The sequence below is a fragment of the Esox lucius genome, chromosome 1 (assembly GCF_011004845.1).
Source record: "Esox lucius isolate fEsoLuc1 chromosome 1, fEsoLuc1.pri, whole genome shotgun sequence".
In the NCBI taxonomy this organism is placed as follows: domain Eukaryota; kingdom Metazoa; phylum Chordata; class Actinopteri; order Esociformes; family Esocidae; genus Esox; species Esox lucius.
The window spans coordinates 35,751,295-35,863,577 of record NC_047569.1 but is presented as its reverse complement, the minus strand read 5'-3'; the positions used below and the strand labels follow the sequence as shown (position 1 = coordinate 35,863,577).

The 112,283-nt window shown below is 41.6% G+C and overlaps 4 protein-coding genes and 1 long non-coding RNA gene across 7 annotated transcripts in view; 1 reads left to right on the top strand and 4 right to left on the bottom strand.

The window, feature by feature from the left end:
• Positions 1–3,687: 3,687 nt before the first annotated feature.
• LOC117595450 lies at positions 3,688–4,057 on the top strand. The gene is made up of 2 exons (XR_004576738.1): positions 3,688–3,814; positions 3,941–4,057. It is a non-coding gene; the product is annotated as an uncharacterized LOC117595450 (long non-coding RNA).
• A 2,666-nt stretch (positions 4,058–6,723) lies between these two features.
• On the bottom strand, positions 6,724–110,196 carry LOC117594271 (alpha-2-macroglobulin-like). Of its 2 annotated transcripts, XM_034291567.1 has the most exons (37): positions 33,921–34,100; positions 29,388–29,568; positions 29,027–29,183; positions 28,782–28,834; positions 26,129–26,149; positions 25,797–25,962; positions 25,623–25,707; positions 25,355–25,481; positions 25,111–25,228; positions 23,036–23,145; positions 22,593–22,763; positions 21,470–21,703; positions 21,233–21,296; positions 21,004–21,149; positions 20,724–20,873; positions 20,349–20,498; positions 20,039–20,126; positions 18,299–18,455; positions 17,913–18,138; positions 17,023–17,149; positions 15,423–15,544; positions 15,241–15,292; positions 14,762–14,845; positions 14,464–14,640; positions 12,187–12,262; positions 11,812–11,968; positions 11,556–11,630; positions 10,991–11,153; positions 10,565–10,755; positions 10,078–10,293; positions 9,819–9,943; positions 9,503–9,593; positions 9,321–9,389; positions 8,907–9,012; positions 8,719–8,760; positions 6,967–7,086; positions 6,724–6,840 (listed from the first exon to the last, which is right to left on the bottom strand). In XM_034291567.1, the coding sequence occupies exons 1-36, from the start codon at positions 34,013–34,015 to the stop codon at positions 6,998–7,000; spliced, it is 4,461 nt and encodes a 1,486-aa protein (XP_034147458.1). In that variant the 5' UTR covers positions 34,016–34,100; the 3' UTR covers positions 6,724–6,840; positions 6,967–6,997. The 2 variants fall into 2 exon arrangements, with proteins under 2 accessions (XP_034147458.1, XP_034147459.1); XM_034291568.1 differs by lacking the exons at positions 25,111–25,228; positions 25,355–25,481; positions 25,623–25,707; ... (4 more) ...; positions 29,388–29,568; positions 33,921–34,100 and adding exons at positions 109,356–109,473; positions 109,601–109,721; positions 109,861–109,945; positions 110,035–110,196.
• On the bottom strand, positions 43,529–87,065 carry LOC117594275 (alpha-2-macroglobulin-like). Its single transcript, XM_034291569.1, has 36 exons — positions 86,936–87,065; positions 86,554–86,743; positions 84,971–85,130; positions 84,087–84,139; positions 81,966–81,983; positions 78,899–79,064; positions 78,707–78,791; positions 78,451–78,562; positions 78,241–78,358; positions 77,800–77,909; positions 75,835–75,996; positions 71,480–71,713; positions 71,146–71,209; positions 70,917–71,062; positions 66,309–66,431; positions 60,053–60,187; positions 59,810–59,891; positions 59,576–59,696; positions 59,192–59,417; positions 57,787–57,913; positions 57,502–57,623; positions 57,320–57,371; positions 56,840–56,923; positions 56,432–56,608; positions 52,432–52,507; positions 52,042–52,198; positions 51,829–51,903; positions 51,446–51,608; positions 51,013–51,203; positions 50,524–50,739; positions 50,268–50,389; positions 49,952–50,042; positions 49,494–49,562; positions 47,585–47,690; positions 47,354–47,395; positions 43,529–43,644 (listed from the first exon to the last, which is right to left on the bottom strand). Exons 1-36 carry the CDS (start codon positions 87,034–87,036, stop codon positions 43,628–43,630), a joined length of 4,293 nt encoding a protein of 1,430 aa, XP_034147460.1. The 5' UTR covers positions 87,037–87,065; the 3' UTR covers positions 43,529–43,627.
• On the bottom strand, positions 92,423–105,165 carry LOC117594278 (lysophospholipase D GDPD1-like). Its single transcript, XM_034291577.1, has 4 exons — positions 105,036–105,165; positions 95,031–95,093; positions 94,768–94,819; positions 92,423–94,687 (listed from the first exon to the last, which is right to left on the bottom strand). Exons 1-4 carry the CDS (start codon positions 105,140–105,142, stop codon positions 94,559–94,561), a joined length of 351 nt encoding a protein of 116 aa, XP_034147468.1. The 5' UTR covers positions 105,143–105,165; the 3' UTR covers positions 92,423–94,558.
• A 995-nt stretch (positions 110,197–111,191) lies between the features above and the next one.
• The window catches only part of LOC117594277 (alpha-2-macroglobulin), an 8,894-nt gene continuing 7,802 nt past the window's right edge, over positions 111,192–112,283 (bottom strand). For both annotated transcript variants that reach the window (XM_034291575.1, XM_034291573.1), the window contains 4 exons: positions 112,111–112,283; positions 111,750–111,906; positions 111,508–111,560; positions 111,192–111,212 (listed from right to left, as the gene is read on the bottom strand). The exon at positions 112,111–112,283 is cut by the window's right edge and continues 8 nt beyond it. In XM_034291575.1, coding sequence (XP_034147466.1) covers positions 111,207–111,212; positions 111,508–111,560; positions 111,750–111,906; positions 112,111–112,283 — 389 coding nt within the window. In that variant the 3' untranslated portion in view covers positions 111,192–111,206. The remainder of the gene's footprint in view (positions 111,213–111,507; positions 111,561–111,749; positions 111,907–112,110) is intronic.

The following is a 112,283-nucleotide window of genomic DNA, read 5'->3' as shown; positions in this document are numbered from 1 at the left end:
TCACAAACACACCAAGCATATCAGAAGAAAAGAGAAGTAAAGTGATGCCCGTCTGCAGCCTCTTGTGAAACATGGTGGCCAAAAACTATAGAATTATGAATGCTGAAAGAAAGAAACAGATTTGAATACATCATGTGATACTGTACCTTTGGGAAATCAACTGATTGGCAAAATGTTATCTTAACTCTTTGGGGGCATAATAATGACCCCAAACACGCAGCAAAAACAATTAAGACCTACTGGAGCAGAAATCTTCAGATGGATCACTCATGAGTCACCTAAAGCATCCAAAGTCAAAAGAAGAGATAATATGGCAAAAACGTGGAAGAATTTGCTTGACAATATTAAACTACAGTCTGATGAGGCAAATTGCTTCAGTCTTGCATTCAAAATGTGTTACTTTTTATTGTATTATTGTTTTCATTGTATAAATGTTTCTTTGTATATACTTCAAGATTGAATAGTGCTTTTTCAAATGAATTACAGAACAACAACTTAAATATTACATTTTCAGAGTGGCCAAGAAATGTACTGAACTGTAATAATAAAGACACATTTGGTCTTGATGAACAAAATAATATTGAAGATCAAAATCTTTACTGTACATTGTTTAATACATTGAGAACAAAATGGTCAATTGAAACCAAAATCACCAACCGACTGAGGGTTGAATTCAAACTCACACCAAAAATCTAATTGAACAATTGATATCACAGGCTGTTCCAACTTGCAGGTATTTCATCAAGGCAACTTATAATGTGACTCGGTAGTGTGTATGGCCCCCATGTGCCTGTATGCACTCCCGACAACGTCTGGGCATGCTCCTGATGAGACAGCGGATGGTGTCCTGGGGAATCCCCTCCCAGACCTGGAACAGGGCATCTGTGAGCTCCAACGCCACCAGTCTGGAGCACAACTTGGTGGTCTCAGATGCACGATACATAGAGTCCCAGGGGTTTTCAATTGGATTCAGGTCTGGGGAACGTGAGGGCTAGTCAATAGCATCAATGCCTTTGTCATCCAGGAACTGCCTACACACTCTGGCCACATGAGGCCGGGCATTGTCCTGCACCAGGGCCCACTGCACCAGCGTAAGGTCTGACAATGGGTCTGAGGATTTCATAGTGGTTAGCTAGGACGAGAAGATCTGTGTGACCCTCCAAGGATATGCCTCCCCAGACCATCACTGACCCACCACTAAACCGGTCATGCTGGAATGTTGTTGCAGGCAGCATAACGATCAACACAGTGTCTCCAGACTCTTTCAATGCTGTCACATGCTTAGCGTGAACCGACTCTCATCTGTGAAGAGAATGGGACACCAATGGCGGACCTGCCAATTCTGGTGTTCTCTGGCGAATGCCAATCGAGCTGCAAGGTGCTGGGCTGTGAACACAGGTCCCATGACAGGATGTCGGGCCCTCACGCCACCCTTATGGAGTCTGTTTCTGATAGTTTGGTCAGAAACATGCAAACCAGTAGCCTGCTGGAGATTTAATAGGGTTCTGTGCTCCTCCTGTTCCTCCTCTCACAAAGGAGCAGATACCAGTACAGCAAACCTTCTTGCGACGGCACTTATGGATGTGTCATCCGGAAAGAGCTGCACTACCTGTGCAACCTGAATTGGCTGCTGGTACCACCTCGTGCTACCAGTAGTGACAATGACACTAGCAAAAACGCAAAATTAGAAAAGTATCAGTCAGAAAAGATAAGGAGAGCGCAATTGTCTGTGGCCACCACCAGCAAAACCATTCCCTTTTTGGGAGTTGTCTTGTTGTTGCCACTCCAGTGCATCTGTTGTCACTTCCAGTTCTGTTTAATTTATTTGGTGTTACACTGTGATGATCCCCTCACTTTCTTTGAGCAGTGTATATGACATGATTGCCATCCATAATTGTATTGCTAATTTATTTCACATAGTAGTAACCATAAATGGTAACCATATAAGACGGTGTCTTTCAACAAGGAGCAGGATAGATAGCAAGGCAGAGGAAGAAATCAGAGAGCCCCTGGACAGGGTCAAAACTCCAAACTGAGCTTCTACAAACCATGACAAATACATTTTTGTTGATGAAGCTGGCTTCTACCCGGCCAAAACTTGGCGTTGTGGGCGCAATATTGTTGGTCAATGAGCAACTGTCCAAGTGCCTGGACAACGTGTGTGCAACCACATCCAAAATGTGGTGTTACGACATAAGCCTCTTCATGGGGCCTACAATGGTTGGGCTACACACCTCATGGAGTTCCTCAATGAAATTGTGTGGGATGACATTTTAGGTTCACCATTTATTGGTGGTTCAGGAATGGTCTCAGGTCAACCCCCTATTCCTGACCCTTTACCTGCCCTCATAAACTCCTTTCCTCAACCCTGCTTTGGAATCATCATGGAGGTGAGGTCATGATATCCCTGCTGTCCAATGTCTGGATTTGCCATACCAAAAGATCTTTCCAGCATTCATTGCCTAACACCAAAATCAGAACCGACACAAATTTGTGTTGTTTGTGCTAAACGTTTAAATCGTAAACAGAAATATTGGAAATTATTTCATTCAATTTTGATGGGCTGTGTTTAGTAAGTGTTTTGCCTAATTAATATGAAAATGGTGTAATATACTGTAACAGATTACCTTCAAAGAGTCATTTTTTTAAAAAGGGTCTTACGTTGTTTGTTCTAGGACTAACTTGTTGTTACAGTGAATTGTGCAATTTCATGTTTTCATTACTTAACTAATGTACTCATCATATTTCACAACACATCAGTTGAATCAAATATCTTCTAGTGAAAGATGTTTGCAAACCAAATGAAAGTATCGGTTGTTTGATCAGTTGTTTGAATGCTGTGTAGCTGTGCTACAAGGGTGATCAGTTTAGATATCTGCAGTTTTGAAAAATCACCACATAGTATTGATTTTGCTACCAAAACGAAGACATAAAAACTATAAAAGTAGTTGTAATGGGTAGGTTTGTCTCACCCTTTTCAAGTACATTAAAACATGGTCATCTTTTGTATTGACGCGTTCTACCAGAAGGGAATCCTTCACCTGTGAAGACAAGACATTCACAGATAATTCCTATTTTTAACACAGAAACTGAGCTCTGTATTTAATTTACATGTGAAATGCAAAGTTAGGGCATATTACAAAAACTGACCTCCTTCAAGGATTCTGGGACAGGGGAAAATCCAGACAACATTTTCACATCCACTATAATCATATTGGTGTTCTGTTCTTTTCTTCCATACCTGTTAGAGAAAAGATGGAGAAAACCGTGAACCTACAGAATATTGAGGTGTGATTTTGACAACAGCATATCAATAAAAGAACTGGAATAACAGGTGATTTTGAATTTAGAAATTATTTCCAGTCAGGCACATAGCATTTTGCCAGGGAACAATTAAATATAGGTCCATGTAAACGGATCTGGTCGATTAGAAAACTTTCTTCTCATTTCACTCAGAAAATTCTTACTGAAACTGAAGATTCAGCTTGACTTTTCTCTTAGTGTTCCTGTGGCACTCAACTTCTGGTCCAACCTGAATGCTGAGCGATGTGCCAACTGTGAGTAGGGATGTTGTAATGCAGTGACAGCTGTAGAGGAGGAGCTTAAAAAAGTAACAAATGCTCTTGTCGAGGAGTTTCTTTAAAAAAAAGAATTTATTTTTCCTTTATGAATGCATTGATGGCATTGTCTAAAGTCCAAACGATCTACGAAAATGGAAAGACGGAGGAAATTATACAGATTTACGAGATACCACGCGTACCACTGTTACCAGAGACTTTCTAGTCCACTGGTGCCGGTCAAGGATGCCCCCTAGGTAAACACCAGCCCCTCTCTAACACATTCCTTTTCTCATCCAAACATGATGTATTCCTTTAATCAGTAGGAATACATCAATTCAAGAAATTTCCCTGACAATGCTGACTAATCTTTGTGTCTGCAGATAAATGAAGAAATGCATTCCAGAGCATGGCCCACCTGTGTACACTGTTCTTATTGTACCATGGAACTGGCACTCAGTGGAACTGGTTATTCAATAAAGCCTTGCTTTGCACATCAATGTTGTGATTATTTATTAATTTATGGTTTATTCATTGGGTCACTGTTTGTGTCAAAGCATGCATGTATTTCAGGATTCTGCATTTTAAATCTACTTATAAACTTAACACAAATTGTAATATCTCTCACTAAAGCCTGTCATATGGAGATTCTAGTTTGCTTACACAAATTATTATCAATAACTATCAATCAGTCTAAAGGTACCATTCATCTGCACATACCGCTGGTTATGTTGTTCCTGATGGGTTTGTGTGCATCAACAGTACCTCTCACATGTTGCATGCTGCTTCAAATATGTACAGTTGCTAAACTGTACCCAAAGGCCAGGTATTGTAAGTTAAGACTTTGCACATGTATGTAACGCAGATGGCACTACTGCCTTCTGTCACGTCCTGGCTGTGCCCCTAGCCATCTCTGCGCTGGGCTCGGGGCATAGCCAGGACAGGACAGGAGGTGGCCTTTAGCCACCTCTACTCCTTTTTTTGGTTTCCCCAATTGGAGGCAGGTGTTAGTTATTGCCTCCAATTGGGGACCCTATTTAAGTTTAGTTTGTAGGCCCCAAGGCGTGGTTCATTTTGGTTTTGTTTGTCCTGTGTAAGGAATACCCACGTCACTGGTTGCTGCCGTTTTGTTTTGTTGGAGTCCTTCTTTCCTTTTTCATTAAAACATGGATTACCCTTGTGACCTTCAGTCTGCGCCTATGTCCTTTAACCACCACAGCCGTGACACCTTCCCATCTAAGGGTTACAGCTTCTTTCATTTCCTAGTCTTAACACTTATTGGTAAGCACTAATGACAATCCAGAAAGGAAGTATTGTCCAATACCCTCTCACTGTAATAACTAGGCCTGGTGTGAGACACTGTATTAACTAGGCCAAGTGTGACACAACAAATTGCAACCAATAAACAACAAGTGCCACTTTGTTGTTACTATTTAGACTTTTGTAATGGTGATTGGTGGGGGTAGGCTTGATTGATTGGGCCGTTATATTGGTTCTTCAAATTATTGGAGATAATAATTGCAAGATCCAAATAATTGACTAGTTTCCATTCATTCTAAATGTGTTCATCTGAATGTCAAAGTATGTTTTTGTGTGGCTAAATCCATTTGTAGCTTTCTTGCTAAATATGGCATTGGTTTACTTCATGTTCTCCAAACCAACCAGAACTAAAATTATGAAATTTGAGTACATTATATATTTAAATATTTGTGATTTTTTTTATGCATCAGATTTAGTTCATGCCTCAATTCAATACAACCTGGATGAAATAATATTGTACATATTAAAGATATCAGATGGCTCAGTCAAATAAATTATTCAAATGTCAGAATATGAATAAAGAACATATATTTTCATTTGTTTCTAGATGGACAACGTTTGCTTAGATTACATTTTGTTGGAGAAATGTATTACCTTTCCTTTCAATGTTTGTACTATATCTTTGTTTTTCAATCCAAATGTGAACACTCCCCTGCATTTTCTTGTTACATGCATACTTTTTGTTATTGCAACAATGAAAGCTGGTTTGTCTCAAAGTGGTTTATGATCCGTTTATATTGAAAACACCAAATAGCTGTCCTGCTACCCTGAAAAGCAGCACGATGATGAGCAAATCATTTCTCCATAATCTTTTTCACAAATCGTATTGACATTCAAAATCATGCATGGTTTTATAGCTGCTTATTTTTACAAAAGTAAAAACCTTATTCAGACTTATCAAAATGAAAACTGTAAGTGTGACTTGGTTCACTACATTTCTATCAAATTTTTCAAAACATTGAAAGTGCAGATATGAAATGAAAATATGAATGAAACATTTGTCGCTTTCTGTGTATCTGAACCTTGGAACGGAGTGATCATTATCAGGGAGAGCATGTTTTTGAAAAAATGTTATACAGTGCCTCTACATGGAATATTGCCTCAAACTGTATTATTGGCCGTTTCTTGCAGTCAGAAAACTGTCACAGGCTCAACATTTAAATACACTGGAAAACAACGGTAAGTTTTACTAATTCATGCACTCTGCTAGCCCACCACTGATTTTCATACAAATGTATGCAGATTCAACTTTCTTCGCGATTTTGGAAATTGTTGTAGACAATCGTCAAATTCGCCTTGCATGACAGAACAGGCAGGTGTGATTTGACCGCAAATAAACTTCAGGATAAAATGGACAGTATTTTTCCTCTGGGATTAGAACCAGCTACCTTTTTTCTTTCCCAAAACATTTGACAACTAGATCGCTCCAGCCTGATTCCAGCCTGCCACCACAAGTAAAAATGTACGTTCCCATTACTTAAAAATAGTTTTTGTATCTTATCATATAGAAGATACGCACTGCCAAACAAACAAAGAAATTTATAATTTGTTATCATGCACAATAGCAGTAATTTCACTGTCCTTAAAAATATGAGTAGGCCTATACTTGAAAAACTTAATATCAAATTGCTAAATGATGAATGGTACCTTTAGACTGATTGATAGTTATTGATAATAATTTGTGTAAGCAAACTAGAATCTCCATATGACAGGCTTTAGTGAGAGATATTACAATTTGTGTTAAGTTTATAAGTAGATTTAAAATGCAGAATCCTGAAATACATGCATGCTTTGACACAAACAGTGACCCAATGAATAAACCATAAATTAATAAATAATCACAACATTGATGTGCAAAGCAAGGCTTTATTGAATAACCAGTTCCACTGAGTGCCAGTTCCATGGTACAATAAGAACAGTGTACACAGGTGGGCCATGCTCTGGAATGCATTTCTTCATTTATCTGCAGACACAAAGATTAGTCAGCATTGTCAGGGAAATTTCTTGAATTGATGTATTCCTACTGATTAAAGGAATACATCATGTTTGGATGAGAAAAGGAATGTGTTAGAGAGGGGCTGGTGTTTACCTAGGGGGCATCCTTGACCGGCACCAGTGGACTAGAAAGTCTCTGGTAACAGTGGTACGCGTGGTATCTCGTAAATCTGTATAATTTCCTCCGTCTTTCCATTTTCGTAGATCGTTTGGACTTTAGACAATGCCATCAATGCATTCATAAAGGAAAAATAAAACGTTGTTTTCAGATGAGTACATGTTATACAGGTGCTGGTCATAAAATCTGAACATCAAAAAGTTGATTTATTTCAGTAATTCCATCCAAAAAGTGAGACTTGTATAATGTATACATTCATTCTACACAGACTGATATATTTCAAGTGTTTATTTCTTTTAATTTTGATGATTATAACTGACAACTAATGAAAACCCCAAATTCAGTATCTCAGAAAATTACAAAACTGTGAAAAGATTCAATACTGAAGACACCTGGTGCCACACACTAATCAGCTAATTAACCCAAATCACCTGCAAAGGCCTTTAAATGGTCTCTCAGTCTAGTTCTGTAGGCAACACAATCACGGGGAAGACTGCTGACTTGACAGCTGTCCAAAAGACAACCATTGACACCTTGCACAAGGAGGGCAAGACACAAAAGGTCATAGCTAAAGAGGCTGGCTGTTCACAGAGCTGTGTCCAAGCACATTAATAGAGAGGCGAAGGGAAGGAAAAGATGTGGGGGAGATTCAGAAAGAGTGGACTGCAGCTGGAGTCAGTGCTTCAAGAACCATCACGTACAGACGTATGCAAGACATGGGTTTCAGCTGTCGCATTCCTTGTGTCAAGCCACTCTTGAACAAGACACAGCGTCAGAAGCGTCTCGCCTGGGCTAAAGACGAAAAGGACTGAACTGCTGGGTTATGTTCTCTGATGAAAGTAAATTTAGCATTTCCTTTGGAAATCAAGGTCCCAGAGTCTGGAGAAAGAGAGGAGAGGCACAGAATCCACGCTGCTTGAAGTCCAGTGTAAAGTTTCCACAGTCAGTGATGGTTTGGGGTGCCATGTCATCTGCTGGTGTTGGTCCACTGTGTTTTCTGAGGTCCAAGGTCAACGCAGCTGCCTACTAGGAAGTTTTAGAGCATTTCATGCTTCCTGCTGCTGACCAACTTTATGGAGATGCAGATTTCATTTTCCAACAGAACTTGGCACGTGCACACAGTGCCAAAGCTACCAGTACCTGGTTTAAGGACCATGGTATCCCTGTTCTTAATTGGCCAGCAAACTCGCCTGACCTTAACCCTATAGAAAATCTATGGGGTATTGTGAAGAGGAAGATGCAATACGCCTGACCCAACAATACAGAAGAGCTGAAGGCCACTATCAGAGCAACCTGGGCTCTCATAACACCTGTGCAGTGCCACAGACTGATCGACTCCATGCCACGCCGCATTGCTGCAGTAATTCAGGCAAAAGGAGCCCCAACTAAGTATTGAGTGCTGTACATGCTCATACTTTTCATGTTTATACTTTTCAGTTGGCCAACATTTCTAAAAATCTTAAATAATATTCAAATTTTCTGAGATACTGAATTTGGGATTTTCATTAGTTGTCAGTTATAATCATCACAATTAAAAGAAATAAACATTTGAAATATTTCAGTCTGTGTGTAATGAATGAATATAATATAAAAAGTTTCACTGTTTGAATGGATATACTGAAATAAATTTTGATGATATTCAAATTTTATGACCGGCACCTGTATAATAACACATTTGTGCAAATTAATAAGAAAATGTTATTTCTCAGCATTTATAATGGAGCTCACCAATATCACATGGGAAGTCATATTCTGTCTCAGCCTGGTCACCTGGAGGAAACAAACCATGTTACTTCTCAGTACAAAGAGATTAAATCCTGATAACTCAAAGTTTTACTTCAACGTCCCATTGGCATAAATGTTGAATTTATTTGAGAATGAAAAAACATTTTGTAGAGGATTAGATATGAATTTACTTGGCTGGTAGTAGTCATAGATTTTGACCACAGCTGGTTTTAGATTCTTTACTGGGAGCTGCTGAACGATGTCTAGGCTGCAGTAATGGGGCACGGCTGATTGTAACTGTTGGGGAAAAAATCACAATTATGAAATGCACTAAAACAGAAATGTTCCACTAATATACCTCACTATATTTTCTGTCTAAACAATACACAAACCTGAGTAGCTAACATACACCATATACTGTATGATTACCTTTAAATATTATTTAGAGTACCATCACATATTGTTCAACATGTACATTGATATCATAGCAGTAGTTGTGATACTATAATAGTTACTGCAATGTACAAATTATGTTTGTTGGTTTCAATGTATATTCATTGTAAGTCTACATTTAAGAGTAGTTGAAATGGGTTGGTTTGTCTCACCCCTGTCAAGTACAGTAAAACATGGTCATCTTTGGTATCGACACGCTCCACAAGAAGGTAATTCTTCATCTGTAAAGACCAGCCATTCACAGATTATTCCTATTTTGACCACAGAAACTGAGCTCTGTTACATCCAAGTTTACATGTAAAATGTTAATTTAAGGCCTATTATAAAACCTCACCTCCAACAAGGATTCTGGGACAGGGGAAAAGCCAGACAACATTTTCATATCCACTATAATCATATTGGTGTTCTGTTCTTTTCCTTCATACCTGTTAGAGAAAAGATAGAGAAGACCATAAACCTACAGAATATTCAAGTGTAATTTTGACTAAAGCATAACAATGAAAGAACTGGAGTGATTGTTAATTTAGAAATTATTGGATTCTGTCCAGTCAGACACACTGCATTTAGCCAGGGAACAATTAAAAATACGTCCAGACAAAAGTTTGTTAGATTAATAGACTTTTTCATTTCACTCAGAAAATCATCCTTACTGGAATTGAATATTCAGCCTGACTATTTTTCTCTTAGTGTCGCTGTTACACTCAACTTCTGGTATGACCTGAATGCTGAGCGATGTGTCAACTGTAGGAGTAGGGATGTTGTAATGCTGTGACAGCTAGAAAACAACCAAATGAAATCAGTTAATCAGCCCTGGTCATATTCAACTACATATTTAACAGCATTTTAAAATATATCAAAAACTTAACATAAATGCCTGGGGTCTAGGAGTAAATGAAGGATTGGGCTGACCTGTACTGAGGCACAAGCACTGCCCTTCACCTCCACAGTGTACTTCCCAGCCACATCCTGCAGCTGGCGCTCCTGGTAGAGAAGCTTGTTGTTCTGGTTCACATCAAAGACATTCTGTCCCCCACTGGGAGATTTTACTGTCACTGTGCTGGAGCCCTCTTTACTGAACACCTTGGTGGAGTAGAGAGACAGGGCCTGGAGGGCCACCACTGTGTCCTACACACACACACAGACACACACAGACACACACACACACACACACACACACACACACACACACAGTGAACAAACAAAAGCAAACTCAGCCTGTTTTCTGTTATCCTACTATGTGTGATTTTTCTTTGTGCCTCTTCTCTGTTAAAAATCTCTAATCCATTAATTCTGATGATCTATTTTGGATGCAAGGTGTTTTGTAGATGTAGTCTGATTGTAGTCAATCTCAAACAGGCACATTGTCTCACTACCAGCACTGCTGTTTTGGACTCACCTGTGTGGAGGAGAAGCCACCATAGGAGTTCTGCTGCTTCACCAACCACCTGACTATGCGGGAGGAGTAGCCCAGATCAGCGGTAGACAGAGGGGAGGCACTGAGGGACGCCAGCAGAACATAGGAGCTGATCTCCACTGCCAGAGAGGCTGAGGTCTCTGAGGAGGTCTGGTTCCAGTGCAGGAGACCCCCTGAGGAGAACACACATGCATAGACACATCAACACTCATATACCAACACACACACTACATAAACCTAATCAGAGAACAAGGACTAATGATTCATCAGACACAAGACTAAAATGTGACTTTGGTGAAAAGCTGTGTAAGATGCATTTTATCAAGAGTATTTTTCTGTGATTCTGAGTAAAGAACAAACCAATGAGGTCTAGTATTCAGGTCTACAGTACAGAAGAGCATGTCTCACCCTCTTGTAAAGCAATCTTGTCCAGGTGCTGCAGAAGCAGCGTCCGCATCTCCATGTCTCCTGCCAGGGTAAAGGTGTAGGCTAGCAGAGCAGTAGTGTAGGTGTTGGACAAATCACTGGTGGAGTTCCTCAGACAAGACAAGCTGCTGTTCACAACAGGATCCTTATGCAACACAAAATGTATATTATTATTAGAGTCCAGAAAGTGACTGCATTTATCTTCTGTTGGGTGCCTAAAATGAACCAGATCATTCAGCAGTTCAGCAGCATTAAACGTTGCTCTGGATTAAATAAAATTACTAAAATGTAAATGCAAAATGTGGTTTGCTGTTATGAGAATAGGCAGGTGGAGAAAATACAGACTCTGTGCTACATCAGGGCTAGGGGGTGCTATAGCCAAATCACAAATCTGCGTAGCCCCAGTTAAGCCCCCTCAAGCATTTTTGTATTTATTTTATAAAACATTAAGTTAATAACCAGGTATTCTGTTAGTACCTCCTCGGTCAAACTCTCTCTTAGCACTGGGAGAGAAAAATCCCAGCGCCAAGCCTGAGAATATACTTACTGAAACTGACATGTTGCTCTCCAGCATTGAGGCAGTTATGTAGGCTGTAAGAGTTACTTCATCAGACACCCCACCCTAGAAAACATTATGCCAAAAACAAAACCTTGTGAACATCCTTTACATAGCATGGTTTGTTTAGTGGGTTATGGTTTGTATGGGTCAGTCTTTACATTAGCAATGTAAATAAACAGACAAGGGTTGACTGACCAAGGACCCAAAATATATATTTTTTCTCTCTTTTATTTAATATCTGTACCTTCATTCGGTTGTTAAAGAGTTCCCCAAGTCTTAGGAAACAGCCATTTTCTTTTTGTTTCTCTTCCAACCATGTCGTGGTTTCCTTAATTTTTAAAGGATCTATATAGATAAAAGACTGTGCCTTGCTAAAGGATCTCAAGACAAATGCAGTCAGCCTGTGAACAAAGAACATGTGTGAAAACTTGATTTGAATGTCTCACTATACATCCATAAGAAGCCATAAATACAATTTGAATTTGCATCATTCATATCTTATTTCAACTCCTGCCATAAAAAATTTGATCGAATTTGTTAATATTTGAAAGAAAAATGGCTTCCAAACAAATTCTTATATTGCTTAAGTCATTAGTCGAAATACAATCCCAGTTCTCACCAAGTGTTTCCAGATCCTTGGCCAAATGTGCTGTAGGCCCCATCTGAATGCTTGTAATTCAGCTGCCTTTGGTAACCTGAGTCATTGACAGTTAAAATGTATTTTTTTAAATGTTTATCTCCTTTCCTCATGGCCATTCTGTTTGGCTAGTCTTTTTCAAAGAGAGATTCTGCCTTCAGCACAAGCTGTTTTTAACATACTTATTGATGATTATGATTGTAACAGCTCTGGGATTATGGTTTATTGAAGCTGTGCATACCCTTCAAGATATGTTGAGTTGCGGGTGATGTCAATACATTTACATAAAAAGGAGTGGCTATGTATCAGAACAGTGATTCTAGAAAATCAGGAAATCCTTGTCTGGTGGGAAAATATTATTTTTTTATAGTTACAAATTAATAATGCTTTAGAAAAATGTATAAGGCAAAATAAATCTTTCTGGAAATGTATGAATCTTTTCAACATTATTCATGTCTGTGATACACCAATCAGCCATAACATTATGATCACCTGCCTAATATTGTGTTGGTCCCCCTTTCACCACCAACACAGCCCTGACCCATCGTAGAATGGACTCCACTAGACCTCTGAAGGTGTGCTGTGGTATCTGGCACCAAGATGTTAGCAGCAAGTCTTGTAAGTTGCAAGGTGGGGACTCCATAGATCAAATCTGTTTGTCCAGCACATCCCACAGATGTTTGATTGGATTGAGATCTAGGGAATTTGGAGGCCAAGTCCAAACTTTAAACTCGTTGTTGTGTTCCTCAAACCATTCCTGAACCATTTTTGCTTTGTGTCAGGGGGCATTATCCTGCTGGAAGAGGCCAATGCCATCAGGGAATACCATTGCCATGAAAGGGTGCACATGGTCTGCAACAATGCTCAGTTCTGTGGTACGTGTCAAAGTAACATCCACAAGGAATGCAGGACCCAGGGTTTCCCATAAGAACATTGCCCAAAGCATCACACTGCCTCTGCTGGCTTGCCTTCTTCCCATAGTCCATCCCAGGGCCATGTGTTCTCCAGGTAAGCGATGCACATACACCCAGCAATCCACGTGATGTAAAAGGAAACGTGATTCATCAGACCAGGCCACCTTCTTCCATTGCTCTGTGGTCTAGTTCTGATGCTCACATGCCCATTGAAGGTGCTTTCGGCAGTGGACAGGGGTCAGCATTGGCACCCTGACTGGTCACAATTTGGCCCCTGTCAAAGTTGCTCAGATCCTTACGCTTGCCCATTTTTTCTGCTTCTAACACATTACCTTTGGGGACAGAATGTTCACTTGCTGTTTAATATATCCCACCCAATGACAGGTGTCATGATAACGAGATTATCAGTGCTATTCACTTCACACAACAGTGGTCATAATGTTATGGCTGATCGGTGTATGCCTTACATTTCTAAAAATGTATAATAATTAAAATAGTAAAATATATGTAATGTAGTTTCTTGCAGAATACTTTGGCTACTTCTCTGAACATTCCTTTTTCTGAAAAACGTGTGCAGATAATTCTGTCTAATTTGTCTTAAATGAATGAGTAATCAGCAGTAAACAATATAGATTCCTTCTTCCTGTCCCCAATACATCTATTGTAGTCTGTTGAGTTGTTCATTTGATAGATTTAAACGAAAAGTATTGAAATTGTTGTCAACCATGTTATCTCTATTTAAATAAAAATGCAACATGTAAGGTGTTCGTCTCATGTGTCTGGAGGTGAATTAAAATATCCCACAAATCTACGTCATGGTGAGGAATAATAGTTTGCACATTTTCATACCTTATAGTTATTTTTCATTTGCCTACATAATCAATTGACATCACAGTTTTGCCATATTAAAAAGCTGATGAAACTGGATTTCAAGTCATGTGTAAATCCATAAATTATGTCCTATTTCATTAATTTCCACTGTCTGATTTTCATTTTATGAACTATAAATCAGTAAAATCTTTTAAATTAATGAATGTTGCATTAATATTTTAGCTCTGTAAATTTAAATTATATAATGTTAAAATGAAATAATTAAGGCCTTTGAACAGTTTTGGGGGGAAAAAGAGAGATGCCTTTGATGTTGGTTGATTTTTATCTTATTAAAAGCAATTATGTTGTTGTCTTTACAGGTACTGATACTTTGGTCTATCAAAATCTGGTCTATTTATAAAATATTTTCTTAACTGAGAAAGTTTTTTTAAATTGAGTTTTTTAAATTGAGATTCATCTAGTTTTCAAAATCACTGAAGATCATTTACTGATTGAAAGCAGTGTAGACTCTTACCACTAGTGAGAAACTTGGTGGCCTTGTCTCTGATGGCTGAGGTGAGCTGCTCTGTGTTCCTCAAGTACTCTAGGATGTAGATATTGGGGGCAAGAAGCGCCATGTTCTGCTCTCCGCACCCATATGGCATCTGCAACAGTCCATCCAGGTTCTTGAGGGCGCGGCCCAGAATGTCCCCTATAGAAAACATACAACATGCAAAACTCCCCTCTTTAGAAAACAGCATGGAGAGGGATTGCTTTTCACAAACTAAATCTTTCTAAAGCCACCACCCAACCAGAACAATAATATATTTTACCCAGGACTGAGACTGAAGCTCGAGCAGATCCTTCTACCACAATCATGGGCAGTTGCAGTTCCACCTCCTCTGTCAGAGCTTCTCCTGTGGACACATGACAACATGACCAAACAGAGCCAGAGCAAGGACAGATGCAGGGGCGAAAAGGGGAACTAATCATATAGGGGCCTAACGTGTAGAGGGGCCCTCGAAAATGTTTGAATCTTGAATAAAGTGGGGAGGGGCCCTCAGAGACTGCCTGTGTACAGGGCCCAGAATGTTGTGCTACACCCCTGGACAATTGTGTTTATATGACATAGAAACCAATTGGATATGTTTTACCATGGAGGAGATCAGGTCAATTCAATATGTAGTTTATTGAAATGAATGTAAATAATAACCTAAATAGAACAGTGTTGGTTTCTTGGACCCAGATCACGTTTGGTGCTGTATTTTAATTAAATTCTGATGGATTAGATGGTTGATACTGCAGTACTGACCAGATGGACACAGCAACCAGTTGTAGGTTTTAGTTTCTTCAGTTCCTTCAGCCTGACAGAGGGATTCATTTCCGTCAGAAGCAGTAACAGTACTGTAAAACTAGATGGTTTCTGTGTAATAGTTGGTAGATGTGACAGAATAGTCCCAAGACATTCAAATGTTTGACTAAAACAGTAAATACCTTCACTAGCAGGCTCCGTGTGACTATGTCAATGTGTCCTCTCTCTGGTACACTCACAATCTCATTGTCACAAGCAGCATGTGACTGGACAGCCTCTGCACTAATGGTCACATTCAAAACCCCTACAAAAACACATTGACAGAGACTGGAACATCAAAGGTCAGCACACAGTACACAGATAAAACCACACTACAATAAATAAACCAGAAGTTTTCGTTTGTTATTAAGGTACTTTACCTTTCAATGTACAACCCTGTTTCCAGAAAAGTTTGGACGTTGTGTAAAATGGTTATGAAAACATAAACCTAAGATGTGCAAATCATTGGAACCCTATATTCAATAGAAAACATATCAAATGATGAAACTGAAACATTTTATTGTTATTGTATACGCCAACAAAAGACTGGAAATGTTGTATAATCCTGGTGGAATATCACACAACTAAAAATGTTAATTGGCAACAGGTCGGTAACATGATTGTGTATAAAAAAGAGCATCCAGGAGAGGATGATTTTCTCAGAAATAAAGATGGGGAGGGGTTCACCACCCTGTGAAAGACTACATGGGCAAAAAGGGGAAACAATTTAAGATGAACGTTTCCCAACATACAATTGCGAAGAGTTTGGGGATCTCATGAGCTACTATACATAATATAATAAAAAAAATGTAAACAAGGGACAATGCCGAAAACTAATATTGGAATGGCAATGATCTTCAGCCGTCAAGTGAAACTGCATTAACAACAGTGGAAATCACTGCATGGGCTCAGGAACACTTCCGAAAGCCATTGTCTGTGAATGCAGTTTGTCACTGCATCCATAAAGGCGTGCCTGTAAATCTCTACCATGCAAAGAAGAAACCAGATATAAGCCAGATCCAGAAACGCTGTTGTGTTCTCTGGGACCGAGCTCATTTAACATGGACTGAGGCGAAATGGAAAACTCTCCTGTGGTCTGACAAATGAAAATTAGAAATAATTTTTGGGGATCATAGATGCTGTGTCCTTCAGTCTAAAGAGGAGAGGGACCATCCGGCTTGTTATCAGGGCACAGATCAAAAGCCAGCATCTGTGATGGTATGGGGGTGCATTAGTGCACATGGCCTGGGTGATTTGCACATCTGTGAAGGCACCATTAATGCTGAACACTATATACAGGTTTTGGAGCAACATATGCTGCCATCCAGACAACATCTTTTTCAGGGAAGGCCTTGCTTATTTCAGCAAGACAATGGCAAACCACATTCTGAATGTATTACAATAGCATGGCTCCGTAGTAAAAGAGTCCAGGTGCTAAACTGGCCTGCGTGCAGTCCAGAACAATCAACCATGTAAAACATTTTGCGCATTATGAAACGAAAAATATGACAAAACCTTTTTTGAAACATGTTGCTGGTATCAAATTCATATATATTTTTCCAAAAACAACAAAATTTTTCAGTTTCAACATCTGATATGTTGTCTTTGTACCAATAAAACATAGGGATTAAATGATATGCACATCAATGCATTATGTATTTATTTGCATTTTACGCAGTGTCTCAACTTTTGGGGAAATTGGATTGTACAGTAAGCATGGTTAAATGGTGACTTCCATCTTACCAAGGACAGAGGGTGACATTGTCCAGCTGAAGGTCTTTCGTTCATTGGCACACAAGCATGATGAGTACTGGACGTCATTCAAGGGTGTGAGAGTGTAGTCCAATGAGGGAGCTGGAGTCACTGCAACCTGTCAAATAGGAACACTGGGAAGATGACTTGGAAAACACAAGAATGACACCTAGCTAGAGTAGGGTGGCAAAACCTAGTCAATGCAGGATTTTTCTCCATGGACAAACAAACAGTAGCTTTGTATCTGGTTTTGGAGAGTAGCACTTAATAAAATATGACCAATGATTACTTATTACTGAAATTGCTTGACTCAATTGTATTGTTAAAAATAATCACTTATCAGTTTTAGGGGAGAATGGACTTATTAGTTAAAATCCAGGATGGGATGTGTAATAATTTCAATATGAGGAGAGGCCATCAATCTAATCCAAGTTCCAAGATCCTTGTGAACTTTTCCTGCTGCACAATCGAGAGCATTCTGACTAACTGCACCACAGTGTGGTTTGGCAGATGCACCCTAGCCGATTGGAAGGCCCTGCAACGAGTGGTACAAACTGCCCAGCACATCACTGGTGTCTAGCTTTTCTGCAATTCCGGCATTTCATTTAATACATACCGACTTGCACCTTAAACCTGTCTTCATTGCACATATAGAACTGCCACTGTCCACTGCTTTTACATGAAGACCTTCCTTCAGTCTGGCAAAAACACTTAAACCCTTTTTTTATTTTATTTTTTCACTTTTAGACTTTTACACTTTGGTCTTCCTGGAAACATTACAAAGGGTAAGATATACTGGTGTTAATTATTACACTAATTACTGAAGGTAAGTGACACAATAAACATCAGTCGGCTCAACAGTCATGAGGTGGGGTACATACCATGATGCACTTGGACAGGTAGTTGAAGACAGTGGCCTTCAGGTCAAAGTTCTCTCCCCGGATGATGGAGTAGGGCAGGGTGATCTCCAGGAAGAAGGGCTGGAAGACCGTGAGCTCCACTGGGGGAGCCAGACCAAACCCACCGGGGGCCAGGCAGAAGGCCTCTGTCTCCCAGGTGGTGATGGTGTCTGGGACTGTCAGGGACACGTCTGCTGATCCAGACTCCCTGTAGTACAGAGGTCAGATGTCACACATTTACTTACAAAGAACAATGGAGTGCAGGTAATGTTGGTTTTAAATGCTTTCTTATATCCTGAAATTAATAATTACATATCTACGTGTTTTGCTTTCAGTTGCAGCATGAGCCAACCTAGTCGTGTACTTACCCTACTTCCACAAGGTCCCATATCCACGTCTCAGGGAAGAAGGTACGCATCTGTACTATCTGTGCTGTCGGTATGAGTCTACTCCTATCCAAGATAAACCCATGAATCATGGAATACTCGGGATGGCTTTGGAGGTAATATGTTCTGTAGGTACCAACTGAAAATACAGGAAAACAAACAAGTGAACTACAGTAAGGTCCGGAAATATTTGGACATTGTGACAGTTTTTATATTTTTGTCTCTGTACGCCACCACAAAGGTTTTTGAAATGAAACAACCGAGATGCAATTTAAGCGCAGACTTTAAGTTTTTATTCAAAGTTTTTTTTTTTATGTTGCCTTACTTTAGGGGCTCAAATGTAATTGGACATATTAACACAATCATAAATGTTCATTAATTCTTTGAAGGCAAGAACTGCTTGAAATCTGGAACTCAGAGACATCACTAAACGCTGGGTTTCCTCCATTGTGATGCTTTAACAGGCCTTTACCGCAGATTCTTCAGCAAGTGAAATTCATGCTTGATCGGATAAAGATCAGGTGAATGACTCTGCCATTGCAGAAAATTCTACTTCTTTTCTGGGAAAAAACTCCTGGGTTGCATTCGCAGTATGTTTTGGATCATTGTCCATCTGTAAAGTGAAGCGCTGTCCAATCAACTTGAATTTGTCTGAATCTGAGAAGACAATATAATCCTATACACTTTAGAATTCATCCAGCTGTTTCTGTCTTCTGTCTCATCATCAATAAACACTAGTGACCCAGTGCCATTGGAAGCCAGGCATGGCCACGCCATCACACTGCATCCACCATGTTTTACAGATGATGTGGTATGCTTTGTATCATAAGCTGTTCCAAGCCTTCTCCATACCTTTTTCTTCCCATCATTCTGGTACAGGTTGATCTTAGTTTAATTTGACCAAAGAATGCTGTTCCAGAACTGGGCTGTCATTTTTAGATGTTTTTTGGCATCATTCTGGTACAGGTTGATCTTAGTTTCATCTATCCAAAAAATGCTGTTACAAATTTGTTTTTTGGCAAAGTCTAATGTGACCTTTCTATTCTTGAGGCTTGTTAATGGTTTACACCTTGTGCACCTTGTGGATCCACCACTGTTGTCTTCTGTGGACCTCCAGGCCTTTTTGTGTTGCAGAGCTCACCAGTACGTTCTTTTTTTCTCAGAATGTACCAAACTGTTGATTTGGCCACTCCTAATCTCTCTAATTGATTGATTGATTGATTTTTGCAGCTTACGGATGGTCTGTTTCACTCATATTGAGAGCTCTTTTAACGGCATGTTGTGGGTTCACGGCAACAGCTTCCAAATGCAAATGCCACCCCAGGAATCAACTCCAGCTGTTTTACTCGCTTAATTGATGAAGAAATAACAAAGGAATAGCCCACACCTGTCCATGAAACAGCTTTTGAGTTAATTGTCCAATTACATTTGGTCCCTTGAAATAGAGTGTGCTACATATTAAAGAGCTGTAGTTCCTAAACCCTTCTTCCAATTTGGTTGTGAATACCCTTAAAATAAAACTGAGAGACTGCATGTTAAGGCCATATTCATTATTTAACTGTTGCTTGAATATATTGGTAAACAGCCAAAATAAAAAAACCTGTGTCAGTGTCCAATTATTTCCAGACCTAACTGCATATTGTCAGAATAATAAAAACTATAGATGTCCTTTGGACGTTCAACACTTCTGGCAAAAATAATAACAAGCGAAGGGAGTCTTACCCGAGGAGTGATAATATTCTACTCCCTGGAACTTCAAGCATGCAGGTACTCTGTAAACAAGATTTGTTGCCAGCTTCAGTCCTAATTTCTAGAAATGACAAGAACAAATAGTAAGAGAGCAAGAATTATTGTGATTATACACTGCCATGGTAAGAACACTGCTTCATTCTGTTTGTGTAAGTCCACAAGATTGTACACAAGGTGAAAGCATGGAAAAAGTATTTTGGCCAATTGGTTAGTTTCTACAAGAGTTGAAAGAGTTGTTTCAAGACAAGCTGTTTTCATTCAGTCAAAACATGCCACAATTTACCTTAAACACTTCATAAGCAGAGTTTTTCTCCCTATTAGGTCTTGGATGGGGCAATATATATCTTCTCAGGCGTACTTGCAAACAATCAGAGGGATCTTCAAGATCATAATCAAAAGAATTTGCCTCTGTGACTGGTAGAATATTAAATATCTGTAATGGTTTAATAAGATAAAGGTATTGTGGGGAAAAAGAGAGAATTGATCAGTTGCAAACAGTGGATTTTTCAAATAGCGTCTTTAGAAATGAGCCCAGCTGGCTGAAAGATCATTGAGAACATTAGAATGTATATTATATAATTTAAAATATTATTAACCTTTAGGTGCTGCTTTCTATTGATTAACAGTTTTATGTTATTTTCTCTCAGAGATCCATTACCTTGCCAGCATCCAGTCTCTTTCCCGGCTCCATGATGTGAACACTCTTGTCCACAGCACTGAGACCACACAGGGAACCAGGCAGGGCAGAGAGCTGCAGGGTGTTCTTCTCCCCTGGAACTGCATTGGAGGGAGAGAACTCCACTGACACCTGACACAGAGGACACATGCAGTTTAGTGGATGTGGAAAGCACACAGTTACAGGTTGAAAAACACAGTACATTATATCTAAGTTGATGTCTGTTGGTACAGATACCTTACATTTACTGGAATCCACACACCTTGTTTCTGAAGCATTTCTCAGTGGGGAAGTTCATGCTGTGGGCGATGATAGTCCCACTGGGTAACATGCTATACACAAGGATCTGTACCACCGGTGCCATCTCTGGAACCACTGCCAGGTCAAAGGTGACTTCACCCTCAGTTACTGCAATGCAAGAGCATGTCATTATAGTCACGCACCTTACAGCACGTTACATGACTATAACAAAGTAAATCACCCTCCCTCACCAGAACTGTCCTGCATGATAACCTTCCTGTATCCATGATCAACTATCGCCCCTCTGGATAAGGCCTGGGAGAGGAAATTAAGTTATGAGTATTGTTTGGTTGACAAAGTCCAAATAATAATTATGCAATAAAGTTAACTTTACTTTCACATACCCAATCATTTATAGATCTGGGATCAAGGAAACAAGGGATAACTAATCCATTAAAGTATTGGAACACAGCCCTGGATCTACTCACCAGGTAGATGACATCAACAGCACCACTGGAGGCGGTCTCTCCTACGATGACGTACTGGACGGGGATTGACACTTCCTGCCCACATGCCAGTGTTTGGTCAGTCTTCTGAATATCCAGGTAACTGGATGTTTTACTGTCAGGGGCAGCAGGTCGTATCACTGAAAGTTTATGCTTTCCTGTGTCAAAATATGGGGTCCTGTATCCACCATAAGAAAATTCTGGTGTGCTGCTTATCTGGGGGAAAAAAGGAGACATTATCAAATTGACATAATTTAATTCTTATAACAATCAAAAACTGGAAAAGGTCATGAGAGTTGAAATGACCTAATGTCATCTTTAAGATTTTGAAATTCAAAAACAGTGCGGTTCTGAAAGAAAGTTTAATAGACATATCATTGGAAAAAATTAATTATGGACGTTCAAATGCATATTTTCTTTGTAATTGATTTTAAATACATATTTTCTTTGTAATTGATTTTATTGCAGAGTTTCAACTGAACATATATTTTAATTTCCATCACTATGTGAGATATTAGATTTTGCTTTTGTTTGTGAACATAGCCTGTTCTGTTTGGTTTTGTCAATTGATTTCAAATGGAGCTTGTCCTTTTGTATTATAGTTTCTACCTTTGTCTTGTTTGCCCCTAGTTGCGTCCCTATTTAAGTTCCTCCTTTCTCATTGTTTCTAGTTGGTTGTTGTGTGTTCATGTGTCTACAACTGTGATGCTTGAGTAAATTACTTTTTATCCATGCCAAATCATGACACATTAAAATATTTTCTTAATTCCATTTTATAAAAGAGGAAATTAACGATTCCATAAAATAAAGGAGACATTTAAAGATTGTATTATAGAATATATATTTTTGTTCTCATCTGTCACTTCAGTCAAAAAACCACTTCAACAATAATGTTCTCGGCAACAGCTAACAGTGTGATACTAGCAAGCAGACAGCAAATACTGTCCTTTTTCTTTACTTGGCAAACAAAAATGGTTTCATTACAAAAAGCATTGGTCACAGTTGGTGATACTCACTCCATCCTCGTCCATATTGTGTACAATTTGACAAAGCTACGTTGTAATTTGGTAGAAATAACTTTAAAGGTCTGTGATATCACACTTACTATGAGATCAATATCCTCGTTAGGCATTCCAGTTGTGTTGAGAGAGAAACTGGCGATACCATGAATGTCTGTGGTTAGGTTCAGTAGATGACGTAATGATGACCAATCGCTCCCAAGCAGATAAACTGACATGTCAGATATTGGCGTGTCATTGAAGTGAACAGCTTTAATCTGAAGAAAAGCAGAGGGAGGGATTATGCAACCAGGTTATTGTAAGGTTTTTATTTTTCATTTTTCCCCCTCAAAGATTTCAGTTTGTTTTTCAATTGAATTGTTCACATTATAGATCACATTAAAAGTGGAAAAGGTTCTGACATGATTTATCTTTGTCTTATTCTTTTGCATCACAAAAACCTGGCTTTTTCACAGGGATGGTTGGACTTTTTATGTCCACTGTAAGTCTGGGTGAATTCTGCATATCAGATTGATGTAGTTTGACATACCTTGCCCTCAACAATTGATCCATGTTCATATATTTTGGGTGTGTCGACAAATGAGAGCTTTCCTAAAACATAGGAAAATGTGATGCGTTTTTCTTCAGATCGTATAATACCTGTAAAAGGGGAACACATTGTCAGGTGGCACATATGGTTAGAACATTCAATAAGCATCTCAAAATGTCCTGGCTTTTCAGCAGTCCTGGTTGAAAGAGTCCCAGATTTCTTGGTAATTCCCTAGGATTACAGGGATCTTACAAACGATATATACACTCACCTAAAGGATTATTAGGAACACCTGTTAAATATCTCATGAATGCAATTATCTAATCAACCAATCATATGGCAGTTGCTTCAATCCATTTAGGGGTGTGGTCCTGGTCAAGAAAATCTCCTGAACTCCAAACTGAATGTCAGAATGGGAAAGAAAGGTGATTTAAGCAATTGTGAGCGTGGCATGGTTGTTGGTGCCAGACGGGCCGGTCTGAGTATTTCACAATCTGCTCAGTTACTGGGATTTCCACGCACAACCATTTCTAGGGTTTACAAAGAATGGTGTGAAAAGGGAAAAACATCCAGTATGCAACAGTCCTGTGGGCAAAAATGCCTTGTTGATGCTAGAGGTCAGAGGAGAATGGGACGACTGATTCAAGCTGATAGAAGAGCAACTTTGACTGAAATAACCACTCGTTACAACCGAGGTACGCAGCAAAGCATTTGTGAAGCCACAACACGCACAACCTTGAGGCGGATGGGCTACAACAGCAGAAGACCCCACCGGGTACCACTCATCTCCACTACAAAGAGGCTACAATTTGCACAAGCTCACCAAAATTGGACAGTTAAAGACTGGAAGAATGTTGCCTGGTCGGATGAGTCTCAATTTATGTTGAGACATTTAGATGGTAGAGTCAGAATTTGGCTTAAACAGAATGAGAACATGGATCCATCATGCCTTGTTACCACTGTGCAGGCTGGTGGTGGTGGTGTAATGGTGTGGGGGATGTTTTCTTGGCACACTTTAGGCCACTTAGTGCCTATTGGGCATCGTTTAAATGCCACGGCCTACCTGAGCATTGTTTCTGACTATGTCCATCCCTTTATGACCACCATGTACCCATCCTCTGATGGCTACTTCCAGCAGGATAATGCACCATGTCACAAAGCTCGAATCATTTCAAATTGGTTTCTTGAACATGACAATGAGTTCACTGTACTGAAATGGCCCCCACAGTCACCAGATCTCAACCCAATAGAGCATCTTTCGGATGTGGTGGAACGGGAGCTTCGTTCCCTGGATGTGCATCCCACAAATCTCCATCAACTGCAAGATGCTATCTTATCAATATGGGCCAACATTTCTAAAGAATGCTTTCAGCACCTTGTTGAATCAATGCCACGTAGAATTAAGGCAGTTCAGAAGGCGAAAGGGGGTCAAACACAGTGTTAGTATGGTGTTCCTAATAATCTAACCTAATAAAGTGTATTTTCAGGAAAACTGTGGATTTTGGGAATGTTTCTGGAACATTGTAACTCTAAAGGCCCAAATATACTTCACGCTGTGTACGGATACACATGACGTCTTCCACTGGTATCCTGCGTCCGTACTTCATGCTCCCTATAGGCCTTGAGGGTACGCATACGCGGGCGCAATACCAACAGAACAACAGGACAGAAATCGTGGGGCAGTTTACCCAAGATCCTCTAAGGTTCTGCGAGACTGAAACATTGAAGTAGTAGTACACATGTATAATGCACCATCTTCCTTGGCGTTGCTGCTGCTCTTTTTTGTTGTTTTCTTGACAAAGATTAATAGCAGTACCTACTCCTCAATCACCGTGTTTATTGTGGTTGTACAAAATGGTCAGTTGTCAAAGTATTTTACATACGCACGCCTCCAAAACTGGAGTATATCGTGACCTTAATTGCCCTTAAGAACAAAAAAGGCAGTCCTAACCATTATGATAAAATTCATTTTAATGAATAGTATTTTTCAGTATTATAATTTTTTAAATTATTAACGAATACATCAGAAAACTGTATCATCACTGTTCTGTCATCTGATGTGATGAGTGACTTGCCTGTTCCCTGCTCCTCTACTTTAGTACTGCATAAAAAATTGTCAATGAGCAATTTATTGCTTTCATCCTTGAAAGCTAACAGGTTAAAGACATGAGAGGCACATCCAGTTTGGTCCATCTGAGAAAAAAACAAATCCAATTGTATTATAAATTGGGGTATCTACAAACATTGATCAGAAAGAACTCAATTCAACCACATTAAAAGACAAAAAACTGTCCTTGTGTGTTGGGAAAGCATACAGACCTCAACTGATTCTTTGTGGCAAGGTTGTGTATAATTGATGTCGTCATTTTCTGAGGATATATGAAAGTCCAAGGGCCGGCACAACTCTACCTCAGCTATACCAGGTACAGGTTGCCCATAGGTGTACCTGATAAAAAAAACAACAACATAACAATACATACATACAAGTTGTAGGCTTTACTCACTGAATACAAATGTTTACTGTGTCAGATGTAAATGTACTGTAAAAGTCAGCATTGAAGTGTCAGGATTCAAACAGGAGACTCACTTTGCACACACTTCCACTTTATACTCCTCTTCACCAACACTGATCTCATCTCTGAGATTTAATTTGATCTCAAACTTTGGCAAAACTAAAGGTAAAAAGACAGCAGTTATCACATTTGGCTGAACCATTCACATAATGCTTCCATGAAATGTAAAGTAAATTAAATCAACCTACCGTACTGTTCTACTTTAAACCTGTGGTTTATACTTTTCCCATCAATCCAGACAACAACTTTATATGTTCCCTTGGGTGCTTCAGAGTTCAAGGGGTGAGAAAGCTGTAAAATCTTGCTACTAGATGTGGTGTTTAACCACTGTCCAATCCTGTTTTCATTTACATCCTGTTTGTGAAAGAATGGAATGTCTTAACACAAAGCTGAATGGACATTTTAAGCGTTCTACTACTGTGGGGTATATTATTTAATGATAATAAGGTACATGAATATTGCACCTTTTTACAACTGTATTCATTATAAAGTGAGGAACCTAGTTATATTTTTACTGTACCTCAAGTTCCACAATGCTGTACTGTAAAAGACAAAAACATGCCAAAAAGTTATGTTTTATAATGATAACATTTTATAATGATAACGTTCAAATGAGTATAAATACGTAGGAGATTAAGCGGTTCTATTCATTCTATGACAATGATATACTTGGGGTATGTACTCAAATGATCAGACTAGAAGAATGTGGCCTAGCAGACCTCGTTTCATTTCCCTCCATGTCTACTTACAAAAATGTCGTGCTCACTGGCAAATGGCGGTGATGGGAATTCATGCCATTGATTGCATGTCAGCATATTTTCATATGAATGATGCAAATATGATTTGGCTTGATATATGTTAAAGTGTTTATATTTCTGTAATTTAGCAGATAGTCTAATCCAGAGCACTTTATATTATTTGATCCAGCAAAGTAAAGGATTAAGTATCCATCCATCCATCTTCTTCCGCTTATCCGGGGCCGGGTCGCGGGGGCAGCTGTCTAAGCAGAGATGCCCAGACTTCCCTCTCCCTAGACACTTCCTCCAGCTCTTCCGGGGGGACACAGAGGCATTCCCAGGCCAGCCGGGAGACATAGTCCCTCCAGCATGTCCTAGGTCTTCCCCGGGGTCTCCTCCCGGTGGGACGGGACCGGAACACCTTCCCGGGAAGGCGTTCAGGAGGCATCCGGAACAGATGCCCAAGCCACCTCAGCTGACCCCTCTCAATGTGGAGGAGCAGCGGCTCTACTCTGAGCTCCTCCCGGGTGACCGAGCTTTTCACCCTATCTCTAAGGGATCGCCCGGCCACCCTGCGGAGAAAGCTCATTTCAGCCGCCTGTATCCAGGATCTTGTCCTTTCGATCATGACCCAAAGCTCATGAGCATAGGTGAGAGTAGGAACGTAGATTGACCGGTAAATCGAGAGCTTCGCCTTGCGACTCAGCTCTTTCTTCACCACGACAGACCGATACATCGACTGCATTACTGCAGAAGCTGCACCGATCCGTCTGTCAATCTCCCGTTCCATCCTTCCCTCACTCGTGAACAAGACCCCTAGATACTTAAACTCCTCCACTTGAGGCAGGCACTCTCCACCAACCTGAAGTGGGCAAGCCACCCTGTTCAGACTGAGGACCATGGCCTAGGATTTGGAGGTACTGATTTTCATCCCCACCGCTTCACACTCGGCTGCAAACCGTCCCAGTGCATGCTGAAGGTCCTGGCTTGAAGGGGCCAACACGACAACATCATCCGCAAAGAGCAGAGACGAAATTGTGTGGTCCCCAAACCTGACACCCTCCGGCCCCTGGCTGCGCCTAGAAATTCTGTCCATAAAAATTACGAACAGAACCGGCGACAAAGGGCAGCCCTGCCGGAATCCAACATGCACTGGAAACAACTCTGACTTACTGCCGGCAATGCGGACCAAGCTTCTGCTTCGGCCGTACAGCAAAGGACCCAGGACCCCATATTCCCGAAGCACCCTCCACAGGATGCCGCGAGGGACACAGTCAAATGCCTTCTCCAAATCCACAAAACACATGTGGATTGGTTGGGCAAACTCCCATGAACCCTCCAACACCCTGTAGAGGGTATAGAGCTGGTCCAGTGTTCCACAGCCCGGACGAAAACCACACTGTTCCTCCTGAATCCGAGGTTCTACTAGATTAAGTATTTTTTATGAATTCATGAAGCATAACTGAGTAAGAGTTTGATGAATTACTTTGCTTTTTAGAATTATGCAAAATAAAAAAGAGATTTTATTGCAACCTGGGTATGACTATATTAAGGCTGAAGTTCAGATATGTAGATTATAAGTAAAATGACAGATTCCAGCTGTACAGCATACATTTTTAAATGAGTCTAAAAACTTTGTTAATCACAAAGTGAATAAAAAAGAGATTTTATTGCAACCTGGGTATGACTATATTAAGGCTGAAGTTCAGATATGTAGATTATAAGTAAAATGACAGATTCCAGCTGTACAGCATACATTTTTAAATGAGTCTAAAAACTTTGTTAATCACAAAGTGAATTACATTCAATCACTATTGAATGAAATTATAATTGTATGTATATACATGTTAGTGGTATTATAGGAAAATGAATGAAGGAATATAAACAGTCAAAGGATGATATTTTCTCCACCCCCTGTATTTATGTGTGTGTGTACATGTCCTTGAGCAGCCTAGCTATAGCCCATATTTCAACATATGTTTTTATTAGGGGTGGGTTTCAACTCCATGAACCATTGATTGATGTTTGAAAGCATTCAAATCAGCCCACTCAGGTCCTGTGACTTTAGCTGATGCACTTTTGCCCCGATACAATCTTCAACTTTGAGTTGTTTGTGTTGACTGACCAAACAGTCAGTCAAGGCTACAGACAGAGAGCATGGATAACATCAGTTTTATCACTCAATGATTTGGGCTTACCTTATTTAGTACCTCAGGTGTAGTGTTTAGTGTTTTTTACAAAGTAATTTAATGAGATTCTTATTTCTGATCGCACAACTAATTTCAATCAATATCGTCATAGGACTCAAGTGGGGGTAGACTACTTGTAGTTTTCAGAGTGTCATTTGTTAGATTGAATCTAGTTTAAAATACTAATCTACAGGATGTCTAAATAGTTAGTTATATTAAAGGCATTGGTTTAAAATGTAGCACTCACCAACTGATTCACAGGTCTAAAGCTGGTATCCAAGGTGATGACTCTAAAATGAACTGAGAAATTTAAAACAGGATACAAACAGGAAGTTAAAACTAACAAAGCATAGATACTCTATATTCTATTGCTGTGAGCATTCAGCAGGTGTGTTTTAACTCATCATACCATTACATGTTTTCTTAGTGAGACTAAAAACTGAACAACAAATGACCTTCCCAACTTCCCAGTATTCCTCAGACAAAAATTACCTATTTGTCCTGGGTTGTATATTGGTTTGTCAGTTTGGACAAATGTAATCAGGCTGTAGGGTTTGATCTTGACCTTTCTCTCCTCTGTCCAGACAAACGTTTCACCGCGAACCTCCACCTTTAACTTGAGTATCTTTTCTACCTGGAGTTGAGGTGCCTGTTTGACAAACGATATGGACCAACACACTGGTGAGATAATAAATAGACCATAACAACCAAAAACAGATATAAATTCAGCCTGAACCCCAGACACACACGGATATGATTCACAGTGTGCCATTTTACACAATATGAGAAATACATTTTTATGTGAACGGCATTGCATGTTGATCTGACTGGGACACAAGAGTGTTGGACTGACCTGAAACTGGAAACAGCGATGAAACTCTTGATCAGAACTCTCCCTAAGAAGGGTTGAGTTCTGTTCATCACCAATCAGAGATATGGTCATAACAAGGGTCTCCTTGGGCTGCAGAAGGCTGGCACAAAACCTGGCCTCCAAACCTGCCGGGATCACTGCAGGAATAGTTACCAGGTAAGACCTGAAACGCACACACACACACACACACACACACACACACACACACACACACACACACACACACACACACACACACACACACTACTGTCAGGAACAAATTATGTTTCAACACAGGTTTGCCCTCCTACACAGCACTATTATATGCACTAGCACACCAATACATTAACAGCTAATTTCTCAGACCCTAAGGAAGCGTATTTCCAGAATAACATCACCTAATATTGTCCATTGAGTATGGGTTCTAGTATAGCAAGCAAGCAAGTTTATTTATATAGAACAATTTTTACATCGAAGCAATGCAATGTGCTTTACAAAGAAAAAAATATATAGAAATACAATAACATAAAAACAATTACACAAATGAAAACATCAAAACAAAATAAAACATCATAATAATAAAAAAGAAATACAATAAGAAAACATATAAAGATTAAAAATGAGATAAAAACATAGGAAGCTATAAGGCTAAACAGTGTGGTTAAGTGCTCTGTCATAGGCACGTGAAAAGAGAAGTGTTTTTAACCGGGATTTAAAAATTAATACGTTTGGGGCACGTCTAAGATCTTCTGGGAGTTTATTCCAGTTGTGTACAGCATAAGTGCTAAACCTAGCTTGGCCATGTTTAGTTTGGACGCTAGGGTCTACTAGCTGACCTGTGTTCAGGTTTCTATTCTTCTAACATATCAGAAATGTATTTGGGTCCTAAATCATTCAGAGATTTATAAACTAAAAGCACCACTTTAAAATCTATTGTGTAACTGACTGGAAGCCAATGCAAAGATTTAAGAACCGGAGTGATGTGCTCTGTTCTCTTGGTCCTTGTTAACATTCTAGCAGCAGCATTCTGAATGAGCTGCAACTGTTTGTCTTTTACAGTCTTTTTTGGGAGTCCAGTTAAGAGGCCATTACATTAGTCAACCCTACTAGAGATAAAAGCATGGATGAGTTTCTCTTGGTCTTTATGGGACACCAAGTCTTTCATTCTGGCTATATTTTTTCGATGATAGAATGCTTTTTTGATGACCACTTTGATATACAAGGTCTGAGTCTATCAGAACACCAAGATTACGCCCTGGTTTTAAGGGCCCAACTATCCAGCTCTTTATTAATACTTGTTCTTTAAATTTTTTTGCCATACACAATAATCTGGTTTAATTGTGGAAAATGTTGCTGCATCCAGGTATTTGTGTGCTCTATACAGTGACACAGAGAGTCTATTGAGCTGTTGTCATACGGTTCAAGAGCCATATATATTTGAGTATCATCGGCATAGCTGTGGTAGTTAGTTTTGTTGTTCTGTAGAATTTGGCCCAGAGGTAGCATATAGAGATTGAACAGAAGCGGTCAGAGAACTGATCCCTGTGGAATTTCGCATGTCATAGCCACCCTATCAGATTCATGATTGCCAATGGTGACAAAGTAACTCTGGCCATCTAGATAAGATCTGAACCAATCAAGGACTGTCCCGTTGAGTCCTACCCAATTTTCCAGCCTATATATATAAGTGTTCTATGATCTACCGTGTCAAATGCTGCACTGAGATCTAATAGAACTAGAACTGTTATTTTATCCGAATCAGTATTCAGCCTTATCATTTTAACTTTAATCAGGCCATTTCAGTACTGTGGTGAGGTTGGAAACCTGACTGAGATTTGTGTAAGAGACTGCTTGAGGTCACAAAATTGCGGAGTTGATTGAAGACAATCTTCTCAATGATCTTGGCTATAAAAGGAAGATTTGATACAGGTCTATAGTTGTTCATTATAGATGCATCCAGTGTTCTCTTTTTTAGTAAGGGCTTAATGGCAGCTGTTTTTAGAGACGTGGGGAAAATGCCTGATTGCAGAGAGCTATTTACTATTTGCTGTAGGTCCATTTTCATAGAGTAAAAAGCGGTTTTAAATAAGTCTGATGGCACTGTGTCAAAACAGCAAGTGGAAGCTTAAAGATGTCAAAATGTTCCTTCTAGGGATTTTTGATCAATTCTATTAAAATGCGACATAATAACCAAGTTATGTCTTGGTGGTCGTGGTGACGGTACAGAGTCACCACGACATTTAATACTTGTAATTTTTTCACTAAAGAAACAGGCAAATTCATTACATTTCACAGTGGACATTAGTTCCGATGCTTTATTGTGTTTGTAAGCTTGTCGACCATGACAAATAGAGTGCAGGTACTGTTGATATTCCTGTTGATCGTTCCCGATAAATGTTGCTGTCTGGCCCTGGGTAACTCATTGTTGAAGCTACCAAGGCTTTTTTTAATAGATGTCATAGAGAATTTGAAGTTAGTTTTCCTCCACTTACGTTCTGCTTTCCTACATTCTCTTTTCAGGGTTCTTACCATCATGGTGGTTCTCCATGGTGTTTTCTGTATGCTTATAGTTTTCCTTACCTTTACTGGTGCATCACAATCCATGATATTCTATATTTTGGCATTAAAATTATCCAGGAGTACATCAACTGACTCAGCACTTGTTGGAGAAGTAGCTATGGCTTCCATAAACTGAGCATTGGTACTCTCTCATTAATGTACCTTTTCTTAACAGAAACAGAGTTTACTGGAACATTCGGGGTGATAAGTGATTCAAAAAAGACACTGAAATGATCAGACAGGGCCAAGTCTTTAACCATGACAGAGGAAATATCGAGACCTTTACAAATAACTAGAGTGTGTGTATGCTCTTTCGCATATTAAGTGAGATCAAAAGTGTCAAGTAGTGCATAAAGTTATTTGGCATTATTGTCTGTACTATTATCTATGTGGATGTTAAAATCCCCTGCAATAATAAACAAATTATAATTAACTGATATAACAGAGAGTAGTTCAGCAAAAGCATCAATCAAATTTGCAGAATATCGTGGAGATTTGTAAATGATGAAAAAACTAAATGTTGGGGGTAGCTTTCCATGTAAAACATTCAAAAATTCAAAATAAATACAATTGGTGTTGTTGTACCCCCGTTTGGGACAAGGACAACTTCTGGAAGCATTGGGTGATTTTAGTTAGAGGGTCAGGAGAGGGGGGGTGGATACTCTGCCAATGAGTACTGTCCTTCATGCTTATCTTGTTTGGAATTGGCATTCCAAGAGCTTGATGCATGTTGGCACAAAGCAGCCAGCATCCCATCATGTTTGGATGAACCCATCGGGTCAAAAGCGGTCTTTACAGTTCCAAAAAATATTGAAATTGTCAATAAACCTTATCCTGTAGTTGAGGCATGCCGATGTCAGACACGTATTCAGCCCAAGGAGTCTGCTAAAAGATTCAATACCTTTCCCCAAGGTTGGAATGGGGCCTGAGATGAAAACATGTTGTTGAAAGTTGTTTATTTACTCCAAATAATAATCAGGATCTCAGAGCCAGTTTCCTCTGTAGAATGTCAAAAGAGTGTGAATAATAATCTGCATGTTGCTTAGATGTGTAGATAGAAAAACATTTCTGTTAGCTCTCTGACCGATGTGTCAGCCATGGTTAGGTTTTCAGTCTTTGCCATTCTGATATGCTTGGTTATGTAGTCCCCAATCAAGGTAGTATCTGGCTTATCAGATGTGGAGGTATTAAAGTTTCTTCTTTCCTTAGTCCTATCAGTGGTGTTAGGGCATTATCTTGGATTTTGGTTAGCCCTAATGCTAGTGTTGTGGTTAGCTTCCGAAGGTTCATTTACACACATTTCGTTCCGGGTCAGTGGATCGTATCTGTTTTGCAGTGTTAGTTCAGGTGGTGGATTGAGGGTTGGGGCTCTCTTATTTGATTTCTTGCTGGATTTGCCTCTGCGGCGTACAACGTCAGACCAAATCCAAGCTGGAGTCTCATTCAGCCGTTCGCTCTGAAATTGCTCTGATCCGTTCACCAGTTTTGACTGCGTTCTATCAAGTATAGGGACATCTTTAGAGCTCTCTTGCCTTTGGTTAGCCTGTTGTGCTATGTTAGCATTAGCATTTGTTGATTCACCTACCGGACAGGACCCACAGTCCCACCGGAGGAGCGCTCTGGTGACTAAATCATCTAAGCCGTTCCTCCAACAGCTTGATCCGTTCCTCCTACAGCTGTCTTAGCTCCTCCATCATAAAAAAAAATCACTCAAAAATACTAAAGAACTAGGCTGAGGTACACTTTTAAAATGTACATACAATTGTGATTAAAACAAATATAGAACAAAATGAAACAAAGGTAAAAGATTTAAAGAAGATTAAAAGGAAATTAAAAAGTAAGAAAAGAAAGAAAGGCTGGCTAAAGGCAGATAGTAGGAGAGTTGCGATATGTGACTAACAGGCATGAAAGCAGGAAGCATGAAGTGTGTATAAAAAGGTATTGGTGATATGATGACTAAATTCCAGGCTAACTTACGGTCTTGGTGTTTCTTGAATGTCTTGACACACACAAAGCTGGTGAAAATAGGCAAAAAGCATCCATCTCCAAACCTGAATCCCAGAGGGAAACATCACTAAATTAGATGTTAATAACACAAGTCAGACTGTGTTAAAATGCTGACTCTCCCCACACACCCTACAAGGACATAGTAGAGGTATTGTATTTATCCAGTCGATGAGGTAACATGTCATTACCCTCTCCTACCTGGTTAGCCAATCCTTTCACTTTTAGGGGAGAGTGTTTTCGGAGTGGGGAATGGGGTTAGAAGACGGGTGTCATTTACAGAAAACTACAAAACAAATATGTGTGGGCAGAAACCTTTTACAACATTACATTTATATTGCGACATACTGTAAGTTAGAGGGTATATGATAATACTCACGACATTGGCTTACTAATAAAATAAACATGTGGGGGTACTTAGGGGGTACTCAGACGAAAGCAACATTATTTTGGTGGTACTGTAACTGAAAAAGGTTTTTATGATGCTGTTAAACAGCGGCGTCGTTAGGCATGGGCGTCCGGGGGGTGAATGTATTGTGATCCTAGCTGCATGCCTCTGGAGAAGATAACAAAAGTTATTCAAGCGCTTCATGTGAACGTTGTGTAATTCAACGTAAAACATATTTTTAGGGAGAAATCTGAATTTAACATGAATGAGACACGGAGGGAAATGGGGGAGGGTGATGCTTTGTTATTTTAGTCTTGGGGTGCATAACACCCACGTCTAAAGGCAACGGCAATTCCATTAAGTTAACCAGTTCAACCTGTGGAGACAAGACAGATTGGAAGAAATTCACAAAGTACACATTGCCTCCGGATATTCTGGGCAAGGATTGGGGATTAACGTGTTCACCATCTCCCCCTCTTTAGCTGCCGTCCAAAGTCGGTCAATTCATCATCTGTGTATTATGGTTAGAGCAAGTAAGGCTATATCCCCCAAAATTGTTCTTGCTGCTCGTTTTCAAAGTCAGACATAATGGCCCTCATTTATCATTCTTGCGTAGAAACGGGCGTATATGTTGGCGTAAGATATTGCTTACACTCCTCTCACCGCCTGATTTATGAAACTGTGCATACCTTTAAAATCCAGGTGTACGCAATACCAGCCCTTGATAAATGCCGCGGCTGAAAACGATCGTCATTAGAATAACACGCCCCTATATATTCAAGTCTCCGCTTCCCCCACGCCCTCATTTTACGCCATGGACACACAGAAGACGGCAAAAAAAGAGAAACTTCTCTGACGTGGAGATTGAGACGATCACCAGGGAGGTAGAAAGAAATAAAATGGTTTTATTTGGCAGTTTAAAAAGCGGAATAAAAGATGATGATGTGATGTGGAGTAACATTCATTCACATTAATAATTGCATGACAATTTGTAATATTCGTCTTATTATTTTATGATATTTAATATTAATGACGTTTATTGTTATTTAGAAGAAGAATGTCGTTATTATTATTATTTCTATTATTATTATTTAAAAGAAGAAGAATGTCATTTTTATTATTTTGTCAGTCTGAATTATATTTTGGTCATTAAAAGCCTTTTATTACTGAACCCAGTCCTTGCGCAACTGCCGGGCCTAACCCTGAAACTTCATGTAAAGCGCACAGGCTCGCATCTGAAGGAATACATATAAATCAAATGCTTGGTTAAAGTCACACAAATTAAACATTGAAGTCCATGTTGCACAAAAATAAACACTGAAGTTTGTAATTATGTAATTATGTTGTTGTTTTTTTTTTGAAGTGGGTCATAATATGTCATATCTTTTAGTTTGTCAGTGCGTTAGGATTTTTTTTTCTGCGCATTTCCTCAATAACTCAAAACGTGCGTACACCACCTCCTGAGCTGGCGTAGGATTTGAGAGTGCCATACGCCAACGTCCATATTGATAAATCTCAAAGTCACCGTGGTTTTGGGTGTACGCCAGGTGTACGCTGGAAATTTGGTGTACGCACTTTTGATAAATGAGGGCCAATATATACACCAATCAGCCACAACATGACCAATGACAGGTGTTGTGAATAACACTGAAAAAGTTAATGTTTATCCTGACAGAAAGCTGTCAGAACACACAGTCAGAGGTGGGGAGTAAATGGATTACAAGTAAAAAAAAAAAAAAAAACAGCAACTGTATTCCATTACGTTACCAACAAACATTGTAATCGCATTACAGATACTTTTGAAAAAATACAATTACTTTTGGATTACTTTAATTGAAAAAGAATAGGTGCGCGAAATAATTATGACACGTTGCTTGTTTGAGTTTATTATTTCATGTTTCAAAAACATTGTTATTTGAAACAAAATATGAATTGCGCGCCTTAATTGTGTGTGATCATCAAGCGCGCACAGTTGGGCTCGCAATTTTCTACGGTTTTGGTTGGTTGGATTGCTGGTAAAAACAGTGTATCTACGATCCGTATAAAATGTTATTCACTTATATACTCTACGCATCTTTCTCAGAACAATGATAGGAGATCTACCTGGTTTGCATATGCTAATTTGGATCTCAGGCGGCTTTCCACCAGCGGCCCGACTGCGTTACGCTGGCGGCCAGCCACCAAAAAGAGGGCGTGCATTTAGTCTGCTTTATCTGCTTGTGTTGCCATTTTCTTCCAGCAGAGATGCTATTGTACCCCTTTTATTCTTGTACTGATTATTTGATTTATTGCTTGCGTAAAGGACCTTTGTGTAGACATGTACAGTAAACACATCTAGCCATTGCTTACCATCATATTTTCACGAACTAATGGCCATTTTTCACTACATGGTACCAGCTCAACTCGTCTATAGCCTCGACTTTAATGCTTCATGGGGGACAATTCTTTACTGTGTTTAAACACCGCCGTGTCCGTAGATGGCCCTATAGTTGCGAATTGCACATGTGTAAGTCATGACCATGAGGCTATGAGTAAGAATGCCATTTGGATTCCACGCTGTTGTACTGTGCAAACTAGAACTTTCATTTTAGCGACTTGGTTCTTTCGTCAACTCTTGTTCAAAGTGTATGAGCTATATGCTCTGAATTGTTCCAATACAACATGTGGATTTACTCATTGTTTTACTACAATTTGATGAACTCCCGAAACAAACGAAGTTCAAGGGTTTTTTGGACATCAGAACGAAAATTGTTGAACGCCGAGTCACCTACATAGCTATGGTGAGTTCTGTTCCATTATAAATAACTAGCGTTAAGTGTTGTTAGGTTACTGAGTAAGAACACAATGACTGTTTTGTATTAAACAATGACTGTTTGCAATATTCTATTAACATTCAAATTATTTAGTCAAGTTACTGGTAGCTGAACGCAAGTTCCAAACCAGTGGCTCCCAACCTTTTTCAGTTAATGTACCCCCAAAAAGAATTTGCCCTGCTTGGAGTACCACTGAGGTACCCCCTCATGTTCATTCCACTAGAAAGTCTATGGTGTCATGAGTGTTTTCAAGTACCCCCTGTGGAAAGGCCAAGTACCCCCAGCGGTCCTAGTACCCCTGGCTGGGAATCACTGACACAGACTATTATAAGAAATTATTTGTCCTACAAAATACCCTTGTATGACGTATTTCAACCTATGACCCAAGGGTCTATTCAGAGAGTCCTATGACAGTCACATACACAGTTCCTAGCAGGTGGTATGGACAGGGTGTTTGGGATCCATCAGTAATGGGACATCACATTTCCTACCTAGTGTCCTCCATACAGAGATAGTTAGTACTCTCATACATTGTGTCAAGCTTAATTCAATTACTTTCATGCTCAATATCTATCACACCTATAGAAAACATTTGGCGTATCATAAAGAGGAAGGTGTGACAAAGAAGACCTAAGACAGTTGAGCAACTAGAAGCCTGTATTAGACAAGAATGGGACAACATTCCTATTCATAAACTTGAGCAACTTGTCTCCTCAGTCCCCAGACGGTTTGCAGTCTGTTATAAAAAGAAGAGGGGATGCCACACAGTGGTAAACATGGCCTTGTCCCAACTTTTTTGAGATGTGTTGATGCCATGAAATTTAAAATCAATGTATTTTTCCCTTAAAGTGATACATTTTCTCAGTTTAACATTTGATATGTCATCTATGTTGTATTCTGAATCAAATATTGAAATTTGAAACTTACACATCATTGCATTCTGGGTTTTTTTCACAATTGTACAGTGTCCCAACTTTTCTGGAATCGGGTTTGTATATGTATGATATAACTGTCACTATGCGAAGAGGCTTGGCATTCTTTGTTTAGGCATAACATATGCATATTCTTCCGTTTCCATGGAGACGGATAAGGTACTAGACGCGACCATCCTGGAGCGTTGCTTTATATCACAAGCGACCCCGAAGTCATTTGTTAGATGGTGGGAATCAGCAAAGAGAGAGAAACTAACACTGGCAAGAGCTGTGATTGTAATTTCTGGAGGGTGGCATGAGGGCCCGACAACCTCTAGTGGGACCTGTGCTAACAGCCCAGCACTGTGCAGCTCGATTGGCATTCGCCAGAAAACACCAGAATTGGCAGGTCCGCCATTGGTGTCCCATTCTCTTCACAGATGAGCATGTGACGGTATTGAAAGACTCTGGAGACACTGTGTTGATCGTTATGGTGCCTGCAACATCATCCAGCATGACCAGTTTGGTGGTGGGTCAGTGATGGTCTGGGGAGGCATATCCTTGGAGGGTCACACAGATCTGCTTGTCCTAGCCAACCAATATGAAACCCACAGACCCATTGTCAGATCTTACGCTGGTGCAGTGGGCCCTGGGTTCATCCTGGTGCAGGACAATGCCTGGCCTCATTAGGCCAGAGTGTGTAGGCAGTTCCTGGATGACAAACACATTGATGTCATATACTGGCCCTCACGTTATCCAGACCAGACCAATTGAGAACCTCTGGGACGTTATGTATCGGTGAATTCAACGCCGCCAAGTAGTTCCACAGACTGTTCAGGAGCTCACTGAGGCCCTGATCCAGGTCTGGGAGGAGATCCTCCAGGACACCATCCGCCGTCTCATCAGGAGCATGCCCAGACGTTGTTGTGATTTCATTTGTTTATTTAGATTTTAGTGTGAGTTTGAATCCAGCCCTCAGTCAGCTGGTGATTTTGGTATCCATTGACCATTGTTGTCATTTTGTTCTTAAGGAATTACACAATGTGCAGTAAAGATTTTGATCAATAATATTATTTTGTTCATCGAGATCCAATGTGTGATTTAAGTGTTTCCTTAATTTATTTGAGCGGTGTATTTGACAATATTGTATTTTCAGAGTGTTTGGGGTCATTACTTTTTGCCAATCAGGAATTTCCCAAAGGTACAGCATGATGAATACAAATCTGTTTTTATCGCTCAGCATTCATAATTCTATAGTTTTTTTTTACCAGTTTTGACCCTCACTCCATGACAGAGTTGCCACTGTGCTTCACACAAGGCAGCAGACAGGCATCACTTCTCTTTTCTTCTGATATACTGGCATGTTTGTGAACCAAAAATGTCTCAATTGGACATCTACAGTAATTTTAACTTTGCGCCACTGGTTGTCATTTTGCACTTTTATGTTTTTTGAAATTTCTTCTACATGTTGCTTTTTCGCATTTCTTTAAAACTTTTCACTGTTGAGGCTTGTACTGTGGTGCCAGATGACTCTGCCAGATGCTGAAAAGGCAGTTCACTGGATTTTTTCTTCAGTCCCTCAAGGATCTTTGTGTAGTGTTAATCAGATGCATAAAGATTTGGGGATCTTCCACTGTGTTTTCTGTCTTCCATTTGCCCAGTTTCTTCAGATATTGTTCTTCAAATTTCTTCATGACATCTTCTAGCCATCTCAAAGGATATAAATTGTGCGGTAAGCCCAATAGCCATCTATGGAGGAAATGTTAGTAAAGTTAAACTTTTAATCAAGAGACTGACAATCACATACAATTTTTGTCACCATCAGTTGGGGTTTCTAAAGTTTGTATATTCGCTTTGACTGAACAGTAGTTTTTTACATATATAATTTTGATTCTTTTGAATCGTGTTATTGGGGGAAGAACAATATAATGAGATGTCACTGGACTCATGCTAGCTCAACCCTTCCCTCCCTGAGTGAGAGAATGGTGTGCATAGAGAGACAGTCCAACAATGACTTTAAGCAATTTATTGAGTTTAGAAAAATTCGTGATATTTGTCATTATTCCTCATTAAACAATTTTCTCAGATGGCTTAAGAGTTTTCTCTGTACTGTATACATATTTATCAAAAGTATTGTATCCTTTCTGAATGTTGTCTCATCTTTGTTTTGTGACTAGGAAATAATTCCTAGTCAGGTCGGGACCCAGGGAGAAACCTACTGTAGAGAGGAGCTGAACTCTGGGAGGTGGCCAGGGAACATTATAAGAGTGCATGACCTTTTGGGCCACATCAATGTTTTTATATGTTCAAATGTTACGCAGGTCTATAAATGCAGATGGACTGTGTCCACAGTCTTCAGGCAGATTCCACATCAGCTGCACAACCAGGTACTGTAGACAAAGACATGGACGACCAGGTGGATTCTGGGCAGTCACAGTAGAAATCAGAAATCATCAGGCAACATCCCCTTTGCAGAAAAACAATCAGGACTTTGGACATGGACATCTATGAGTTGTCAGGACAGGTACTCCTGAGGTGAGGTCCAAGGATTCTTGTCATCTAAATGTTCTACACTACACCAGAAAAATGAGAGAGAGCATTCTTTGGATCCAAATCCATACCTTAGCATATCATTCTGATTGATCCTTGAACCCATTTATATAAACTAATGCACAATAAACAATTCAGACTGAGATTGATCGTAGGCAACTGACACAAAACAATTGCAAATTAAAACTAGGGGCAAACCCTTAATTATTTTTAATATACTCCACAAACTATTCTCCACAAAGGGAGGCCAAACCGAAAAGGTGGTAAAAGAGGCAGAAGAGACAGACGTGTTTCAGATGAAATAAGGGCCTCTGTTGTGAATCATGTTCTCAATCATGGCCTTACAATGGCAAAGGCCAGTCGAAAGGTGCAGCCAAATGTTGGGAGAACAACCGTGTTCTAAATGATTCAAACGTTTCAGACAGAACAACTTTGTAATCCAAGAATGTGCACTGCACTCTAATACTACATACTTTTTTACACTGAGCTCTTCCTCAAGCTTATGTTTGGCATCACTGTACTTTTCCCACATAGCACTGCAAGACAACCTCACATGGGTGGCCCCTTTTCACACCTTAACAGGAGGCTATTTGCACTGTGGTCAGAGAAAATTATGCCATTAGACGAAGGTAGATACAGAGTGTCATTATAAAAGACAACAATGTCTTTGAATACATCCAATCTGTTAGCATCTCAAACATCAGCAAGATGCTAAAAAGAAACCATATAAGCATGAAACAGCTGGACCATGTACCGTCTTTAAGGACTGGTGACAGAGCTCCCATACCAGTATGTACAGGTTAAATATGTGCATACAGTAATTACTTTACAGTAAGTGTGAGCTATACATTTGCTTTGGCTGTAGAAAAGAACATGCAATATGTGTATATTTGATGTAACTTTATGTTGTCCAAAATGAAAATACATTGAACTCATGAAACAACCCCCTCACAACTTCATATACCTGGATGAAGCTGGTTTCAACCTGACCAAAATCAGAAGGCGTGGTCGAAATTAATTGGACACAGAGCTACTGTTGATGTGCCAGGACAACAAGGAGGAAACATCACTATGGGTGCTGCTTTGTCAGAGAATGGTGTGGTAACGCGTGTCCCCCTTATAGAGCCATACAACACACAGCGTCTCCTCACCTTCTCAGACACCCTATACAGGGATCTCATACCTGCAGATGAGAGAGGTCAGGTTCATGATGAGTTGCCAAAGTATGTGGTGCTTTGGGATAATGTGAGTTTCCATCGCTCAAACACCATCAGGCAATGGTTTGGGACCCACAACAAGATGATTATGGAATTCCTTCCACCCTTATTCCCCATTCCTTAACCCAATTGAGGAGTTATTTTGAGCATGGAGGTGGAAGGTCTCTGATCGCCAGTCACATACTCAAATGACCCCGCTGGCTGCCGTGGATGCAGCATGTGAGGACATCACAGCCGACGCCTGCAGAGGCTGGATAAGACGCAAAAAGATTCATTCCTCGCAAGAGAAGATATCCGCTGTGATGTAGATGAGAATCTTTGGCCCGACAGGCTGTAACGTCAGGACCATTCTGATGGTACAGAACTCTCTAAGAAGCCTTTCCTGTGGTAACCTTTTCTATGTTTACATGGAATTTCTTTCCTTTGTGCTATAAAATAGTTTTGAGTTTTTTCTTTCTGAATCACAATGACACTATAATTTGGTGAAAAAGCAGCCTATTGCATTTACAATCACTGTCATCAAAAACCTAGCCATATGGCATAGTACAACAGAAAATACCAATTGAGTACATTTTTATATTGATAACACAACTAAGCATCTTGTTTGTGAACAACGACACAAGGACTTGACATTCTGATGGTACTGATATGTTCATTGACATAAAGATTTACTTTTGAGGAATGGACTAAAGATTTTGAGCACGTTACAGGCTTTTTCAGGTAATCCATTGTATGGTGCTGTTTGTACTAATTGTTTTGAGAAATTAGAGACATACTGATTTGCAAATGTTAAGAATGAGTTGAAGAATGTACCAAAGAGACTGATAAAAACTGTAAGATTGAAAAGTACAAAATCACTCAACTCTAAGATGGTCTAAATTCAACATGCCATTTTATGACAAAGTAGTATGAACCCATACTGGCATTCTGTCTTATTATTCACTTAACAGTACTTTACCATCACTACTGTACATACCTGCAGTACGTCATAAAAGCATGTGAATTCATTAACAGCCAATGACAAAACCGAGAGGAGTGCATTATGTTGTCTTTTGTTAACCAAAGTACCCACTATATTTTTCAAAAAACTTTGCGGTTACCCTTATTAGATTAACTGAGTTCATATTATTACTGATGGTGTGATATCTGAATGTTATGTGACCAGGCAATCCCCCTCCAGGCAACTCTGCTCCACGTTTGATTGGCCCCAATAAAAGGCATATGTCCCTCAGGTTGGCTTTAATTAGGGACCCTATATAAGTAGGCATTTTCAGCTTTCAGTTGGTGAATCATAGTTAATGCCTGTTGCATTTACCTTATGGTTGTGCCTCTCCTTTGGTTTTTGTCCTTTGATTTTGAATGTAGCTTGTCCTTTCATATTATGGTTTCCACCTGTTCCTTGTTTGCCCACTTGTTGTGTCCCTATTTAAGTTACTCCTACCCCAGTGTTTCTGGTTGGTCATTATGTGTTCATGTCTATGCCTGTGCTGCTTGTGAGTGTTTCCTGTTTAAGTCACTTTTGAAACCTCTGCATCTGTGTCCATGCTGAAACGTGACGTTTTGGGAAGTTTGATGACAAATTAAACTGATCTGTGTGTCACATCCTGCTCAGACAAAAGCCTAAACATGAATTGTGAGTCATGCATGTCTTGGCACAAAAACTAACACAATTGTATACATTAATGAACAGATAATAATGTACGGGATAAGGTTTTAATAAGTAAATTCATTTCCAGCTGTGTGTTTAAAATGACACAAATTCAACCAAAGGGGTAACGCTCCACAATGCATTCCACTTTCTTCATTTTCTACTTGTATCTGCAAAGACAAAAACAAACATTCAGAAAGGATACAATATTTTTGTTAAGTACACAGTGGATAAAAAACGTCTACATACCCCTGTTAAAATGCCAGGTTTGTGTGATGTAAACGAATGAGACAAAGATAAATAATGTCAGAACTTTTTCCACTCTTAATGTGACCTATAATGTGTACAATATAATTGAAAAACAAACTAAAATCTTCAAGGAAAATAAAATGAAAAATAAAAATCTTACAATAACCTGGTTGCATAAGTGTGCACCACCTCATACAATGGGGAGAACAAGTATTTGATACACTGCCGATTTTGCAGGTTTTCCCACTTACAAAGCATGTAGAAGGCTGTATTTTAATCATAGCTATTCATCAACTGTGAGTGACGGAATCTAAAACAAAAATCTAGAAAATCACATTGTATGATTTTTAAGTAATTAATTTGCATTTTATTGCATGACATAAGTATTTGATACATCAGAAAAGCAGAACTTAATATTTGGTACAGAAACCTTTGTTTGCAATTTCAGAGATCGTACGTTTCCTGTAGTTCTTGACCAGGTTTGCACACTGCAGCAGGGATTTTGGCCCACTCTTCCATACAGACTTTCAGGTTTCAGGGCTGTCGCTGGGCAATACGGACTTTCAGCTACCTCCAAAGATTTTCTATTGGTTTCAGGTCTGGAGACTGGCTAGGCCACTCCATGATCTTGAGATGCTTCTTACGGAGACACTCCTTAGTTGCCCTGGCTGTGTGTTTCAGGTCGTCGTCATGCTGGAAGACCCAGCCACAACCCATCTTCAATGCTATTACTGAGGGAAGGAGGTTGTTGGCCAAGATCTCACGATACATGGCCCCATCCATCCTCCACTCAATATGGTGCAGTTGTCCTGTCCACTTTGCAGAAAAGTATCCCCAAAGAATGATGTTCTTCATTCTTCACGGTTGGGATGGTGTTCTTGGGGTTGTACTCATCCTTCTTCTTCCTCCAAACATGGCGAGTTGAGTTTAGACCACAAAGCTCAATTTTTTCTCATTAGACCACACAATCTTCTTCCATTCCTCCTCTGGATCATCCAGATGGTCATTGGAAAACTTCAGACGGGCCTGGACATGCGCTGGCTTGAGAAGGGGAACCTTGCATGCGCTGCAGGATTTTAATCCATGACGCCGTAGTGTGTTACTAATGGTTTTCTTTGAGACTGTGGTCCCAGCTCTCTTCAGGTCATTGACCAGGTCCTGCCGTGTAGTTCTGGGCTGATCCCTCACCTTCCTCAGGATCATTGATGCCCCACGAGGTGAGATCTTGCATGGAGCCCCAGACCGAGGGAGATTGACCGTCATCTTGAACTTCTTCCATTTTCGTAAATTGCGCCAACAGTTGTTGCCTTCTCACCAAGCTGCTTGCCTATTGTCCTGTAGCCCATCCCAGCCTTGTGCAGGTCTACACTTTTATCCCTGATGTCCTTACACAGCTCTCTGGTCTTGGCCATTGTGGAGAGGTTGGAGTCTGTTTCATTGAATGTGTGGACAGGTGTCTTTTATACAGGTAACGAGTTCAAACAGGTGCAATTAATACAGGTAATGAGTGGAGAATAGGAGGGCTTCTTAAATAAAAAGTAACAGGTCTGTGAGAGACGGAATTCTTACTGGTTGGTAGGTGATCAAATACTTATGTCATGCAATAAAATGCAATTAATTATTTAAAAATCATACAATTTGATTTTCTGGATTTTAGATTCCATCTCTCACAGTTGAAGTGTACCTATGAGAAAAATTACAGACCTCTACATGCTTTGTAAGTAGGACAACCTGCAAAATCTCCTCACTGTAACTGGGGATGTGGCTGTGTTCAGAATTAACCAATCACATTCAAACTCTTGTTAAATAGAAGTCATTACACAACTGCCTTCAATTAAAGTGACTCTGATTAATCACAAATAAAGTTCAGCCGTTCTAGTACGATTTTCCTGACATTTTCTTAGTTGCATCTCATAGCAAAAGCCATGGTCCGCAGAGAGCTTTCAAAGCATCAGAGGGATCTCATTGTTGAAAGATACCAGTCAGGAGAAGGGTACAAAATGTACAAAGCATTAGATATACCATGGAACACAGTGAAGACATTCATCATCAAGTGGAGAAAATATGGCACAACAGAGACATTACCAAGAACTGAACGTCCCTCCAAAATTGATGAAAAGACGAGAAGAAGGATTCCAAGAGGCCTACAGCAACATTAAAGGAACTGCAGGAATTTCTGGCAAGTACTGGCTGTGTGCTACATGTGACAATCTCCCGTATTCTTCATATGAATGGGGTAGGGTGCCAAGATGGAAGCCTTTTCTTACAAAGAAAAACATCCAAGCCCGGCTGAAGTTTGCAAAAACAAATATCAAGTCCCTCAAAAGCATGTGGGAAAATGTGTTATGGTCTGATGAAACCAAGGTTGAACTTTTTGGCCATCCAAAAGGTATGTTTGCTGCAAAAACAACAATGCACATCACCCAAAGAACACCATACCCACACAGGGAAGCATGGTGGTGGCAGCATCATGCTTTGGGGCTGTTTTTCTTCAGCTGGAACCGGGGCTTTAGTCAGGGTGGAGGGAATTATGAACAGTTCCAATACCACACAAATTTGGCAAATATCAAAATCTTCACTGTACGTTGTGTTATTCGATTAAAAACAAAACGACATAACAACGGTCAATGGAAACCAAAATCACCAACCGATTGAGGGCTGAATACAAACTCACACCGAAAAACAATGTTGGATGCACCGATACATAACATCCCAGAGGTTCTCAATCGGATTCAGCTCTGGGGAACGTGAGGGCCAGTAAATGGCATTAATGCCTTCGTCATCCAGGAACTGCCTACACACTCTGGCATAATGAAGCCGGGGATTGTCCTGCACCAGGACGAACCCAGGAGCCACTGCACCTGCTGGGCTGGGCTGTGAGCACCGATCCCACTAGAGGATGTTAGGCCCTCATGCCATCCTCATGGAGTCTGTTTATGACAGTCTGGTCAGAAATATGCACACCAGTAGCCTGATGGAGGTCATTTTGTAGGGCTCTGGCAATGCTACTCCCGTTCCTCCTTGCAAAAAAGGAGCATATACCACCCCTGCTGTTAGGTTAATGCCCTTCGACGGCCCTGTCCAGCTCTCCTCGTGTAACGGCCGTCTCCTGGTATCTACTCTATGCTCTTGAGACTGTACTGGAAGACACATCAAACCTTCTTGTGATGGCACATATGGATGTGTCATCCTGGAGGAACTGGACTGCCTGTTCAACCTGAATGGGCTGCAGGTACTGCCTCATGCTACCAGTAATGACAAGGACACTAGCAAAACAAAAACTAGAGAAGTATCAGTCAGGAAGGATAAGGAGAGAGCAATTGTCTGTGGCCTCCATCTGTGAAACCATTTCCTTTTTGGGGGTTGTCTTGCTGTTGCCTCTCCAGTACACCTGTTGTCACTTTCATTTGCACCAAAACAGGATACATTGATTCACAATCCCTTATTCCTCCTAATTGGACAGATCTGAGCAGTGGATTGATGTTTATTTGTATTACCTTCAGCATTAAATCTGAATTTTTCAAATAAATGAACACTCACTGTAGAAAAAAATATTAAACCTTACATTTTCAATGAATTTCTACACAAGTATAACAAAATTCTTATAATTTAATGTATAATGGAGCTCACCAACAGCACATGGGAAGACATATTCTGTCTCAGCCAGGTCACCTGGAGGAAACAAACCATGTTACCTCTCAGTACAAATGGATGAAATCCTAATCTGTGAGATAGTGTACTCAAAGGCAAACAACTCTACTGAATACTGAAAACATATTTTACTGAATTGTTCCACATGAAATTCGGATCTTGACTGAGGGAAAGTAAATACATTTTGTGGATGGTTAGATTTAAATTTACTTGGCTGGTAGTAGTCATAGATTTTGACCACAGCTGGTTTTAGATTCTTTACTGGAAACTTCTGTATGATGTCTAGGCTGCAGTTTTGAGGCACGGCTGATTGTAACTGTTGAAAAAAAAAGATTATGACAATTATGAAATGCTCTAAAAAATAAATGTTCCTATAGTATTGCTGACTGTGAAGAACATACCTCACAATATTTCCAGTCTTAACAATATAAAAACTTTAATATGCGGGATATAGCATATACTGTATAAGATCTTCTGAATTTAATAAAATAAAAGACTATCTTGTTCAACACATATACAATACTGTCAAATATTCGACATGATTGCCATCCATGATAATATTGCTAATTTATTTCACATAGTAGTAACCATAAATGGTAACCATATAAGACAGGGTGTGATCACCCTTAACAAGGAGCAGGATAGACAGGAAGGCAGAGGAAGAGGTCAGACAGCCTTTTAGATTCAGGGTCCACCCCCTAATTCCTGACCCTTTACCTGCCCTCATAAACTCCTTTCCTCAACCCTGTTTTGGAATTATTTTCAACATGGAGGTGAGGTCATGACATCACTGGTGACCAATGTCAGGATTCGCCATGCCAAAAGATCTTTCCTGAAGTCATGGCCAAACGCCGAACTCAGAATTGACACATTAGTGTTGTTTGTGCTACACGTTTAAATCATAAATAATAATAATTATTATTTTAAATTATTACAATCAATTTTGATGGGTAGTGTGCAGTAGGGGACGGTTTTACAAATGCAGAGTAAGCCTAGTCTAGGACAAAAAAAAACCCTCATTAGAGTTTTCTACAGAACTAGATTTTTTAGATCTAGACTATTTTTAATTAGTTTGTGTGAAACCATCCCTAAGTGTTTTGCCTAATGTAAAAAACTGTGTAATATACTGTAACAGGTTACCTTCAAAGTGTCATTTTAAAACATCCCTGGTATTGTTTGTTGTTGGACTCGGGGGCGAAAATCTGATATTAAAATGTTACATACAATGTTCTCAAGAGCAATTTTTGAAGGGGACACCAAAAGTAGTGCTGTAATACTGTTTTAGTTTTCGTGATTCGTTGGCTCTGCAAATTCAGCTATTGTGTGTGAACCCTACCAATATAAAACAATCTTAATGGATTAGCCTCACGTTAGCTACGTGCATTGAATGCCTTTCAGATGGTAGACACGAACACTGTCACCTTGCCAGGTAGGGAACACTACATATACTGCCCTGCAAGCTTCTTTCATTGACTCAAATTCAAACAGCTGCAAAAGTTGGTTGATGTTACTGTAGCTTGCTAGCAAACATCAGCTAACCGCTAAAGTAAAGAAATGTCTAACATATCCTTTGTTTGAACTACTTGCAGAAAGTCAGCTGATTCCCACACATGCACTGTACCCATACCATGTGCCACTGCTGAGGGCTGTGGGGCAGTGGATCAAACCATTGTGAGGCAAAGGACAGGGGTGTCGCAATTTTTTGAAACTTAAACCCGCTTTGCGTCTAATTACTATTATTGAAATTACATAGTTATGTTTACATTTATATATGGGGGGGGGGGTCATAGTTTTCCCCAGGATAGGGAAGTCATGTCTACCCCAGGGTTTCCGCCTATGCTTGGACTAACAGGACTAAAATGAGAGAATTGCCCAATGTCATGTTTTCATGTACTCATTATATTTCACAACACATCAGTTTAATCAATTGTCTTGTGAAAGATGTTTGCAAACCAAATGAAAGTATCAGTTGTTTGATCATTCATTTGAATGCAAGACTTGCTGTGCTACAAATGTGATCAGTTGGAATTCTGAACTAAGAGTGCAGATAGTATTGATTATGCTACCAAAATGACCAAAAAACCTGTATGAGTAGTTGAAATGGGTAGGTTTGTCTCACCCCTGTCAAGTACAGTAAAACATGGTCATCTTTGTTATCGACACGCTCCACAAGAAGGGAATCCTTCACCTGTAAAGACAAGCCATTCACAGATTATTCCTATTTTGACCACAGAAACTGAGCTCTTTATTAGTTTACATGTATAATGTAAAGTTAGGTCCAGGGGCGGAGCTTAGCTTTCTCTGCCATTGGGGCGAACTTTAGCTGTGGAGCCCAACCACCACTAAACTCTTACTATTGCTAACTGATTTACGGTCGATCTAGATGTTTATCACTTCAATGTCAACTAAATATTATCTAGCAAAAAATCCAAATATTATTTAATACTGGATGCAATAATTCTTTCCACCATGAGATAAACTTCTTGTGGGCCCCTCTGATTGGCTGCCATGGGTGCCGCCCACCCATCGCACCCATTAAAGCACCTCCTCTGGTTTGGTCATATTACAAAACCTCACCTCTTTCAAGGATTCTGGGACAGGGGAAAAGCCAGATAACATTTTCACATCCACTATAATCATATTGCTGCTCTGTTCTTTTCCTCCATACCTGTTAGATTAAAGATGGAGAAAACTGTAAACATACAGAATATTCAAGTGTGATTTTGACTAAAGCATAACAATGAAGAACTGGAATATTGGGTGATTTTTTATTTAGAAATTATTTCAAGTCAGGAACACAGCATTTTGCCATGGGACAATTTAAAATATGTCAATTTAAAGGGTTCTGGTAGATTAGTAGGCTTTCTCCCCATTTTACTCAGAAAATCCTTACTGGAATTGAAGATACAGCTTGACTTTTCTCTTAGTGTCGCTGTTGCACTCAACTTCTGGTATGACCTGAATGCTGAGCGATGTGCCAACTTTAGGAGTAGGGATGTTGTAATGCAGTGACAGCTAGAAAAAACCCAAATGAAATCAGTGAATCAGCCCTGGTCATATTCAACTACATATTTAACAGCATTTTTAAATATATCAAATACTTAACATAAATGCCTAGGGTCTAGGAGTAAATTAAGGATTGGGCTGACCTGTACTGAGGCACAAGCACTGCCCTTCACCTCCACAGTGTACTTCCCAACCACATCCTGCAGCTGGCGCTCCTGGTAGAGAAGCTTGTTGTTCTGGTTCACATCAAAGACATGCTGTCCCCCACTGGGAGATTTTACTGTCACTGTGCTGGAGCCCTCTTTACTGAACACCTTGGTGGAGTACAGAGACAGGGCCTGGAGGGCCACCACTGTGTCCTACACACACACACACACACACACACACATACACACACACACACACACACACACACACATACACACAGTGAACAAACAAAAGCAATCTCAGCCTATTATCTGTTATCCTACTATCTGTGATTTTTCTTCATGCCTCTTCTCTGTTAAAAATCACTAATCCATTCATTCTGATGATCTATTTTGGATGCAAGGTGTTTTGTACATGTAGTCTGATTGTAGTCGATCTCAAACAGGCACATTGTCTCACTACCAGCACTGCTGTTATGGACTCACCTGTGTGGAGGAGAAGCCACCATAGGAGTTCTGCTGCTTCACCAACCACCTGACTATGCGGGAGGAGTAGCCCAGATCAGCGGTAGACAGAGGGGAGGCACTGAGGGACGCCAGCAGAACATAGGAGCTGATCTCCACTGCCAGAGAGGCTGAGGTCTCTGAGGAGGTCTGGGTCCAGTGCAGGAGACCACCTGAGGAGAACACACATGCATAGACACATCAACACTCATATACCAACACACACACTACATAAACCTAATCAAAGAACAAGGACTAATGATTCATCAGACACAGAATACTAAGATCTACTCTAACCTCCACACTGAGTTCAAGACTAAAATGTGACTTTAGTAAAAAGCTGTGTAATTCTAAGGCAAGAACAAACCAATGAGGTCTAGTATTCAGGGCTACAGAACAGAAGAGCATGTCTCACCCTTTTGTAAAGCCATCTTGTCCAGGTGCTGCAGAAGCAGCGTCCGCATCTCCATGTCTCCTGCCAGGGTAAAGGTGTAGGCTAGCAGAGCAGTAGTGTAGGTGTTGGACAAATCACTGGTGGAGTTCCTCAGACAAGACAAGCTGCTGTTCACAACAGGATCCTTATGCAACACAAAATGTATATTCCTATTTGAGTCCAGAAAGCGACTACATTTATCTTCTGTTTGGTGCCTAAAATGAACCAGATCACCTAGCTATGTATCTTGAAAATAATTAACTAAAAGTTACTCTGGATTAAATCGTATGATAAATTACTAAAATGTGAAAGTTAAATGTGGTTTGCTGTCATGTGCACAGGCAGGTGCCTGAGAGAATACTTACTGAAACTGACATGTTGAGCTCCAGCATTGAGGCAGTTATGTAGGCTGTAAGAGTTACTTCATCAGTCACCCCACCCTAGAAAACATTTGGCCAAAAACAAAACAACATGAACATCCCCTATATTTAAAGAAATGTGATAACTCTGGGAACTTCAGAGGACAGGTTCACCAAATCTCATCAAAAACGTTTTTTTTTATCTTTTAATTGCTATACCTTTATTCGGTTGTTAAACAGCTCCCCAAGTTTCATGAAACAGCCATTTTCTTTTTGTTTCTTTTGCAACCATGTCATGGTTTCCATATTTTTTGGGTAATCTATATAGATAAAGGACCGTGCTTTGCTAAAGATTTTGAAGACAAATGCAGTCAGCCTGTGAACAGAGAAAGCAGAGAGTATCTCTAATATATCCATGAGATAAAAAGGCCTTAAGTCAGAGCTTGACATGGCATCAGTCATATCTTTATTCAACTCATGTCAAACTAATGGTCTCCTGCCAGAGACAGTTACATAAAATTTATTAATATTTGAAAGAGAAATGGCTTCCAAATAAACGGCTTCTTATAGAGCTTAAGTCTTTGGCTGAAAAACAATCCAAGTTCTCACCACGTGTTTCCAGATCCTCGTCCAAAAGTGCTGTAGGCCCCGTCTGAATGCTTGTAGTTTAGCTGCCTTTGGTAACCTGAGCGGTTGACAAAGAAAAGTTTTGTTTCAGTCTCCTGTTTTTATAATCAAAGGGTTTCAGTGGGAGAACATTAAGTGGATCATTCTAGATCTTTGGAGGCTGATGTCATTAACTTTAAATAAGCCATGGCCAAGTATCTGTGCAGGTATTTAATTTTTACAGTTTTTACATAAAATGACTTTAAAATTGCATTTCTGAATATGTTTTTCACATTGGCTTCCTACTTGCTTTTAGCAAAGTGTTCATATTCAAAGATTGTAATAATGAGAGTGAAAAGTGAAACTGACAGCATTTTATCAATATGAAATCTTACTCAATTATTTTGCAATACACACAATAACATACAGTACATTGTTCTTAATTGTTTCATTTGTAAATATTTTGCACTCTTGGGACAAATGTTCAATATCCAGCTCTGCAAAAAATTAAGAGACTTCTAAGAGAATTATTTGCAAATTTCTCTGGTTTTACTATTCATAGGTATGTGTTTGAGTAAAATGAACAGTTTTGTTTTATTCTATGAACTATTGACAACATTACTCAGAAATTACAAATAAAAAAATTGTCATTTAGAGTATTTATTTGTAGAAAATAACAACTGGTAAAAATAACCAAAAGAATATGCATTGTTTTCAGACCTCAAATAATGCAAAGAAAACAAATTCATATTCATTTTTCAACAACAAAATACTAATGTTTTAAATCAATATTTGGTGGAATAACCCCAATTTTTTATCACAGCTTTCCTACGTCTTGGCATGCTCTCCACCAGTCTGTCACATTGCTGTTGGGTGACTTTATGCCATTCCTGACACAAACATTCAAGTAGATCGGCTTTGTTTGATGGCTTGTGAACAAGGTTTTCAATGGGGTTCAGGTCTGGAGATTGGGCTGGAAATAAGGTCTTGATCTGGTGGTCCTCCATCCACACCTTGATTGACCTGGCTGTGTGACATAGAGCATTGTCCTGCAGGAAAAAACTATTCTCAGAGTTGGGGAACATCGTCAGAGCAGAAGGAAACAGGTGTTCTTCCAAGATAACCTTGTACTTGGCTTGATTCATGCATCCTTCACAAAGACAAATCTACCCGATTCCACAGATTTCACAGTGGGTGCGAGACACTGTGGCTTGTAGGCCTCTCTAGGTCTCAGACTAACTATTAGACGACCAGGTGTTGGGCAAAGCTGAAAATTGTACTTGTCTTTTGCAAACTTCAGCCTGGCTCTTCTTTGCTTCTCATTAATGAAAGGCTTTTTTCTAGATTTGCACGACTTCAGCCCTGCCCCTAGGAGCCTGCTTCGAACCGTCCTCGCAGTGCACTTCACCCCAGCTGCTGTTTGCCATTCTTTTTGTTGGTCACTTGATGTCATCCTACGGTTGTTGAGTGACATTCGAATGAGTTGACAGTCATCTCGGTCAGTGGGCGGTCGTTTTCGTCCTCTGCCAGTCTGTAGCTTTGTTGTCCTCAATGTCTGCTGCTTGACCTTGTTCTTATGAACCACCGTCTTTGAAATTTTCAGGACGGAAGACACCCGACGCTCACTGTATCCCTCGGCCAGCAAAGCCAGAATTTAACCCTTCTATTCCTCACTCAAAGCTTTTCTTTTTAACTCTTTTGTCATGCTGAATAGTAATTTATTTATTCAAATTAACTTTGAGGTACTAATTGTACTGTTTTTGCCATCCAGCTGGTCCTATTGCAAAAGGGAAGTGATGACCACAGCAGTGGTTTCTATACTTTTCCTTGTTAAATTAGATTTGGTTCAAGTAATCACCTAATCAGTACCTCCTTAATTAAAATGAGGTGTGCCTGTGTTGGAATTTAACAGACACTAGAATGGAATGGCTGCCATGTAGAGACGCTGATTTAAGAAAAATGTGGAGTGGTCTCTTTATTTTTTCCAGAGCTGTATATGTACGATATAACAGTCAGTATCCTAGGGGCTTGGCATTCTGTGTTTAGGCGTACCATATATCTATTCCTCTGTTTCCATGGAGACAGATAAGGTGCTAGAAAAATGGGAGTACTCTTAAAGGGAGTACTCCTAATCTCAGCTTGTTACCTGTATAAAAGACACCTGTCCACAGAAGCAATCATACAATCAGATTCCAAACTCTCCACCATGGACAAGACCAAAGAGCTGTCCAAGGATGTCAGGGACAAGAATGTAAACCTACATAAGGCTGGAATGGGCTACAAGACCATTGCCAAGCAGCTTGGTGAGAAGGTGACAACAGTTGGTGTGATTATTCGCAAATGGAAGAAACACAAAATAACTGACAATCTCCCTCGGTCTGGGGCTCTATGGAAGATCTCACCTTGTGGAGTTGCAATGATCATAGGGGAACGGTGAGGAATTAGCCCAGAACTACATGGGAGGATCTTGTCAATGATCTCAAGGCAGCTGGGACCATAGTCACCAAGAAAACGTTCACTAGGCCGTGAAGGACTGAAATCCTGCAGCGCCCGCAAGGTCCCCCTGCTCAAGAAAGCACATGTACAGGGCCGTCTGAAGTTTGCCAATGAACATCTGAATGATTCAGAGGAGAACTGGGTGAAAATGTTTGAGCTCTTTTGCATCAACTCAACTTGCCATGTATGGAGGAGGAGGAATGCTGGGTATGACCCCAAGAACACCATCCCCACCGTCAAACGTGGAGGTGGAAACATTATGCTTTGGGGGTGTTTTTCTGCTAAGCGGACAGGACAACTTCACTGCATCAAAGGGACGATGGACAGGGCCATGTACCATCAAATCTTGGGTGAGAACCTCCTTCCCTCAGCCAGGGCTTTGAAAATGGGTCGTGGATAGGTAATCCAGCATGACAATGACCCAAAACACATGGCCAAGGCAACAAAGGAGTGGCTCAAGAAGAAGCACATTAAGGTCCTGGAGTGGCCTATCTGTGGCAGGACCTGAAGGTTCAAGTTGCCAAATGTCAGCCTTGACACCTTAATGACTTAGAGAAGATCTGCAAAGAGGAGTGGATCAAATAATTTTTCCCTCACTGTAGGTACTCACCACTGCTGACCGGGAGCACCCCACAACCCTTTTCGTTTCAGACTTGCTCTGACCCAGTTTTCTGGTCATAACAATTTGGCCCTTGTCAATGTCACTCAGGTCTTTACTCCTGCCCATCTCTCCTGTATCCAACACGGGGCCTACGAGAACTGATTGTTCTCTCACCATCTAATCTACCCAGACCTGTGACCATGTGCCGTTGTTAGGAGATTATCAAAGTTATTAATTTCATCTACATTCCTGCCCCCAGTTGTGTTTCTTCCTCCCATCCTGCCGTAAAACAGATCACATGGATCTGTGCCCCTATCCTGACAACTGGTTTACCACAACATCAACACCTCATGTTCTTCCTCTGACACATTTACTACATCATCAGCACATTTGGCATTACTCTTGTCTAAACACAAGGAAACAGTACTTTTGTGTTAAGCCCAGTACTAGAACTAGTAATTCTTTATTACCCTAAACATTTGTTGAATATATGAATAACTCAATTCAGTAAAATTCCATAACACCTATGTGTGGTCATAATGATTTGGCAAATCATCAGTTTAGGTAAATCATTTATCGCACTGCATCAATTTATTCTGCCAACAATGCCTTACTCTACGTCACGGAATGTTGTGTCAAACCTTTAAAAAAAAAGATTATATAGCTTACATATATTATGATTGGCCAATTGCTTTCAATAAAAAAGATCATCATAAATAATCTTGTTAAAACCCTTTGAGAATTTATTTAAAGATGTCCCATTATTATTCAGACATTTTTGTTGTTGTTGTGATAGCTCATTCTTTGGATTATCAAAATATATATTATGTTTTGTTTATTAGGAAGATGTTTGTTAAAATGTAAGAATTCAGCTCCCTGAGGATTCTGAGCAGTGTAGACTCTTACCACTAGTGAGAAACTTGGTGGCCTTGTCTCTGATGGCTGAGGTGAGCTGCTCTGTGTTCCTCAAGTACTCTAGGATGTAGATATTGGGGGCAAGGAGCGCCATGTTCTGCTCTCCGCACCCATATGGCATCCGCAACAGTCCGTCCAGGTTCTTGAGGGCGCGGCCCAGGATGTCCCCTACAGAAAACATGCAAAACTCTCCTCTTTAGAAAACAGCATCAAGCTACTGTACCGTGCAACGATTTTATAGTCGGTACCAGACAGGCGAATGTGAGTCATTTATTTGGCTAGTAAGGGTTACTTTGTAAATAATGTATATATAACATGACTGGACAAGACTAAAGATGGGTTGCATTTCCCCACAATATGCCTCTCAAAACTACAAACCGATGTTGTAATATATTTTACCCAAGACTGACAGCGAAGCTCGAGCAGATCCTTTCACCACAATCATGGGCAGTTGCAGTTTCACCTCCTCTGTCAGAGCTTCTCCTGTGGACACATGATAACATGACCAAAGAGAGCCAGAGCAAGAACAGATGCAGGGGCGAAAAGGGGAACTAATTATATAGAGGGCCTAACGTGTATAGGGGCACCTCGAAAATGTTTGAATCTTGAATAAAGTGGGGAGGGGCCGTCAGAAACAGCCTGTGTACAGTGCCCAGGATTTTGTGCCACACCCCTGGACAGATGTCCTTATGTGAGACAGAAGACGACTGGATATTTTTACCACAGAGGAGATCAGATCAACTCAATATGTAGTTTATTGAAATGAATGTAAATAAAAACTTAAATAGAACAGTGTTGGTTTCTTGGACCCAGATCACGTTTGGTGCTGTATTTTAATTCAATTCTGATGGATTAGATGGTTGATACTGCAGTACTGACCAGATGGACACAGCAACCAGTTGTAGGTTTTAGTTTCTTCAGTTCCTTCAGCCTGACAGAGAGATTCATTTCAGTCAGAAGCAGTAACAGTACTGTAAAACTAGATGGTTTCTGTGTAATAGTTGGTAGATGTGACAGAATAGTCCCAATACATTCAAATGTTTGACTAAAACAGTAAATACCTTCACTAGCAGGCTCCGTGTGACTATGTCAACGCGTCCTCTCTCTGGTACACTCACAATCTCATTGTCACAAGCAGCATGTGACTGGACAGCCTCTGCACTAATGGTCACATTCAAAACCCCTACAAAAACACATTGACAGATACTGGAACATCAAAGGTCAGCACAGAGTGCATCTATAGGTAAAATAAACTAGAATAGATGGACCAGAAGTCATTTTTGTTAATAAGGGACTTTAGCTTTTAATATACAGTCAGTATGGTTAAAAGGAGATTTCCATCTTACCAAGGACAGAGGGTGACATTGTCCAGCTGAAGGTCTTTCGTTCATTGGCACACAAGCATGATGAGTACTGGACGTCATTCAAGGGTGTGAGAGTGTAGTCCAATGAGGGAGCTGGAGTCACTGCAACCTGTCAAATAGGAACACTGGGAAGATGACTTGGAAAACACAAGAATGACACCTAGCTAGAGTAGGGTGGCAAAACCATGTCAATGCAGGATTTCTGCTCCAGGCCCATCAAACAGCAGATTCTTATCAGGTTTTGGGGGGAATAAACTTGAGAGAAATAATGGTACTTCTATATCTTTTGTTACAAAGCAGCTTTTTCCATTATGAAAGGGTGTCGTGACACCCCAGTAAAATGGTACTGGTGTAATACTGTGGTGATGTGGAGGACGCAGCAGAATCCATTTGCAGCTTTTATTTAGAATAGTCAACAGGCAGGGTAAATCAGGGGCAGACAGAACAACGGAGAAAATCACAGAGCAGAAGTAGATCACAAGCAAGGGTCGAGACAGGCGGCAGGAATCACAGTCCAAAGAACAATCCGGGTCGAGACAGGCAGCAGAACAATCAGAGGTCGGTATAAACAATCCAAGGTCGGGGTTTATATGGATGAGTGTGGGTGAGTTGCAGGTGTGTGTGCAATCAGTCCCAGGTGAGCGGCATGATGGGATGATGAGTTAATATTCTGGTGAAAGTGTCCTACAGTGGCGAAGAGGAGGTGGAGCGGAAGCCCGCTCTGTAACAAATACATTATATCTCACTGACTGGCCAACTCAACCACACCAGAAGGGAGAAGAGTGTTGTTTTACAGCAGCTGATTGTCACAATTCTTGTTCCTTAAAATCCGGGGTGGGACATGTTATCAGTTCAGGATGATTAAAGTAATCGGTCTGAAAGGTCATCGGGCTGAAAGGTCATCGGTCTGAAAGGTCATCGGTGTTGTCAAGTCATGTCAGAATATCAAAACACTGCGGTGAAAGAGATGTTTGCAGTTTCATGGCTGAAAGTAAATATTCATAGTCTTGTTGTTATATATTATATTTATGTATACTTTAATAAATAGTTGATGGGAAAGAGGAAAGGACCTTTATTTAAGCCTATTTTTTAAAGGTTAAGCCAGGCGATAACTACCACCTTAATTAGCTTTGGTGGGGTGGTTGGTGATGGTTGTCACATTCACTTTTCTGAAAGACAACTGGCAAACAATCTGAAAACCACGCCTCTCACTATTGATATGAGAATTTTTGTAAATGTTTGGTTTGACTGTGAGGTTAAGATGAGTAACAACATTATATAGAACATATTTAAAAGACTATTGTGTTTAAAAAGAAAGGTTTTCACTAGAAACACAAGAAATCTCAAGAAACATAACAGCTCAACAGTCATGAGGTGGGGTACATACCATGATGCACTTGGACAGGTAGTTGAAGACAGTGGCCTTCAGGTCAAAGTTCTCTCCCTGGATGATGCAGTAGGGCAGGGTGATCTCCAGGAAGAAGGGCTGGAAGACATTGAGCTCCACTGGGGGAGCCAGACCAAACCCACCGGGGGCCAGGCAGAAAGCCTCTGTCGTCCAGTTGGTGATGGTATCTGGGACTGTCAGAGACACGTCTGCTGATCCAGACTCCCTGTAGTACAGAGGTCAGATGTCACACATTTACTGACCAAGAACAATGGAGTCCAGGTAATGTTGGTTTTAAATGCTTTCTTATATCCTGAAATTAATAATTACATATCTACGTGTTTTGCTTTCAGTTGCAGCATGCCAACCTTGTCGTGTACTTACCCTACTTCCACAAGGTCCCATATCCACGTCTCAGGGAAGAATCTATGCACTCTCTCTGTGGGTCGATTATAATTTTTATCCATTGCAAACCACAACATCTTGATTGATTGAGTATTTCCAGCTAAACAGTTAGAAAACAAAGTTTTTTTTATAATGTTAGAATAAGGGAAGCTAATCATTTCCCTTGGTCACGAAACATTTGGCAAAAAAGATTGCAAGAGGAGGAAGTCTCACATTTCTCATATAATTTGCCCTTGTATATTATGCAGGAAGGTACTCTGTCATCCAGATTAGTTGCCATCTCTAGTTCCAAATCCTAAAAATGTCAAGGATCAACAGCAACAAGCCAGGAATTACTGTGCAATACACTACGAACAATATTACATTGTAATAACTGAAACTGTATTGTGACAACAGAATGCCATTCTTACAACCAGAATGGTTTCCATTCAGTAAAAATATGCCATAATAACTTACCTTAAAAACGCTATAAGCAGTGATTTTGTCCCGATCCGTTTCCAGGTAGGGCTGCATGTACCTGCTTGGATGCATCGGCACACAATCTGAAAGATTGGTGCTAACGTACAAGGTGGCTGAAAAATAATCTAATATCTGGAATTATATAATTGGAAAATGGGATTATCAAATCAAAGCGCTTACCAGGTAAAAAGGATTGAAAGGGTTCTTGTAGAAGTCATCATATTGTAAATAAAATGTGCAGGCAAACTAAAGCTGGAATTGTGCCAGAGCAAATTTTTGAGAAATAGCTCTCCAGTTGCTGTTTTGGGCAGAAGACCAGTCTGGAATGCCAATATAGACCGGTGATAGTAGATGCACTTTTCACCTTTTCACAGTTTCTCAGAGACCGTTTTTTTGTGGCACTGTATTCAAAAGTTGACACAAACAAACTACATTTGTCATTTACAAACGGGTGTGAATTTGTAAATCAAACCGCAAAAGCATGATTTTGTTGGTCTGGGATAGCCGTAACAGTACTTGGGATGATTTGTAATAGTGCATAAATCATGACACACAACTGAATATTGTCACAGTCGAGGACGTAGGACACATGCGCAAGACATTCACTTTTAAACAACAAAACAATGGAGATGTTACAACTGCAACAAAAGGCATAAACAATGATACACACATTGGTGTGGACATAGTCTGAATCTCAAATCGCACTTGACGTACTTCGCGGATGATGGTGAAGTTCCTACCATTTTTGTATGTAGTAAGTTAGTATGCCAGTATTGGAACCGACTCGTTTGAATATTTAGCTAGGCACAATTAAGCATTGTGTAACTGACGTACGAACACAAAATCTTGCACCTTACATATACTTTTTAGTAATTTTTTTATAATTTATTAAGGCACAGTATAATATTTTTAAGCTCAGTCCATTGCTTTTATTTCCCTTATTGTTTTGTATAAATTGTTGCACTAATGGCCAGAACAAATTCCTTGTTTGTTGTAAAACTTATTTGGCACTAGCAAAACTATGGAGGACCAAACTTGCCAGAATTAGAAATAAATGTAACAATAAATATACTTATACATAAAATATAATGCAAAATGAATAAGTATTAATCAATATTATTTCCCTATTTATTTAATTCCTTGATCATTAATTTTTGTATTCATTTATTTTTATATTTATTTCAATAATTCTATATTTCTGTACATATTAATGTCTGTATATATTTGTTCTTTTATTTCTGTATTTATTTAAACATTCTTTTATTTCTGTATTTATTTACACCAATTAGCCATAACATTATGACCACCTGCCTAATGTTGTGTAGGTCCCCCTTTTCCCACAAAAAAAGCCCTGACCCGTTGAGGCATGGACTCCACTAGACCTCTGAAGGGGTGCTGTGGTATCTGGCACCAAGACGTTAGCAGTAGATCCTTTAAGTCCTGTATGTTGCGAGGTGGGGCCTCCATGGATCAGACTTGTTGGTCCAGCACATCCCACAGATGCTGGATTGGATTGAGATCTGGGGAATTTGGAGGCCAAGTGAACTCCTTGGAGTTGCCATGGAAGGGTGCACATGGTCTGCAACAATGCTTAGGTAGGTGGTACTTGTCAAAGTAACATCCACATGAATGGCAGGACCCAAGGTTTCCCAGAAGAACATTGCCCAAAGCATGACACTGCCCCCGCCGGCTTGCCTCCTTCCCATAGTGCATCCTGGTGCCATGTGTTCTCCAGGTAAACGACACACATGCAACCAGCCATCCATGTGATGTAAAAGAAAACATGATTCATCAGACCAGGCCACCTTCTTCCAATGCTCCGTGGTCCAGTTCTGATGCTCATGTGCCCATTGGAGGTGCTTTTGGGAGTGGACAGGGATCAGCATGGGCACGCTGACTGGTCTGCGGCTACGCAGCCCCATATGCAGTGCAATGCACTGTGTTCTGATACCTTTCTATCAGAGCCAGCATTAACTTTTACAGAACTTTGAGCTACAGTAGCTCGTCTGTTGGATTGGACCACACGAGCCAGCCTTCGCTCCCCACGTGCATCAATGAGCCTTGGTCGCCCATGACCCTGTCACCGGTTCTCCGGTTTTTCTTTCTTTGACCACTTCTGATAGGTACTGACCACTGCAGACTTGGAAAACCCCACAAGGGCTGCAGTTTTGGAGATGCTCTGACCCAATTTGGCCCTTGTCAAAGTCGCTCAGATCCATACGCTCGCCCATTTTTCCTGCTTATAACACATCAACTTTGAGGACAGAATGTTCACTTGCTGCCTAATATACTGTATCCCACCCACTGACAGGTGCCATTATAACGAGATTATCAGTGTTATTCACTTCACCTGTCAGTGGTCATAAATATATGGTTGATCGGTGTATTTCTGTATTTCTTTGTCCTTAAGCTAATGAGGGGGCGGGACTAACAGTCAGATGTAGTAATCAAGCCCAGAACAGCAGATAGAATCAGACTGTGAAGAAGGTGAGTGCTGTTTTAGATACTAGTTAAAGCACATGCATGATTTGTGCATAGGTGACATGAATAAGGCATCAAAAAACCGAGAGAGGTTTTCGGAAAAACACATCATTTTCGCCAAGTGAATACGCTGCGGGTCTGTCCCAGGAGTCCTAGCTTTGAAATGGGTTAATTTCCATAGCAGTGCATAGGATCAGTGCGTAATTTAAGCAATTGTATTTTCCCCAAACTCCTCTCGGTTTGGACCTATACACTGGTGTTGAAATCAACTCGTTATCCCCATCAGAACCTCTGTGAGAGGCCCGCAAAGACGCATCGTTTTTGTACAATATTCACTTAGAGAAAAGGACATCATAATTTTTCCAAAACCTCTCTCTGTTTTTTTATAGGCTAAATGGGCAACCTGGTCTCAGGGGGATTACACAGACTATGTACATAAATCTTTGCCAGACGATTTCGTAAGATATATTACGTTAGGTAAAGTAATGTGAAAAAATCAAAACAGTAGAACATGTTTTGAACCATGGACTTTCCACTCTACAGACAGGAACTTGTGGTGAGAGGAGGCGAGTAGTGGTGTTACAACATTAAAATGTTTTAGGTGGTTTTCTTTGCAACCCAAACCTTAACCCCAGTGCTGTGATACCTAAACTTAACCCAAACCCTAACCTGAACCCCAGTGCTGTGATACCTAACCCCTAACCAAACCTTCACCTAAGCGTTTTAGTTTTCTATCCTTACCCCAAACCTTAACCCTTACCTTAACCCCAGTGCTGTGATACCCTATATTAACTTAACTGAAACATTAAAATGCATTTATTACATATTATAGCGACCTTGGTAAGAACACTACTTGTTCAGGCTTATTCATAATCCCTGTGTGGCGCAGTGGGTAGGGTGCCTGCCTTCTTAACCCAATGTTGCTGATTCAAAACACAGCTTGTATGTTTTGTGCAAATTCGCAGCATTCGTAATATATGATATGTTAGTCTGACGTTCGTATCATATTATACGTTTTAATAGCGTTCGTAACATTCATTGTAATAGCGTTCGTAAGATATGTTACGTTTTAGCCAATTCGTAATGTATTATACATTTTGGTAGAGCATTCTAACGTAATCTAATGTAACGTAACATATCATATGAAATCGGGTGCCATGGATTTCCGTAAAATATTCTACGTAGTCCCCTGAGACCACGTTGCAACCACATACATTTGCACTGGTCAAAGTAGTACTTTAACTAGTGCTCATTACTATCTGGGATTGTTGTTATTTAATAACTGAATTCTAAATACTATATATATAATATATACGCATCAGTCTAGTATAAGACGCAATATGCATTTATCTCGAGAACATGACTTCATCCAGTTAAGTTTTGAATAATACATCTGACCGTATTAGTTTATAGAGTAACACCTTCACCTTTTTTCTATACATGAAAAGACCTCCAGTGATAAAGTTCAGTGCAAAGTGTGGGTGATAACAATTAAACCAGATAGCTATCGGTTTCCCCTTGCAAAAATAATACCTTTTCATTAGACTTTGCTCGTCTTTAGCTGAGATGACATTGCCAATTACAACATTGGAAGGCAGAGATTTTACACTAATTATGCTTTTACTTTAGACATCAAACTAAATAATTTAGCTATCAGTTTAAACGTCCGACTAAATGTACTCTAACATAACTAAGCAGTGGAAGTATAGATTTGAAAAAAACATTTGAAATTGCTTTCAAAAGTCAGTAAACGCCCAATGATGTTAGGGTCAGTTACAAATTGAGAATGCCGGCCATATAGAACTGCTACCGGACATAGGTTTTAAATAGCCATACAATAGCATACATTTAAACAGCAATAAAACACAAATTGTGGCCGGCTGTCTTGAATCTTTGATCTCTGTCTTACCTGCCTTAGAATGAGTTCTAATTGGTGAATTTCTACCACAGATCACGTTTCGTTATGTGGTAAAGCCACATTTTACAGCAATAACAATATAATGTCCTTGGGGTAAGTATTTTGCTCCAGGGAGTTCTGGTTGATTGAAAAACGCTTGTGGACCGCAATTTTCAAATTGTGACACAACATTCGTAATGTGATGGAGATTATGACACAATGGCTTACTCATGTTTTTGGCAAGCTCCAAAATGATTTCAGATGGTACTTTTTCAGCAACTAGTTCTGCATGTCAACCCTCCCTTTCAGGCCGGTGTATGCAGGACTGTTAAAGTGGTTGAGTGGTGTTGCATGGTTCTTCTCCCTGCCACTGAGCTCTGTAGCTCAGTAAAAGTGATTATTGACCTATCGGTGGCTTCGTTCAGAAGTCTTGGCTGAGCACAGAATATTAAGGGACAGAGATTTCTTGGCAACGATTCGAAAATGAGATGTGGCTTTCACATCCTGCTTAATTATTTATTTTAGCTCACTGGGATATCCAAACACTTTGATATTTTTGTGTACACTTTTCCTAGTCTATGCATTAATAAATTGTTTTTGATACAAAGTATTTGATACACTGCCGATTTTGCAGGTTTTCCTACTTACAAAGCATGTAGAGGTCTGTAATAATTATCATAGGTACACTTCAACTGTGAAATCCAGAAAATCACATTGTATGATTTTTAAATAATTAATTAGCATTTTATTGCATGACATAAGTATTTGATCACCTACCAACCAGTAAGAATTCCGTCTATCACAGACCTGGAAAGCAGCTTGGTGAGAAGGCAACAACTGTTGGCGCAATTATTAGTAAATGGAAGCAGTTCAAGATGACGGTCAATCTCCCTCGGTCTGGGGCTTAATGCAAGATCTCACCTCGTGGGGCATCAATGATCATGAGGAAGGTGAGGGATCAGCCAAGAACTACACGACAGGACCTGGTCAATGATCTGAAGAGAGCTGGGACCACAGTCTCAAAGAAAACCATTAGTAACACACTACGCCGTCATGGATTAAAATCCTGCAGCGCACGCAAGGTCCCCCTGCTCAAGCCAGCGCATGTCCAGGCCCGGCTGAAGTTTGCCAAAGACCATCTGGATGATCCAGAGGAGGAATGGGAGAAGGTCATGTGGTCTGATGAGACAAAAATATAGCTTTTTGGTCTAAACTCCACTCGCCGTGTTTGGAGGAAGAAGAAGGATGAGTACAACCCAAAGAACACCATCCCAACCGTGAAGCATGAAGGTGGAAACATCATTCTTTGGGGATGCTTTTCTGCAAAGGGGACAGGACGACTGCACTGTATTGAGGGGAGGATGGATGGAGCCATGTATCACGAGATATTGGCCAACAACCTCCTTCCCTCAGTAAGAGCATTGAATATGGGTCGTGGCTGGGTCTTCGACCTGAAACACACAGCGACAGCCCCGAAACCTGAAGGATCTGGAGAAGGTCTGTATGGAGGAGTGGGCCAAAATCCCTGCTGCAGTGTGTGCAAACCTGGTCAAGAACTACAGGAAACGTATGATCTCTGTAATTGCAAACAAAGGTTCCTGTACCAAATATTAAGTTCTGCTTTTCTGATGTATCAAATACTTACGTCATGCAATATAATGCTAATTAATTACTTAAAAATCATACAATGTGATTTACTGGATTTTCGTTTTAGATTCCTTCACTCACAGTTGAAGAGTACCTATGATAAAAATTACAGACTTCTACATGCTTTCTAAGTGGGAAAACCTGCAAAATCAGCAGTGTATCAAATGCAGTTTTCTCCACTGTAATTTAATTATATTTTTAGATTACATGTACTCAGACATTCGTTACCTGGCCTGCTTTCAGTCTCTTGTCCACAGCACTGAGGCCACACAGGGAACCAGGCAGGGCAGAGAGCTGCAGGGTGTTCTTCTCCCCTGGAACTGCATTGGAGGGAGAGAACTCCACTGACACCTGGCACAGAGGACACATGCAGTTTAGTGGATGTGGAAAGCACACAGTGGCAGCTTGAAAAATGCAGTAAATTATATCCAAGTTGATGTCTGTACAGTTATGTCTGGAAATAATTGGACACTGAAGTTTTGTTATTTTGACTGCTTACCAAACAAAATTCAAGGTACAGTTAAATAATTAATATGGGCTTAAAGTGCAGTCTCTCAGCTTTAATTTTAGGGTATTCACATTCAAATTGGAGGAAGGGAAGGGTTTAGGAATTAAACATTGTGTGGGCTATTATTTCATTATTTCTTCATCAATTAAGCAAGCAAAAGGTAAGGAGTTGATTGCAGGTGTGGCATTCTCATGTGGAAGCTGTTGCTGTGAACCCACAACGTGAGAGATCCATCAGGAACACGAAGAGTGGCCAAATCAACAGTTTGGTACATGCTGAGAAAAAAAGAAAGCACTGGTGAGCTCTGCAACACAAAAAGGCCTAGACTTCCACAGTGGTGGATGATCATAGGATGCTTTCCATGGTAAAGAAAAACCTCTTCACAACATCCAGCCAAGAGAAAAACACTCTCTAGGAGGGTACGCATATCATTATCCAAAGCTACCATGAAGAGAAGACTTCACAAGAGCAAGTAGAGAGGGTTCACACCACAAGGTACAAACCATTCATATGCCTCAAGAATAGAAAGGTCAGATTAGACTTTGCCAAAAAACATCTAAAAAAGCCAGCCCAGTTATGGAACAGCATTCTTTGGACAGATGAAACTAAGATCAATCTTTACCAGAATGATGGGAAGACACGGTGGAGGCAGTGTGATGGCATGGGCATGCATGGCTTCCAATAGCAATGGGTCACTAGTGTTTATTGATGATGTGACAGAAGACAGAAGGAGCCTGATTAATTCTGAAGTGTATAGGGATATACTGTCTGCTCAGATTTAGCCAAATTTAGTGAAGTTGACTGGACGGCACTTCACTTTACAAATGGATAATGACCCAAAACTTATGCAAAAGAGAAAGCAACCCAGGGAATTTTTAAGGCAAAGAAGTGGAATATTCTGCAATGGCCGGGTCAATCACCTGATCTCAACCTGATAGAGCATGCATATTACTTGCTGAACACAAAACTTAAGGCAGAAAGACCCACGAACAAACAACTGAAGTCAGCTGCAGTAAAGGCCTGGCAAAGCATCACAAAGGAGGAAACTGTTATGGTAATTCCTCAGATTGATGAATAACCCAATGATCAAACGATGATAGTAGAACCTCGGATTCAGGAGGAACAGTGTGGTTTTCGTCCAGGCCGTGGAACACTGGACCAGCTCTATACCCTCTACGGGGTGATGGAGGGTTCATGGGAGTTTGCCCAACCAATCCACATGTGTTTTGTGGATTTGGAGAAGGCATTCGACTGTGTCCCTCGTGGCATCCTGTGGAGGGTGCTTCAGGAATATGGGGTCCTGGGTCCTTTGCTAAGGGCTGTCAGGTCCCTGTACGACCGAAGCAGGAGCTTGGTCCGCATTGCCGGCAGTAAGTCAGACTTGTCCCCTGTGCATGTTGGACTCCGGCAGGGCTGCCCTTTGTCGCCGGTTCTGTTTGTAATTTTTATGGACAGAATTTCTAGGCGCAGCCAGGGGCCGGAGGGTGTCAGGTTTGGGGACCACACAATTTCGTCTCTGCTCTTTGCGGATTATGTTGTCGTGATGGCCCCTTCAAGCCAGGACCTTCAGCATGCACTTGGAAGGTTTTGCAGCCGAGTGTGAAGCGGTGGGGATGAAAATCAGTACCTCCAAATCCGAGGCCATGGTCCTCAGTCGGAAAAGGGTGGCTTGCCCACTTCAGGTTGGTGGAGAGTACCTGCCACAAGTGGAGGAGTTTAAGTATCTAGGGGTCTTGTTCACAAGTGAGGGAAGGATGGAACGGGAGATTGACAAACGGATCAGTGCAGCTTCTGCAGTAATGCGGTCGATGTATCGGTCTGTCGTGGTGAAGAAAGAGCTGAGGCGCAAGGCAAAGCTCTCGATTTACCAGTCAATCTACGTTCCTACTCTCACCTATGGTCATGAGCTTTGGGTTATGACCGAAAGGACAAGATCCCGGATACAGGCGGCCGAAATGAGCTTTCTCCGCAGGGTGGCTGGGCGATCCCTTAGAGATAGGGTGAAAAGCTTGGTCACCCGGGAGGAGCTCAGAGTAGAGCCGCTGCTCTTCCACATCGAGAGGGGTCAGCTGAGGTGGCTTGGGCATCTGTTTCGGATGCCTCCTGAACGTCCCACCGGGAGGAGACCCCGGGGAAGACCTAGGACACGCTGGAGGGACTATGTCTCCCGGCTGGTCTGGGAACGCCTCTGTGTCCCCCCGGAAGAGCTGGAGGAAGTGTCTGGGGAGAGGGAAGTCTGGGCATCCCTGCTTAGACTGCTGCTCCTGCGACCCGGCCCCGGATAAGCGGAAGAAGATGGTATGGTATGGTATGGTATGTATTTAAGATTGTGTTAATTTGTCCCATTACATTTGAGCCATGGAAATAAGGGGAATGTGTATGTAAATGGTTGCAATTACTAAACGTTTCATATTATATTCTTGTTCAACCCCTTGAATTAAAGCTGAAAGTCTGAACTTCAGTTGCATTTCGGTTGTTTCATTTAAAATCCATTGTGGTGGCTTACAGAGCCAAAATAATGAAAATTGTGCCAAATATTTCTGTACCTAACTATATGTACCTATACAGTGGAGAGAACAAGTATTGGATACACTGCCGATATTGCAGGTTTTCCTACTTACAAAGCATGTAGAGGTCTGTAATTTCTATCATATGTACACTTCAACTGTGAGCGACGGAATCTAAAACGAAAATCCAGAAAATCACATTCTATGATTTTTAAGTAATTAATTAGCATTATATTGCATGACATAAGTATTTGATACATCAGAAAAGCAGAACTTAATATTTAGTACAGAAACCTTTGTTTGCAATTACACAGATCATACGTTTCCTGTAGTTCTTGACCAGGTTTGCACACACTGCAGAAGGGATTTTGGCCCACTCCTCCATACAGACCTCCAGATCCTTCAGGTTTCGGGGCTGTCGCTGGGCAATATGAATTTTCAGCTCCCTCCAAAGATTTTCTATTGGGTTCCGGTCTGGAGACTGGCTAGGCCACTCCAGGACCTTGAGATGCTTCTTACAGAGCCACTCCTTAGTTGCCCTGGCTGTGTGTTTCGGGTCGTTGTCATGCTGGAAGACCCAGCCACGACCCATCTTCAATGCTCTTACAATGCTCCATCCATCCTCCCCTCAATACAGTGCAGTCGTCCTGTCCCCTTTGCAGAAAAGCATCCCCAAAGAATGATGTTTCCACCTCCATGCTTCACGTTGGGAGGGTGTTCTTGGGGTTGTACTCATCCTTCCTTCTTCCTCCAAACATGGCAAGTGGAGTTTACACCAAAAAGCTATATTTTTGTCTCATCAGACCACATGACCTTCTCCCATTCCTCCTCTGGATCATCCAGATGGTCATTGGAAAACTTCAGCCAGGCCTGGACATGCGCTGGCTTGAGCAGGGGGACCATGCATGCCCTGCAGGATTTTAATCCATGACGGCGTAGTTTGTTACTAATGGTTTTCTTTGAGACTGTGGTCCCAGCTCTCTTCAGATCATTGACCAGGTCCTGTCGTGTAGTTTTGGGCTGATCCCTCACCTTCCTCATGATCATTGATGCCCCACGAGGTGAGATCCTGCATTGAGCCCCAGACCGAGGGAGATTGACCGTCATCTTGAACTTCTTCCATTTTCTAATAATTGCGCCAACAGTTGTTGTCTTCTCACCAAGCTGCTTGCCTTTTGTCCTGTAGCCCATCCCAGCCTTGTGCAGGTCTACAATTTTATACCTGATGTCCTTACACAGCTCTCTGGTCTTGGCCATTGTGGAGAGGTTGGAGTCTGTTTCATTGAGTATGTGGACAGGTGTCTTTTATATAGGTAACAAGTTCAAACAGGTGCAGTTAATACCGGTAATGAGTGGAGAACAGGAGGGCTTCTTAAAGAACAGGTCTGTGATATTACCGGAATTCTTACCGGTTGGTAGGTGATAAAATACTTATGTCATGCAATAAAATGCCAATTAATTATTTAAAAATCATACAATGTGAATTTATGGATTTTTGTTTTAGATTACGTCTCTCACAATAAAAATTACAGACCTCTACATGCTTTGTAAGTAGAAAAACCTGCAAAATCGGCAGTGTATCAAATACTTGTTCTCCCCACTGTGTGTATATGTATGAGATTAATAGGCTAATGAATGGCGGCATATTTAAAAATCATAATGTGATTTTCTGGAATTTTGTTTTAGATTCCGTCACTATGATAGTGTACCTATGATAAAAATTACAGACCTCTACATGCTTTGTAAGTAGGAAAACCTGCAAAATCGGTAGTGTATCAAATACCTCCACACTGTACCTAACATTCATTGAAAGCCACACACCTTGTTTCTGAAGCAATTCTCAGTCGGGAAGTTCATGCTGTGGGCGATGACAGTCCCACTGGGTAACATACTATACACAAGGATCTGTAATGTCTGTAACATCTCTGGAACCACTCCCAGATCTAAGGTGACTTCACCCTCCGTTACTGCAATGCAAGAGCATGTCATTATAGTCACGCACCTTACAGCACGTTACATGAATATGACAAAGTAAATCACCCTCCCTCACCAGAACTGTCCTGCACGATAACCTTCCTGTATCCATGATCAACTATCGCCCTTCTGGATAAGGCCTGGGAGAGAGAGGAAAACATGTTTCCAATAAAATCCAAAGGATGGAAACTATGAGTATTGATGTGGGTCAGAGTGGGGTTCCAGGTTGTAACAGCTTGTTCCTAGGCCAATGATTGGTTGGCAAAGTGTAAATAATAGGCATGTATGTGAAATAGTATGTTAGTTTTGCTTTCACATTTCCAATAAGTCATAGATCTGGGATCAAAGAAACAAGGGATAACTAATCAATTTCTAATCAAGTATTGGAACACAGCGCCTGATCTACTCACCAGGTAGATGACATCAACAGAGCCCACTGGGACGGTCTTGAATTCAAATTTGTAGCGGACGGTGATGGATACATCCTGTCCACATGCCAGTGTTTTGTCTATTCCCTGAATTTCCAGGTAGCTAGACTTTATCCTGTGAGGGGCTGCAGGCCGCATCGCTGAAAGGCTATGCTGTCCTGATACAATATGTGGGACCCTGTCTCCTTCATATATCAAGTCTGGTTTGCTGCTTACCTGGGAAGAAAGAAAGGAAGACATTGTTGAAATGCACAAATGTTTATACTGTAGCAGTCAAAAAAGAATAGGACTGTTACGTTCAGATGATTTGGGAATGACATTTTACAAATTCATTTTCCCTATGTCCAAATTGAAAAAAGAAAATTAAGTTTGTATCTTCCAGGCATATTTTTTGTGGTAATTGATTATATTAAAGATACCAGAAAAGGAACCAGGCAAGCCTAGATAAAAATTACAGAGCTCTACATGCTTTGTAAGTAGGAAAACCTGCAAAATCGGCAGTATATCAAATACTTGTTCTCCCCACTGTAATCATTCAATAGAATCTCTTGAACATTTCCTACAACACATTCACTGCATCGTATAGAACAGTTAGTTCTGTATAGGACGTATAGAACAGTTAGTTCTGTATAGGACGTATAGAACAGTTAGTTCTGTATAGGACGTATAGAACAGTTAGTTCTGTATAGGACGTATAGAACAGTTAGTTCTGTATAGGGCAATATGTATTTCATATCCATTGAGTTAAATTGTGGCCAATGGTGTGGGCGGAGTAAAATGCCAGCAACAATTGCCAGCCACAAGCTAAATGGCTTTTCATTAACATTTTAATATTGACAGCAAATGTGCATATCAGCACATGAAAATCACATTATTGTGTTTACATTTTCGTATGCCTTCGGAGGAGGAAGTAAAGAGGCAAACATGCCGGTATCCTATGTAGATCTCAGACGAGGTACTGCAATCCTCCATTACCGAGCATTTCACTCGCAAATGTTCAATCCCTGGACAATTAAATGGACGAACTTCGGAGTCAGGTCAACCTAAGGAGAAGGGGTCTGCATTATGGTTGACTCTCGCTGGGCCTCGGATGTTGCAGTAATTTCAACACACGGTTCACCAGACCTGGAGCTATTAACTGTAAAGGTACGGCCCTTCTACCTTCTGTGGAAATTCAGCTCAGCTATAATCATAGCAGTCTACATACACCCGCAGGCTAATAAAATGCACACACTGGAGGACCTATACCGAGTAATAAATGGACTAGAGGACATTCACCCCGAGGCAGCTTTTATTATCATTGGTGACTTCAATAATAAAAATATGTGGAAAGTTTTTCTGAAATACCAACAGCACTTTAACTTTCCTACTTGTTGGGTATCACAAAATTGCTACAAACCCATACCCAGCCCTGCTTTTGGTAAGGCGGATCACACATCAGTTTTGCTCCTCCCATCCTATAGACAACTCCTAAAACAGGATAAACAGTTTTTTCAGACAGTTCAACGCTAGAATGAGGGATCAATTACTACGCGACAGGAATGCTTTGAAACAACAGATTGGATGATGATCTGTGATGCAGCCAAGACACAGACTCTGTCTCAGCATATATCCCTAGGCGCATTGATGTTGTCCTACCGAGGGTCAATGTTCAAACATTCCCCAACCAAAAGCCCTGGGTTAATGGTACTGTCTGTGCTATGCTCAGAGCACGGTCCTCTGCCTATAGTTCTAGGGATCAGAGGTGCCAAATGAGACTACAGGGATAAGTTGGGAGTCTTACTACCACGAGATGCATGTGGTGTGGACTGCGACACATCACAGACAATGAAGGGAGAGACCGCAATGATGCCCAGCCTGCCCCCTCCCTCCCCAACGAGCTCAACTCCTTCTATAAATGGTTCTGGAAGCGTTGCTGGGGACCAGGACAACTGCACTCTGTCCCTAACCACGGCTGACGTGAGGAGAGCTTTTAAAAGAGTGAAACCTCGGAAGACACCACGGTATTCCAGGCCATGTCCTTGTGGTGCGCCAACCAGGTTTTCACCTCCATATTCAACCTCTCCTTGTCTCTGCCTGCAGTCCCCTCCTGCTTCAAACAGACCACCAGCCCTGTACCGAAGAAACCTTCCATCACCTGCCTGAATGACTACTGCCCTGTAACACTGACCTCTATCGTCATGAAGTTCTTCGAGCTGCTGGTCAGCTCATATCTGCTCCATCATTTCTGACACATTAGACCCCTTTCAATTTGCATACCGCCCCAATAGATCTACGGACGATGCCATCGCCCTGACGACACACACCGCCCTCTCACACCTGGAGAAACGCAACACATATGTGTTCCTAAGCTCAGGACCCTGGGACTGACACCATCCTTTTCAATTGGATCCCGGACTTACTGATGAGCAGACCCCAGGTGGTGAGAACAGCCAACCTCAACTCCTCTGCACTGACTCTGAGCACCGGAGTCCCTCAGGGCTGCATACTCAGTCCCCTCCCATACACCCTGTTCACGCACAACTGCATAGCCACAAAAAACTCCAAAACCATCCTTACATTTGCGGACAACACAACCATCCAAGGTCTCATCTCCAACAATGATGAGACCACTGACAGAGGAGGTGAAGAACCTGGCTACATGGTGCCAGGACAACCACCTCTCTCTCAACGTCTGCATGACCAAGAAGACAACCGTGGAATTCAGGAAGCGTGGGGGGGGGTCATGCCCCCATACACATCGGTGGGGGGGGGGTCATGCCCCCATACACATCGGTAGAGTTGAAATGGAGAGAGCATCCGACTTCAAGTTTCTCGGTGTGTTCATCAAAGATGACCTCACTTGGTCCAGGCAAGCGAACATGGCAGTGAAATTTCCTCAAAAAACGACTATATACTTCCTGTGGAGACTCAAGAAGTTTGGCATGTCTGTACAAACTCTCACCAACTTCTACAGGTACACCATTCAGAGCATCCTCTCAGGCTGCATTACCGCCTGATACACAGTGCCTTAGGAAAGCACAGAAGATCATCAAAGACTACAGCCACCCAGGCTATGGTCTGTTCACACTGCTGCTGTCTGATAGACGCTACCGGAGCATCGGTGCCATGCACATCCAGACTCACAGTTTTTTCCCTCACGCCATAAGGCTCCTCAACCAGCAACACTGATCCATGAAGAGACTGATCACACAAGACCATTCCAGATACTCTGATGTCCTTTCAGGTACATTCAATGTACATTAGAATATTATTTTGCATGTACCATTCATAGGCATAATACACTAATTTTGTACCTTTAATATTCAATACATCTACCCATATTGTTCGCTTTCCCCATCTTACTCTTTTTAAAATTGTTGCTAGTTCACATTTATGTATATTATTTCTATACTTTTTCTTTATACACTTCTCAATTCTTACTACGTAGATGTCGTGTTCCATGTCATAAGAATTTTTTTGTGCAGGATGACATGACGTAATCCATGTTTAATCAAAAAGAAAGACAAAAACAAAACAAAGGCAGCAACCAGTGACGTAGGGTATCCAGAAGAAACACAAAACCAAAATGAACCACACTGGGTGTGGCCACACACAGAACATAAATAGGGTCCCCAATTGGAGGCAACAACCGACACCTGCCTCCAATTGGGGAGACCAAAAGGATCGGAGGTGGCTAGAGGCACCACCTTCCGTCCTGTCCTGACTATGGCCCTTGCCCAGTGCAGAGATGGCTAGGGGCATAGCCAGGACGTGACAGATGCTGTGTTATTCAGTGCATTTGATAATTACAATTGATGCATTTGATGATTTTGAACTTGTTTAATATACTGCACTCTCTACTTCAATACTGTATTTGTACTTTACTGTACTGTGTTACTGTGATTGTTGTCAAAACATGCAAAAAATGCAAAAGATGTCTGTGATTGATTCAGATTAGGTCTGGCCTACGTTTGGGCCATATACTGTAATGGCCAATCCAAAAAGGATTTGTGGAGTCAATGTCAATGGCATTTTGAATTGAAATAATTCCGAACTAATCATATTTGAATTAATTCTTGACAAAAGGTATATGCTGGCCCAGACATGAGCAAAATTACAAATCTAAATAATATCAGTGTCAGAAGGTTCTAACTCTGGTGCTAATATTGGGTATATTCATTGACTTTTGCTTCCGTTACAAAATGCTTTGTTAATGTTTGAGAGTGTATATAGGAATACACATATGGTAAATCCCACTCTATCCTTGTCTATATATTGTATATAACCTAACAAGACTAAGTTCTCATTTTGTCATTTTGCTGAAATATGTAAACAGTGGCAGATATCACACTTACACTGAGATGAAGATACTCTTGAGGCATTTCAGTTGTGTTGAGGGAGAAACTGGCGATACCATGAATGTCTGTGGTTAGGTTCAGTAGATGTTCTGATGACCACTCAAGCAGATAAACTGACATGTTGGATATAGGTGTGTCATTGAAGTGAACAGCTTTAATCTGAAGATAAGCAGGGAGATGGATTATGTAGTATTATTCACTGCTACCACCAGATATATTACAGTGAGGGAAAAGATTATTTGATCCCCTGCTGATTTCGTATGTTTGCCCACTGACAAAGACATGATCAGTCTATAATGGTATGTTTATTTGAACATTGAGATTCAGAATAACAACAACAAAACTTGTATGAATTGATTTGCATTTTAATGAGTGAAATAGGTATTCGACCACTCTGCACAACATGACTTAGTACTTGGTGGCAAAACCCTTGTTGGCAATCACAGAGGTCAGACGTTTCTTGTAGTTGGCCACCAGGTTTGCACACATCTCAGGAGGGATTTTGTCCCACTCCTCTTTGCAGATCTTCTCCAAGTCATTAAGGTTTTGAGGCCGACAATTGGCAACTCGAACCTTCAGCTCCCTCCACATATTTTCTATGGGATTAAGGTCTGGAGACTGGCTAGGCCACTCCAGGACCTTAATGTGCTTCTTCTTGAGCCACTGCTTTGTTGCCTTGGCCGTGTGTTTTGGGTCATTGTCATGTTGGAATACTCATCCACAACCCTTTTTCAATATCTTGGCTAAGGGAAGGAGGTTCGCACCCAAGATTTGACGGTACATGGCCCTGTCCATCGTCCCTTTGATGCAGTGAAGTTGTCCAGTCCCCTTAGCAGAAAAACACCCCCAAAGCATAATGTTTCCACCTCCATGTTTGACGGTGGGAATGGTGTTCTTGGGGTCATAGGCAGCATTTCTCCACCAAACAGTTGAGTTGTGGCCAAAGCGCTCTATTTTTGTGTCATCTGACCACAACATTTCATCCATTTCTCCCCTGAATCATTCAGATGTTCATTGGCAAACTTCAGACGGGCCTGTACATGTGCTTTCTTGAGCAGGGGGACCTTGCGGGCGCTGCAGGATTTCAGTCCTTCACGGCCTAGTGTGTTACCAAACGTTTTCTTGGTGACAATGTTAACAGCTGCCTTGAGATCATTGATAAGATCCTCCCGTGTAGTTCTGGGCTGATTCCTCATCATTCTCATGATCATTGCAACTCCACAAGGTGAGATCATGCATGGAACCCCAGATGAGGGAGATTGACAATTATTTTGTGTTTCTTCCATTTGCGAATAATCGCACCAACTGTTGTCACCTTCTCACCAAGCTGCTTGGCGATGGTCATATAGCCCATTCCAGCCTTATGTAGGTCTACAATCTTGTCCCTGACATCATTAAAATGATAGACTGATCATTTCTTTGTCAGTGGACAAACATACAAAATCAGCAGGGGATCAAATAATTTCTTCCCTCCCTGTAAGCAGTAATTTCAAAGAACCAATGTTGTCTACAATACAACAATAACCGTTGTATCTACAGTACAAACAAATCAAGTGTGTACTAGCACATTCATAGATGATAACTCTATCTCCTATCGATGATAGGAAAATTAACAAAAATCCATTCCGTGGTTTTGAAAACAGGGATTTCTAAAAAGGAAATTGTAATAAAGCATGAAAGCATGTTAAGTTAACCTATATAGTGTTAGAGGGTTAATAATGTATCTATATAGCTACAAATCTGTGTTACTGGCTGGTGAATGAAGGACAGAGAGTACTGGTATCATTAGATATGTTCTGAACATCTCTGTGTTAGCTAACTGGGAATGGACTGCAGTTAAACGAGGTACACAGTTCTCACACCATGTATTGAAAACCGTGATAGAAGCAGTGGTTATTGTAAATTAGCATCTGAATTGTAGTAGGATTTAGGTTGAATTCCCATTGATGTAGTTTGACATACCTTGCCTTCAACAATTGACCCAGGTTTAAATGTTCTGGGTGTGTCGAGAAATGAGAGCTCTCCAATTTTGTAGAAAAATAGGATGGGCTTTGTTTCACCTCTTGTAATACCTGTATAAGGGGAACAGATTGTCAGGTTGCACATAGATTTAGAAAAATCTAGAAAAATGTTTAACACCCCTGGCTATTCAGTTGTCCTGGTTGAAAGATTAACAGATTTCCAGGTTATTCCCAATAACTTCAGGGATCTTCCAATCAGGAAAACCCAGGGAATTTTGGGAGAGTTGCTGGAACATTGCAACTCTAGTTGCATTTAAGAACAAACACTGCAATAATAGAATTGATCCTACTAGCGTTTTTCAGTATTTATACATTTTTATTGATGAACAATATATGACAATAGTAATCACAGTTCTGTTATCTGATGTGATTATTAACTTGCCTGTTCCCTGCTCTACTACTTTTGTATTAAATACAAATACATCAGAGAGCATTTTCTTGCTTTCGTCCAAGAAAGTTGACAGGTTAAAGACATGAGAGACACATCCAGTTTGGTCCATCTGGAGAATGCAAACAAATTGATATTTGTATTATATAAAAAAAAGGTAATTATTTCCAAAACCATACTTGTGTGTGGGCAAAGCATACGGACCTCTACTGTTTCTTTGTGACAATGTTTCTGAGAAATTTCTGAGAATAAGCCGCCCATGGGCCGGCACAACTCTACCTCAGCTTTACCCATGACAGGCTGGCCATCCGTGTACCTGACAAAAATATAATACATAACAATATATACATTTTAGGTTATACTCATTGAATACAAATGTTTTCTGGGCCAGATGTACATGTACTGTAAATGTCAACATTTAAGTGTTTCAGAGAATAAGTGAGTCAAACAGAAGACTCACTTTGCACACACTTTCACCTTATACTCCTCTTGACCAGCACTGATCCAATTGCCAAGGTAACATTCAATCTGAATCTTTGGCAAAACTGAAGTTTAAAACAAGCCATCACATTCGATGTTTTAGTATATTTATTCCAATGCCAGAACTGTTAACATAATGCCTATATGAAATGTGAGAGGTCCACAAACCTACCGTACTGTTGTACCTGAAAATTACGGTAATGTCTTTCCCCATCAATCCAAAAATTAATGGTATATGTTCCCTCAGGTGCTTCAGAGTTCAAGGGGTGAGAAAGCTGTAGAATGTTGCCTCTGGATGTGGTGTTTAACCACTGTCCAATCCTGTTACCATTTACATCCTGTGAAGGAATAAAACCGCCAAACTCAAAAAAATTATTAACTTTTTACTAGATTTGAAATATTTTATATGGTAAATATTAAAAAGTCATAAAAATGTACTGTACAGATTGTGTAACTGAAAGATACCATAACAATTTACAACGATCAGCCATATCATTATGACCACTGACAGGTGAAGTGAATAACACTGACAGTCCCATTACCAAAGCACCTGTCAGTGGGTGGGATATATTAGGCAGCAAGTGAACATTATGTCCTCAAAGTTGATAAGTTAGAAGCAGGAAAAATGAGCAAGCGTTAGGATCTGAGAGACTTTGACAAGGGCCAAATTGTGATGGCTAAACGTCTGGGTCAGAGCATCTCCAAAACTGCAGCTCTTGTATGGTGTTCCCGGTCTACAGTAGTCCATACCAACGACAGGGTCATGGGCAGCCAAGGCTTATTGATGCACGTGGGGAGCAAAGGCTAGCCCGTGTGTGGTCCAATTCAAAAGACGAGCTACTGTAGCTCAAATTGCTGAAAAAGTTAATGCTGGTACTGATAGAAAGGTGTCAGAACACACAGTGCATTGCAGTTTGTTGCGTATGTGGCTTCGTAGCCGCAGAACAGTCAGGATGCCCAGGCTGAACCCTGTCCACTGCTGAAAGCACCTACAATGGGCATGTGAGCATCAGAACTGGACCAAAGAGCAGAGATGGGGACAAGTCACACATGGTCAAGCCTAAGCAAGTCTCAAGCCTTAACCATCAAGTCTCGAGTCAAGTCTCATGTCACAGTTCAGATAAATCAAGCAAGTCAAGGGTTCACCCTAAGCAAGTCAAGTCGAGTTCAAGTCAAGTCACAGTACTAAAGAGATGAACACACACACACACACTGTCCTCTGTTTCTGACGTGCGCTCGGTGAGAAGCTCGATTTCAAAATCAAATATTTTTCTCCTCCGCGGTACAATTTTTTGGGGGGACGAAGCGGAGGGATCTTGAATCAGACTGAAGGGGATGTATTCGCTATAACAATCGCCTCGCTATACCTTATCCCGCTTATTACATGGCTACATACCAAATAAATCAATAATTTGACACAAAATATTGATTTCAAAAGGAATTTATTGATTTAAAAACGATTGTATTGCTTCCTCTAAAGAAAATAGTCCGTTCCGTCTCTGGTTAGAATCCTGCTGCGTCCATAGCAACGCGCTGTTTTTCATGGCAACGGTCTGTTATCAAGAAATAACACGCATTCTGCACTGGAATTCAGCCAATCCATGTAATAAGGGCTAATAATAACAACCTTATAAACTAATTATTGTGACTGAAAAACTGCCTAATATGTAATTACGTTGTAATCATTCTTGTCTGTATGAGTAAAAAAAAAAATATATATCGAAATGTTTAGGTGCTAGTAATCACAGCGGCGCCTCCATGTTAGCCTTTCATGCAGTAAAGTTAACTGTTATGGAGTAAGCACAATGCTTTTTAGTTTCCACGCGCAGTCCACTAACACTTGAAAATGCGCACATTTAATACAGACATTATAACCTACGTGTAATAATATACATGCCCGCTCATTTTAAGATGCCCATCAACATTAAAATTCAGGCTATGCCACTGTTAGTCAAATTCCCTTACATCTATTTACCAGACGTATTCAGTAATGATAATGGTCACATTTCTAACAAGAAAAAAACAAACATAATATGCAACCAAGGCCAAATTATGACAAACAAAAGATGAATTCATTACATTAGTAACTTAATCGTTATAGATCTTAGTGAAACTGAATATAAAGAGATTACTTACCTTTCCTTGTGGTTCTTAAAATGACGAATGAAATTTGACGTTGTTGCATATTTTGCATCTGGCAAATCCAGTTCAAAGTCCTTGTATCCAAACGATACTATTTGTGGAGCTCGACTAACGTTTCTGTCTGCCATGTTTGGCGTGGTTTGAATTGTACAGCGTTAAAGGCACGTGCTGCTGATGTCACAACATATAAAATAATTTTATTGCTGTTTGTTTATAAGTTCAAGTCATTGTCGAGTCTTCCACTTCAAGTCAAGTCTGAAGTAACTTGTTCTCAAGTCAAAGTCAAGTCAAGTCATTTTCATACTTTAATCAAGCAAGTCACAAGTCCTGAAAATTGTGACTGGAGTCAGACTCGAGTCAAGTCATGTGACTCGAGTCCCCCACCTCTGCCAAAGAGCAATGGAAAAATGTGGCCTGGTCTGTTGAATCATGTTCTCTTTTACATTATGTGAATGGCCCGTCGCTTACCTGGAGAACACATGGCACCAGGATGCACTATGGGAAGAAGGCAAGCTGGCAGAGGCAGTGTGATGCTTTGGGTAATGTTCTGCTGGGAAACCCTGGGTCCTGCCATTCATGTGGATGTTAATTTGCCATGTACCACCCACCTGAGCATTGTTGCAGACCATGTGCACCCTTTTATGACAACAGTATTCACTTGTGGGATTGGCCTCTTTCAGCAGGATAATGTGCCCTGCCAGAAAGCAAAAATGGTTCAGGAATGATTTCAGGAAAACAACTAGTTCAAGGCGTTGACTTGGCCTCCAAATTCCCCAGCTCTCAGTTTAATCCAGCATCGGTGAGATGTGCTGGACAAACAAGTCCGATCCATAGAGGCCCCACCTCGCAACATACAGGACTCGCAACATACAGGATCTGCTGCTAACGTCTTGGTGCCAGATACCACAGCACACCTTCAGAGGTCTAAGGGAGTCCATGTCTTGACGGCTCAGGGCTGTTTTGGCGGCAAAAGAGGGACTTACACAATACTAGGCAGGTGGTCGTAATGTTATGGCTGATCGGTAAATATTCACATCAATGTTGAATATTTCACATAACTCAATTATATTCATTATAAAGTGTTTTTATTACTGTACCTCAAGCTCCACTGAGTACTGTGAAGGATAAAATACAGAACAATGATAAAAATGTTTATGATAACCTTAAAATGCTAATAATATGTAGAAAAGCTGTGCCCTAGTCATCTGGGACTCAGTGCTTGCCCAGTTCTAGTTGTAACATAGATATATTTACAAATTCCAGTATTAAAGAACATGGATTAAAAATAGCTTCTGAAGTTTCTTAGTGTAACAGGGAAAGACACAGGAAATGGACACAGAGAGTCACAGTGCAAGGAGAGGAGGTCTGAATCTAAACCTAAAGTTAAACCCCTTTTTTGGGGAGGCGACATCGAATCTGGGGCAGCCTACTAGTAGGGATTAGATAGAGATAGAGACAAAGAACTGTCCCCCCACCATAGGCCTGGGTGCAACTGTGCCTCCTGCATCCCCGACAGTTACGCGCAGAGATCGGGTTTCAAGGTTTATTTGTCAAACGCACCGAACAGCACAGTGTCATACTGCACAATGAAATTCTTGTGACATGGCACCCGACAAACTACATAGTGAGAGTTAGGAAGAAAATATAGCAAAATATAGCCAGCTAGAAAATAATAAAATAAAGCAACAATATACAGAACAGCTACAGTACACTAGTAAACAGTAACAGTACACTAGAAAAACAGTAACAGTACACTAGAAAAACAGTAACAATACACTTGTGAAGTAGTGCTGCTAGCTTTACCCTCTATTCCCCCCATGAATTGACAGTCTGTGTGGATCTTCATACCCTAGTCAGTAATTCTCAAAAGCCATGTTCCACTTAAATTTTTTTTGTCATGAGGCAATATTGTTAACGATCAGGTCTGTACATTGTATGTTAAATGTCTGTTCCGATATTGTTCATAATTCTATTGCTGTATTTTTTTATTTTATGTATATTTTTAATCAGTGCTTTTGCACTGATTAAATTATTAATCAGTGCTTTTGCTTAAAGAAAAACATTACTTGCTTTAAACTACAATTCACAATCTTTAGAAGGAAAACACATAGCCGAACCATTGGCTTTGCATGCTGCAGAGTCTATTCTGATTAGAAGAACGCGCACTGTGCAGTCAGAAAAATATTCTGCCAACCAGATTTCTTGTGAATTTCACCTCTTGTCTCACAAAAAACTTACAGGCCTAGATTGTTCTATAACAAAACATTTTGTCAAAGGTTTTTTTTTATAATACATTACAATTGTAACAAGAGCATTGTTGATGGTGAAATACATTTGGACAAAACTGAAATGTATTTATACATTTTCAAATACATTTTGGAATAAAAGCTGAAATGTATTTTGAATAAAGTTAAATGTATTTATACATTTTTAAATACATTTCAGAATATAAGGTGAAATTACATTTTGATAACTGAAATGTATTTTGAATTAAGTTAAATGTATTCGACTTTTATTCATCATATATTCTACATACATTTTGCATTACTAAAATATATTTATTTTCCATATGGGTAATCTTCTAAACAATTCCTGTCTGAGTTGTTCAGTGCAACTCTTTCTTGCTGTGTTGTTGGGTGCATTTGACTAAAAAACCTTGAAACTTGAAAAAAACTTTTCGCCTTTCATTGTTCTCAGAAATGTGTTGATAACTAAATTACATTTTATATTGTTCGGCTAATATTATCGTAGATATACTGTGCTCTGTTTTTATCAACCACCCAACCAACCAAAAAGAAAATATAACTAGCGCTTCATCTGTCACTAATCTGGATGTGCGTGCCCACTTTGCTCGCATAATGATCACACACAACTTTTTGGCAGACTCGGAATGAAATGGGTTCTTTAGCTGTCTCCATCAGAGAACACTTTGGAATACCCTACTTTTCACATAGAAGCCTTTCCTACCATACAAAAGCCAACACAGCATCTCCAAGGCATTCAAACACCTCCTCGCTATTAATCAGAAAGCTATATCCTCTAGGAGTCTTTCAGAACCAGCAGTTCTCTGCAAATTATTTTATGGTCATCGGATCATAAAATGTATCTCAATCCATTACGCAATAGTGCTATTGTGGTTTTTGTTCAAATAAAACTGTTATGCCATACTGGTAAAAAAAAAAGCATTAGTTGAATTATTGCATAATGTCAACACTTACCAACTCATTCAAAGGTGTAAAATTTATATCCAAGGAGATGATTCTAAAATGCACTGAGGAAAAAAACAAGAAAGCAAAGAAACAGTACAATTTGATTTTATAATTGATATTTGGAGTTGGTTCTAAAAAAAAAAAAATTGGGACATTTTCACTTAGGTGTGTACTCACTTTTGTTGCCAGCGGTTTAGACATTAATGGCTGTATGTTGAGTTATTTTGAGGGAACAGCTAATTTACACTGTAATACAAGCTGTTTTACATTGTAGCAAAGTGTCATTTCCTCAGTGTTGTCACATGAAAAGATATACTCAAATATTTGAAAAAGTTGTGAGGGGTGTACTCACTTTTGTGAGATACTGTATATGTATGTGTGTCTATGGGGTAGAGAGGGGGCAGAAAATAATTTGAGTTGCAGTCAAAAAATATGACTGCAAATGTCAAATGAAAGGGGTATGGAAGTTCTGAGATAACAAGTTTTACAAAGGGAGTGAGAGACATTTTTGAAATAAAAATGATGATAATTAATAAATATAATATTGTTCTATGCAAATAGTTCAATAGACAAAAATCAATAGATATTTCATTTTAAAAATATTTAGCTGACACTGTTATCCACAACAACTTACAGTAATGAGCAGAAGTATTTTCATTCTGGACCTACATGTCACATCATATGATGGGGGTCCCTGGATTGACAAATGGCTTGGGTGGGGGGCCTGGATTGACAAATGGCTTGGGTGGGGGGCCTGGACTGACAAATGGCTTGGGTGGGGGTCCCTTGACCAGAATCAGTATATCATTACATATAGTATTTTCTTATGCTAAACGTGGTCACATCGTACACTATATCACATTTACAAATATAGTTGCTCTGACTAAAATTACCTATTTGTCCTGGGTGGTATACTGGTTTGTCCATTTCGACAAATGTCATCTTCTTTCTGAATGGTAAAATCGTGATCTTTCGCTCCTCTGATGATAGAAATGTTTCACCACGAACCTCCACCTTAAACTTCACTACCTTCGTTTCCTGCACCTGAGGGGCCTGTTTGGAAAACAACATTGCTCAACACTGGTGAGCTAATTAATAGACCGTAACAACGAAAACCAGATAGAAATTTAGCCTGAACCCCAGAAATAATTGGACACTGACACAAGTTTAGTTATTTTGTCTGTTTACTGAAATATATTCAAGTTACAGTTAAATAATGAACATGGGCTTAAATTGCAGTCCCTCAGCTTTAGATAGAGGGTATTCACATCCAAATTGGAGGAAGCGTTTAGGAATTACAGCTCTTTAATATGTAGCCCCCTCTTTTTCAAGGCACCAAAAGAAATTGGACAATTGATTCAAAAGCTGTTTCATGGACCGGTGTGGGCTATTAATTCATTATTTCTTCATTAATTAAGCAGGTAAAAGGTCTGGAGTTTTTTCCAGGTGTGGCATTCGCATTTGGAAGCTGTTGCTATGAACCCACAACATGCGGTCGAAGGAGCTCTCAATGCAAGGAACATTAGGAGTGGCCAAATCAACAGTTTGGTACATTCTGAGAAAAAAAGAACACACTGGTGAGCTCTGCAACACAAAAAGGCCTGGACGCCCACAGAAGACAACAGTGGTGGATGGTCCTAGGATCCTTTCCATGGTAAAGAAAAAACTGCCAATTGAAGAACACTCTCCAGGAGGTAGGCATATCATTATCCAAGTCTTCACGAAAGCAAATACAGAGGGTTCACCACAATTCTGAAGTGTATAGGGATATATTATCTGTTCAGATTCAGCCAAATTCAGCAAAGTTGATTGGACAGCGCTTCACTTTACAGATGGATAATGACCCAAAACGAAATCAAAAGCGAAAGCAACCCAGGAATTTTTTAAGAAGTGGAATATTCTGCAAGTCAATCATCTGATCTCAACCCAATCGAGCATGCCTTTCAATTGCTGAAGACAACTTAAGGCAGATAGACCCATGAACAAACAGCAACTGAAAACAGCTACAGTAAAGGCCTGGCAAAGCATCACAAAGGAGCAAACCCAGCGTTTGGTGATGTCCCTGCATTCCAGACTTCATGCAGTCATTGCCTGCAATGGATTCTTGACCAAGTATTAAAAAAGAAATATTCATGATTGTGTTCATTTGTCCAATTACATTTGAGCCCCTAAAATAAGGGGACTGTGTATGAAAATGGTTGCAATTACAAAAATGTCATACAATATTTTTGTTCAACGCCATGAATTGAAACTGAAAGTCTGCACTTCAGTTGCATCTCAGTTGTTTCATTTCAAATCCATTGTGGTGGCATACAAAGCCAAAAGTATGAAAATTGTGTCAGTCTCCAAATATTTCTGGATTATCTGTATATGATTCACTGGGGGCCATTTAACAGGAAATGAGACTGAGAAATGCATTTTTTTCTGAATTCCATTGCTTGTTGATCTGACTGGGGCTTGAGAGTATTGGACTGACCTGAAACTGGAACCCAAGGTGAAAATCTTGGTCAGAACTCTTCTGAAAGAGGATTGTGCTCTGTCCATCATCAATTAGCGATATGGTCATATGCAGGGTCTCCTGCATAAGGGTGGGGTGCAAAAGACTGGCAACAACCTTGGTTTTCAAACCTGCCTTGATGTTTTCAGGGATAGTTACTAGGTAGCACCTACAAAGCAAAAATACACAAACACACACCCACTAAAGTTAGGGGAAAAAAGTCTAGCTCAAGTTTGCTCTTCTCGAAAGAGATTGCACCAGCACAATAATAAAACATTGGCAGCATTCTTAGAACCAAAGGAGACATATTCCCATATTTAAATCACTGTTATGTTGATGATCAAATTCTAGGTAAACTTACGGTCTTGGCTTTTCTTGCATATCTTGACACACACAAAGCCAGTGAAAATAGGCAAAAAACATCCATCTCCAAACCTGAATCCCAGAGGGAAACATCACCATATTAGATAATTATATAGTAATAACACTAGTCAGACTTTGTTGAAATGCTCTGACTCTCCCCACACCAACTACAAGGACATAGCAGAAGTATTTTATTTATCCAGCCAATGAGCCAACATGTCAGTACCCTCTCCCACCTGATTAGCCAATCCTTCTAACTTTTAGGAGGGAGTGTTTTTCAGGGGGAGGGGGGGGGGTAGAAGAGTGGGTGTCATTTGTGTAAAATGACAAAATAAATATGTTGGGGCCAAAATATTTTAACACTGAATATGCTGAATGTGCATGAATACGCTGCAACTGTTTTCCTAGAAAAAACGACATCAAACCAAACAGATTCCCATCACGATCTGTTGAAATGTTCAACTGAAAGGTTTACTGAAAGGTTCAGTAAACAGGTTTTGCAGGCTCTGTTTCTCATATGGATTATTATGTCATCCAGTGGTTCAATTATGGAAGGATCCTGGCCTAGGGTAGCTGTAGCTGTACAATAATAGAATAGTTGTGAACAGATGGCTAATATCAATATTATGAATGCTGGCCTGCAGTAGTGGAGAGACTGCCTGCATTGCTTCTTTTTGCTTTTGCACTGTAGCTTGGTAAAACATATTTTCAGAGTAGCTTCCCGAACTCTGTGTATGTCTTAAATTTTTTTCCATGGCACTGCACCAACATTTTTAGGTGGCTCCTGTGTGGCATCGTGGACTAAGTCAATGCCCTGCAGTGCAGCTGTGTCATCTCAGCCTGTGGTTCAAATCCCCATGTGACACAAAGCGTGGGCAGGGGTCCTGTAGAGGGAGCTGCAAATTGGCTTGCGTTCTCCTCTTAGTGTGATCCAAATGCATTATGGTTGTGTGGGCAGTGTTCTAAGAAATAGAAAAGCTTGTTGTAATGTGTATCAGAGTAACTTATAGATGAATAATAAAAAAAAGAGCTGTCAACAGAACATTGTACTGTGCATCAGTCAATACAGAATTCCTGTAACAGTATCTAAAGTGACTGAAGGTACAACTTGTACTAGTGACGATAAAAGGCCACTCTACAGTAAAATGGTCAGATTTGCCAAAGGGTGTCTCATGTGAGTGTGCAACTGGCATGCTCCCTGCAGGAATGTCCATCAGAGCAGTTGCCAGATAATTCAATGCACGCTACTCTACGTAAGACCCCTTTTAGTTGTTTAGATGATTTTGTCAGTATGTACAACGGGGCGTACAACCGCGGACCACATTTAACCCCGCCAGCCAAGGACCCCCACATCCAGTTTCTTTTACTGCAGGATGACTTGAGGCCAGCCACCCCGGGAGTTGGAGTTGCAGTGCGTTCATAGGGAAGATGATTTGTGTGCTTGTCATCATCAACAGGGTTTTTCTGATGTCACTCCTGTGAACATGGTTGTGCTGGATTTCGTTTTTTTTAATGGAAATCTGAATACACAAATTATTAATATTTAAATGATTAAAATAAATTTATTATTAAATAATTTGAGAATACAGTGGGGCAAAAAAGTATTTAGTCAGCCACCAATTGTGCAAGTTCTCCCACTTAAAAAGATGAGAGAGGCCTGTAATTTTCATCATAGGTACACTTCAACTATGACAGACAAAATGAGAAAAGAAAATACAGAAAATTACATTGTAGGATTTTTAATGAATTCCTTGGTAAATTCCTTGGTAAAATAGGTATTTGGTCACCTACAAACAAGCAAGATTTCTGGCTCTCACAGACCTGTAACTTCTTTAAGAGGCTCCTCTGTCCTCCACTCGTTACCTGTATTAATGGCACCTGTTTGAACTTGTTATCAGTATAAAAGACACCTGTCCACAACCTCAAACAGTCACACTCCGAACTCCACTGTGGCCAAGACCAAAGAGCTGTCAAATGACACCAGAAACAAAATTGTAGATCTGCACCAGGCTGGGAAGACTGAATCTGCAATAGGTAAGCAGCTTGGTGTGAAGAAATCAACTGGGGGAGCAATTATAAGAAAATGGAAGACATACAAGACCACTGATAATCTCCGGGGCTCCACGCAAGATCTCACCCAGAACCACACGGGGGGACCTAGTGAATGACCTGCAGAGAGCTGGGACCAAAGTAACAAAGGCTACCATCCGTAACACACTACGCCGCCAGGGACTCAAATCCAACAAGGGCATTGAAGATGAAACGTGGCTGGGTCTTTCAGCATGACAATGATCCCAAACACACCGCCCGGGCAACAAAGGAGTGGCTTCGTAAGAAGCATTTCAAGGTCCTGGAGTGGCCTAGATAGTCACCAGATCTCAACCCCATAGAAAATCTTTGGAGGGAGTTGAAAGTCCGTGTTGCCCAGCGACAGCCCCAAAACATCACTGCTCTAGAGGAGACCTGCATGGAGGAATGGGCCAAAATACCAGCAACAGTGTGTGAAAACCTTGTGAAGACTTACAGAAAATGTTTGACCTCTGTCATTGCCAACAAAGGGTATATAACAAAGTATTGAGATGAACTTTTGTTATTGACCAAATACTTATTTTCCACCATAATTTACCAATAAATTCATAGTTGAAGTGTACCTATGATGGCTGACTAAATACTTTTTTGCCCCACTGTATTTGGCACATTCTAAAATATTTATATTTGTTGTGGGGGTGCAGTGTCTAACCGGGGGAAGTAGGAGCAACAGCGACCTCTACCAGAAGGTAGCAGTAAGGCAACACCTGATCGCTAACAGCTGAACCCAATAATTGCCATGTGTTTCTCCCTCTTCTTAAGGCCTCTGAATGCACAGGAGAGGAGCCTAAGAAGTCAGAGATGGAGAGAGGAGAGACCTGAACAGAAAATCAACCAAAGGAAAATACAGTTATCGGAACTGCAGCCACGTCCCCAGTTTTTCAACTAGGACATGATGGGGGCACAGTGAGGGAGAGGCCATGGGGACGATACCAATATGCTTCCCCCTCTCTGATACGGCACTCACGGATGTGGACCTGCTATGCCCTCTGGACGAGTGGAGGCGCTCCAAGGTCACAGAAGGAGATCTTGGTGCTCCTCCCCCAGGAGCTGACTACCTGAACCGCAAGCATAAACGCGACGGTATGCCGCTTGGCCGCTGAGGACAATGTGGAAGCCTATCCCCTGGCCTTTGAACACACCACTGCATGTGAAGGATGGTGCACAGAGGAGTGGGCCGGGCTTCTAGCACCACTGCTCACCAGCAAGGCCCAGGCGGATTACTTCGACCTGGGCCTTACTGGTGAGCATCCCATTATCATCTCAATCCCAGGAATAGGAGCAAGCGGTACCACGCCTGGATGTTTGTGGAGTCACCCCGGGGAAGCTTTATAAATTAATTCAGCTGGTAAATGGCTGGCTGGACCCAAGTCTTAGCTCAGGCGACATCTGAGACCCTAGTTGTAAATAAGTGCCTGAGGGAACTCTGTGGCGAGATGCAACAAGTCATTGGTCAAACTAACCCATTTACAGTCAACCAGCTAGTACAGCACATAGAAGCCCACAAAGCCACCAAGAAGCTCACTAGGCAATCGCAAGGCAAGAAAACCAGTAATGCACGGGCCCAAAGCCCACAGCCTGGCCCAGAAGCAGTACCAGGAAGGGACAGCGGTCAGATGAAAAACAGTGCTAGCCGAGGCCTGTTGGCATGCCAAGCTGGACACTGCCTGGCGGGTACCAGTGTGTCCAAGGGGAGTGGACACTGTGCCATGTACCCCTGGCGCCCTGGTTCCATTACATACATCTCCGTTTTGGCTTGCACAGAGCTGCAACCACCTTCCAATGGCTTGTGGATACCCTGCTGCATCCTGCTCAGACCTAAGCCACTGCCAACATAGATAGCGTTGTTGTACAAAAGCTAAGACTGGGAGGAACACCTAGATCACCTGTGCTCCAGGTTAGCCAGTTAAGAGGCAACAGTGTTGACGGCCAACCCCAAAAAATGCCACCTAGGGCTGGATGAAGCGGAGCACTCGGGGGACACAAAGTGGGTTGATCAAGCCCCAGATGGAGTAGACTTGGACTGTCCAGGAGTGGCCACAGCCCAAGGACAAAAAAGGGGTCTGTTCATTCTCTGGCAACACTGGTTACTGCAGGCAGTTCATCCCAGGGTACACCAACATAGCCGCCCCTCTGGACTTCACTAAAAGGACCGGCCAATGAAAGCGGTGTGGGGACCAGCAACAGAGAAGGCTTACTAGACCCTGAAAGGCAGACATAGCGTTCTCTGAGCCAGTGCTGGGAACTCTGTTTTCCAATGGACCTTTATGGTCCAAATGGATGCATCTGGCCAGGTCATATGATGCAGCTCCATCGCTCTCCTTCTCAGTCAAATATCCATTGCACAGCCTGAAAGTGCATTTTGGGTCATTGTCTTGTTAAAAAACAAGCGCAAACTTACTAAGCGCAAACCAGGTGGAATGGCGTATTGCTGCAGAATGCTGTGGTAGCTGGTTGAGTGTGCCTTGAATTGAAAATAAATCAGTATCACAAGCAAAACACCCCCACCCCATCACACCTCCTCCTCCATGCTTAACGGTGGGAAACATGCAGAGTTCACCCACTCTGCGTCTTACAAAGACACAGCAGTTGGAACTAAGGATCTCAACTTTGGACTCACCAGACCAGGTCTCTTCTTATTGGTGTTCTTTAGTAGTGGTTTCTTTGCAGCAATTCATCAAAAAAGGACTGATATTGTCTCTTGTGAACAGTTGATGTTGAGATGTGTCCATTACTTGAACTCTGTGAAGCATTAATTTGGGTTGCAATCTGAGGTGCAATTTCAGAGGCTGGTAATTCTAATCTCTTTTCTGTAGCGGTCCTCATAAGAGCCAATTTCATCATAGTGGTAGATGGTTTTTGCTGCTGTACTTGAAGAAACGTTTAAAGTTCTTCAAATGTTCTAACTTGACTGACCTTCATGTCTTAAGATAACAATGGGCTGCCGTTTCTGCTTGCTTATTAGTGCAGTTCTCTGCCATAACATGGACTACTACAGTATAGACATAATGATGGTCTTCTGAATACCAACCCTACCTTGTTACCTGCTGTATGCCCACACTAAAACATTGAAGAAATTCCACAAATTAACTATTAACAAAGGTTAAAATAAATGCACTCCAGGTGACAACACCATGAAGCTGGTTGAGAAAATCCATTGAGTGTGCAAAGCTGTCATCAAGGCAAAGGATGGCTTCTTTGAAGATTGTAAAATATTCATGATTAATGCACATAATGCATGATTCCATGTGTTCATTCATAATTTTGAGGTATTCACTATTATTCTGCAATTTGGAAAATAGTAAAAATAAAGAAATACCCTTTTATGAGTAGGTGATTCCAAACATTTGACTTGTACTCCACATAGAGATTTAGAGATCTTTTTTATAAACCATTACCAAGTCACAAAAAGTTATTGCATTGCATTTCATACAATCTCATCACACGAACATAAGTGTTTTCAATAGATATGACAACCAAACAAAAGTGGTTTCACTGAAAGGAGGTAACATTAACAAAACAAAAATCCCTAACAGCATGAACGTAATTTTAGAGCAAGCATGCTCTAACATGTACGTTTTTCATGAGTATCATTCCCTTCTAAAATGTCCTTACATGGTACCACCTCTATCTGTATACGGAGACAGGCTCCTAAAGTACAAACATTTCTTCCATACGAACACTGACCCCAAACCACAGCCATAGCTATCAGGGGGGGAAGTAGCGGGTGAGGCTGCACCAGGGCCCGCGGTGGGTGGAAGGATCATGCTTGGCCTCCATAATAAATATTTATTTTGTATTTTTATTCTATGTTGTGTTGTTCTATGTGGTTATCACAGTCAGACATCGGCTGTGCAGATCTATTTCATAATCAATAAGGCACAAAAGTAAGCGTGGAACTCCAGACATACCTTACTCATATTATAACAACCATAAAATGGTTACCAATGTAATCAAAGTCAAAAGCCTTTTTTGTCATACCCACAGTAAACAGCCCACTGCTACAAAAGCATTCAGCCAATCAATCAGCATTCAGGGCTTGAAAACACTGGTTAATAACCAAAGTATTCACTGTGAGCTGCAAAAGTAGAATCTGCCAGTATTAAATATCTATGTGTACAGCCGGGAATAGTTACACCTACCCCAGAAATTGTCAAACCCTACGCAAAAAAAATAACACCCTCAACAACACCTGAACAGTTATCAAACAATTACACAATTAACATACAGATTGCACACCATCACCATCAGAGGCGGCAGCCCCTAGTTTAGCTCGCAATCATTCCAACACTTTGAAGGCCAGTAAGAGTAAGGCATTGCCATACGTTTTCCATGACGGTCTGTCTAGTGGAAATATCTTTCCAAGTAAATAAACGCCTGTTACCTTTTCAATGGGTTCATGGTTTCAAGTCAAGTAGTTACTAAGCATTGTCTACACCAATGTATGCCTTTCTTTCCAGAAAGGTATTTACAGCAAAACCAAACAAATACATTTTATATTTCAATACCATTTCAGAATCAATATTTAAACATAGAAAAGGTACAAAATTAACAAAACTTGATTCTACATACAATAGGTGAAAAATAAATCAGAAAAAGACAGTAGCCACTTTGCTACTAAAACAAAATCCAACAAACGTTCTAAAAATAACTTAACACCTTTAGTAATGGAGTTAGTAGGATTTGACAAAATGTTTGGATTATCTGCAGTGTTCGGGATTAAAAACTATATAAGAAACATATTACTTTGGATTATTTTCATGACAATTACAACAAAACTTCACAATTTTTCTGAGCCCCAGAAGAACCCTCCTGCAGTCTACTGAATACAGCTTCTAAAGTCCTCCAATTCATTAAAAAACAAGATATCATATATCAAATCAACCTTAAAGAGAATGGCCGGAGCTCATCCACTAGCAATCTTGCTGAAATGAAAACAGAGAAATAATAGGCTTTTTGATAGGCTAATGTTATTATCCAAATATCATGTTTGGAATCAACTAAAATTAAAAAATTCCGACAAAATGTCTGCCTTAAACAGTTAAAAGGCATCTATTTGATCTATTCCACTTTGGAAGCAAAACAATGCAACCCAAATAAGTCAATATGTATTAGCATCTGGCAATTAGCCTACTTTCAAAAGAAATGTAAACATTCATATAATTCACACAACATCTCTGGAGTATCACTTCAACATCTTAGCTGGCCATGTTAATGTAAAACACAAGTCATGTAAAAAGCAATTGTTAATTATAATGAAGTGTAGGACATAGACCAAAGAAACCGTAGCTGCCTGTGCTGATGTTCAATAAGTGATACATCTACATACAATGATAAGCAAAGGGGGACTCTTGAGTGGTCATCATCATTGGTGGAACAGCGCATCAACCAGCCAACATCATCCCCGAATACCCAACATCTGGAATGCATGCAGACGTGTGGAGGACTGAGGCTTAGGGTTATTTCAGCAGGTCTGTTGGCTTTAGTGGCATTGGAGAGGGAGTGTATTTTGTCAGGTCAAATGGCCTACTGCTCATTTTGAAGTGCCAATCTTCTCCAAGAAGTCTCTTAGCTTCGTGGGGTAGTCTGTCATGACCCCTGTGCCTCCCAGGTCAAAAGCTCTCTTGAACTCCTTCTCATCATTCAACACCCAAACATACACCTGGAAACAAGTTAAGAGCACATGCTGTGAACAAAGCAGCAGAAAGGTGATTAATGGAAGTTATGTCACAATTAACCTACTTGTATTCCCCTTGCTGTCAGGTGATTGAACAGGGCTCTTCTCATAAGCAGGCTGCAGCAGGGGAAACACTCATTAGATCCTGTGGAATTAACCTCATCATACATAATAATACATCACACCCTTTCTGGACGAAGTTACAGACACCCACTGAGCGGACATCAAAATGTAACACTATGCTAACTTTCACAAGGTGCCCAATGCAGCAATTGTAACCACATGTGGAATACAGGAAAAGCCACAATAAGCAACCTATTGCACTTACGTGTCGGCCAGCCAGACAATGACACGCCTGCTCCTGGTCATGTTATCAGGATCCTTCAGAAGACTGCGGTACCACACAAACCCCCAAAAAGCAGGGGAAAAAGCATGGTCCCTTATCAAGAAGTTTACCCATTTTACATACATATTTTCTCTCCTGTGCTCATCGTTGACCTTCAAATTTTGTTAAATGTCTTGCGTTACGTTACAGAGAATTGTTTTCAACCAAAATGTAACTATAACTTTAAATGGAAATGTGCTTGTACAGTCAGCATCCGGGAGTTCAAATAACCTATTTTAGATATACACTCACCTAAAGGATTATTAGGAACACCGGTTAAATTTCTCCCATACCATACCATACCATCTTCTTACGCTTATCCGGGGCCGGGTCGCGGGGGCAGCAGTCTAAGCAGGGATGCCCAGACTTCCCTCTCCCCAGACACTTCCTCCAGCTCTTCCGGGGGGACACCGAGGCGTTCCCAGGCCAGCCAGGAGACATAGTCCCTCCAGCGTGTCCTAGGTCTTCCCCAGGGTCTCCTCCCGGTGGGATGGGACCGGAACACCTTCCCAGGAAGGCGTTCCGGAGGCATCCGAAACAGATGCCCAAGCCACCTCAGCTGACCCCTCTCGATGTGGAGGAGCAGCGGCTCTACTCTGAGCTCCTCCCGGGTGACCGAGCTTCTCACCCTATCTCTAAGGGATCGCCCAGCCACCCTGCGGAGAAAGCTCATTTCGGCCGCCTGTATCCGGGATCTTGTCCTTTCGGTCATGACCCAAAGCTCATGACCATCGGTGAGAGTAGGAACGTAGATTGACCGTTAAATCGAGAGCTTCACCTTGCGGCTCAGCTCTTTCTTCACCACGACAGACCGATACATCAACCGCATTACTGCAGAAGCTGCACCGATCCGTCTGTCAATCTCCCGTTCCATCCTTCCCTCACTCGTGAACAGGACCCCTAGATACTTAAACTCCTCCACTTGAGGCAGGCACTCTCCACCAACCTGAAGTGGGCAAGCCACCCTGTTCCGACTGAGGACCATGGCCTCGGATTTGGAGGTACTGATTTTCATCCCCACCGCTTCACACTCGGTTGCAAACCGTCCAAGTGCATGCTGAAGGTCCTGGCTTGAAGGGGCCAACACGACAACATCATCCGCAAAGAGCAGAGACGAAATTGTGTGGTCCCCAAACCTGACACCCTCCGGCCCCTGGCTGCGCCTAGAAATTCTGTCCATAAAAATTACAAACAGAACCGGTGACAAAGGGAAGCCCTGCCGGAGTCCAACATGCACAGGGAACAAGTCTGACTTACTGGTGGCAATGCGGACCAAGCTCCTGCTTCGGTCGTACAGGGACCTGACAGCCCTTAGCAAGGGACCCAGGACCCCATATTCCCGAAGCACCCTCCACAGGATGCCGCGAGGGACACAGTCGAATGCCTTCTCCAAATCCACAAAACACATGTGGATTGGTTGGGCAAACTCCCATGAACCCTCCATCACCCTGTAGAGGGTATAGAGCTGGTCCAGTGATCCTCTGCTTCCTCAATGGAAGACGTGACGGCGGGATTGAGGAGATCCTCAAAGTAGTCCTTCCACCGCCCGACGACATCCCCAGTTGAGGTCAACAGCTGCCCACCTCTACTGTAAACAGCGTTGGTAGGGCACTGTTTCCCTCTCCTGAGGCGCCGGATGGTTTGCCAGAATCTCTTCGAGGCCAGCCGATAGTCCTTCTCCATGGCCTCACCGAACTCCTTCCAGGCCCGAGTTTTTGCCTCCACAACCACCCGGGCTGCAGTCCGCTTGGCCTGTCGGTACCCGTCAGTCCCACAAGCCAACCAGGCCTGATAGGACTCCTTCTTCAGCTTGACGGCATCCCTTACTTCCGGTGTCCACCACCGGGTTCGGGGATTGCCGCCTCGACAGGCACCGGAGACCTTACGCCCACAGCTCCGAGCGGCCGCTTCGACAATGGCGGTGGAGAACATGGTCCACTCGGACTCAATATCTCCAGCCTCCCTCGGGATCCAGTCGAAGCTCTGCCGGAGGTGGGAGTTAAAGATCTCTCTGACAGGAGACTCTGCCAGACGTTCCCAGCAGACCCTTACAGTACGCTTGGGCCTGCCGAGTCTGTCCAGCTTCCTCCCCCGCCATTGGATCCAACAGACAACCAGGTGGTGATCAGTTGACAGCTCCGCCCCTCTCTTCACCCGAGTGTCCAAGACATACGGCCGCAGGTCAGATGAAACGACAACAAAGTCGATCATCGAACTGTGGCCTAGGGTGTCCTGGTGCCACATGCACTGATGGACACCCTTATGCTTGAACATGGTGTTCGTTATGGACAAACTGTGACTAGCACAGAAGTCCAAGAACTGAACACCGCTCGGGTTCAGATCAGGGGGGCCGTTCCTCCCAATCACGCCCCTCCAGGTGTCACTGTCGTTGCCCACGTGGGCGTTGAAGTCCCCCAGTAGAACGATAGAGTCCCCAGTCGGAGCACTTTCCAGCACCCCTCCCAGAGACTCCAAGAAGGTCGGGTACTCTGCACTGCCGTTCGGCCCGTAGGCACAAACAACAGTGAGAGACCTATCCCGACCCGTAGGCGCAGGGAAACGACCCTCTCGTTCACCGGGGTAAACTCCAACACATGGCGGCAGAGCTGGGGAGCTATAAGCAAACCCACACCAGCCCGCCGCCTCTCACCATGGGCAACTCCAGAGTGGTGAAGAGTCCATCCTCTCTCAAGGAGTGTGGTTCCAGAGCCCAAGCCGTGCGTAGAGGTGATCCCGACTACCTCTAGTCGGAACCTCTCAACCTCACGCACGATCACAGGCTCCTTCCTCGCCAGCGAGGTGACATTCCACGTCCCTAGAGCTAGTTTCCGTGTCCAGGGATCGGGTTGTCTAGGCCCCCGCCTTCGACTGCCGCCCGATCCTCTCTGCACCGGCCCCTTATGGTCCCTCCTGTGGGTGGTGAGCCCATGGGAGGGCAGCCCCATGTCGCTTGTTTGGGCTGGGCCCGGCCGGGCCCCATGTGGAAAGGCCCGGCAACCAGGCGCTCACGAACGAGCCCCAACCCCGGGCCTGGCTCCAGGGTGGGGCCCCGGCTGCGCCATGCCGGGCGACGTCACAGGACACAAAATCTTTATCATCATTAAGGGGTTTTTGAACCGCTCTTAGTCTGACCCGTCGGTTCAATTTCTTATTAATGCAATTATCTAATCAACCAATCACATGGCAGTTGCTTCAACGCATTTAGGGGTGTGGTCCTGGTCAAGACAATCTCCTGAACTCCAAACTGAATGTCAGAATGGGAAAGAAAAGTGATTTAAGCAATTTTGAGCATGGCATGGTTGTTGGTGCCAGACGGGCCGGTCTGAGTATTTCACAATATGCTCAGTTACTGGGATTTTCACGCACAACCATTTCTAGGGTTTACAAAGAATGATGTGAAAAGGGAAAAACATCCAGTATGCGGCAGTCCTGTGGGCGAAAATGCCTTGTTGATGCTAGAGGTCAGAGGAGAATGGGCCGACTGATTCAAGCTGATAGAAGAGCAACTTTGACTGAAATAACCACTCGTTACAACCGAGGTCTGCAGCAAAGAATTTGTGAAGCCACAACACGCACAACCTTGAGGCGGATGGGCTACAACAGCAGATGACCCCACCGGGTACCACTCATCTCCACTACAAATAGGAAAAAGAGGCTACAATTTGCACGAGCTCACCAAAATTAGACAGTTGAAGACTGCAAGAATGTTGCCTGGTCTGATGAGTCTCGATTTCTGTTGAGACATTCAGATGTCACAAAGCTCGAATCATTTCAAATTGGTTTCTTGAACATGACAATGAGTTCACTGTACTTGTTACGAAGGACGACCCTTGTAGGCAGGTAAATTGGCTGTTTTATAATTGGCCAATCAGGAGCGCCACTGCGCTCGGCTTTTCGCTGAGGAAGATAGTTTAAGTTCAGTTTCAAGAAAACCAGGAAGAGAGAGCCAACGTTGGAAAACTGTGCGGTTGATTATAGTTATTATTATATATTGTTACTGCCATTGTGTCCAAGTCCTTACAATTGTGTGCGTGCAACTACCAAACCAAAACATTTGGTCCTTCGAGCCGGATAGGCGTGGTCACCGTGGGAGTAGTAGGATGTTCTCTGATCAGTACACACATCCAGTAGAAGCCCGACCCCGCCGAGAGATTCGGCGACCAGCCTGGATGGAAGACTACGATGTCCCCATCCAAGCCCTGCAGCAGCCTTCCTGTCAGCCTTATCAAGCGGCTAACCTGTCAGAGCAACAGCGGCCCTACGGCAGCATGGTGAGATTCCCGGAGAGACATGTCAGGTCGACACCTCTCACACCCTCGCTGCTGCATGAGGACGGGAGGGTCATGCGGGGAGCGGAAACTGCCTATCCGCACCTGTCTGACAATACAGAACACCTCTTCCAGAATACGCCCGCCTCTGCCCTATGGAGGCCTGCCCCAGAAACATCACCAGATGTCTTTGAAGCTCTTCAAAAGCTGAGGGAAGATAACCAGAGGCTACAGCAACAGGTACTGGACATGAACAGGCGACTTGAGACCCACACTTCCCATCCAGATCAACCAGCACTGCGACAGACAACCTTCCCTCCCTTCCCTACACCAGCCCCCCTTCACCAGCAGCATCACATAGAGCAGGAGGGCGGTGCGTGCCGACTCAGGCCAATCCCTCCACCGGTGCCAGTTGGTGATCAAAATCTGCCTCTGGATGATGATGACTGGCCATTGCCACCACCCCCAGTAGCAGATAACGTTTATCAGCCACCGTCTCAGGACCTTATGGCAGAGCTCATAACAGCACTGAGAAACATTAGGACGACAAGTCAACAGGAGCCTCGTAGATGCCCTGAGCCATATCATCCAGCGTCCGGGGTACTGACACCAGAGTACTGTGTACCCTACACCCCACAGAGATGTGAGTCGCTGCACGAAGAGCTGCAACCTTACAACCCCCGTGAGACAGTGTACCGCGGGCCTAAACCCATAATCCCTGCATTCACCAAAGGGGATCCGAGAGAGTTTGCCAGGCTTAAGGTCGCTCTGGAGAATTTATTGCCTGTGGACGCTACAGAGCGCTTCAAATACCAGATCCTGGTGGATCACCTGAAGTATGAAGAAGCTCTGCTAATAGCGGACTCCTACACTAACTCCCTGCAGCCCTACACTGACACTATGGCAAGCTTAATTGAACATTATGGCCAGCCTCACCAACTAGCTCTCAGGAAAATAGCTGATCTGATGGAGGCCCCTAATATCGCACGTGGTGACACCAGTGGGTTTAAGCGGTTCGCCCTGAAAGTGAGAGCACTTGTGGGAATGTTAGATCAGCTCGGGGATAGTGGAAAGACTGAGCTTCACTGTGGTTCACATGTGACACGGCTGCTGTCTAAACTGCCTCATGATATACGGGCTGAGTTTAAGAGGTTCCTGTACCCAATGCGTGTTACGATCCCGACCCTCCTGCACTTTTCCGATTGGCTTGACTACGAGCTGAAGATGCAAGAGACCGTGTATGAGCCTCTACATGGTGAAGACAAGAGTAGAGCAGGACCCAGGACAGAGCGTCGCCGCGACGGTAATAGGAGCAAGAGCACCAGCATCATGCACACCACAGATAAACCTGATAGCACCCCAGCGGTAGAGAAGACTCCCTCTAGCACCAAGCAGCAGGAGAGGACAGCATACTGCCCCTACTGCTCTAACTCACAACATTTCCTAGACAAGTGTGCAAACTTTGCACAGCTTACAGTGGAACAGGTAACCGCATGGATCAAGACAAACAAAAGGTGCTGGCGATGTGGTCGCACACATCAGGCTGCCCAGTGCCGCCTGAAGATTACATGTCACAAGTGTAAGGGGAAACATCTGCAAGCTCTGCATGAAGTGAATATCAAACCTGCTGCTGAGGATACATCCTGCCTCATCAGCACAACTAATGAAGTCCTGTACGTGGACAGGAGGGCAGGGTGCAGCCAGGTCCTGCTTAAAATGAGTAAAGTGCTGCTGCGTAACGGTGAACACACCTTGGAGACATATGCCATCCTAGATGACGGGTCGGAGCGGACTATTCTCCTCCCAGAGCCTTAAGCTTACCGGGGAGCCGGAAGATCTGACCCTTAGAACTGTGAGGCAGGACATCAGGGTTCTACACGGCGCTGCAGTGTCTTTCTCCATCTCCCCAGTAGACCATCCTAAGAAATCCTTCAAGATATACAGAGCATTCACTGCTGATCAACTGGGTCTGGCTGAGCACACTTACCCGACCAAGGCACTTCAGAGGAAGCACAAACATTTAAGAGGCCTCCCTATTCAGACGATAAACAGAGTGCAACCTCTGCTGCTAGTCGGGTCTGATTATACACACTTAATCACTCCTATGGAGCCTGTGCGTTTGGGACCCCACGGGGGACCAGCAGCAGTGAAGACGAGGTTGGGCTGGACACTTCAGGGGCCGGCCAGGTACAGCAAGCAGCAGGCAACAACCCAACAGTGCCTGCACGTCTCCACTCTCTCACCCACTAACAACTTTCTACAGAGTGTAGAGAAATTGTGGCAGCTCGATGTTTTGCCCTACAGGAGCGAAAAGCTTGTCACACGCTCCAGGCAGGATCAGGAAGCAGTCCGCCTGCTGGAAGCAAAGACCACACGAGTAGACATTGATGGGATTCAGCGCTACGCTACTCCACTCCTCAGAGTGAAGAACATGCCAACCCTTTGGGCACCTAAGGAGGCTGTGCTAGCTAATCTCCGTAGTACCGAGAGACGCCTGCTTCGAGACCCCCAAAGAGCAGCTGCATCCTGTGCAGAGATTGGAAAACTGAAAAAGGCCGGCTATGCTGTTAAAGTGTCCGAAGATGATCTGAACAAGGCAGCAGAGTCCTGGTTCATCCCCCATCACATGGTGAGCCATAACGGAAAGAACAGGATTGTGTTCAACTGTTCTTTCAGGTATAAGGGAGAAAACTTAAACGAGCTGCTGTTGCCTGGGCCTACCTTAAGTTCCAGTCAGAGAGCATGCCGTTGCTGTCAGCAGTGACATCAAGGCCATGTTTCACCAGGTGAGGCTGCTCCCTGAGGACAAGCCCTTGCTGCGCTTCCTGTGGCGCGACCTAAAGACCGAGGAACCACCCAGCATCTACACATGGCAGGTCCTTCCATTTGGCGCCACATGTAGCCCCTGCTGTGCTACTTTTGCGATGCAGAAACACGTGTTTGACCACAGTCAGCCAGGAGAAGATGTCAGAGTGTCTATAGAACGATCATTCTATGTGGACAACTGTCTGCAGAGCCTCCCCTCGGTGGAAGAAGCTCGTACCTTGGTCGACAAACTGACATCACTGTTGGCTACAGGTGGATTTGAGTTACGCCAGTGGGCCAGTAATGCCCCTGAAGTCATCAGCCACCTGCCTAAAGAAGCCAGATCTGAGAGTAGTGAGTTGTGGCTCAACGAGTCTGGCATTGACCCACAGGAACTCGCCCTGGGACTCCACTGGTTCTGCAAGTCAGACACTTTAAGGTACAAATACCGAATGCCAGGCCAACCCACACCCACTATGCGAAACATATACAGCGTCCTGGCACGCCTGTACGACCCCCTGGGATTTATAGTCCCCTTCACCACGCGAGCCAAGGTCCTAGTACAGCACCTGTGGGATAAACAGAGAGACTGGGATGACCCGTCACTTCCTGAGGATGTGCTGCAGCCCTGGCTAATGTGGGAGGAAGAATTGCCGCACCTCTCCCAGATCATACTGCCTCGCTGCTATGTGAGCCCTGAGATGGATACTTCCAACCTCCTGCGAGACCTACACATCTTTGCTGATGCGTCAGAGAAGGCATATGGCTCAGTGGCCTATCTGCGGACGGAGAGTGCAAACGGTCGTGTGGAAGTGTCCTTCCTAACTGCCAGATCCAGGGTGGCCCCGAAGAAGCAGCAATCGATCCCCAGATTAGAACTGTGTGCTGCCCTGACAGGTGCACAGCTAGCTGCACTACTGCAAAAGGAGCTGACGGTGAATATCCGCAATGTCGTCTTCTGGACAGACTCCACAACCGTACTCACCTGGCTCCAGTCTGACTCCTGTCGGTATAAGGTATTCGTGGGAACAAGGGTAGCTGAAATCCAGGAGCTGACTGATGTTCGAGCCTGGAGATATGTTGATTCTGCCAACAACCCAGCCGATGACATCACACGGGGAAAAACGCTACTGGAACTGGCTGGTAAGACCAGATGGAGTCAGGGCCCTGTCTTCCTAAAACAGTCACCTGATGGCTGGCCCACCCGGCCAGTCACAACGGAGACAGAGAATTCTACAGAGCTGCGTAAACCCACTGTCTGCTGTCTCACTACAAGCATACAGACTCCTCTGCTGCCAAATGCTGACCAGTTCTCATCATTCCGAGCGCTGACAGAGGCTGTTGCCCAATCCCGCTCTGGATTATCAGGCAGCCCCGTTAGTCTTTCTGCGGATGATTATCAAGAAGCAGAGAGAGAAGTATTGAGAAGAGCTCAGCAGGACAGCTTTGCGGAGGAGTTTAGCCTATTGAGTACTGGTAAGCCAGTAGCTGCTGCCAGTAGGCTGATCTCCCTAGGACCGGAGTACGACGAGACTGTGAGACTTATTCGGGTTGGAGGAAGACTCCGCCGCAGTAACCAGCTAGAGCCAGATTCTATTCACCCAGTAGTCCTGGACCATCGGCATCAAGTGACCAAGCTCATCATCCAGGACATGGACAAGAGCCTTCGTCATCCAGGGTCAGAGCGCCTTTTTGCAGAGCTGCGGCGCAAATACTGGATCCTTCATGGTCGTGAAGCAGTTAAGCGCCACCAGCACTCCAGCCCGGACTGCCAGAGGTGGAGAGCCTCTCCAGTCGTACCTAAAATGGCAGACCTCCCACAGTCCAGATTACGGCTGCTGAAGCCCCCATTCTTCTCTACGGGCATGGACTGCTTCGGACCTTTCACAGTGAAGGTTGGCCGTCGTCATGAGAAGAGATGGGGCATATTGTTTAAATGCCTGACGACGCGAGCTGTGCACGTGGATGTTCTGTCGAGTATGGACTCTGATTCCTTTCTAATGGCCCTCCGCCGTTTTATCTCCCGACGGGGTAAGCCAGCAGAGCTCCGATCTGACCAAGGCACTAACTTTAAGGGTGGGGAAAGAGAGCTCCAGGAGGCCTTCAGTTCACTACACCCTACACTCCAGGCTCATCTGGCTAAACACCAGATTAGGTTTCAGTTTAACCCCCCAGGCGCACCACACTTTGGAGGAGTCTGGGAAAGGGAAGTGAGATCGGTAAAAGCTGCACTGTATGCCACCATCCAGTCACGGACCGTCCCAGAAGAGGTTCTGCGAACAGTACTTATAGAGGTTCTGCGAACAGTACTTATAGAGGTGAACCAAAACAGTACTGAAATGGCCCCCACAGTCACCAGATCTCAACCCAATAGAGCATCTTTGGGATGTGGTGGAAGGGGAGCTTCGTGCCCTGGATGTGCATCCCACAAATCTCCATCAACTGCAAGATGCTATCCTATCAATATGGGCCAACATTTCTAAAGAATGCTTTCAGCACCTTGTTGAATCAATGCCACGTAGAATTAAGGCAGTTCTGAAGGCGAAAGGGGGTCAAACACAGTATTAGTATGGTGTTCCTAATAATCCTTTAGGTGAGTGTATAAACTGTGTATGTAAGCACAAAATCATTATGCAACCAAATTGGCATTATTCTGACTCTTCGCTTGTTGACAAAGCAGTCCAGCATCACCCGAGAAGCACAGAGGGATTTTTAGCAGGGATTTCACAGTTTCATCGTGCTCTAGCAAAGCTAACAGAGGGTACCATCAGGTGAGTGGGCTCGCCCTGAAACACATTGACCAATGTGTCTTCCGCACAGGAAGAGAACTGATGAAATTAGAGCCATAGCGTGTGTAGGTTTTTCATCACTTTACTTAGAAATGATGGAGGGCATGGGGATCTCTAGGAACTGCTCCTTCAGGGGCACAAAGGGCAGGAGGCCAGTGTAGAACAGGCCCAGCAGCATGAAAACCCTGGGCATGCTGAAAAGCACTGGGATCCGAGGGTTCTGCAACACATAGAGAGAAAAGCAGAATGAGGCAATTAAACTTCTTCACTTGAGGCAGGCACTCTCCACCAACCTGAAGTGGGCAAGCCACCCTGTTCCGACTGAGGACCATGGCCTCGGATTTGGAGGTACTGATTTTCATCCCCACCGCTTCACACTCGGCTGCAAACCGTCCCAGTGCATGCTGAAGGTCCTGGTTAGAAGGGGCCAACACGACAACATAATCCGCAAAGAGCAGAGACGAAATTGTGTGGTCCCCAAACCTGACACCCTCCAACACCTGGCTGCGCCTAGAAATTCTGTCCATAAAAATTACGAACAGAATCGATGACAAAGGGCAGCCCTGCCGGAGTCCAACATGCACTGGGAACAAGTCTGACTTACTGCTGGCAATGCGGACCAAGCTCCTGCTTCGGTTGTACAGGGACCTGACAGCCCTTAGCAAAGGACCCAGGACCCCATATTCCCGAAGCACCCTCCACAAGATGCCGCGAGGGACACAGTCGAATGCCTTCTCCAAATCCACAAAACACATGTGGATTGGTTGGGCAAACTCCCATGAACCCTCCAACACCCCTTAGAGGGTATAGAGCTGGTCCAGTGTTCCACGGCCCGGACGAAAACCACACTGTTCCTCCTGAATCCGAGGTTCTATTATCGGCCGTGTTCTCCTCTCCAGAACCCTGGCATAGACTTTCCCGGGGAGGCTGAGAAGTGTGATCCCCTGTAGTTGGAACACACCCTCCGGTCCCCCTTCTTAAAAAGAGGGACCACCACCCCGGTCTGCCATCCCAGAGGCACCGTCCCCGACCGCCACGCGATGTTGCACAGGCGTGTCAACCAAGACAGCCCCACAACATACAGAGACTTGAGGTACTCAGGGCGGATCTCATCCACCCCCGGTGCCTTGCCACCGAGGAACATCAAACAGCTATGAAAAAAAACATACAGGTGTCTCTCAAGAATGGACAGAAAAAGTCCCATACAGAAATACCTCTTGGGGGCTCTATAAACATAACCGATGTTTCTCACGATTTTGCCGTTAATAAAAACACACTTACACGACATCTCCTCCGAAACCACTGAACAGATTTGGTGGACAATTGGTGTAAAGGACCACTGGACCATTGTCTTTAAAAGTTATATAAGAAAAGTTAATATCTCAAACAATATGGCCTCCATTTTGACATCTGTGAAAAACTCATTAACGACATCTTCACCAAGACTGCTGAACAGATTTGCATGCCGTTTGGTGTGAAGGACCTTTGAACCATTATCTTTAAATGTTATATAAGAAAAGTTGATATCTCAAACAAGATTGCCGAAATCAGCGAATGAAATTGAGCTGGGCGTGTCTATGACTTTAGACGTCCATTAAACCCAAATGGAACATCAAACAGCTACGAAACGAATCATACTCGTAAATGTGTCTGCTAGGAATGGACAGGAAAACTCCCATACAGAAATACCGCTTGGGGGCACTATAAACATAACCGATGTTTCACACGATTTTGCCGTTGATCAAAACACACCTTTCATCCGAAACAGCTGAATGGATTTGGATGACAATTGGTATAAAGGACGACTGGACCATTGTCTTTAAAAGTTATATTATTGTAAATGTTTCTGGTGGATTTTTTAAATATGCATCTGTGTGCTATTTCGGGTATTATAGATCACAACCCGATGAGACTATTTAGTCTGCCAGCTGGCGCTGTGGGGTAGTGGGAACATCCCGGTCCTTCAATATTCTGACCTCAGTTCGATTCCCTTCTCAGACATTCCAAATTCTACATCTCATAAATGCTTTTCCACTCCTTTCCACAATACATACCTGAAATACCATTATTTTCATTTATTTGCGAGAAGAATTGTATTACGTGACCCTTTTATGCTGTTATTGTTTTCCAAAGAAAGGAACCAGCCATAGAGTGATTGGAGTAATTGATTTCGTTATAAGTAGGATGTATTGCTATTAGCTAGCCATCTATAATAATCTTTGTACAACAGTACACTTTAATTCCGTTACAAACGTTTTTTTTGCCAACTTTATCTCAGCAAAATTACTGGGGTAAAATTTACATTTGGAGAGGATAGAGAGCTGTAGGGACAACCAGTAGCCACTGTGGTGTAGTGGGGACATCCCTGTTCTGCAATATTCTGACCCTGGTTCAATTCCCCTCTGAGATGTTCAAAATATTGTATTTCAGAAATGTATATCCACTTGGTACATTTCAGCCTTCACACAACAATATATATCCCCTCTGTAATACCATGATTCTCATATGTGATGTTTCAAGCTCTTTTTGTTTTTCTCCTTCGATTGGACATCCTGACTACTTGTGGCATTGGGCATTTTTAAAAAGCAAAACATTTCTCTAGTGAGAGCATGCAGTAATATGCTTCCTGTGACCCGCTTAGCCCCCTGAAACGCTGCTCGCAACTTTAATATTTTCTTAATTCCATTTAATAAAAGAGAAAATTAACGATAAAGGAGATCTTTAAAGATTGTAATATAGAATATATATTTTTGCTCTTATCTATCACTTCAATCAAAAAATCACTTCAGCAATAATGTTCTTGGCAACAGCTAACAGTGTTATACTAGCAAGCAGACAGCAAATACTGTCCTTTTTCTTTACCTGGCAAACAAAAATGGTTTCATTAAAAAAACCTTTGTTCATGGTTGGTGATACTCACTCCATCCTCGTCCATATTGTTTACAATTTGACAAAGCTACGTTGTAATTTGGTAGAAATAACTTTAAAGGTCTGTGATATCACACTTACTTTAAGATCAATATCCTCGTTAGGCATTCCAGTTGTGTTGAGGGAGAAACTGGCGATACCATGAATGTCTGTGGTTAGGTTCAGTAGATGACGTGATGATGACCCCTGGCCCTCAAGCAGATAAACTGACATGTCAGATATTGGCGTGTCATTGAAGTGAACAGCTTTAATCTGAAGAAAAGCAGAGGGAGGAATTATGCAACCAGGTTATTGTAAGGTTTTTATTTTTCATTTTTCCCCCTCAAAGATTTCAGTTTGTTTTTCAATTGAATTGTTCACATTAAAGATCACATTAAAAGTGGAAAAAGATCTGACATGATTAATCTTTGTCTCATTCTATTGCATCACAAAAACCTGGCATTTTCACAGGGGTGGTTACACTTTTTATATCCACTGTAAGTCTGGGTGAATTCTGCATATCAGATTGATGTAGTTTGACATACCTTGCCCTCAACAATTGATCCATGTTCATATTATTTAGGTGTGTCGACAAACGAGAGCATTCCTATAACATAGGAAAATGTGAGGCGTTTTCTTTCAGATCATATAATACCTGTAAAAGGGGAACACATTGTCAGGTGGCACAGAGTTAGAACATTCAAGAAGCATCTCAAAGCGTCCTGGCTTTTCAGCAGTCCTGGTTGAAAGAGTCCCAGATTTCTTGGTAATTCCCTAGGATTACAGGGATCTTACAAACGATATATATTTTCAGGAAAACTGTGGATTTTGGGAACGTTTCTGGAACATTGTAACTCTAAAGGCCCAAATATACTTCATGCCGTGTACGGATACACAGGACGTCTTCCACTGGTATCCTGCGTCCGTACTTTGTGCTCCCTATAGGCCTTGAGGGTATGCATACGCGGGTGCAATACCAACAGAACAACAGGACAGAAATCGTGGGGCAGTTTACCCAAGATCCTCTAAGGTTCTGCGAGACTGAAACATTGAAGTAGTAGTACACATATATAATGCACCCTCTTCCTTGGCGTCTATTTTGTCGTTTTCTTGACAAAGATTAATAGCAGTACCTACTCCTCAATCGCCGTGTTTATTGTGGTTGTACAAAATGGTCAGTTGTCAAGGTCAGGTAGAAAATGTTTTGTCGCGGACTGCCTCCTTGTGGACATAGCTTTTAAAAATCAGTTTAGAAAAAGTACGCAGGGGAGTATCTTAGCAGTGCCGCTTGCATAGCGTTCGCGTACGTACATACGCACACCTCCGAATATGGAGTATATCGTGACCTTAATTGCCCTTAAGAACAAAAAAGGCAGTCCTAACCATTATGATACAATTAATTATAATGAATAGTATTATATATATTTTTTATTATTAACGAATACATCAGAAAACTGTATCATCACTGTTCTGTCATCTGATTGTGATGAGTGACTTGCTTGTTCCCTGCTCCTCTACTTTAGTACTGAATATAAAATTGTCACTGAGCAATATCTCGTTTTCATCCTTGAAAGCTAACAGTTTAAAGACATGAGAGGCACATCCAGTTTGGTCCATCTGAGAAAAAAAACAAATCCAATTGTATTATAAATTGGGGAATCTACAAACTTTGATCAGAAAGAACTCAATTCAACCACATTAAAAGACAAAAAACTGTCCTTGTGTGTTGGGAAAGCATATAGACCTCAACTGATTCTTTGTGGCAAGGTTGTGTATTGTTGAAGTTTCCTGAGTATATATAATAGTCCGAGGACAGGCACAGCTGTACCTCAGCTATGCCAGGTATAGGTTGCCCATAGGTGTACCTGATAAAAAACAACAACATAACAATTCATACATACAAGTTGTAGGCTTTACTCACTGAATACAAATGTTTACTGTGTCAGATGTAAATGTACTGTAAACATCAGCATTGAAGTGTCAGGATTCAAACAGGAGACTCACTTTGCACACACTTCCACTTTATACTCCTCTTCACCAACACTGATCTCATCTCTGAGATTTAATTTGATCTCATACTTTGGCAAAACTAAAGGTAAAAAGACAGCAGTTATCACATTTGGCTGAACCATTCACATAATGCTTACATGAAATGTAAAGTAAATTCAATCAACCTACCGTACTGTTCTACTTTAAACCTGTGGAATATCCACTTCCTATCAATCCAGACAACAACTTTATATGTTCCCTTGGGTGCTTCAGAGTTCAAGGGGTGAGAAAGCTGTAAAATCTTGCTACTAGATGTGGTGTTTAACCACTGTCCAATCCTGTTTTCATTTACATCCTGTTTATGAAGGAATGGAATGTCTTAACACAAAGCTGAATGGACATTTTAAACGTTCTACTACTGTGGGGTATATTATTTAATGATAATAGGGTATATGAATATTGCACCTTTTTACAACTGTATTCATTATAAAGTGAGGAACCTAGTTACATTATTACTGTACCTGAAGTTCCACAATCCTGTACTGTAATGTGCCTGATTCTATTCATGACAATGATATACTTTGGGTATATACTCAAATGATCAGACTAGAAGAATGTGGCCTAGCAGACCTCGTTTCATTTCCCTCCATGTCTACTTACAAAAAAGTTCTGCTCACTGGCAAATGGCGGTGCTGAGAATTCATGCCATTGATTGCATGTCAGCATATTTTCATATGAATGATGCAAATATGATTGGGCTTGATATAGTGTTTATATTTCTGTCATTTAGCAGATACTCTTATCCAGAGCACTTGATATTATTTTATCCAGTAAGTAAGAGTTTGATGAATTATTTTGTTTTTTAGAATTATGCTAAAAAAAAAAAAAGGTTTTAATACAACCTGGGTATGACTATATTAGGGCTGAAGTTCAGATATGTAGATTATAAGTAAAATGACAGATTCCAGCTGTACAGCATACATTTTTAGTTGAGCCTAAAAACTTTGTTAATCACAAAGTGAATTACATTCAATCACTATTGAATGAAATTATAATTGTATGTATATACATGTTAGTGGTATTATAGGAAAATGTATGAAGGAATATAAACAGTCAAAGGATGATATTTTCTCCACCCCCTGTATTTATGTGTGTGTGAACACGTCCTTGAGCAGCCTAGCTATAGCCCATTTCTCAACATATGTTTTTATTAGGGGTGTGTATCAACTCCATGAACCATTGATTAATGTTTGAAAGCATTCAAATCAGCCCACTCAGGTCCTGTGACTTTAGCTGATGCACTTTTGCCCCGATACAATCTTCAACGTTGAGTTGTTTGTGTTGACTGACCAAACAGTCAGTCAAGGCTACAGACAGAGAGCATGGATAACATCAGTTTTATCACTCAATGATTTGGGCTTACCTTATTTAGTACCTCAGGTGTAGTGTTTAGTGTTCTTTTACAAAGTAATTTAATGAGATTCTGATTTCTGATCGCACAACTAATTTCAATCAATATCGTCATAGGGCTCAAGTGGGGGTAGACTACTTGTAGTTTTCAGAGTGTCATTTGTTAGATTGAATCTAGTTTAAAATACTAATCTACAGGATGTCTAAATAGTTAGATATATTAAAAGCATTGGATTAAAATGTAGCACTCACCAACTGATTCACAGGTCTAAAGCTGGTATCCAAGGTGATGACTCTAAAATGAACTGAGAAATTTAAAACAGGAAGCAAACAGGAAGTTAAAACTAACAAAGCATAGATACTCTATATTCTACTGCTGTGAGCATTCAGCAGGTGTGTTTTAACTCATCATACCATTACATGTTTTCTTAGTGAGACTGAAAACTGAACAACAAATGATCTTCCCAACTAAATATTCCTCAGACAAAAATTACCTATTTGTCCTGGGTTGTATATTGGTTTGTCAGTTTGGACAAATGTAATCGGGCTGTAGGGTTTGATCTTGACCTTTCTCTCCTCTGTCGAGACAAACGTTTCACCACAAACCTCCACCTTTAACTTGAGTATCTTTTCTACCTGGAGTTGAGGTGCCTGTTTGACAAACGATATGGACCAACACACTGGTGAGATAATAAATAGACCATAACAACCAAAAACAGATATAAATTCAGCCTGAACCCCAGACACACACGGATATGATTCACAGCATGCCATTTTACATGATATGAGAAATACACTATTATTTGAATGGCATTGCACGTTGATCTGACTGGGACACAAGAGTATTGGACTGACCTGAAACTGGAAACAGCGATGAAACTCTTGATCAGAACTCTCCCTAAGAAGGGTTGAGTTCTGTTCATCATCAATCAGAGATATGGTCATAACAAGGGTCTCCTTGGGCTGCAGAAGGCTGGCACAAAACCTGGCCTCCAAACCTGCCGGGATCACTGCAGGAATAGTTACCA

Excerpts from the sequence above, each read along its gene's own strand:
- LOC117594278 (XM_034291577.1), bottom strand. The coding sequence starts at position 105,142 with ATGCCCAGGGTTTTCATGCTGCTGGGCCTGTTCTACACTGGCCTCCTG. Across the intron at positions 94,820-95,030 it reads ATTGTCTGGCTGGCCGACAC|CCTGCTTATGAGAAGAGCCC; the intron begins GTAAGTGCAATA and ends CCCCTGCTGCAG. Across the intron at positions 94,688-94,767 it reads TGACAGCAAGGGGAATACAA|GTGTATGTTTGGGTGTTGAA; the intron begins GTAGGTTAATTG and ends ACTTGTTTCCAG.
- LOC117594275 (XM_034291569.1), bottom strand. The coding sequence starts at position 87,036 with ATGGTGATGTTTCCCTCTGGGATTCAGGTTTGGAGATGGATGTTTTTT. Across the intron at positions 52,199-52,431 it reads CGAGGATCTGGAAACACGTG|GCTGACTGCATTTGTCTTCA; the intron begins GTGAGAACTTGG and ends CTCTGTTCACAG. Across the intron at positions 47,396-47,584 it reads CTATGACTACTACCAGCCAA|GTGACCTGGCTGAGACAGAA; the intron begins GTAAATTTAAAT and ends TGTTTCCTCCAG.
- LOC117594271 (XM_034291567.1), bottom strand. The coding sequence starts at position 34,015 with ATGTTTCCCTCTGGGATTCAGGTTTGGAGATGGATGCTTTTTGCCTAT. Across the intron at positions 25,482-25,622 it reads AAAGTGGAAGTGTGTGCAAA|GTACACCTATGGGCAACCTG; the intron begins GTGAGTCTCCTG and ends TTTTTTTATCAG. Across the intron at positions 21,297-21,469 it reads CTGTTGATGTCATCTACCTG|GCCTTATCCAGAGGGGCGAT; the intron begins GTGAGTAGATCC and ends TTCCTCTCCCAG.